The sequence below is a fragment of the Dendronephthya gigantea genome, unplaced genomic scaffold (genome assembly GCF_004324835.1).
Source record: "Dendronephthya gigantea isolate DGI-Jeju-01 unplaced genomic scaffold, DenGig_1.0 000033F, whole genome shotgun sequence".
Lineage (NCBI taxonomy): Eukaryota > Metazoa > Cnidaria > Anthozoa > Malacalcyonacea > Nephtheidae > Dendronephthya > Dendronephthya gigantea.
In genome coordinates, this window is record NW_021163043.1 from 1042868 (window position 1) to 1187046 (window position 144179).

At 36.2% G+C, this 144179-nt stretch overlaps 14 protein-coding genes across 18 annotated transcripts in view; 7 read left to right on the forward strand and 7 right to left on the reverse strand.

The window, feature by feature from the left end:
- Positions 1-13468: 13468 nt before the first annotated feature.
- On the forward strand, positions 13469-16121 carry LOC114525170. 2 transcript variants are annotated; one of them, XM_028546393.1, is made up of 3 exons: positions 13469-13701; positions 13933-13984; positions 14094-16121. In XM_028546393.1, exon 3 carries the CDS (start codon positions 14165-14167, stop codon positions 15836-15838), a length of 1674 nt encoding a protein of 557 aa, XP_028402194.1. In that variant the 5' UTR covers positions 13469-13701; positions 13933-13984; positions 14094-14164; the 3' UTR covers positions 15839-16121. The 2 variants fall into 2 exon arrangements, with proteins under 2 accessions (XP_028402194.1, XP_028402193.1); XM_028546392.1 differs by having other exon boundaries at positions 13933-16121.
- Positions 16122-21372: 5251 nt separating this feature from the next.
- LOC114525094 (A-agglutinin anchorage subunit-like) lies at positions 21373-23190 on the forward strand. Its single transcript, XM_028546302.1, has one exon. The coding sequence runs from the start codon at positions 21373-21375 to the stop codon at positions 23188-23190; it is 1818 nt and encodes a 605-aa protein (XP_028402103.1).
- A 2418-nt stretch (positions 23191-25608) lies between these two features.
- Positions 25609-27596, forward strand: LOC114525194. The gene is made up of 2 exons (XM_028546414.1): positions 25609-26535; positions 27100-27596. Exons 1-2 carry the CDS (start codon positions 25626-25628, stop codon positions 27456-27458), a joined length of 1269 nt encoding a protein of 422 aa, XP_028402215.1. The 5' UTR covers positions 25609-25625; the 3' UTR covers positions 27459-27596.
- A 5577-nt stretch (positions 27597-33173) lies between these two features.
- LOC114525095 lies at positions 33174-35796 on the reverse strand. Its single transcript, XM_028546303.1, has 3 exons — positions 35467-35796; positions 33857-33913; positions 33174-33422 (listed from the first exon to the last, which is right to left on the reverse strand). The coding sequence occupies exons 1-3, from the start codon at positions 35620-35622 to the stop codon at positions 33174-33176; spliced, it is 462 nt and encodes a 153-aa protein (XP_028402104.1). The 5' UTR covers positions 35623-35796.
- A 1404-nt stretch (positions 35797-37200) lies between these two features.
- Positions 37201-48251, reverse strand: LOC114525233 (mRNA-capping enzyme-like). The gene is made up of 17 exons (XM_028546456.1): positions 48119-48251; positions 47149-47258; positions 46290-46393; positions 44699-44787; positions 44482-44557; positions 44291-44321; positions 43340-43564; positions 43055-43155; positions 42692-42793; positions 42428-42563; positions 41816-41887; positions 41131-41295; positions 40744-40812; positions 39945-40045; positions 39803-39869; positions 39338-39461; positions 37201-38853 (listed from the first exon to the last, which is right to left on the reverse strand). Exons 1-17 carry the CDS (start codon positions 48171-48173, stop codon positions 38723-38725), a joined length of 1758 nt encoding a protein of 585 aa, XP_028402257.1. The 5' UTR covers positions 48174-48251; the 3' UTR covers positions 37201-38722.
- Positions 48252-49293: 1042 nt separating this feature from the next.
- Positions 49294-59467, reverse strand: LOC114525239 (collagen triple helix repeat-containing protein 1-like). 4 transcript variants are annotated; one of them, XM_028546463.1, is made up of 5 exons: positions 54056-54374; positions 53816-53895; positions 53617-53733; positions 50701-50904; positions 49294-49832 (listed from the first exon to the last, which is right to left on the reverse strand). In XM_028546463.1, exons 3-5 carry the CDS (start codon positions 53701-53703, stop codon positions 49482-49484), a joined length of 642 nt encoding a protein of 213 aa, XP_028402264.1. In that variant the 5' UTR covers positions 53704-53733; positions 53816-53895; positions 54056-54374; the 3' UTR covers positions 49294-49481. The 4 variants fall into 4 exon arrangements, with proteins under 4 accessions (XP_028402264.1, XP_028402265.1, XP_028402263.1 ...); XM_028546466.1 differs by lacking the exons at positions 50701-50904; positions 53617-53733; positions 53816-53895; positions 54056-54374 and adding exons at positions 57048-57142; positions 57535-57735; positions 58646-58762; positions 58844-59457 and having other exon boundaries at positions 49467-49737; XM_028546464.1 differs by lacking the exons at positions 53816-53895; positions 54056-54374 and adding an exon at positions 58844-59467.
- A 1997-nt stretch (positions 59468-61464) lies between these two features.
- On the forward strand, positions 61465-64197 carry LOC114525232 (phospholipase D zeta 1-like). The gene is made up of 2 exons (XM_028546455.1): positions 61465-64129; positions 64162-64197. Exon 1 carries the CDS (start codon positions 61531-61533, stop codon positions 63454-63456), a length of 1926 nt encoding a protein of 641 aa, XP_028402256.1. The 5' UTR covers positions 61465-61530; the 3' UTR covers positions 63457-64129; positions 64162-64197.
- A 2261-nt stretch (positions 64198-66458) lies between these two features.
- On the reverse strand, positions 66459-69769 carry LOC114525240 (collagen triple helix repeat-containing protein 1-like). Its single transcript, XM_028546467.1, has 4 exons — positions 69232-69769; positions 69033-69149; positions 67946-68146; positions 66459-67483 (listed from the first exon to the last, which is right to left on the reverse strand). The coding sequence occupies exons 2-4, from the start codon at positions 69117-69119 to the stop codon at positions 67133-67135; spliced, it is 639 nt and encodes a 212-aa protein (XP_028402268.1). The 5' UTR covers positions 69120-69149; positions 69232-69769; the 3' UTR covers positions 66459-67132.
- A 6377-nt stretch (positions 69770-76146) lies between these two features.
- Positions 76147-77584, reverse strand: LOC114525096 (Bloom syndrome protein homolog). The gene is made up of 2 exons (XM_028546305.1): positions 76556-77584; positions 76147-76458 (listed from the first exon to the last, which is right to left on the reverse strand). Exons 1-2 carry the CDS (start codon positions 77582-77584, stop codon positions 76147-76149), a joined length of 1341 nt encoding a protein of 446 aa, XP_028402106.1.
- Positions 77585-93204: 15620 nt separating this feature from the next.
- Positions 93205-96084, reverse strand: LOC114525236. Its single transcript, XM_028546460.1, has 5 exons — positions 95919-96084; positions 95312-95598; positions 94963-95196; positions 94113-94238; positions 93205-93270 (listed from the first exon to the last, which is right to left on the reverse strand). The coding sequence occupies exons 1-4, from the start codon at positions 95996-95998 to the stop codon at positions 94138-94140; spliced, it is 702 nt and encodes a 233-aa protein (XP_028402261.1). The 5' UTR covers positions 95999-96084; the 3' UTR covers positions 93205-93270; positions 94113-94137.
- A 24340-nt stretch (positions 96085-120424) lies between these two features.
- On the forward strand, positions 120425-127674 carry LOC114525235. Its single transcript, XM_028546459.1, has 3 exons — positions 120425-120496; positions 124906-125553; positions 127112-127674. The coding sequence occupies exons 2-3, from the start codon at positions 124986-124988 to the stop codon at positions 127528-127530; spliced, it is 987 nt and encodes a 328-aa protein (XP_028402260.1). The 5' UTR covers positions 120425-120496; positions 124906-124985; the 3' UTR covers positions 127531-127674.
- Positions 127675-130722: 3048 nt separating this feature from the next.
- Positions 130723-131739, forward strand: LOC114525097. The gene has a single exon (XM_028546306.1). It carries the CDS (start codon positions 130723-130725, stop codon positions 131737-131739), a length of 1017 nt encoding a protein of 338 aa, XP_028402107.1.
- Positions 131740-137742: 6003 nt separating this feature from the next.
- LOC114525231 (phospholipase D zeta 2-like) lies at positions 137743-139953 on the forward strand. The gene has a single exon (XM_028546454.1). It carries the CDS (start codon positions 137862-137864, stop codon positions 139923-139925), a length of 2064 nt encoding a protein of 687 aa, XP_028402255.1. The 5' UTR covers positions 137743-137861; the 3' UTR covers positions 139926-139953.
- Positions 139954-141701: 1748 nt separating this feature from the next.
- The window catches only part of LOC114525238 (mRNA-capping enzyme-like), a 6798-nt gene continuing 4320 nt past the window's right edge, over positions 141702-144179 (reverse strand). The window contains exons 4-8 of the mRNA XM_028546461.1: positions 144019-144107; positions 143802-143877; positions 143545-143575; positions 142907-143040; positions 141702-141955 (exon numbers count right to left, since the gene is read on the reverse strand). Coding sequence (XP_028402262.1) covers positions 141874-141955; positions 142907-143040; positions 143545-143575; positions 143802-143877; positions 144019-144107 — 412 coding nt within the window. The 3' untranslated portion in view covers positions 141702-141873. The remainder of the gene's footprint in view (positions 141956-142906; positions 143041-143544; positions 143576-143801; positions 143878-144018; positions 144108-144179) is intronic.

Here is a 144179-nt window from a genome sequence, read left to right on the forward strand (position 1 = left end):
ATTCGCTTTCCCCGTTAAAAGTGGGCAAGCATAACTTCCACACTTTCTTACGGTATCACAACAAGACCAGCAATTACATCTAAAGCCTGAGATGAAAAGCGAGATATTGCAAAATATAGCATGGCAGGAAACCATATAAACATGCATCAGTTGCCTCATACACAGCGACTGCGCATACTTATACTTCGCCCCACAAAATATCACAGAAAACTTTAGTTTTACATGCAAATAAGACTGAACTCGCAACAGTATACAAGATTACTACAAGTTCTGATCTATATACGTCGTCGCACTCTTATATATATTATTATATATACAGTAGCTACATAGCAAAGGTTTAATAAACAGAATTTAAACACCCCAACTATTGTTGTCGAAAATATCAAGGTAATATTTTTAACATTTATCGTTTTTCAGCTGTACTGAATGCGTGGACCAATTAAACCTGAACATATATTGTAATATATTGCTGCTCTATTTTTCTCAGACACGTCAGATCTCTTTCAGCATGTATCTGAATCTTATCAACGTTTTTCACTCAGTACCAACATCGCCTGCATATAATCACTCATAATGCACTATAATACATTTCTTGCCATATATTCAACCCATTGAGCACGTATCTTGATCATTATCGCTATTGTGCAATAATGCTCAAAAAGGTACCTGCGTGTATGCATGCCGTTGTATGAGCTTGTATCAGAAGAACAGATAAGTAGTCTTTTTCCTAACTGATGCGATACATTGCATAGATATTAAGCCTTGCGTTAATTGGGAAAATAATATCAATGTTGTTTCCGTCGTTCAAAGTATGAACTCAAAGCACACTACATTTTAGCGGGATATGACCTTGAAACGCATTTTCATAGCATTTGTTTTCATATACACTGACCTAAACTCCCTGTTACAACGGTGCAATTTTTCTTGCAACTTGCAATGCAATTCCTCTTTTGAGAGTTCTGCCCTACGGATTTCTTTCGTAATTGCAATAGCTTACAATAGAAATCCGTCGAGCAGAACTGAATATATGAATATTCACTCCCCCAATCATCGTTCTAGTTACGCCCCTGACTCCATGGCGTTTCTTACACCTACATTTTGAGAACTTTTCACTAATTTACATGTCTTAAAAGTAGAATGGCATTGCAGGTTTCAAGATAGACTGCACCGTGCAACATGGCTTTAAAATGCATGATCTACACAATTTTCACGTGTCTAGCCCACGGGCTTTTGTAATCACCGAAGGGATGTCTCTGTCATTAGACTTAACGTCTAAGTTAAAGATATACACGCACAGAACTTGCCCAGGAGGCAGGAGGCCGATTAAAAGTTATAGTTAAACGTCTTATTTCCGATGAATACAAACTCAAAAGGGATTTACGTTTTTATCGCATGGTATTAGGAAGTTTTAATGTCCGGGATAACGTCTCCCTTAATCGTTCTTGCTGTGTGCTTGACCTATTAGTCATTAATCAGTCTCAGGTTATTCGATCGACGTCAAACTTGGAGAGGTGTCGACGCGCATAATTTACACCCGCGTTTAATGAACGTACATTTCTACTCGATTAATTAAGAAATAGGCGCGTTTCATGCTAAACGTTAATAATTGGTTTTTAAACGAACAGTTTTTGAGGGTTGCATTTTACTCAAGATATTCGCCCGGCTTCTACGAGGCAAAGTTTCTATCGCACGTAAAGAGTTATATGACTTATATCTGTCGGTATAAACTATAAAGCATGTCTGAGCACATGTTCCGTTTCAGCTGTGACCTTGAAAACATTGTAATAATATATGATGCTTTTCTCTGATGATGGCTCGAGCTCACGAGCCGAAAGCTTAGAAATCTAATACATTACATGGTGTAAACCACAAACAATTAACAACTTTATTTGTAATAATATGTTTGAATATATTATTATTGTTATTACTTTTATTGGACTGAGCAAATTGTTAAGACTTTCTGATTCATAACCCATTTAAAATATATCTGAATTTTTCCCATTTAACTAGTGTCTGAAAATTTCCATACATCGAGGGAAATGTCGCAATAGTTTCTGTTCCGTGGACTGTGTTGTATATAGCGTCGAATATTTCTGCCTCAAAAACTATGGGGAAAAACTACATTTCCTACTGCATTGCTTGCGCGTTTATAGTCCCGTAGAATGCATATATACGTATAAAAAATATGGATTTTTGGCCAATAAATGTGGGAAAAGGTTTTATTCAACACGAATTTTGTAAGGCGCGGCCGTGAGGCATGTTATGACCTAAGTAATGATGGTCGCAGCTATAAGCTGATCATTATCTCTCGTAATTCACTTACAGGATAAGCTTGATTAAAGGCGAGGTGTGCACGCGTTATTTCGTCTCATAACAATGAAGAGCATGCTAATTTATGTCAATTGCTCAAATTTCACATGTTTTGCATTTTTCTTTAGATAAACTGAAGTTCCTATTTATTTGCAAGCGAAGTAAAGCAACATTGTGTCAGAGACAACATCGTGTACTCAGCGCTCTAAAAGACAGCAGTTCAGAAACGTTTGTTCACATTTCTTAACATTGAAACAATATTTCACACTTCAAAATTAAGCAAGCGCTTGTTTACATTATACAAACATGACGCAACGCACTATCGCGGAAGATGATTTACTGACTTACTTTCTAAGAAGGATTTCTGCTACGTATGTGACCTGCGCATACTTCGTGGGAGAACGCCGTGGAAATAATTTCCATTATCATGATCGGAAGTGCAAATCTGTTTTCTTGCTTTCTCATTCTTTTTCTAATGTCTATAGGCATGTATGATGACTAGACAGGTACCTAAACTAGATTAATGTTCCTGTATATATAATTATATTGTTGCATTGTTAAAACTTCAATGCATCCGAAATATACTGCCATCGAGATTCATACAGTTTTTAAATTTCCTGCTTGCTTCTGCGAGTACATTGAAATATGTGCCTGTACATTATATTCTAAATGCAGGGATATAAAAGTCAGACTCTAATTATAACTTTTTTATATATAAATGGAGAATAAAGTATACTGAACACGACATAGCATGCACATGCATGTATCTGTTAAACACTTTAATGTATACGGTTTGACTGAAATGTAAACATGCATTCACTGTAACGTTAATGTTGAATAAAATAATGCTTATATATTTATTTTTAATAACAAATATAGTTTATATTTGAAATCTAGACGACACTTTCAAAGTATTCACTTTTTCGCAATGTCTAATGTTCCATATTTTATACTTAATTATATTATACATAATTCCGTCAAATATATTTTGCTCTATTAGGTCGATCAAAGTCAAAACTTTCTACTCATGCAAACGTGTTATTCTGCAGCGCAGCATGCAGATCGCCGTGTTTCCGTCGTTTGCATGCGTAAATTCGTTGATAAATGTCATAATTTAAGTATTGGAATGCATACAGCATGTACATGCAAGTATTGCCTATAAGTTGATATATATGAGTCATGACATTTCACTATAGCCACATGCACTAAAGGCCAAACTTGTACACGAGAAAAATCATCTCCCCTGCATTCTAGCGCATTATTTTACTTCCTATATATGCTGTAATTTCAAGCAGTTTTTCACAGAATAATGGGTATATCAAATATATACGTCTATACCGAAAATCTGTTTCCTTGGAGTAACGGAAGAAGATTACATATTCGTTCAAATAACACATTTCAATATATGTATAGCCATGCAGTCATGTCCTATATGTTTATATGTATATAATGTATATAACCCGAAAATGTTCAAATGCTTGCCACAAAATATTACTACAATTAGTTTCAAACCTTCAGTCTGGGTGTACAGATAATTAATCACATACATATATATACCCGTGTAGAAAAAATACGAAAATGAACTGTAATGTTAGACTTTATCATTATCCCCAAAATGGATATAATTTGTATGCCTGAGCGCTATGCTAGAACCAAAAATGCATAGACATCAGCTTCTTGGATTTTAAATATTCACACCTATTACAATGAAAGTCCACTTCCAATGAAATCATGGCAAACACGGAAATATGTCGGATGTCATTTTGTCGTGTGCATTTAGTCGTTATCAAACTGGAGATGATTTATGTTGTGAAAGTCTTTAGTCTCGCGCAATCCTTTCCGTCGTTCTTACGTAAATTCGTCGATAAAAATGTCATAATTGCAATATTGCGATGCAGCTTGATCGAGTTCCAGTCTCAACAACACGAAAAAACTTTCACGGTCTCAAGTGGTAGAAATTGGCCTTCAACGACCCTCGTTGATAGAGTTAAGTTTAACTGTAGCAACTAGCAACCAGGGTCGTTAAAGGCATGGTAAAACACAAGACATACACATTGTATACCTTTCTGGTAAATACTGGGATATCTGTTGATGTCATCTTCTATACATGTATGTACATTTAAGTACACATTGGACCATATAGTGTAGGGCTGCTTTTTTGCTTTAAGCTGGATAACCTTGGGTGTCTTCGCTTCACATTTCTTGGGGATGCGCGGAACATAAAAGGTCTAAATTAGCCGCGTGAATTATGCATGTTGAAATGAAATATAAAAATGATAAAAAGCATTGGGGTAGATCTTCTCTCTGCAACTTTCCGTCGTGCTTACGTAAATCGTTTAAGAATGTCATAACATCAGTATATTGGAATACGGTAGGATCACTTGCAGTTTCGGAAGTCGCCGTGTACTTCGCGACACTTTCCGAATCCTTTAGAGAACAGTCGATTGACGTTGAAAACGGAATTTTCATAATTTGCGACGTTCTTTATCGAGGTGAATCGGTTTACGAATGTAATATTTTTAACATCTATCATTTTTTCAGCTGTAAATTCACGGACCAATTAAGCCTGAATTAACCTGCGTATATATTGTAATATATTGCCGCTCTATTCTTCTCAGACACGTTTCATATCTCTTTCATGCAGCACGTATCTAAATCTTATCAACGTTTTTTTTTTCACTCAGTACCAACATCGCCTGCATATAATCACTCATAATGCACTATAATATATTTCTTGCCACATATTCAACCCATTGAGCACGTATCTTGATTGTAATCGCTATATTGTGCAACAATGCTCAAAAAGGTACCTGCGCGTGTATGCATGCCGTTGTATCAGAAGAACAGATAAGCAGTCTCTTTTCTTAACTGATGCGATACATTGCATATAGATATTAAGGCCTTGCCTTGGGAAAGAATATCAATGTTGCTTCCGTCGTTCAAAGTATGAACTCAAAGCACACTACATTTTAGCAGGATATGACCTTGAAACGCATTTTCACAACATTCGTTTTCATAATTATGCATTACCTAAAGGCTCTGTTACACGGTGCAATTCTTCTTGCAACTTGCCATGCAATTCCTCTTTTGAGAGATGTAAATTTGATGGCAATTACGAAACCTTTATGTTTTATTACACTCCAAATGGCGATTCTTACACTTACATTTTGAGAACTGAGAACGTTGACGTTAAATAAAATGATGATTATATATATTCATTTCTAATAACAACTATAGTTTATATTTGAAAATCTAGAAAACACTTTCAAAGTGTTCACCTTTTCGCAATATCTAATGTTCTATATTTTATACAAAAAAGCTCAGTTTGTGTAATTATTATACATAATTCCGTCATATATATTTCTATTAGGTCGATCATAATCGAAACTTTCTACCCAAACGTGCTGTTCTGCAGCGCATTAACTGGTCTTTATGAATTATAGAAATGATACAAACACGCAGCATGCAGATCGTCGTGTTTCCGTTGTTCGCACACGTAAAGTCGTTGATAAATGTCATAATTTAAGTATTGGAATGCATACAGCATGTACAAGTATTGCCTAAGTTGATATGAGTCATGACATTTCACTATAGCTACATTGAAGGCCATACTTGTACATGAGAAAAATCATCTCTCCTGCATTCTAGCGCATTATTTTACTTCCTGTATATATATACGCTGTAATTTCAGGCAGTTTTTCACAGAATAATGGGTATACAAAATATATATACGTCTATAACGTTTACCTGTTTCCTGGGAGTAACATAAGAAGATTACATTCTCGTTCAGATTAATAACAGATTTCGATATACGTATAGCCATGCAGTCATGTCCTATATGTATATATGTAATATATAATTTAATCCAAAATGTTCAAATGCTTACTACAAAATATTACTAGAATTAGTTTCAAACCTTCAGCCTGCATGTACAGATAATTAACCACACCCGTGTAGAAAAATAAGAAGATGAAATGTGAATTTTAGACTTTATCATTATCCCAAAAATGGATAGAATTTGTATGCCTGAGCGCTATGCTATAAACCCACAAATGCATAGACATCAGCTTCTTGAATTTTAAATATTCACACCTATTACAATGAAAGTCTACTTACAATGAAATCATATGGCACTTATATGTCAGATGTCATAATCAAATTGGAGATATGATTCAAGGTATGAAAGTCTTTAGTCTCGCGCAATCCTTTTCCGTCGTTCTTACGTAAATTCGCCGATAAAAATGTCATAATTGCAATATTGCGATGCAGCTTGATCGAGTTCCAGTCTCAACAACACGAAGACGCTTTCACGGTCTCAAGTGGTAGAAATTGGCCTTCAACGACCCTCGTTGATAGAGTTAAGCCTAACTGTAACAACTATAGCAAAAAGCGTCGTTAAAGGCATGGTAAAACACAAGGTATACACATGGTATACCTTTCTGGTATATACTGGGATATCTATTGATGTTATCTTCTATACATGCATGTACATTTAAGTACACAATGGACCATATAGTGTAGGGCTGCTTTTTTGCTTTAAGCTGGATAAGCTTGAGTGTCTTCGCTTCACATTTCTTGGGGATGCGCGGAACATGATAAAGGTCTAAATTATTCGCGTGAATTATGTGGACATGAAATATAAAAATGATAAAAAGCATTGGGGTAGATCTTCTCGCTCCAACTTTCCGTCGTTCTTACGTAAATCGTCTAAGAATGTCATAACATCAGTATATTGGAATACAGCATGGATATGGTTACGTCTTAGCATGTATCAGAGGTGTTACAGGAATCGCCTTCCATTATCCCGTGGGAAAACACCCTGGAAATCATTTTCAAATCATTTCCATTTTCCATTATCGTGATCGGAAATGGAAATCTCTCGTTTTACGAACATCTTGTCTATGGGAATGTGGGATCAGTGGCGCCGGCGTGGTTTGGATTTCGTAGATAGTCGGTAGCATCTTTGACCGTCGGTAGCATCATTTGCAGTTTCGGAAGTCGCCGTGTACTTCACGACACTTTCCGAATCCTAACACGATTGAATACGGAATTTTCCTAATTTGCGGGCTCTTTATATTTGGAGTCTTTGGACGCCAAAGCAGTTAAAATATATTATCGTTACAAACTTCCGGCCGTAATACAAAATTATCAAAAATCAACAACTTCGTGTGGCTATATTTTCCGTAATTAACAACAATTCGCAGCCAAACTTGGCAGTTTTACTAATTTTAGTAAGCTCTTTCAGAAAATTTTCTTTTTATCGCTGAGATAAGAAACTCTAAAGCGCAACTCATTCATTAAGCGGTCTAGCTACGGCCCTGCAGATGGCTACATTTTTCTCTTTTATGAATGAAAACTTTGTGAATTTTGTCCATTTAAAATTTTTATTAAGATTTATAGCTTAATTGTTTTCAACAATTACTACAATCTTGGCCAAAACCACATTGACTACACTCAAAATGATTTGTAGTTTTTTATGCAAAACATCAACATTTCTGTCTCGATTTTCCCCCTCGCTCCCCTAATCAATGTTGAGTCCATGCTAAATACTTGAATGAGTTCTGACACATCACCCAACATTGATTTGTGGGGGAAAGGGGGGAATTTTGAAATATATTCCGTTACTACTGACTGCAATTAACACTGAGTGTCGTCAATGTTTTGACCAGGATTGTAACTTAATTATCACTCGTTCAATTTCTTTATTTCCAATTATTCATGGTCTAGGAAGAATACATATATATATATATATATATATATATATATATATATATATATATATATATATAATAATATTTATATATATATTATATATATATATATATATACACCCATTTGCAAAAACGTTGGCCGCAGATAGATAGATAGATAGATACTCGAAGTCTAATTAGAATTGCATTTGAATACATTTGCATGGGATTTCAATCATATTACACAACATATGCAATTCTAATTAGACTTCGAGTATCTATCTATATATGTATCTGCGGCCAACGTTTTTGCAAATGGGTGTATATATATTTATATATATATATACATATATATATATATATAAACAAATCAACAAAATATAATCATAAAATTGTATTTCATCGCTACACTGTGTTTCACGTACTAGTTTTAGTACGATCCTCAGGCGATAACTATTTACAACGGTTTACGCACACGCGTTTTTGATTGATTACGCGAGAGTTTTAACGTGCATGTTTGCGTGCGCTTAACATTACAAACCTTAAAACCATATCTATGCCGGCATTTACTAAACAGTTCTGTCCTTTTGTTCAACGATTTGTTTTTGTCTGATAGCATGATTAATCTTTTTTCCTCGGTGCATAAATTGCAAACTTTCATTTCTGGACATGCGGCGGGAACTTGCTTCATCACTGACCATTTTATCCCAAATGGTTTATCTTGCGACTTGAGCCCCCAAACATACTTCGAGAGCTCCGTTTCTCCAGAGTAGCGTTCGTGGTTAAAAGACTTTAAGTGGTTGCTGTATCTGAGTTTGAAGCTACCTGATGTCATACCAATATCTTTCACCGCATCTTTGAGCAGTTCGGGTTAAAAATCACCGTCGATATTTGCCATCAATCAGTCAACTTTCTTGATGTCACCTTAAACCTGAAAGATAATCAGTTCTCCCCTTACCGAAAACCTAATAATGACCCAGTTTACATCGACAGCAGGTCTAACCATCCACCATCCATAATCAGACAACTTCCCAAATCGATCAACAAACGTATATCCTCACTTTCGTCGAACAAAACCAGTTTTGATTTAGCTGCCCCGCTTTACGAAGATGCTCTAAAACACAGTCATTTCAACACCACCTTAAGTTACCAACAAGATGAAAACAACTACAACCCCAAGCGAAGAACGCGATCAAGAAACATAATCTGGTATAATCCACCTTATAGTAAGAATGTGAAAACGAATGTAGCACAAAGGTTCCTTCGCTTAATTGATAAGCATTTCCCAAAGTCATCGCCTCTCCATAAAATTTTCAACCGGAACACGGTCAAAGTGAGTTACTCTTGTATGAACAATGTTAAAACCTCAATCTCCAACCACAATCATAGAGTCCTTAAACATCAAAACAACTCCCAATGTTCTTTGAAATCATGCAACTGCAGAGTTAAGGAGGAATGCCCAATGAACGGTAATTGTCTCGTGAAAAGTATTGTGTACAAAGCGGAAGTTAGCTCGGATAATGGAGAAGTTGTCAAGCATTATATTGGTATGACATCAGGTAGCTTCAAACTCAGATACAGCAACCACTTAAAGTCTTTTAACCACGAACGCTACTCTGGAGAAACGGAGCTCTCGAAGTATGTTTGGGGGCTCAAGTCGCAAGATAAACCATTTGGGATAAAATGGTCAGTGATGAAGCAAGTTCCCGCCGCATGTCCAGAAATGAAAGTTTGCAATTTATGCACCGAGGAAAAAAGATTAATCATGCTATCAGACAAAAACAAATCGTTGAACAAAAGGACAGAACTGTTTAGTAAATGCCGGCATAGATATGGTTTTAAGGTTTGTAATGTTAAGCGCACGCAAACATGCACGTTAAAACTCTCGCGTAATCAATCAAAAACGCGTGTGCGTAAACCGTTGTAAATAGTTATCGCCTGAGGATCGTACTAAAACTAGTACGTGAAACACAGTGTAGCGATGAAATACAATTTTATGATTATATTTTGTTGATTTGTTTGTGTTTTTGCTCTACTATTTACTTGTATTGAGCACTCTGGTTTACTACGCACAAATCCAAGATTATTATATATATATATATATATATATATATATATATATATATATATATATATATATATATATATATATATATATATATATATATATATATATATATATATATATATGATATATATGATTTTGCATAAAGTTAATAAACCTTTCCTTATGTTTCTCAGCTTCAGTTTTATACATTGACTTAGCAAAAGGATAAACATCCGTTAAGTGTGATCTAGGATGCTATGAGGTTAGTAATGCCATGATAAATAAGGTGATTCCTAGGTTAATTTCCAATCGGATATACATTCTCTAATACTTAGGACCGTTTCAGACGTCAAACTTTACATGTGCCGCACCTAATTTTAATGAGCTAAAGTATTTGTTGAAACGTCGTCTGAAACGGGCTTTATACCGGCTTGTTGTAGGTTAGTCAAGGATGCTGCTAACCATGGTCATAGAAGTATAATTGAAATATGTACCCTTTCAACTCACTCAATAGTCGTAATTTGGTTGATCGAATCATATGATATAGATTCCTTTGCAAAAGTATGCTATGAATTGCAGTGGTTCAAAGTAATTATAATCTTAATCTTAGATTTAAACCGCAGCCTAATATAATGTCAAGAAGTAATAAGTTAACCGATTATATAGTATAGTAAAAAGTAATAATATGTAAAATAATAAAATAATATTGCAAGAAGAAATAAGTTGAAATTAACCACTCCGTCTATATACTTCATCAAGAATAGATTTTATATAATAGAGAAATAAGATGCTTCTTCTCGTGCCCAGGGTCTTTTCTCTGTGCTCACTCTGGGGGGGGGCACCCGCTGAGTGAGCACAGAGAAGAGGCCCTGGGTACGAGGTTCAACAGATTCTAGCTGGTAGAGATGAATAACATTTATAAAAATAAATATACTTATACGACATGGCGTTATGCGATGAAACATCATTTTATAAGACAATTGTTTGCGCTTGTAAAAAATGTATTCTCTACAATAAATTGAGTTTTTCTTTATTATCACTTTTGTAATTATGCTAAAATAATTATTCGCCTCAGGCTCGGTGAAGATTACTGAAAATAAAAACCAGGTTTTCAGCGATATTCACCTCGCCTTCGACGAATAATTGTTAAATATAAAGTATTATATATTGTTTAACTACTAACGAAGACTATATTTTCTCGGTATATTTGTAGTTTGCGGTTCGGAAGACAGTTTTTTTTCCATTAAAGAGAATGAAACACCTGCAAAGAGAGGTATTCAACACATAGATAGCTATATATTAATGAAGCGTTTGTTGAAATTATACGGATCAAAGTTCACCGCAAGAACGGTTATACAAACATTATCAATTTTACGACGCAATTAATGTTGAAGCCAAATTGACATATCGTTCAAAATTTCGTCAAAAATATCCATTCGCATCCATTAAAAAGACGTTTGCATCCCTATAACTCTATCACTACAACAATAATTGTCAATAATTGTCAAATAATTCAAACAAGTCAAAAAATACCGAAAGAAATAAAATTCCTTAATGGATTTATTGTTGAAAGTGAATTAGGCGAAGCCATCTCTTTTAGCTCAGACCTAATTCATTAATAATTCTGGTACGACATTTTATATCCACCTGCTGACGACATTCATGCAATTACTTCCTTTAGCCGTGTATCCTTATAGTTTTATAGCGACTGCCGTCAAAGCCACACGATGTATTTTTTGTGTAGAAAATCGTTTTTTAAATATTTTACGTTTATCTCGCTGACGTCAGCTATTTCAAGACTCAGTGAAGCAAATCAATGTTTCAAAAAAGCTTATCGCCACATCTATGTCGGTGAGTGCTTTTATGTTTAATTTGCCTCGCGCGAAATATAGACGGAGGAAAGAAGCTCAGTTACCGTATTTCTGCATGTATAAGGAAGGATTTTTTAAGTACATATTTAGAGGTAGTGCATGCATGATCAATTGTTTCCTTCATGCCTGGCATTTTGATTAATACAACATTATTTTCACTTTTAATTCTTATAAAAAGTCCTATTTTCCACAGCGGTTATCCCCCAACACGCTTAGCTAAGGCTATTGACTTCAAAATAGCCTTTCTCGCATGCAGTGTTAATCCACGATTAATATACTGCATAAGAGAAAGGCCATTTTGAAGTCAATGGTCAAGCTATAAGCATGTTGAGGGATTATCATCGAAGTTTATAAAGTCAAAAGGTTTTTTATCGTTTAATGCTTTTATCACTACGTACTACTAGTAGTGAGTGTTTAGTTACTCTGTGATTGAAATAATTTTATTAACTTTAGTGATATAAATCCATAGAAATTCATTACACAGTATGCAAGAAAGGCTATTTTGAAGTACATTAATGGCCTTAGCTAAGCGTGTTGAGGGATAATCTTAAATTATCCCTCAACACGCTTAGCTGGGTCATGGCTTCAAAATAGCCTTTCTCGTATGTAGTGTTAATCCACGATTATCCCTCAACATGCTTAGCTTAGCTTGACTTCAAAATAACCTTTCTCGCACGCAGTGTTAATCATCTTCTATGGAGTTATATATATCACTAAAGTTAATATAATTATTTTAAACAAAAAGTAAACACTAAACACTCATACACTACTGCTAGTAGTATTGAAAGCATTAAACGATAAAAAACTATTTCCTTTATAATTAAGATTCAAAATGATCACTGAAGCAGTCTTAAATGGTCTGTGGTACCGTTTGTTATGAAATATTTTAGTACAGGCTAAAGTGTACTCCATGTCAGTATACACTGCGACAGAGTTTACACTATGTATGTGTGTTTACACAAGTATGCAGGGCCTATTTTTAAGGATTTCTTAGTGGGGGAAAGGCAAATGATAAAAGGGACCTTTTGTCATGATTGAGTGGGACATATAGCTTATATGCACTATATATGTACATTATACGTTTGTGACAGACAAATGTAGCGGCTATCTTATATTCCCTTTATACCAAACACATACACAAACGTCATCAAGGATTTTGTTTCGACATGTTTAACATTCCAATGCTCTGCAAAGGAAAAATATCTCTCAATGGCAGGGGGGGGGAGAAAATCCATCAGTGAGAAGCGGGTGAACGCTCCCCAGTTATATAGCTGATGAACAGGGGTGGATCTAGGATTTTTCTTACCCTAGTCAAAATTTTCGTTGTTGAATATCAGGAAGCGGGTTATTTACCCCACCACTTTTATTATTCTAGTCCAATTTTTAGTAAAAAGCCTAATAATGCTGACTTCAAAAAGCGCATTTATAAATGCGAATCTGGAAATTATAAATGCGAAGTAGCGATAAAAGTTCGTGTAAAAAAAGTCTTTGAAGGCTTTGTTTTAAATTCTAAGCAATCGACATTATTCTTTTACAATTAACAGGGGGCCCGCCATTACCTTCGGAAGAAATTTTAGCAAGTCACAGTGTAGGTCGTTCGGCCACCATAGGACCAGCAAGATGTTTTTCCCTTTGTAAAACGGAAAAGAAATGTGTTGGCTTCAACGTCAGATCTAACATCGACAATGAAAACTGTCAACTAACCAACTTCACTAAAAGTATAAACGAAAAATCATCAAAGAAAGGAGAATGGACGTTGTTTCGCGAGCTAGAAATTGCTGATGTAAGTAAACGATCCTTTATTTTTATTCCGAAATAATTGCAACAAATACTTTCTCGGAAAATATACTTTTGGCCTTTGCCTATCCTTGTTTCGAAATTGTGGTGAAATATCTAAGTAATCAGTAACGCTCAAACCGATTGTAACCAATCCAATCCAAGCAATATGTACGAATCATTGTACAAGTTGTATGATGTCGCAAAAATCATTTTTAACCCAAATCATTATTCACAGGCAGGAGACGAAAAGGAAGTAAGAATAAGCAGAGCATTTGAGACATCTTCAGGTATTCTGTATCTCTTAATTCATGCATGTTCATGCATATGGTTAAAGTAAGAAGATGATTTTTATTGCGACAAAATTAAAGTTAAGCTGCCCTTGTTCCATTGATTCAGTTCCAAGCCTGATCAGAGATGTGAAGAGTCTCATTGAAGAGCGCCAAACACAAGCCAGCACAGGACCAGTGATGACAAAAGTTCTTGAAAGTTTTATTGAAAAGCGCCAAACACAAACCAGCACAGGAACAATGATGACAAAAGTTCTTGAAAGTTTTATTGAAAAGCGCCAAACACAAACCAGCACAGGACCAGTGATGACAAAAGTTCTTGAAAGTTTTATTGAAAAGCGCCCAGCAAAGTCCAGTTCAGCCCTGGCCACAAGAGCTGTTGGAAGCTCCATTGGAATGGGTACAAAAAAGTCGCCACCAGCCCCAACTTTGAGAAATCTGGAAAGTAACATTAAAAAGAACCAAATAACGAGCAGCACAAAACCAAGATTGACAAGAGCCGCGAAACGTTCCTCTGATAGAAGCATAACAAACACCATTACAGGACTAGGACTCGCGAGTGTTGCAGAAAATCCCATTAGAATGAGCCCAATACGGACCAGTACCGAGCCAAGTCTTACGATAGGGGATGGAAACTCCATTAAAGATAGCCTATACACAAAACCCAGCTCAATCCTAAGTATGGGAACTGTTGGCGAAGGCTCGACAAAGGCCAATACAGCTCTAGCTACAGGGACTGTGGGAAACCCCAGTGAAAAGAATCTAGCAAAGAGCAGTACAGCCCTAAATATGAGAAATGTGGAAGGTACCTTTGAAAAGATCCCAGGGTTCCACACAGCCCCAGATCTGGCACAGACTATAGAAAGCTCCATTGAGAATAGCCTATCAACAAAGCCTAGGTCAGACCAAAGTATTAGAACTGTGGAAAGAACAATCAAAAAGAGGCCAACAGCAACCAGTACAGCCCTAGTTACGAAAAATGTGGAAATCTCTGATGAAAAGAGTCTGATAAAGACCAGTACAACACTAGATCTTACGGAGACTGTAAAAAATTCAATTGAAGATGCCCCAACGACGACCAGTTTTGAACAGAGGATGACGAAAACTATACTAGGCTCCAGTGAAAGTAGCATTACAACAAAGTCAGGAAAAGCCTTAGGTATAAGAACAGTGAAAGGTGCTATTGATGCGAGGCTAACAAGCTCAACTTGGGGTCTAGGTTCGAGCGAAGCAGCGGAAAGTTTCATTACAAAGACACCTACAAATTCCAGATGGACAACTGCCAATATAAATGAATGGCAATCTCAAAAATCCCGGGTTCAGTTGGAAATTACCACGACATATACCAATGCAATTGCAATGCCTTCACGTGTTGAATTGGAAATGTTAAGTGACGGAAAAACCTCATTAATTCAACCAACACCACCCGTAATGACAGTGATCTCTTCTGCCAGTGAAAACCTAAACACAACCTCACATCCACTGAAGACAGGTACAGCGGATCCTACAAGGGCTGGAAAAAGTTATTTTGCAATGAGTCCAACAAAAAATCTTGCACCACTGGCCAGTGTCAATTATTCGTCCTTTGAAGATTTCAGCAGTCACCTTGGTGAAGAAGAAACGACATCAGCTCCACTAGACGTAACTGTGACAACTCCAATGACAACGATGGTCAAAGATGAAGAACCCGTTAAAGGAAAGTCATCATCCATTCAGCCGACACCAACCGCGATTTCATCTCAACCCGAAAATCATAAAAAGAGCAGAGAAGAAAAACCCTCCGGAGCCTTAATTTTTATCATTGCTTGTTATCTCATTTGCATAATTATGATCGAGAATCAACGTTTACTGTAGATTGCAGCACATCAGGGCAGTGAACTAAAATTACATTGGAGTGCTAGCTCTGCGAGAAATTTCAAGCCAAGATGGTGGAATATGAAGCCTATCTTGTAGGTATGGTATGATCCAGGCTTCCACGTGGAAACTTCGTATGTAAAATGGCGGCAATTATGATTTTACCGGGAAATTTGAAATTCCCGCGCCAAAGGCCTGGATCATATCTAAAAGAATGGGCTTTATTGTCCGCCATCTTGACTTCACTCATTAATGAGGGGAAGTCAGAGAGTTAGCGTTCCAGTCTTATTTGAGTTCACTGCATTAGGGCTGCTTTCCACTGTCGTGTGTTTTTGCACGTACGTACACGCACGTATAGGCCCGTGTATAAGTTTAAACTTACCATATAAATGATTCTTATAAAATCTAGATTGAATAGATGCATAGGGTTGGGTTTTGTTGAAGATTTGGAATGCAAAATAAATTATATAACAGCTTAAGGGCTGTTTACATGAGCCCGGTTACCCGAGATTCAACGAAGCATGAGATGATTTTGAGGTATTAAAATGAGCAGATAACATGATCCTGGCAGTCGTATAATCACCACAACAATAGCATGTGCTTGTTTGATGTCATAAAGACTTATTTCAATACCTCAAAGTCCCCTCACGCTTCGTTGAATCTCGAGTAACCGGGCTCATGTAAACAGCCTCTTAGAAGGCTTTAAACTTTTACGTGCATCTACGTACGTGCTAAAAAAACGCGACAGTGGAAAACCGCCTTTAGTACCAAGTATAGTTGTTGAAGAGAAATAGAAATAGAAAGTATTAGCCATGCACTTTAATTTACGAAGTCCATGTTTCAAAACCGTATATACTATACTCTATAGCGTTCATAGCATTATACGAATTAAACGATGAACACAACTGCGAGTTTTGAGACGTTTAGAAAATTCAAATGATAGATGAGTTTTATCTCAAAGCATAGGCAGCCCAGACATGTTTTCGTTCTCGTGGCGCTCGCGCGTGTACACGAGTCTACTTGGTCTATTATTATGTCATAATAATAGACCAAGTAGACTCGTGTACACGCGCGAGCGCCACGAGAACGAAAACATGTCTGGGCTGCCTATGTTCAAAGTTAAGTAATTGATAGGAAGAAAGCAAATAAACTCAGGTTTTTAGGTTCAATCTATAAAAGCCTAAAATAGGCCTTTCGAGGACTATATATTTGGAGGACGAGTTATTCCATTTGTATGACTCCTGCAGTGTCGTTGTCATCGCAACCATGACGTGTAATACTTGTTTTGTTTCATAGACTTATTTTAATACCTCAAAATTATTCCACTCTTCGTTTACACCTGCGTGAAAGCAAATCATTTATAAATTATAATCAATAGCCCTGCGTGAAGTGAGTGAATTTAATTGTTTTGAGTGTCATATACGTCTCACTTCATGAATTAGAACACTACAGCTGCGCTTTGAAGCTCATTATAACTGCACGATGCCCTGATCTTCTCTGTTGCCTTGAACTTAGTCTTCTGACTATAAGTTGTATAGTTAAGGCTCCTTTCCAACCACACGTTTTTTATACGCACGTACAGCAACGGAAAAATTTAAATCTTCTAAATTTTTACTATTATAACATCTAGATCAACAAAAGTATACCAAAATATGCAGAAAACTAATTTCTTTCGATTTATTCACTTGGTTTTTTCAAGGATAACATGCAAAAGAATGTGAACTTTCACGCGCGTAAATGGAAACCAGCGGCAGCACTTAGCTCTTTAGAGTATAGTTGAATTAATATACCTTAATTCTACCAGAACAGGTTCAGTTAAATTTTTTAAGAGCATATTAAGTTTGGGCTAACTTCATTTATAAGCAAAACTGTACACAATTCATAATACGTATTTTGTTTGAAAACGTTTTGAGTTTGTGATAGACAAATTTATTATATGTGTATAGAGATTTATGCACAGCAGAATGATGAAAAAAAAAAAATATTTCACTGTGTAAATAAATTTCATGCAATTTGATTGGACATACGATGTTTTTCACGTGTGGAAAAATGCCTTACACGGCTTTTGATTGGACGAACGATATTCTTCACACGTGAAAAATTGTCGTAGCTATGTCATTTTGGCGGCAATTTGTTTACATTTTCTTTCAAGATGGCGTTGAAATATAGGAGTGAAATTCAAAACATAATTCTCATATTCAAGATATTTTTACATTCAGCACATTCTCAAATCTTTCGGAAAGAATATTTAACTTCTATTGAACAAAATTACAAAGAAACTGAACGGTAATAAATATGTTTTGATGGATAAAGTTTCGATTTTGGTGCTCGCTGTGTTTTTGTATATTAAAAACGTGTCGTTGTCAAATTAATCTCTATTAATCTCTATATAAACCATGAAGTAATCTCTATTTATTCAAGTGAACGTAATAACCGCATAAGGCAAATGTTGCATTTAATTCGTTCATAATTCATTACCACGTGACGTGCGAGTTTATCGATTCACCTGCTGTAAATTATAATTTTCGGACATTTCGGCAACAGTTTCAATGTGAGTCTATGTCTTTAAGTGAAAACGATGCATTACTGGCGTCCAAAATTAAATCTTAAATCGATCACTGTCATCTTGATGACGCTCGTTATTTCGAGACTTGAAGCAAATCAATGTGTCAAAGAAGCTTATCGTCACATCTATGTTGGTAAGTGGTTTATTGTTTTGGCAATTAATGGTTGACATATACTGAAATGTCATGTCCTAAATTCTAAGCACTCGACATTATTCTTTTACAAACAGGGGGTCCGCCATTACCTTCGGAAGAAATTTTATCGAGTCACAATGTTGGTCGTTCGGCCGCCATAGGACCAGCGCGATGTTTTGCCCTTTGTAAAAAGGAAAAGAAATGTGTCGGTTTTAACGTCAGATCGAAAATCGACGAGGAAAACTGTCAACTAACCAACTTCACTAAAAGTATAAACGAAATATCACTAAAGAAAGGAGAATGGATGTTGTTTCGCCAGCTAGAAATTGCTGATGTAAGTCATCCTCAGTCGATTTTTGTTTCTATAAAAAGACTATGTCAGTATGTGTACGAATTTTTCAGAAACTATATTTTTGCCTCATAAGGTTTTGAAATACCTAAAATATACACGCAATTGATAATTATGCAGTGCACAAAGGATAGTTTTAGCCAGATGTTTTTTGGAAATGTTTGTCACTCCAGTGATGCCTCCATCTTCGTATTTTCAAATATAGGCTTTATTTAACAATTATTCACCGAAGGCAATGTGAATATCGCCGAATAAACTAGTTTTTACTTAGTTTAAGTTTTTTTTTTTAAATAAGGTCTTTCTTCATGTGTCATTTTGACATGAACAACTCGCCGCAATTTTGAAATACGCTTAGGTGATTAACGGGACACACTTGCATAGGTTCAATTGTGAAACAATTTTGAAACTGTGCCACAGTCATATATTTATGTATATTACATAATGGTGGTAATAGTCTTTCAGAATTTAACTTTTTCCACTTATTGTTTTGTATTGTATTTAACGTTGTATATTGTAAGCGTATGTTGAAAAACGCCCTTCAGGTAACATGCAAAGTTTTATCAATACAATATCGCTAATAAGATAAAATTTCCACTGATATACGCACGACATTGCAAGTTCAAACAAAATACAGGGTGTTGACGTCACTCTCCGACATTATCGATTCTGACGCCAGTAGCACGTCATCTGACGTGCACGATGCTAACGTCATCCGTCTCATTATATCAGACATAAGTATGATATAACGAGCAATTTGATTGGCTACCGCGCGTGCATTGTGAGGCCATAATGCACGCTTCTGGCTTTTGAAGTTTTTGTTGCTAAGCAACATCTTAAATAACATGTAAGGAGAATTTCATTATTGATCAAATAAATAAATTTTGTTGTTGCCCTATAATTTCTTCTTATATTATAAAAGAATTAAAAAAGCTCGTCGCGTGCCTTTATGGTGTAATAATGCACTCGAGCTTCTCTCGTATTCTCCCAACATTCCCCCATCGTGCATTATTACACCATAAAGGCACGCGACTCGATTTTTAATTCTTAATTAAAATAGCGTGTCCTTGTACACACTTTATGTCCTTGTAAAATGCTCATGAGTTCTTCTAAATTAAAAGACAGTGTGTACCTGTGAAATGTATTCTCAACGACTTAGAGGAGTGAAATCTTAAAGATTTTCTCGCTGCGCGCCAATTAAAGTAGCACACTAATCAACCTTCTTAAAAAACTCTACGCTTCTGAAATTTTATATTTATGCGATACTGCAACTACCAGACTTTGGCATTTAACCGAAAGCTGAGCTTTCAATGGTCACCAACCCAGGCAAATTTAGTCGCCTAAATAGGCAACTTAATAGGAAAAATTGCTGCCCAAAATATGCCAAAATTTGGTTTCTGAGGGACTCGATTTAAAAAATCCTCCTTCAAAGTCTCGGGCCCTCTAAAGGCCAGTTTACACGGTGCAAATGCAATTCTATTTTTGAAATATGTAAATTTGGCAACTACCGAACTTTTGTCTTTATATCCATTGCGTTTCTTACACTTACATTTTGCAGCCTCTTCACTAATTCATATATGTAGAATTGCATTGGGAGGTTAAAAAAAAATTGCACCGTGTATGTAACATGGCCTTAAAGTGGAAATATACGCCTTTTCTAATCGCATACAAGCACAAATAGGTCCCAAGACGTAAAAAGAAAAATCCCTTTTTTAATTAATGCCTGCATGATATATAACTGGACACACACAGTAGCGTAGCCAGCCTATCCGATTTGTCCCGCTATGCTAATATTTCAGTGCGCACTGACTGTGAAAACAATAGATTTCTAAAGACATGAATAATTATAATAACTCAAAATTTACATAGCGGGACAAAATCGACACTGGATTCACATCATAGATTTCTTTCCTATATCTATATATAGGCTGGTGAAGAAAATAAAGGAAAGAAAAGTAAAGAACATGAAAAAAAATCAGGTATTCTATCTTTCTAAATTCATATGATATTTCAGAGTAAGAAATATTTTCTCGGCTTCCGTAATTATAATGCTCAACCTCCCATATGGAAGGCGTAGAAAATTTTCAAATGTCGAGCGAACCAAATGAAGACATCTAGGAAACTCAGCCATTTCAAGACGTTCAAAATAAAACGTCTTCAAAGCATTTAGGAAAAGGTTGGGGGATACCAATGTTGAGGCGCTCCTTAAATAGCTCTTGTATATAAAGTCTTGTGTTTATATTATAGCAACAAACGAACCTATCATCGCAGTGATAACTAATGTTGTGCTGAGATCCAGTCTGACAATTGCTGTTAAGAGTTCCATCGAGTATAGCTCAAGAATGACCAGTACCGAATCAAGTATGACAGGAGTTGCCGAAAGTTCTGTTAAGTACAGCACAACAAAAACCACTACTGAATCAAGAATGACAGGAGTTGCAAGAAGTTCCATCGAGTATAGCCCAACAAATACCAGTACTATATCAAGTATGACAGGAGTTGCAGAAAGTTCCATCGAGTATAGCCCAACAAAGACCAGTACTGACCCAAGTATGACAGGAGTTGCAAGAAGTTCCATCGAGTATAGCCGAACAAATACCAGTACTGCATCAAGTCAGACAGGAATTGCAGAAAGTTCCATCGAGTATAGCCCAACAAAGACCAGTACTGTATCAAGTATGACAGGAGTTGCAGAAAGTTCCATCGAGTATAGCCCAACAAAGACCAGTACTGTATCAAGTATGACAGGAATTGCAGAAAGTTCCATCGAGTATAGCCCAACAAAGACCAGTACTGTATCAAGTATGACAGGAGTTGCAGAAAGTTCCATTAAGTATAGCACAACAAAGGCCAGTACTGTATCAAGTATGACAGGAATTACAGAAAGTTCCATCGAGTATAGCCCAACAAAGACCAGTACTGAATCAAGTATGACAGGAATTACAGAAAGTTCCATCGAGTATAGCCCAACAAAGACCAGTACTGAATCAAGTATGATAGGAGTTGCAGAAAGTTCCATCGAGTATAGCTCAACAAAGACCAGTATTGTATCAAGTATGACAGGAATTACAGAAAGTTCCATCGAGTATAGCACAACAAATACCAGTATTGTATCAAGTATGACAGGAATTACAGAAAGTTCCATCGAGTATAGCCCAACAAAGACCAGTATTGTATCAAGTATGATAGGAGTTGCAGAAAGTTCCATCGAGTATAGCCCAACAAAGACCAGTACTGTATCAAGTATGATAGGAGTTGCAGAAAGTTTCATCGAGTATAGCCCAACAAAGACAAGTATTGTATCAAGTATGACAGGAGTTGCAGAAAGTTCTATCAAGTATAGTACAACAAAGACCAGTATTGTATCAAGTATGACAGGAATTACAGAAAGTTCCATCGAGTATAGCACAACAAAGACCAGTACTGAATCAAGTATGACAGGAATTACAGAAAGTTCCATCGAGTATAGCCCAACAAAGACCAGTACTGAATCAAGTATGATAGGAGTTGCAGAAAGTTCCATCGAGTATAGCTCAACAAAGACCAGTATTGTATCAAGTATGACAGGAATTACAGAAAGTTCCATCGAGTATAGCACAACAAATACCAGTATTGTATCAAGTATGACAGGAATTACAGAAAGTTCCATCGAGTATAGCCCAACAAAGACCAGTATTGTATCAAGTATGATAGGAGTTGCAGAAAGTTCCATCGAGTATAGCCCAACAAAGACCAGTACTGTATCAAGTATGATAGGAGTTGCAGAAAGTTTCATCGAGTATAGCCCAACAAAGACAAGTATTGTATCAAGTATGACAGGAGTTGCAGAAAGTTCTATCAAGTATAGTACAACAAAGACCAGTATTGTATCAAGTATGACAGGAATTACAGAAAGTTCCATCGAGTATAGCACAACAAAGACCAGTATTGTATCAAGTATGACAGATCTAGAAGTTGCAGAAAGTTCCATCGAGTATAGCCCAACAAAGACCAGTATTGTATCAAGTATGACAGGAGTTGCAGAAAGTTCTATCAAGTATAGTACAACAAAGACCAGTACTGAATCAAGTCTGACAGGGGTTGGCGTAGGAGGTTCGGTCGAGTATAGCCCAACAAAGACAAGTACTGAAACAATGTTTGGTCACAAAAGAACTTCATCCATTCAACCAACACCGCTGATAATGAATTCGATATCTTATTCTGTCACTGACAATGATGACCCGAACACGACCTCACCTCAACGAAGCACAAGTACAGAGAAGAGCTTAACAAAATCCAGTACAGCCCTGGCGAGTGTCAGTGATTAACCTACGCGAAATCTGGCGTTTTTGTAGTCTTTCAATTAATTTGTAGAATCACCACGTATTCGTTACATACGAAGAGCTTTCAATAATTCGATTCTTTAATCTGGGCCTTCATCGCGGCAATAACTGATGAATAAAAACTAATAAAGGCCTGGGTTAACGGACAGAAAGTTCTGTATATAATAAAGTGAATTAATATAGCGAAGTGGTGCCAATCTTCGAGTTAAGAACAACTGTTTAGTCCCACAATAACTTCATGCATTCAACCAACAGCACTTGTCACGAATGTCCCCTCTTCTGTCAGTGAGGATACATGAACTAAACACAACCACCCACCTCAACGAGCACTGCAAGGTTAGCTTAACCCTGGGTTAAAGCAAATCTTTACATCGATTTTCAAATCGCTTCTTTACAAAGTTGATAATCTTTTTTTATAAATATTTTCTGGTCAAATAGAAGTAATATTTTCTAAGGTTTCAAAACGAACAGTGGTTCAGAAGCACATAAACTAAAACACTGGATTAAAATCTAACCCAGGGCTAGCGCTAACCTAGCCTTGAACAACTGGCCCCTGAAGGTTTTGAAAAAGACATATGCATGACACTTTCTGCGGCAACATTTATTAATACCACAGCTTTTAAGGTCGACACACACCGGACGCGATGCGGCAACGCGACGCGAATTTTCAGTTTTCAGAAGGACATAAATTAATTTCTGGAAGCAAAATTTGGAATCTATTGACGCCAGGGCAGTCAAAATGTATTATCGCCAAATAATCAACAAGAATATTATGATAGGTTAAAATTTTTTTGCTTTTGGAAAATTAAAAACTTAAAATGAAAAATCGCGCCGCGTTACCAAATCGCGTCCGGTCTGTGTGGGCCTTTACACATAGCATGGCGCATAACTTTGGCCCAGAATAAACAAATAAACATTATTGTAAATTATTTTATTGTGGATTGTAAGTGCCCATGTCAGAAGAGAAAGGGCAAGTAGATAAAACTTTAAGCACGGTTTCCAAGGCATATCACGGATTTTCCTTATTGCAGTTTACTTTTCGATATTTTAACCTATATGAGCACCTTCTGCCATTGTCTAAAAACTATGCAAATTAATCGCCTAGTATATAATATGTATCTTTAACAAGAGAAACTCCTTGCAATTATTGTGTTTTTTTTCACAAAAATGGTAATAAACCTTATGTACTGTTTTTTTCTCAACGGAATGAACCATACCTTAAACTAAATTTTTCATTAAAAATTCTTTCAACAGTATCATTATTGAGAAGATTTACATGCCTAAATTGAAAATCCCTAGAAATAATGTCGGTACAAATTAGAATAATATTATAATAATAATAACGTAGTTAATTCGTCAGTGCACTCTATGTAATAACAAGAAAATTGATGCATTTATCCTCAAGACTAACAATAGGCGATTTATACGATATTGCATGGGATCTTCTCAGACAATGGATTCTATATTCAGCAAGCTTTTTGAAACTTTTTTCACAAATATGGTAAACCTGATGTACTGTTTTTCCCCCTAAAGAGTCCAAACATTAAACTAGTTCTCTGCGCTTACTTATAATATGAAAGAGTAGCCAAGATACTATATAGGTGGCCCTGCATGGGGTAACTGCATGTGTCCAGTTTAATATATAACGTTAATTGTCTGTGACGCATAAATATTTTAAAATTGCGGTATATTCTGAACACCTCCCATTCAGGAGTTTAAAAACAGGTCGCGGAATTTTCTACGAGAGTATTTCGTATGAGAAACGAGCACCCCATATCATTTTGTCTTTAAATACATGGGGAAGATGGTTTTGTTCGCGCGTAATATAAATTGAAACAGGTGAACATCCCATGCATATAAGGCTATATTATCCAGTATTTTAGAAGGTTTCCCAACACAAACCTGCAATATTTTTACCCATTTTAGAATCATGATCTTTCTAGATTTTGCGTTGAATGTAGCTAGTTACTCTTGCCTAAATCAAAATTTACTCTATAGCTGGAATGAATCGTTAGATTCGCGTGCAAGTGCCCGTAAACAGGTGTTAAAATCAATAAATTATGTCGCTATGTATTGACGAAAAATATTAAAGATCATAGAGTTAATGTGATTTGTTCCAAAGCGCGTCATTCATATATGTTCGAGATTAAATATAAAAGATAAAGCTATTTGACTTAAATGAACTAATATGATTTAATTTCACTGTTTTACGAAGAGTCAATATATAAAAATGCGCAGCCTACTGATTATTTCAACGTTAACACATGAAGATTGGGAAAAAATAATCTGTCCAACATAATATTCCAAAGACCAATATTGATAAGCATGCCGCTTGAAGCTATAAAAGATTTCAGCCAAGCTAAAACGAAAATGCATATCGGCAGCCGTATAGAACAGCGCGCGGAAGGATATAGAACAATATGGCGAACAATACAACCAACGCTTTTGAAAATATCGCATTTCTAAAAAGCTGCAACTTTCTTGAGTACGAATTTCGCATGGTAAAAAGATTTCCTTCGAATGTCTACTATGGAAATCACGTCGTACTGTGCATGATAAATGTTTTCGTGGCAGCCTCAACAGTCTTCCTAAATCTCTTGACAATCATGACGTTTCGTTCCTCGAATCAACTGAAACAGAAGCTGTATTACTTTCTCATCTTCGTTCAATCGATCAACGATTTGGGAATCGGAATGGTCGTTTTAACTCTGTTTTCAACAGTTGTCGTTAACCAGTTGGTCGGCAAGACATATTGCGAAATATATTTCGCTTTTTTCCTATCGCTTTTCATAACACACGCTTTTTCTTTGGCTATCCTATCTGCAATGAACATTGAGCGATTTCTAAGCATCGTAAAACCAATTTTCCACCGAAATAAAGTGACCAAAAAAAGACTTTTAATGTACACATTAGGCTTTAGTTCGCTATTCATAAGCGTTGCCAGTATTTCCTTTCCAGTTAGTCAAAAATTGCTGCTTGTATTTTGTGGTTTTATATTTTTGTTGCATTTCATAAGTACCATATGCATATACACAAAAATATTCCTGGTTGGAAAGTCTCAATTTAAACGCAGCGAGCCTATTAAAACTGCTCAGAACAAAACTGAAATTCACCCGAGTAATAAAATTGAGAAATTTCACGACAGCCAGTCGGACAGCCCAGGCAAATTGGTTCATAATAAAAAAAAGTCGTCAAATGATCAAGAAGGCTCGTCAGATCACGAAGGCACATCTACAGGTAACCAAGGAAAAACACCCGAAAATGAAGGCAAAATGTTTCGTAATCCAGGAAAGTCATCAGATTGTCAGGATAAAGCACTTGATGAAAGAGGTAATGATAGTTTGAGCAAGGGCGCCAATCCTATAGGGGATGGGGGGAGGGCCACCTAGTTTTTGGAGAAGGAAGGGAGATACTTGTATCTAATTGTCCTCCAAACTTTATCTTGTTTGATAAATAATTTCGCTTTGCAAAAATTATACACATCATGCAGGCAACTAGTCAATGTAGCATCAACTTTTGGTATACGGGAGACTTTAGATAGTAAAAACAACAGCGTGGTGAAAATGGGCCATTTCAGACCTTTGGCTCCACACTGCAGTCGGCTCCGACTTTTAGTCGACTACTTTACTAAAAGTGCGTACTATTTTTATGCACGAGTTGTGAATAGCTTATGATATTCTTACCAAAAGATATCATTATGTGCTGAATGAAAATAGACCTTGAAATTTGAGAATTATGTTTTGAATCTCGCTTCTATATTTCGACGCCATCTTGAAAAAAAAACGTAAACAAATTGCCGCCAATACTATCTCTATACATATAATATTAATATGTAAGAATATTACTAATCTTGAAATTGCCCGACTAACCGTGGCTGTGATTCAAATTTTTCAGCTTATCGTGGAGTTAACGAGAAAAGGGTTGCAACTTTAAAGAGCGAAAGCAACTTTTGTCAGCAGAGTGAACCCTCGGACAAAAACTTAGATCCACGGACGAAAAAGGAACTTTTGATGAAATTTAAATTAGCGAAGTCATGCTTCATCGTTGTGACGTGCTCGTGTCTCTCATTCTTTGTTCCCGTTCTCTTCCAACCGCTGCGGATGGAGTTAAGTGATTTAGATCAAATCATTTTCAACGGTTGGTCGACAACGTTAATTTTATTGAACTCATCGTTGGACTCACTAGTATTCTTCTGGCAGAATAGTTTGCTCAGAAGCGAGGCTAAGAAATTCATGAAAAATATTTGCTGTTGAATTTAGTTCAGAACTTGATAACGTACGTTACAGCGCCAGTGCAAGGAAATCCAACAAATTCGAAGTTCTTATTGGGTGTAAAAAGAAACGGCGAAAAGACCCTATCAGCAATCGACTGGACACAGTGCCTAGAAATAAACTTAAAGACTAGTAAAGATCTAAATCCGTCATATACATAAATTCCGATTAGAGGTAGAAAGTTTTTATTAGACTGCAAAGAAACTATGTTATAAATATTATCAAGTTTAGCTTTTCCTTGAAATAAAGAAATATCGAAGTCCACGTTTGTCGCCGTCTATTAGCGACAGTTTTTGTCAGTAAGATCTGTGAAGTTTTATATCAAGAGCTTGCCAATTTCATATATTGCATCAATTTTAATTGTTCTATAGTTCAGTACCTAGGAAAAATATATTTAATGAAAGCTATAAATAAAATTCGTTACATCGTTCCCTGCCATTTCAATCGTCTTGTGTGTTCGTCTAGTTCTCGTCACTATGGGAACCGCACATTGATACAACGGAACTCTTTATTTACTCAGAATAACTTGTCTAGTAATGTGGAAGCAATAGATTTAGATGGTGTTGTCTAAAAAAACGCTAGTGTTCAACCCCCTTTCAATACACATAGTTGTATTCTTCAATTGGGACTGCGGAAGTTTACTTGCGGAGCTGCGGATTATACTTGATCATATGTTCGTGAAAAGCAACATAAAAGCGATGAGATGGGCTAGATTATTGATCGACCGACTGACTTAGACACTATGCATTAACTCATTTCAATTGTTATACGAGGCCCAATATACAAAAAACTACGCCGACGGTATAAAATTCACCTGCAGGGCCACCCGATTATTATAAAGCGTATAATATTTAAAAGGGTTTAACACGACAGAACCGATCATTAAAGCACTGCATTTGATTGAAGAAGAGACATTAGCAGCGGTAAAAGAACTCGGCAAGACCTCACCATGAACAACAATTCCACTGCTTTCGAAAATAACGTACTTATAAAAAGGTGCAACACTTTCAACTACGAATTCAAAATGGTAGGAATATTTCCTTCGAATATCTATTATGCAAATCACGTCGTGTTGTGCTTTGTAAACATTCTCGGAGCTATCTTGACAGTCGTCTTAAATCTCACAACAGTCATAACATTTCGCACCTCGAATCAACTGAGAAAAAAGCCGTATTACTTTTTAATATATGTCCAATCATTGAACGATTTAGGAATTGGCGCAATAGTATCGACACTGTTTCTAGCGTTCTCGCAGGCCAGTTAGTCCACAGGACAAATTGCGGAATATGTTTTGCTTTCTATCTTACTTTTTTCATAACCTACGGATTTTCTGTGGCTATTCTATCTGCGATGAACATCGAGAGATACCTAAGCATCGTCAGCCCAATTTATCATCGTAATAAAGTGACAAAACGGAGGCTATTGCTTTACATAACATGCTGTTGTTTGCTGTTTTTATGCATTGCTGTTTGCTCGTTTCCCGTTAGTCAAAAGATGCTGTTTTTATGTTGTGCATTTGTATTTCTGATGCATTTCATTAGCACCGTATGTATATATATTAAAATAAGCCGGGTTTTGAAAACTCGATTGAAACGAAGCGAACCGGATCGTACTCATGACGGAACAATGATGCGGCAGAACAATAGCCTTGAAGACTGTCACAATGATCGATTAGAAAATCAAGGCAGATCTTTGGATGATCATGGGAGATCCACAGATAATCCAGGAAGAACAGAAAGTAATCAAGGATGTTCGACCGATAATAATGATATTATATCAGATAATCAAGCCTCTTTGCATAATCAAGAAAGACCCTCAGATGATCAAGTTATTCCATTGGGTAATCAAGATGGTTCGTCAGGTTGTCAAGGCAAATCGGTAGATGAGCAGAGACGATCATCAGATAATGAAGACATATCAACGGATAATCAAAAAATATCCGCAGATAATCAAGGCAGGTCGTTGGAGAATAGTGAAAAATCATCGAATAAAGAAGAAAAGAGATCAGATGAGAAATACGATTCCAGTAATCAAGGTAAAAGTGTGACTTATGAAGGACGTGGTTTAAATTCTTCAACTACAACAAAACCTTCAAACATAAACTTGTCTGATGCGCAATATTTGATGAAATTTAAACTAGCAAAATCGTGTTTCATCGTCGTAATGTGTTCCAGCATGTCGTTTTTTCTACCTGTGATGTTCCAACCGTTGCGGATAGAGTTAAGCGATTTCGACGAAATCATTTTCAACGGCTGGTGCACTTGCCTAATTCTATTCAACCCGACGCTAGATTCTCTGGTATTCTTTTGGAAGAACCCTTTGCTTAGAAACGAAGCTATGAAAATGTTGAGAAACATTTGCAGCAGATTTTGAGAACGTGTTAATTCACACGGCAGCGTGTGACAATCAGAATAACTTATTTGCCAGAAATTTCTTGAATATACTCATAATTATGCATGTATGAAAGAAATGTGCAAGATTGAACCAGGCTAAAGCGTATATATATCACAATAGCCAGCAGTAACAGCTAGCTAGGATAAATGAAATGAACAAAGAGGACACAGTAAATTAAAATTCGTGTCGAATATTTCGTGATCACGAAATGCATTTCTATCGGAATAAAATAGTGTCTGTGCGAAACGCGAGTTTACTGTATGCATGACAAGGCATGAGAAAACAACGCTTCATATCCTTTACATACTTATGTTTTAACATTTAGACAGTTTTAATTTATTTCTAAAGCGATTGTAAAGAGGTTTAATTTCATACCAACTCAATATTACACTAGCGATATTGTATTATACGGCTATTAATTTATAATTTTCCATGTAGGATTATTTCCTATATGCATGTAATTTAAAAAATGAATATCATTTATCAAAAGTCTGTAGTCGAATACCAACTGGTTCCTCGAGAATTTGGGCTGATGTAGACTCACTCTGTTATAAAAAGATTAAAATTTGGTAGTTTAATATTGACGCTTATTTATATGTTTTAAAAAATTCGATTTAAAAAAGAAACTCTAAAAATTAATATGCCTTTACAAATACACAACGCGGTTTCACTCGAAACTTGCTAAATATACTTTAGAGTAACTGAAGATTTATTATATTGCATCTATTGCTTTAAGACATATAGCCTTTTATATTTTACGCATTTTAACCAGTCTGTTATTATGAAGATATTAAGGATAAAACTATATTGGTACCTTGAAGCAAAATTATTTGGTACCTTGAAATATTGCTTGCAGAGGTATATTTGATGGTATTAGGCTTGCGTGCTCTATACATATATAACGTCAAAAAGAGAGACGCTTTTGAATGCTTTAAATAGCCTATATAGCACATGCGATGGGCAACAGCAAATATATATTTTCAGGAACACTATGGAGCACTTGCATGCAGTGCTAGGCTATTCAAATTCGAAAAAAGAGTAAAAGTTTTCACAAAATCTGAAAGTATATAAAGTATACTATCTGCCGTAGGGCCGATAGTTGACTAATTTTTCTCAACTGTTCCTGGCTTGAATTGAGTTGTGTATGATTCCACTCGAAATTAAGACCCTTTAAAAAACCTTCAAATTATATATTATAAATATAAATATAAAATATATTCTATAAATATAAATATAAATATGATCCGTGCTTATCAAAATGTTATTATTATTACAAATAACAATAATATCTTGAAAAAGTTTTCTTCAGTTTTGGTTTGGGAGGAAATATTTTCCATCCCTGCAAAACCGAGGTTAAGCCGAGTCAAACCTAGGTTATTCTGCCTGATGTAAAAATGGAAGTATAAAACGTACATACCGGAAGTTTGTTGTTATTGCCTTCTTCATTTTCATCTGTCGTAGAAACCTTTTGTCGAAAGAAAATACCATCACAACAAGACATTGGATAACTGAATATCGATGTAAAACTCTAACCAGTTGTGAAAAACTCTGAAAAGCTCAGTTAACGTTGGGTAAAACTCTGATTAGTTGGGTAAAACTCTGACTAGTTGTTTAAAACCTTGACAGTTGTGTCAGTAGATCGATATACATATCGTCATCATATACCTCAGCCTCATATACATATCGTCAGCCTCATATGCTAATTACCCATTTCCAAGGTTTATTGATACTTTTGAGAGATGTGTATTTGGCAATGAATTTGCAATAATATTATCGTCATTAGGCTGAATCGGTCTATTTTGTGTATGTTTATCGGCCAATTCTAGCACCAGCTATATATAGTGGAAAGTCAGCTTTCTTTTTTTATGCAACATGCTCTAAGTTACACCTTGAACGATTCGGAATTTTATACCGAAATTAAAATAATCGTAGTAAAGTGCAAACGTTTCTAAGGCTTTTGATTGGTCCAGTAAGAGTACCCAATCAGAAGCTTTAATTCGTTTAGAAGGTTATTCCAGTTAGAAGCTAAGCTTTGCCTGCTGGACAGTTTGTCGACTTTAAAGTCAAAGGGCAAGTATGCCTTACCGCATTATCGTTGACAGCTATGGAAGTTGACAGAACACTTTCACCCTGAAAAAGAATAACATGCATCACCCTCGTTACCAATGGAAAGAATTGGCCTGGGGGAATTTGGTGACGGTTATTCATATATTCAGTTCTTCCAGACGGATCATCTTTTAGTGCAATAGCTTACAGAAGAAATCCCTCGGGTAGAACTGAGTATTTGAATATACAAACTGCCAATTATCGCTCTAGTGTCCCCCCTGAAGCGAGTACCTACTACAGTGAGGAAAAAACAACCCTGAGACTTACATGACGTCTCCTGACAGCCACTTCAGAATTTCGTTCACGAAGCATTTCTGATACTGTTCCCTGAATCGTTGCTCTTTTTCCGCGTATCTGAAGAGAGAATGCGAGACTATCAACAAATGACCGAGGAAAAAGATCGTCCAGGTGAGGGACGAATTCCACTGCTGGATGGAAATGAAAAAAATGATTTTAATGGCAACATTAAAAGCAATATCATATTGTTAGGCTTTTTATCATCATGAACATATGATATGACTTTGTAAGACTCGTTTTTTGTTTGACATGACTTTGTAGACTCGTCTTTTAACATACTTTAAATCTAATTTTGGGCTTGGGAAAATAATTACTCCGGCGTCAGCGACGGAGTTGAAAATTCGCCTAGGTTTTTTTCTATTATTATTTTTCGTCGTCGCAAGTGTGTTTTGGCGCGAAATATACTAGTATTTGAAAAGTGTACAGTACTGTATGTGACCGTGTAATCTACGTCCACAGTTCTGTCTCCCAAGAGTTGTGGTGCACAGCTCGAAATCACAGCTCAAATCGAGTTTAATACGTTTAAATTTTGGAATTTACGTTTAACATCTCTTTTTAAAGAACCTGTTCGGAATTAAATATTTATCATTCGAATCTCTGGCAACAGTTTTGATTCGTGGGTTGTGCAGTAACGTTCGTGTACTCACCCCAATTGGTCTAACTTTTGTTGCGGCCCAGCAGCACGCTGATGACGTGATACACATGAGGATCTCAACGAGGCAAAAGGGGATATCATACAAGAGCCCAGGAACATACCGCGCATGCCATTAGCATAATCGCTCCAGGTTTTATGTGTATAGCATTGCGGTCCCTTATACCCCGGGGGCGAACGGGTGTCAAAAGTGGAGGAAGAGCTAAGCACGACAGAGGAGTTGGTCATGTTTTGTGTTCGTGTAGGTGTTATTTTTGTTTAAGGGAGGATTGGGGTTGCTGATAGGTTCTGGCGCCCCGTCGATTCCTGATTGGAGAATTCATATTCCATGTTGCTGTTGTTAGTGAACTGTTGGTGGAGTTGGTGGCGTTTGTGTGGTTCCTTGGCGGGAGCGGTTGCATCTGGTGGTTGAAGTGAACGAAGGCAATCGAATGACAAAATATTGCCAGCATGGTGAACATGATGCTGAACGAATTCGAGCCCAGATACAAGGAAATCTAAAGAGAAAGAAGTTCTTTGAAGTGGAAATGAGGCGCATCGTGCGTAACGGTTCTGCTCATAACAATGTAAAGGCTTTCTAATGCGAACTGAATGGCCCAAATTCGCTTTTTCTCGGTTTGAATTGCGAACCTAAATAATGTTAGATATTCAGACAGCATAATGTACTTTAGAAAGAATGGAAGTTCAAAATTTTAACAAACAATTTCTTTACATACAGACTTGACTTCGACTTTAAGCCGTTCTTTTATCATTACCCCCCCCCCCCATGAGGCTAATTTTCCGTTTTGCCCCCCTGAAAGTTTCCGGTTCTTGGGATATTTTGACCCAAAGTAATGACATAAAACCCTTCAATCCTCCTCCGGGAGAATTTCAAGCTATATGAAGACCATAAGCTTTCCAAAAATATGGATATGGATATCACTTCACTTACGTAGGTGTAGTTGTCTTTTGTGGCGCTGCAATAGCCAAAGATTCCTCCGATTAAAACCTAGTGAAATTAACACAAAAATATTTTTTCAACCTGGCATATTTTCGATCAGTGTGACTAGCGCCGTATACATGTTTTTCACCTGCCTCTTTTAAGTCCGTCGAATTGATGGACAGTTGAAAAGGAAAATTCATGCCCTTGGCCGCTATAAAGTCATTTGAAAACCATCTTTAAGTGGTCTTCCACTTGGCGTAATTCTTCGATTCAAGGAAACCTATCGCTTAATCTTCTTTTAAATCCTGATTGGTCAAGTTAATTCGCTTCTGCGAACTTCTCATAATTGGAAATTGAATACAATATTTTCGTCCAAATCAAAGAATTTAGTGAAGTGGAAACACATCTTATGATTCACGAACACTGCTCACTCAGGAGTGTTTATGCCATGCAATTACTTTGCTGTGTAAATTTCACGTTAGTGTATACATGATTAATTCCGTTTTGATAGAGATGCCCGTATAAACCCTAAACTATTTACACTGCCATTAAGACGTCTAAAAACAGAACGAAGTTATTACATATCTTTTCTGATAAATTGAGCCAAAATTCTTATAAAGACTGGTTTCTATGAAGTTGTAACTGTCGTGATCATGTCATTTTCGCCAATGAGAAATAGTCCGAATGTAAATTCGTCTTTATTTCTGTATTCAAATCGGTAACTATTGACTGCAAACATATAAAAATATGAAAAAATATCAATATTTTATCACATCAGCCATGACCTTGACACGTTCACGACACAGGACAATGTCAATGTAAAACCAGGCTTTGGCACATGAATACTTGCATCAAATTTATCTCGTTTTGCATTTCTTTAATCAGACAGTTTGATTCGATTCTCAGCAAATTTCTATCAGTTTTAAAGTAATAAAAAATTCACTCTTGCAACTGGGGCTAGTTGTTCAAAAGCCGGTTAGCTTAACCCTGGGTTAAAGCAAATCTTTAGATTTATATTTTCAATCGTTTGTTTACAAGGCTGAACACTTCTTTCATAACTATTTTCTGGATCGATATAAGTGATAGTTTTTAAAGTTTTAAAACGAAGAGTGGCTCAAAAGCACACGAACTAAAGCACTGGATTACCGCTAACCCAGCTTAAACAATTGCCCCCTGCTGCTTTTTAACAACACAGCAGTTTAGGAGATAATTATGAGGTATTAAAATAAGTCTTTTGGAAACAAAACAAGCACATGCATATTGTTAAGACTGATATGTCTACACGACTCGAGTACCAGGATCATGTATTTTAGGCTAGTTTCCACTCAGGAAAATTTCCTTTGTCGGTGAGTTCTCAGGCGGCGTTTATAAAAAGGAAACTTTCCTGTCCTGTGCGATCTAAAGGAGAATATTCCTGAGTGGAAACTATATAGCCTTTACTGAATACATGTGATCATGTGAACAGAAGCCTAACGCCTAACAGAACGTGTGTTTTTGCCCTTCATTTGAGAAAAATTGACAGAGCTTCTTATATTAGCTGGTCGGGATCTTGCCTAAATCAGAAGAGGCTGTCTTTTCCTAAACAGCGCTTCCCCAAACGGCTACAAAACGCGACTTACCAAAAATCCGACCCAGAATCCAAACGAAGCGTCTGTGACCCAGCTGCACACAGTGACACGCAAAGCGATGCCGAGGCAGATCATCAATCCACCCAGGCCGATCTGGATAGACGAAATGACACACACTACCTTGCCGTATCTGCCGTAAACACCCATGATTGCCAAGAACGAACGAGAAAGGAACTTTTTACCGCACACAACTTGTTCTGTTGGGTGTTGTGTATTTGAAATGTAAAAAAACAACACGCCAGCTGCTGCGCTGGTTCTTGAAAGTTGAAGTCTTGTCTTTGAATATATAATTTACATCCAAACTTCACGTGTTCTGCCATCATGGAGATTGTACGCCAACATCAAGTTTCTTTACACAGCGTGTCAACAGTGTATATATAGACACTTCGAGAACGACATTTACACTTTACAGCAAACTGCGAACTACAAATGGCAAATGAACTTTTTCTTGATTTGCATGGGTAATTTATTCTGCTCACTTCAACAAGAGCAGGTTTGACAAACTCGTGATTAATTGCTATTTCTTTTGTTTATGATCGCGCAGAGGTCATTAAAAATTCGACTTTTTCAATTGATTTTTACTTGGATGTACAGCAATGCAGTATAAGACGCTTTTACTGCTTCATGTAAAAAATCTGACTCTCTAAGGCAGCAATTCATCAACAATAGGAGACTGGAATAGTCAATCCAAATTGACTATTCACATTTTCACCGTTGAATGGTTGTTATTAATTGATAAATAAGGTTATTTGGCCGTCATCTTTGAAATTATTTTGAGCCAAATAGAATAACCAGTCCCTTTTAAGGCTCTTTTCCACTCATCGCAAAATTAACTCACGAGCTCGCTGCGAGTGTTTGCATCTAATTAAAATAAACTGTCAAGCATTGTGATTGGACGAAATTACACACAGCGAAATTACACATTTGTTTTTCCTTCAACTTCAAAAGAAGATATGCAAGTATTTCGCTAGCGAAATATTTCTCTGCAAGTGGAAATCCAGCTTATTTGAGAAATGAGGGAACATAAAAACAAAATATTTTGAATAATATTTTGTGTTTGTAGGTGTCATTAACAAAATTTGTTCGTGTGTAGAATGCTAAAAATCTCCTTTAACAGTTGTCGACGAATGTTAATTCTCGCCAAATTTTTCTTGTCCGCAACAAAACCGGACGTGACATAAGAAATGCTACCAGTGTTAGGAAACCAGTATTAATTTGTTTTACACACCGCTCTGACTTTGTTTATGAAAAATTAAAGAGTCTGTAGAATCCCATCTCTGTTGGGAAACTGTAGAAATTAGATTCGGTGAATCTCAAACTCGCTATTGTTTTTGCTGCCGGGATCATCAACCGTGCTGATATTAACAATTAAAATGGACTAGCACTAGTACTTCAATTCGTATTCAAATCAATCAATAGGGAGGTTAAGAATTAAGATCTACTTCCACTACCAATACCGATACAAAAATAGATGACGTATTACAGTTTGGCAGAGCGGAAATTTTAAAGCGTTAAGATTGTGACTTCCAAGAAGTAAATAAACATGGCGGAGTATAGCGGCTGTATTCACATCAAAAACTCTAATCACAATCCTTAAGTCTCACCAAACAAAGCAGAAACATTATACAATTGAAAACTAATAATATTATTAGAAAACTACTGTAGAAAATGACAATAATACAGTAAATATAATTCGGTACTTCTCCTACCTATCCACTTCCATTTTCAGCCCCAAAACGATACTCGCGACTTCCAGTGTTATCACATTTTGGACGATTTTTACGTCTGCGCATGCGCGTGACTGAGTATTGGTATCGGTACTCGTAGCGGAAGTCGATCTTAACCTCCCTAATATACAACGCAGTGAAACGATAACGCCGTTCTTAAGGTTTATATATATTATAATTTACATGAAGTTTTCTTCAAAATAAATATACGATCGACTAGGAAACACACTATCTATGTAATCGCTAAATGACACTATATCTCTACACTATGTATAAAACCTCTTTTGAAGGACATTCAGGAAAGTCGACAGAAGTCTCCGTTCTACATAACCCTTTAATTTAAGATTATTCCCTTTTCTGTTTTTACTTAGACACCATCCGTTTAACCTGTCTTTTAACTATTACTACACAGAAAACGCGGTAAATGTATCTATTGGTTAAATAGATAAAGAACCCACGTCGAACAAATTTACAATGTACGAAATGTACGATAAAGGACAAAGAAAAATTCCGTGTAGCTTTGTCATTGAGCAATAAAATTCAGACTGTGTTTTTGGTCATTTCTATAGTGCTTATGGTTTGAAGGGAAGCATTCTTACAGAGAAAAATAAATGCACTTGCTTCCATATAAAAAATTAGATTATTCAACTTATTGTATATAATGATGCATAAGATTTAGGACGGCAACACGACGACAACGCCAACGACGAATATAAACTCTTTCAAATTAATGGTCGGAAAAGAAAACTTGTCTATTATCAATCTTATGAATTTAGTACAATAATAAAGGTAAAAACAAAACGAGCAAAGGTGGGAAGGTTTGTTCTGCTAAATCGAAATTGAAGTTGCACCACCTGGCTGTGAAGGTTTTAAATAAATCCTGGACATACCAAACGTGCACGAATGTTTAGTTTTTATATACAAATTGTGGAATTTGTAGTACATATAATTTCGAAAACAAACATTTTAGTGGGGAAATACAACGTAATTATTTTTGAAAGAGAAAATGAACACATTCTGCGGAAACATTGCCAATGTTTATGGATTTTGTTGAAGAATTTTTGGCGGCCATTTCGAAAAGGACTAGCAGGCGAGCTCAGAAAAAGTTCTGTTACATAAGGCATGCATCCATATGAGATAAAATGATTTGCATTACCGACTTGTAAACAGCAATTACGCTAAACTCCCATGGGACTTCCTCCATGGTTCTTTTTACTCATCATTAGCTGGCATCGCCATCGAAGCTGACGTCGTAGATCTTAAGATCACTATATAATTTCCAGACACCGTGATACGTAGTGTTTTATTTCGCTACCCAAAACGGCGAAAAAAATGGGCTCGATAAGAAATGTTAAAATTGCAACTGTACAAGAAAGCCGTTTTCTGGCAATCAATAACAGGACACTATTCCCTAATCCCTCTCAGTGTCCTATTTATATACACAGCTATAGTCTACAGTATGAACGACTGCATAGTCCCTAGTTTACTGACTATACAGAATGAGTAAAAAGTGTAAAATCTCATCTTGTTGTTGTGGCCGAGTGCTGGCCATGAGCGTGTCCGCCATGATGGTTTGGTCGAAATCTGTGTTTCTGCACCACCTCCAGCAACCATTCTTGGGTCACAGGCTTCTTGATACTCTGACAAACACCTGTTTTGGTTAAAAAATCAAGAGCTTTCAAATACGGTGTTTTACATCGTTCAGAAGGCAACACTATGCCCATTTCCTGATGGTCTGGTCCTGACCACATTCTTCCACAACCGTTTAATATGATCGAAAGAAAAAAGCAAATTTACAGATTATTCACTTTAAGAGGATAAGCCATAGTCAGTTTATTTATTGTGAAATGATTGGGAAATATATGTAAACTAAAATCTTTTCCCCCTTATCTATATAAGCACATGTAAGTTTCTCTACCCAGAAAACATTTTTTTTCGTTTCAGAAGCAAATAAATTCGATCCTGTTATAACATCCTTGAAGACTACTCAATAATAAATACTACTACATTCCAACTCCTCCGATAAGCATCCTGTAAATTCCTAAGTTTTCTTTCACAACCAAACAATTCATTCCTGAAAACTAAAAATTGACTTAAACGATCGATAGCAGTTTAATATGTTAGAGGAATCTTACTTTGTGCGGTAGCGTAGCTGTTTGGGTAACTCTTGTCTTCGCGCTGTCTCATGAAGACCCATTCTTTACCATTGTAGGTACATTCAATGATTTTCTTGTCCAGATTTTTTAATTCATTCGTGATCTACAAAAAAAAGCTCAATTCCAACGGCTGCTTTCAACGGTCGCGTTTTTTGCACGTGCATACACGGACGTAAAAGCTGAAACTTTCCAGAAAAAAAACCACACCAAAATCATCAACAGAATCCAACCCTGTATGCATCTATTGAATCGCTGATTTCATAAGTATCATTTAAATTATTATTTCAACTTTTACGTGCGTGTACGCACGTACAAAAAACGCGACAGTGGGAAACAGCCCTCAATTCCAACTTCTTCACGTAAATTAAACGAACAACGATATATTCACATTGAAAGAGAAAGACAAAACTCTCTATATATAAATGGTTTGATAAAAAAACTCACTTTAATAAATCCAACCGCTTGATCATAGCCCCCAACTCGCAACGCCCCAACTTTCTCTTTCAAACAACTGAAAAATATCCGTATTTAACAAACAGAGACTATAATTTTTTACCAGGGGAGAAAGCGTCGAAATTCATCTCACCCTTCCTGTTGAACAGTTGTAATGTGCAGTTGAAAATCCACTGAATTCAATGTGTGAGGTTTCCATTTGAGGAGACCAGGACATGGTCCCGGAATGTATTCCTAAGAATGAAAAAAACATTTTATTCCCCCGCAGTTCCATAGAGTACAACGACAAAATATTAAAATGAACCGAAAAACCCCTCAAACAACGCGATTGAACCATTTACAGCCATTTTAGAGCATGTGATTTAAAATTAGTTACTTCACGTGCCAGTTAAAGCAGGGATAAGGTCTGTGTTGACATGATCAGGATTTGTCGGAATCCAATTCACTTCCGATGTATTGAATATGGCCTTCTTAATTATTGGTAAAAGCAGTAACACGTTCATTTTAATTGGATCTTTCGCATGTGCATTGCAAGTCAAGCGACTCGAACAGATCTGTTCAGGGTTGTTTACATGAGCCCGGTTACCCGAGATTCAACGAAGTGTAGAGGATGGTTTTGAGGTATTAAAATAAGTCTTAATGAAACGAAACAAGCACTTACTATTGTTAGGATGACCACACGATTACCAGGATCATGTTATTTACTCATTTCAATACCTCAAATTCATGTATACAGGCTATGTTCACAAGATAACGTTTATAACGGTGTTTCAAACACCGTCAATTTACAATAGAAGTTGAAGATAATTTAACATATTAGTAATATTTTTCCTTAAACCGTGCGGACAGGGCGTCGAAACAATGAAATAGACGATTTTAAAAACGCTCAAAAACGACGCTCGTGTGCATACAGCCTCAGAGCGCATAGTTACCTCATCAACTGCATTGAATACCAATCCATCTGTTTCGTGAGTGAGCTTAGGAGAAAATTCCTTTAAAATCTGACAAAAAGAAAAAGTATTTTTGAACGTAATATTAAACACCTATTTCACAAGCTACAATGCATGAGATAAATCATGTGGTCTCCCTTGTAAACCTAGATTGCTTAGTAGGACTTTTTCGCGCATACGATGGTATGCTTGCCTTGCTATAGGGCCGGTATAGGATCGTGCGGGGATCGTTTAAAACGCCAAAATTCAACAAGTCATAGAATAACTCGTAGTTTTTATGACGAGAAATTGATTTTCCAATTTCTAAAATATTTGCCTAGCCATTCACAATAGAACAAGTGCATTTTGTTCAAAGCGTAGGTCTCTTACCCATTCAGATTTCTCTACGGGAAAAAATTGTTTGCTTCGAATACTAAACGGTTCATTTCTTTTGTCCAAAGTCCCAGCCTTCACCGCGTTATTTCTCGGTCCAATAATATCAATATCGATACACCTCATTCTCACGTCATGAGACATCTTTCCGATGGCCTGGCCCTTCAAGAAATGTACGAATACAGTTTCATCAAGAGAGTTCTGTCGGAAAACTAGGTGATAAAATTACATATATTTCGGCTTCTTTCACGAAACTTGTCATGAGTCGGTTGTATCAAGCCCGTTTAGCTTAATTAAACGGTGGTTAAGTTCGAAATAGAAATCAAGTCTATCGTCTTATCCAAGAAGCGAACTAAATGTTTTTAACCTTAATACAAAGATGCTGTTTACAACTACATATCCAGGGCATAATGCTCAAGTTGACTCATTCAAGAGAGATGTAAGAGTGTTTACTTATTTCATTTTGACTTATCAACCGTTTAAGCTAAACGGGCTTGATACAACCGGCCCCAGCTGTACAAGGTGGCCTGGGCTCAAAATACCAGGCAAGGGCATAGAGCATTTAATGTTTATACTCTAAAGTAGCTAAGGTATACGCGAGTATTGTTTAATGTTGTTTTATCTAAGCGAGTAATCTTCATAACTCGCCGGTGAGCAATCAACGAAACTACAGTTATTTTACCTGAAACCTGACGATATCGTAGATTAGATATCTCGGCGTCAATTGGTCGTCATTTTTATCCATCACCAATTCCTAAATAATTCGAGAAAAACATTGAAGAAACCATAAATTAATGTGCATCTATTGTGTGTCCTGGATGTGGCTGCTAAGTAACCTTTCTACCTAACAAGGGGGAATTTCGTTTTAAACTAATCGGCATATTTGTTTACATTTTTAGGCAAAGCCAGTCAGAAAGCCTAAAATTTTATATTTTATACTTCATGTAAAATGGTAAATAATGTATCTTTTTACCGTAAGTAGTCAAATTTATGCATTCTGATTGGGTTACTGAAAATGTAAACAAACTTGCTGATTGGTCTAAAACGAAATTCTTCCTTGTTTTTTTACATACCTACCTTGCTTAAAATCTCGCAAATTTTACAACGCTTAGTTGGCCGATATTTGGGGAAAACTTGGTAGGTAAACCAGGCACCTTTGGTCAGTCGGTTAAACACACTCTGCACAGTCTCTCACAGTAACAATTTTGTTTTATCCTTGTTCAATAAAACTTGAAACGTTTTGAGGTAGAATTTTCAAATCGTTTTGTTATTTTCTATTCCGACATTGGCTTACCCCATCCAGTAAAGTGTCCTGAACGTGAGAATGAGGGACTTTTCTTTGAGGAAACGTTAGTTGAGGTGCCTCAAAGACAGCGTTGTCCCTGTCTATCAAATATATCTCGTGAAGTCCCTTGATGTACATCATATATCTGAAACAAGATCAATCAGTTCAGAGAAATTTGTCAAATAATCCAATGATTCGCATTTTAATACTAAGCACAAGAAACATGATAATTTCGGACTGTTCGTTAATTAACACTCCCAGAGGATGTCTAACCTGACTCCATCAGCTTTCCATGTGACACGGTAGAGTTTCTTGTTCAAAAATCCGATATTGTGGACGTCCATTGAGACGGGCTGACTCCCGGGAAACCCGCTTCTAAATAACGGGAGAAATATCTTTCAGCGGTGGTATTGCATAATACAGGCCCTACATGCAATAGCTATATATAACATGGAGTACGAACTTGGTTGTTAGAAGTGAAGCCAGTTCCTACCCCATATCATACTGTATATACTGTACAGTACAGGTCTCGCACGTCAAACCATAACTCATTATTGTCGTAACATTGGGAACATTGAACACACAATAATTGTAACTGTAACTGTAACACACATCTACAATCAAGTGAGTATATACCTTTCCCAACCACAGATATCTTGACATGCGCGTTGAATATCGCCAAAAGTTGGTTGTGGGGCAACGGTGATGCCAGTAACTCCGTCCATGAATTTCGCTTCCTAATAAAAAAAAGTTTCGTTACACAAATTTTCGAAATAAATTTTCGTAACAACGAAGATCAGCGTAGATCGGAATTTCAATGCCCACTTAGAAATGCGCGAATTTCGAAGCTATCAAAATTAGGAACAGTCTGCATGTCAAGAAATAGTTTATTTTATAATATTTATAATATTGAAAACTTACACTAGTTTTGAATTCTCTTCTTTGTCTTTTACGGCCTCCGTCGGGTCTGCTGCCATCGGCCCCAGCATCATTCTCCTGTCCACCATTTTCTGCCTCGTTGTCGCTTCCCTCCTCTTCTTCCAGGCACCACTCAGGCAGTTCGGGCGCCTGCAGGCTTTCGCTCTCGTCATAGCGTTTGCAGAGGTCGTCAAGATAATGTTGCTTATATATTCCCGGAGATCGGTTCTTGAATAAAAAAAGAACTTGCAATGGATGATTCTGGCAAGAGACTTATTCAAAAAACAATCATGGAATTAGGAAAACCACAAAGCTTAAGGCCATGTTACACGGTGCAACTTTTTTTGAAACTTGCAATGCAATTCTACTTTTAAGAGATGTAAATTACTGAAAAGTCTTCAAAATGTAAGTACAAGAACGCCATGGAATGTATAATAAAGACAAAAGTTTGGTAGTTGCCAAATTTACATTTCTCAAAAGAAGAATTGCTTTGCAAGTTGCAGGAAAAATTGGGGTAGGGTCGCAGCTCCTCTCAAGAATGATTTTCATTGGCTGAACTTTACAATACATTTCTGTTTCAACCAATAGCATAGCTTCGTTCTTTAGAAAGCATAGAAAAGCATTATCCAATTGGACGAAAGCTCCCGAGGACTGCGACATGTCCCAAAAATTGCACCGTGTAACATGGCCTTTAGTTGTCATATGTTGTAAAGTGGGATAAAGTCCTGCTTATTGGGCTCAAGTGCTTAATATTAACGCACACAGGCTGCCTCAGAAAAACAAAATGAAATTATAACATGCATATACCTTTACAAGGATATAATTTATTGAATTTGTCGATATAATCTTTATGCAGTTTAAAAGAGAAGTTATTTAGCTTTCTGACACCCTGCATACAAAATCTATCAACTTTGCAGGACTGTATATTCTTGATATATTTTTATTAAATATTACCTGCAAAAAAACTTGATTAGCAGCTTCCAAGCTAGAAAAACAAAAATATAGAAGTTTAATAAAACAAATCCAAGATTTTTAATGATCGTAGCTATATCTTTAATGATACACAGTACGGGACAATCTCACACCTCAGTTCGACCTCGGTCTGACCGCGGTTTTTGTTAGGTTATTTCTAGACAGTACTGTACCTCCATTCCAAAACTTGGACAAGATACGAGATAATTAAAAATCCAGTTCTGTTGAAACCATGGGTGCAGTGAATGCCTTAAATGAATGATTAAATTAATAAAACACTTCATCCAGTCGCCATAAAAAATTCGACAAACAGTAATATTTTTCTGCACGATCATTTCTTGGAAAATACGCAAACCTATTTTATATCCACATTTAGTTGTAGTTATTTACCTATGATCTTCTCAGGTTCGTCATTCCAAAATTTTGAACAAGTTCTGATAAAGTTATTGGTCTGTTCCACATTAGGTGCTTCGCCATGACTGAAATGAAAAAAGAGAGTGTGTTTGCAGAAAGAGAAATATAATGCAAAATGTAAGACTAGTTTATGGAAAAGGTAATGAGAAAAACACGATGAATAAGAGTGAAGGTCGAATGTACCGGAATGTGGTATATTGTGGTATATTCGAGACCTTGGTATGGCAGAATATACCAGAGTATGGTACATTCGATCTTGGAAAGGTCGGATATGCTGGAATATGGCATATTCGGCCTCAATTGGTATGGTTGAGTATACCAGAATATGGCATATCAGGCCCGTCGGAACAGAGAGGGAGGGGGGGGGGTATGTCAAGCTACTTATTAACAAACTGGGGAAAGTTGAATAACGCAATCAACCGGATAGTGGCTTTTTCAATCGCTCTATTATAAAAAACTGCCCATTGCTCGGTTAAACCGTAGTATTCTTAAATTCAGGATCGTGTTTAATAACTGTTACCCCAAAGCTGTAATTTTATTGCATTTCCAGCATTTTTAGAATGGTTGAAAAATCACTATCCGGTGGATAGCGCTATATATAGCCCCAGCCATTTAACATCGTTTCGCAGGGAAAGTTATTTCAACATTTTGCTGTCAGGAAGAAAACGTCTTTATATATAATTCTATTAACCGCGGGTATGATTTTAGTGAGGTCGTTTACGGTTGTTTTTCGTGAAAAACGTTCGGCTAAATCAATTAAACACACAAATTACTATATGATTTTGAAGCAAAGTTATCCTATTGGTTGTTGGAAAACAGCGAGCCAATCACGGTGAAGCCATGTTTGAGTGATGTGATTTTCCCGGAAATTCCCGCGAAAAACATCGAACATGGCCGGTAAACATGTGTTCTTGAAAAAAATCAGTTTCACGGTTAAATTTTCATGCAAATTTGCTTCTTTTAGGAAGACATTAAAAAAGAAAGAAACAATACCGTATTTATGGTGTTTTGTAACGAAAAAGGAAGAGGAACTTCATAAGTAAACATCGTTTTTCAAAGGGAAAAGATCGTACGGTATGAATATGAGAGTATACTCTAAGTCTAAGTATAGTCTTTATACTATAGTATAGTATAGACAGAATTGTAAAGTACAATTCAACATTTCTTCGAGTATCTGTTGATAGGTAATGGCATATTTTCTCGCAGAATTGTGAAAAAACACGCACTCGTAACGTATTTCAAAATTGGATAGTCCTTTGCCTTTGGAATAGCTGGGCTGTCTATGAGTATATGTATTATCGCAGTCTAGAATATGTTAAGAATCAAGGAGTAAATTATACCAAGACCAAGTGACAGGAAATAAAATAAATCAGCTGACTGTTTGTTTTCATGAAAAGTAAAATTAAACTTTGTAAACTGTGATTTTGACTGATACTGCCATATGACAACAAGGTGTACAAAATATGTTGGCAGAGGTTGGAGCAGAATGGTATGCTTTGTGACCAGCTGTTAAACGTCTAGCTGTATTCTTCAGAAAATCATGTAAATCAATTACTCATTTACTTACCCTTTGCAGTTAATTTTGATGTATTTTATCCCAGCATCATCCAAATCATTCCTGTTGTAGAATCTGGAGGTATTTGTCAGATCAATTACCAAGCCAAGGGTTTTCTGAAGTTGATTAGAGTAATTAGATTAATAACATTATACCAGCTAGAACTAACAGACCGTCAGTGTGGTTGTGAACTTAGTGGGGCCACTGTACAAGTAGGAATTCATGTTATTCACTGTGCATTAAATTAAAGTTATCTGTCATTTCAAGCACATAGGAAATTGATTTTTCCATGAAAGGATTGATTAATTCCTGGAATTGAATGCATAGATATACAATATGGTATCAACACAAAAATTAAAACTACAGTCAGTTAATGAGTTATATTTTTAGCAGTATATCTAATGAGGCATTGGCATATGTTATAAACCTTAATTGTATACAGAACATACAATAAAAACACACTATATTTAAACTTCTTATGTTTCAACCTAAGGGCTTTGCATTAGGGCTTGTACACAAATTGAACTCTACTCATGGGGATGCTTAAGTCTCAGAAATTCAAGAATATTTTTGTAGATCATAGGCAATAACAACATTTGATGAGAGCTTTAAGATGAGACAACAAGTGGTTGCATGGAAATGCTGTCCAAATTCTTGCTAACCCCTTAGCTAGGAATATAGCTGTGGATGGCTAATAATATGATTAAGCAATTACCTAGTCCTTTTTGCAACTTGCAGTGATGAATTTTGAAGTTTTAGTTTTTTACATTTGAAGGGAACTATGCAGCTATGATGCATGTTTATTAGGAAAGGTTAGGGTACTGTAAATATGGGAAGAAAAATCACTGGGAAGTGAATCGAAAATCTTTACCTTATATCTAGCAAGATAACCCAACAACATTGGCAGCTGCCATCGATTTTCTTCAGGCACTTCGGCATCATAACGACTATCCAAGAATGTTTTAAATGCAAGAAATCGATCTAAACATATATAACACATTACTAAGATCACAATTGCCAATCTAACTAACAATAATTTACAAGAAATGAATGCAAAATGGACATTTAAAATTGCTAATCATGGGCAGATGACCTCATGTTCAGAGTATATAAGGATCAAAGTCTCAATAAAAGATCACCCCCTGATGAAGAAAGGCACTAGGTCCAGAGTGTCAAAACATTGGGTCTTGAATGTAATGGTTACTTTCATTATATAAAACTAGAATGGCGATTATTTTCGGACCCTGAAATATTACATTTTGTTTTCCTAGGCAGAATGTAACATTCATTAGATGCAGCATATCCCAAAGTTCTCCGTCAAAGTGGGAATGTTTGTACTTGATAAAGCCATTTCTATATCTTAATTCATTTGATGTGAATTTCATTTGAATAAATTCACAAAATGGAAATCATTCAATGCAATGTGTTTGGATGTGTCATGTGTGAGACCTTGAGTTGGCAAAGAGATTAAAGTCATTTACACTAGATGTCAGGATGTACCTTGATCTAGCGATGTAATAATATAGTCCCAGTATAAAAAGTATCAAAAATCCTAGAACTCTATTAAAGTGAAAGTTAAACTCAAATATACCATTAACTCATGGAAAATTATATTAATAACGTTCGCATACATGTAAGCTTGTGCTATTCTACGAACTAACGCATTGTCAACAATTAAATTTGTACAAATGTACGCGGACTGCAGACATAATCAATTATGCCTGCAGTAATGTGTAAACATGAGTAAACTGCATTCAATTTAGTGACACTCAGACACTGGACAGTAAAAACGCCACATTACGGACAAATTTCATGCAAAAGTAATTAAAAATCACGGCTACCTGCAATCAGATTGCTTTTTCTTGGACAGTTTTGCCACCTGGGTGGAACAGACATTGTAAAAATACAGATTTAGCCTCCAACCATTTCATGAGTCATCTTTACCGACTTTCGAACGCTCATAAACTCAGCCATGTTGACAATTTATGCAAACTACGATATTTTCCGATTGTAAAACGATGATGTCACGAACACTCTTACTGATCTTTATATATATCAGTAGTGTGACCAGTGACTGTACTTTTTATCTGTTCGCGCGAATAAAATTAATTCGCCTAGTGGAAAACGGGCTTTAGCAATGGATCCAATAACATTGTAAAGTAGTTTGAAGGTAAACCAAGTAAAATTTCAAACCTCTGTGAACGCGGAACTGCCTTTGTAATCAGAACTTGAACTCGGAACTGGCGAGTTAATGTGAATGAATCTCCAGTGAATTAATCGAAACTGCTTAATCATTCACGGTTTTTTAATTAAAATTATCATAACTTTTCGTGCCTAAAAGGAGGCTTCATCCATCAAAAACATGATGAGAACCGTGATCTACTTGCTGCTGCTATCGATGACGTTGCTTACGATGTTTCACCTGCCCTTGCTTCTTTGACTGGCGAGGTTCTTCCATCCAGTGCTAATTCAGCCGATGACGCCAGAGTGAACATTGCTGCGAGAGGTTCCTGGCAGAGATGTGAAAAGGCATTTTTTGATGTAAGGGTGTTTAACCCATACGCCTCAACACATCGACGCCAGACGTTGAGCAGCTCGTTTAAAGCCAACGAATGGGAAAAGAAGCGACATTACAACCGACATCACACCGGTCGTCTTTCACGCCTTTGGCATTACGACGAAAGATCGCGTTGGCTTTGTTTGCTTTGCTTTGCTTAGAGCCGCGTGGTGTGTGTTATCGTGGCAGTCGAAGTTGGAGGACTGCGTCCATCACATCGACTAATGACACTACTTTGTCGGAATGGAACTCAAACTTTAGCAGTCTAGTTAAGTTGTTTTTGTAAATAGCCTGTAGAACTGTTACACTTAGTTTTAATGCATGATCGATGATTGTAAATTTCCCTACTACTAATAAACGTATTTATATTAAAAAGTTACTATAAGCGGCATGGTTGATGTTCTGTGACTAGATTACTTTTAGTTTTATTTAAAGAACCATGAGTATACATGTAGAGTGTGAACGAAGAATGAAAATGATATATTGAGTTTAATATAGATGATGTACGGCAACTTATTGCTTTTAAAAAGAATATACTATTAAAGGATCGTAGATAAATGTTCCTCCTAACTTAATGATACGGTAAATAGGTAAAACTACTGAAAGTAAGGAAATACTATTATTGGCTTAATTTGGTAAACTCAGTCTCAGTTTTGAGGAGGTGGCACCTCTTCGATCACAATGCGAGATACAGAATTCCAACCAGTACCAGCACTTCCGAGAGGCTTATTTCCCCCACACTTGCCTACCCAGAACCCCACGCGTACATGACCTTTATGAACGTCGTCACAGAAGCCTTCAATATGGCGGTGACGATGAGGGTTGACTTGTGTTGATAGAACATAAACAATCCCTTCAATTGTCGCTGGTTTTACACATTCTGCGCCATCAAATGTAAAATACCATCGATTGCAGACATCACTGCCATAGGATCGGAATGTTCCTTCGTAAAACACACGCATCGATGTATTTTGGTGTTTTTTGTTAAAAATACAGTTCTAAATTATGAAAAATAAAAGAATTATCTTAAACAGATGTAATACAATAGGGCAACCTATCTCAGTATCAAACATATGCGTACGTAAAGAGTTTAGTAGCTTTAAAATGGGCTTTTGAAGAATGTGAAGAAGACACCACTAAGTCATACAAGTCAAGTTAAAATCTCTCCAGTAAGGGCCTTTGGTGTTACCTCCCTTAGTCCCTTACGAGCTTACAGGCCCAGAACACGGCCAAACCACACCCATGCCATTTTCACAGGGGGCCTCCAGAAAGAACTCTCGAAGATCGTACAGGTTCGGTCCCTGCGATTTATAAATCGAACTTGAACAGCGTCGAAAATTTTGTTGTTCTTATCTAGCTCCAACGTTGACAAGTTCATACGTATGTGAAATAAACAAACATTGCAAAAAAAGAACCGACAATTTGTCCCGCTATGCTAATATTTTGATGTTCATTGACTGTGAAAACAATAACTTTCTAAACACATGAATAATTACAATAACTGGAAATTTACATAGCGGGACAAAATCGTCAGGCTGGCTACGCGACTGTCTGTATTATTCATTGCATACCAACAGTAACTAAATTAAAAATTAACATTTTTCGTCACTCGTCAACATCTTTTAAAAGTCGGGGCTCAGTTAAATGAGCTTCGTTTTGGCGCGAGTCCGACGTGGTCGGGTATTAACACGGGTCAATTTCAAGGGGCAATCTTAAAGATTTGCTACCCATGATTTGCTATAATAACAATTATAAACACCGCAGAAAAGATATATATATATATATATATATATATATATATATATATATATATATATATTTATATATATATATATTTATATATATATATATATGCCGCATTAATACCTGTATCAAGCCACTGTTTTTGTCCTGATCGTACCGTTTCCAAACACATTGTTTCCAGTTTAAGTCTGCCGTATACGCACTCGCTCCAGGTCTCCCGGGCTGTCCTTTTGGTCCAGGGGGTCCAGCTGGCCCAGGCCCGGCATTTCGGCCGGGACTTCCTGGAACACCAGGAATACCTGGTATACCTGCAGAACCACATTTCGTCTGTGAATAAAGATATTAGAATAACATCAAGGTGATCTTATACATTAAAATCGTTGTGATTTTAAAATATGAAAAATGTAGTCTTTGCCATGTATATCCGTGAGCCTGCAAAAAATATTTCCAAACTCAGGAAATTTAGCTTTATCTAATCCCTGGTTTTCATTTAGTCGTATTTGTCGTGAACAAGTCATTTTCACCGATGAGAAATAGTCTGGATGTAAATTTGTTTCTATTTCTGTATTCAAATTATTCAATGACTGCACACAACAAATATTCTAGAAGAATATATCTAATACCTGTAGATTCTGGTCCTATTTTAATAATATCGCCGCTATTTCGCCGTTTAACAAGATGTGGTAGTGTATGGGCGCGTTGACACGTCGCAGTTTGCACAGGATTGAACATTTAATATAACCATATAAGGGCGAATTCCAAAGGCAATGTGTAAGACAAAGTGAACGTATCATGCGGTTTATTTACGTTTTTGAATTTCTATACTTTTTTAAATTATATCTCAACTGTAAATCATCCAATCAGAAAGCTCGATTTGTACCACGTGATCAGTAAATTAATCATGGAGTTCCATCGAATTTTTTCACATTATGCTATAAAAGTCGAATACCCCGCTGCAGCGGAGTATTCGTGTTTGCGTGTACCACGTGTGGATGCCTCGCACACGACTCGAGGTTGTCAACAATTTCAAAATGGAGGCAAAAGAAGCCATTTCACCCAGCTTTTGCGCTGCCTACACGTTGTTTCGATATGATATATAATTTATAGACCTTCCGCTCGAGGAATTCGACGAAATATTTCGGGTAATATTTCGTCGAATTCCCCTCGCTCCAGGTCTATAAATGATAAATGTTCGATGTGCTTCTGAATTTCGCGATCGAACATGTTACAACAACTCACAGTCGCATCTATATCGACTATTATTATTCATTAGATAGTCACGGTAATCGTCCGCTGATTGGCTGAAAATGTACGGATAATTTCAGATATCTGTCGGTGCCCGCGCTATTTTTCAGCGGTCATAGTGTTATCTGCAGAGGTTATTGGTCAGCGCCCGCCGTTTTTTAGCGGTATCGTGCACGAGCGCAGGGAATTCGCGAGCTTGTCCTCTCTTTTACATGACAAAATTTACAATGAGTGCAAGCACGAGTGCTCATTTTACATCAGTTTAAAAGCAGGAAATGGAAAAAAATACTCGCTAATAAAGACTCGAAAAACAGGAAGAAGTCAACTGTCTACAAAGTCAAAGTGCTGTTTTTTAAAATTGAATGTAATTTTTGAAATACGACTAATAAATTTGTTTTGAATATTTACGATTTGTTTAATGTTTATGCTCGTTTGCTTGTTTTTCAAAATCCAATGTATAATAAAACAATTATTGAATTCAGCTTTCGCAGGATATCGACCCAGAATAATTCAGGCCTCGCGGTCAATGTTATCTATAATAACATTGACCACGGTCTGAATTATTCTCGATATCCTGTTCAGCCTCATCTAATAATTGTTTATAATCGCACATTTATCGGTTGATTTACGACGTTTATCAAATACCTTACGAGACTGATCGAAAACTTCCTGTTCTTTGACTTGTTCCCGTTCTTTGAATCACAATTTGGTAAAAGAAGGGCAAATTTGATTGGTCAATGAAATAGAAGACTTTCTGCTGCACCAGTATGTATGTGCACGATATTGAGAATTACCTATAATTTAGCTACTATATGCTACATCTATTCCGTACGAGAGAACATAGATAGTGACTGATGTAAAACAAAACAATGGCTGCAAGCACGCGTGCTCATTTCAAATATTACTCGCTAATAAAGACTCGAAAAACAGGAAGTCTACAAAGTACTATTTTTTAAAATTGAATGTAATTATTGAAATACGACCGATAAATTTGTTTTGAATATTTATGATTTGTTTATGTTCATCTGCTTGTTTTTCAAAATCCAATGAATAATAAAACAATTATTGAATTCGGCTTTCGCAGGATATCCAGAATAATCAGTCATCATTGACCTCGGCCTGAATTATTCTCGATATCCTGCTCAGCCTCAACCAATAATTATTTATAATCGCACATTTATCGGTTGATTTACGACGTTAATCAAATACCTCACGAGACTGATCGAAAACTTCCTGTTCTTTTACTTGTTCCTGTTCTTTGAATCATAATTTGTCAAAAGAAGGTCAAATTTGATTGGTCAATGAAATAGAAGACTTCCTGTTTTTCTTGCCAATAAGAATTGTTCAGTAATCAGAATAGATTTGATTGGTCAATAATATAGATACCAAATAAATTTGGCTATACGGGAGGGAGTGTTTAAGAAAGGAAAGTTTTTCATTTATAGATAGTCGCGACTAATTTTTATGAATGGCTCAATTGGTTCATGCGATAATGTTATCAGCAAGTGTGTCAAAACGGACATCTGGAGTTGTAGCACTTTTGCTTTCGCTGACTCCACTATGAAAATGCTATTGCAGAGGACAGAAATTCACTTTTTTAATAGTGTCGTTCATATTATGTCATAATGTTCATTTCATAATGTTATTTGATTAAATGCTATGCGTTTCCGTTGTTTAGCTAGGTTAAATTGGGCACCTTATCAAGTACGATAAAACCAAGTGATTTAAAAGCGTTTAGAACGATTCGTTCCGTTGGAATTTCACAAAGTGTCTCGTCTTTCAACAACATTTTACCTTTCCTTTATCCTGACTAGCACCTCTGACCAACACCATCTCCGCAAAACAGATACAAAACAGGTAAATCCAAAATCTGCAAAACATTGCTAACAATATGCCACTGATTCGTAATTCCTGTAATTAAAACGGTATACGAGTGAATTTCAGTAATTTTAAGCAAATTCCTATAATGCCAAGAGTCGTGACATATTCCTACCTGGTTCTTGAATGAAATGAAATTTATACTCTGTAAACTTCAACCGTCAACAATCATCGGCAAACGCTGGACTCTAATGACTGATAAACATGCAATAGCTTTGCACTTAACAGTATGGATAAAATCAAAACAAAGAATTAAAGCAACAACAATTATATCTGAACAATGCTTCGTTTCAGCTCCGACCTGATGATCGTAATGCCTTGCGTAATAAGATATGAGTCAAACAAATATTCTTACTGGAGTGGTCCTTTGCATGTTTATTCCATATATTGTTGTTTTAGTTACGCTATACACGACGAAAACGCGTCTTAGTTGTTGTTCATCACGCCATTCTTCTCGTATGTAGATCCCCACATGTATGCATGTATGTAATAACTCAATATGGCTGGATATTGATTCTTGAAGTCGAAATATCACAAATTGAATATAATTTCCTTTGCGTTTAAATTTATTTTGCTCATCTTTTGTTATCTTCTTAAGTGCATACTTTGTTCATTGGATTGTGTCCTCGTTACACACGGCCAAAAATTGATCATGGTGTCGCATCAGAAATGAAAAATGTTGTAGTGCACCATATAAACAGTATTGTTAACAATGTCGTCGAACCTTGTTAAATCATCAATGTTGATGCAAGAAGTTGAAACAGCATTGATATATCAACAAGGTTCAACAAAATTGTTAACAATACTGTTCACAGGGTGCAGCACAACATTGTTCACTTCCGTTTTGAACAATTTGCATGAATGTGATCGTGATGATTTTAAGGTGCGTGTACACTGAAACTTGAATGTACTCATGCACATGATACAAGTAGCATGTGTTGTACAACATAGTCATAGTTCTCTTTCGACGTTTTGTTTATCGGAGTCAGGATAGTTGGTCTCAGTGGCGTAGCCAGCTTGACGACTTAGTCATGCTGTGTAAATTTTATGTTATCTTAAATTTTATGTTGTTTAGAAATTCATTGTTTTTACAGTCAATGAGCACCAACTGAAATATGAGTCTAGCAAGACTAAATTGTCGGGCTGGTTACGTCACTGATTGTTTTGTGGGGACAAAAACGAAAGAGGTCCAAACTTGCCGTTAATGTTTATTTCTTATACTGGGTGGGCGGGCCTTACAGAAGTGGCAAGAACGAAGTAAATTTACTTTGTTACTGTACTTGTGTAATAGGTACTTGTGTAAATGTAACGAAGTATATTTTTGAGATAGTATTTTTATTTGGAACGAAGTCATTTTTATGCAACGTTTTGCTTCGCTATATTTTCTACATATTACAGTTGCAAAGTATTTCGTTACTTTTTTCCAAAAAAATTTTCAGTGAATTTCACCCGTTTTGACAGGAGAATATTATAGAGCACGCAATCACACATCGATCCTCAGAAGTTGATACGTAGTCCGCTGACCACACAAAACACGCCTACTTTAATTATTCAAATACGCCTACTAGTCACGTTACAAAACACAAAGTTAATAACTTCAAGAATCTTCAGTTAGATCTTATGTTATTGAATAGAAGTGGATAATCACGAATATTCCACTGAAAATAGTTTTTTTTAATCCACCCTGTAACCAACGGTAATTTTTACTTCGACTTCAATTATTTTTAACAAATACTTTGTAATTTTTACTCAAGTATGTTTTTTCTCCGGTACTTTTTACTTCTACGCAAGTCGTTTTAAATCTAATTACTTCTACTTTCACTCAAATACAAATAAAAGTAATAATTCTAATTCTGTTTACCAACTGCCTTAAATCATTGATGACGAAGGAAATATAATTTAAACTTCCAGCGATCCAATTTAAAGAATTAATACATCACGCGACCCAAGAAAGGGCCTTTTTGAGTAAAAGCCCTGTTACACGGTGCAATTTCTATTGCAACTTGCAATGCAATTCTACTTCTAGGAGATGTAAATAAGTGAAGAGTCTTGCAGAGGAAAAGTGCATGAAGTGTAATAAACACGTTTCGTGGTTCCCAATATACATCTCTCAAAAGTAGAATGGCATTGCAAGTTGCAAGAAAAATTGCACCGTGTAACAGGGCCTTAACGATGTGTTTTTTTCCGATGTTTCGACAAAAGAGCCTTCAAACAGGCCGATATATACCAGACGCAATTCGCCAACACGACGCGATTTTTACGAATTTTTTAGTTTTCAAAAGCTGCTAATTTTGACAATGTCACGATATTCTTGGTAATCACCGAAAGGTTGCAGAGCAGAGATATATCTCTGAGAGTTATGATTTGGAAGAGTTAATTACGTTCTGCAAACTACGACATATTCCGATTGTCAAGCGATGATGTCACGAACACTATAACTATATATATTTCAGTAGTGTGACCCTCTTCAGTAGCGTTAACTTTTAGTCTTTTATGGCAAACGTCGAACCACTAATGTGATTTCCGATTTCACTACATTATTATAACAGACTTATAACTTTAGAACAGCATGTTGAACAATTTTCAAACTTGTGATATTTTGTTCTTATTGTACTTGCTTATATTGCATGGCTTAATCTTTTAAAGGCGTTCAGCTAAATCATATACGTCTGTGAATTAGAAAAAAATATAGGACTTAAAAGGCTTCGAGAAGCACTACATTTACATTGTGTTCTGACAAGGTAACGCCATGTATAAATATGGTATCAATTTATATCCAAGATGTCTGATTGTTGCTATCATTTAGAATGGTATTTCCAGGACGCCCGTAAAAAGGCATTACAATCACGTGAAAAGAGACTAACATCTTCTAGAATTTGATGCACACGTAATTATGATATTAGTATTAATCAAAACAATGTTGAGATAAAATCTTGAAAACAGTCTTTTTTATTATCAATTATGCTAAAAGCTATATAGGTATATCAACTCATGGATTTTGGTCGGTGGTTATACGTTTACAAAATATTTCAATTGAACTACTGCAATAAAACTAGTGAAAGTAAAGAGACACTATTGGCTTAGTTTGGTAAACTCAGTTTTGAGGAGGTGGCACCTCTTCGATCACAATGCGAGATACAGAATTCCAACCAGTAGCACCATTCCCGAGAGTAAAACCCACACACTTGCCTATCCAGAATCCAACACGTACATGACCTTTAGGAACCTGGTCACAGAAGCCTTCAATATGGCGCGGACGCTGAGGGTTGACTTGAGTTGATTGGACATAAACAATCCCTTCAATAGTCGCTGGTTTTACACATTCTGCGCCATCAAATGTAAAATACCATCGATTGCAGACATTACTGCCATAGGATCGGAATGTTCCTTCGTAAAATACACGCAGTGAGGTGTTGTCGTATTTCTTGTTGAAGATACAGTTCTAAATTATGAAGGATAAAAGAATGATATCAAATAGATGTATTAAGTAGGACTGCTGATCTCAGAAGCGTGCAGGATCAGGGATTCGATACCATAACAGTTACGAATATATGCAAACGTGAATAGTTCAGCAGGTTTAGAATGTGATAATGAAGAATATGAACTAGACACCACTATGCAAGCCCTCACATGGATTTGAAAGCAAATTTCTGTTGCCTATATTTCTGAATGAGAATAAGAGATTGAGTTATTTTGAAGGAAATTCAAAATATGCGAGACTTGGGCAATTTCTAAATCACGGATCCCCCAGTGTCATGAGCAGTACCGATGCACAGAAGTCTCTGTGATTATTATTTAAAATTATGATTAATTTAAATTATGTCTCATTAATACCTGTATCAAGCCACTGTCTTTGCCATCGTCCCGTTTCCAAACACATTGTTTCCAGTTTAAATTTGACGTGTACGCACTCGCTCCAGGCTTCCCGGGATCTCCTTTTGGTCCAGGGGGTCCAGCTGGCCCAGGCCCGGCATTTCGACCTGGAGTCCCTGGAACACCAGGAATACCTGGTATACCTGCAGAACCACATTTCGTCTGTGAATCATAATATTGAAATAACATTAAGGTGATCTTGTACATTAAAATCGTGTATTTCAAAATTTGAAAAAATTGCCATGCATGCACCCTCTTATTTATATGCGTTAGACTTGAAAAAAAACAACTTCCAAACGCAATTTAGCTATATCTAAGACAAAGGGCGCTTTCCTTTATACGGTAAAAACGGCCAGACCGGTCCTGTTGTGTTTCAGGACAGACAGATTACTGGCATTTTAGAGTGTTTCAAGAACTCTGCATCAAGAATATCATGCATTATTTTCATCTTTTTAGCACAGGAAATGTAGTTTCACTGCTATATTCTTAACGAAATATTCTGTTTCAATTCAAAATATGACCGCTCTGACCATTTTGGCAGCCTGAAGGAAAGCGCCTAGCTATGTGGAGGAACACTTAATTCCTAACACCTCCTTCCTCTTCAACTCAAGGAGTTCATACACAAACACAAACCAGACCTTAACAAACAGGTCCGCAGCATTTTAATGCCATTCTCCAGAAATAATTTCTGTCTGTTGTCTTCTACTTCTTCAACTTACAAATGCATATTTTCTACCCCGATATGTAGTTTATTATGTTTGAAAATAATTAATCTATTCATCGATCATCCTCCCTTGTCTTTCAATTTTTTCACTGTAGCTAGTCATTATACTGTTTAATAATACACAGCTATTCCTACGAGTAAACATATAGATACGGTAAATGATTAAAAAAAACAAAGTCGTAGCAATAATCACATTTATTAGTTCATTTACGACGTTTATCAAATATTACCTTACTAGACGATAACTTCGTGCTGTTTGACTAATCAGAATTGCTCAAAAGAAGAGCAAATTTTATTGCTTTGTTGAACTGATTTTATAGAATGTCTGGTCTCTCAACAAGTCTTTACCTTTGCTTTATTCTGACTAGAACCTCTTACCAACATCATTTCCGCAAAATAGACACAAAAAAGGTAAATCCAAAATCTGCAAAACATCGCTAACAATATGCCACTGAATCGTAATTCCTACAATTAAAATGGTATACGAGTGAATTTCACTAATTTCAAACAATTTTTTTAATGCTACGAGTCGTGACATATTCCTACCTGGTTCCTTGAATGAAATGAAATTTATACTCTGCAAACTTCAACCGTCCACAATCATCCGCAAAAGCTGCACTCTAATGACTTATAAACTTGAAACAGCTATGCATTTAATAGCATCGCGATAAAAACAATTAGGACAAATGCTTCGTTTCAGCTCCGAGTTGATCCCGGTGACAGTATGACATGGTCTATTCCATTAACTCATTCACATTGATTATAATTGTCTTTCGAGCTGTTTATTTATCGCATCTGTTTATATGAACCAGTTTCGATGAGCCATATAAATGCTCATCCCCGCCTGACCAAGACGATATTATCCTGAATTGCAATATTTAGATTCGGAAACTGCCGGAAGACGCTGGAAGCACGTTTTAATAACCTTCTGGCTTCTTGCTTAGGGTTAGAGTAAACGCGGATACGGACGAACGGACGGACGGACAACTTACTTTTCAATAAAACAAATTTTAAACGTCATATCCGCGTTTTACCCAAACGGGTAAAACACGGATATGGTATAAAATATGATTTTCGGGCGTTTAAAAGTCATATCCGCGTTTCACCCAATCGCGTTTGGGTTAAACGCGGATATGACGTTCAAAATTTGTTTTATTGAAAAGTAAGTTATCCGTCCGTCCGTCCGTCCGTCCGTCCGTCCGTCCGTCCGTCCGTATCTGCGTTTTACCCAAGTCCTTCTCGCTTATTCAAATACGAAGCAACAAATATGACATTCTGGTAAAAGACTTGCATAAAATACGAAATAAATAAACGATTGCTAATAGTGTTCAGAAGATTAAGAACAGCTAGACGTAAAATTCGCCATTACAAGGCGTTTTGTAAACATTCCCTCCATATTTAAACTTTCTCGCGTGTCCCGAGTGGGACAACTAACTGCCATTTAAAATCGACTTATATAAAACACGACCTACACCAGTTGTTGTTCATCGTTTCATCACTCTCGTATGAAGATCATCACTATCCAGACGAACTTAGACGAATATGTCAAACGAAACAGAATCGCGCGTTTTGAAAGTGCACAAGGGCCGGTTTTATGATGAATTTTTGGTAGTTCATCCCCTGCCCGTATTTATACTAACAGACGGATGATGCCTCAAGACGAACTACCCATTCAAATTCGTCTGAATAGACGAGCTATGCGGAGAATTCGTGTTGACGGATGATTCGTCTGTTTTCCCGTGTTTTCACACAGACGAACTAGAAGACGAACTATCTTTCGCTTGCCCAAGTTCTATGTTTATTTCTTATACTGCGTGGGTGGGCCTTACTTTATTGTGACTGTCTTATGACATCTGCTGCTATCTTGTGACTTAGCAGCAGTGATTTACCTAACAAACTGGTGTTCCATGAGATGACCGAAATAGCTGTGCTAACTTCAATCATTTTTCCCCTCAAACGTCTGCGGAATTCACTGCAAACTGCAAAATGGTGTATCATTTTAACAACTTACTAGCCTATTCACAGACCTAACTCTATTAATTTTCTAACTTGATGATACAGGAAACATAATTATTTAAACATCCGGTGATGCAATTCAAAGAATTAATGTATCACGCGAACCTATAGAGTGCTTTTGAGTAACGATGTGCTACAATTGTCTTTATTATTAGCTTAACTCTACATCAATTTTAGATTTGTTAGCTTATAACGACGTTCGGAACGAGACTAGTTCATAAAATTGGCCAGTATATTATCAGATTAGTGTCTACAATATCGGTCTACAATTTCCCGCCGTTTCGGCAAAAGAGCATTCGTTGCATTCGTCAGGAGAGTTCTTGCGTTTATAAACAACAGCGATTTTAGCCTATAATATCAGCAGAAACTATTGATAAATTTATAGGGTAGCCTAATGGAGATATTATAGAATCACGAAGAATACTGACCATGCGCATTTGACTTAGAATTCCGACTTCTGTTAAGTTTATAAATAATAAGCTAAGATTAATTTCTCTAATTCAATACATCGTAATATATATAACTTGCAGAAACCTGTGATATTTCGGTGGTTAATTAAACGTAGACTATATGCCTGCAACAAATACCATCGATTGCAAACACTTTTACCACAAGAACTGAACATTTTAACAGGAAGCTCTATAAGATATCACCCTGTGTATTTCAACGTGGTAGATATTTCTATGCAACAATATTTTTGTCTTCCCATGAACTGACTATACAATATAACGGAAATAGAGGCTGTTCAGCTATTGCATTGTTTACCGTCATAGCCTTTGTTTTGCCTTCAGGTGTGTCTGATATTAATTCCAAGCGGTATTATCGCTTAATTAGTAGTCTGGAATAAATTAGACAAATTGCCAAAACGAAAGAACTTTTATATAACATCCGATTATTGTCTGTGCATATCCAAAACACCGATTTCGGCGATCAGATTAAATTTCTGCGAGATTCCATTGACTCAATACATTCACGTGTTCGTTTGTTAGAGTGGAGTTCAGCTGGTATTCATCGCAATTGAGGAATATAGTATTTGATATTGTCGTGAGCAATAAGGAACTTTTTTCAAAATGTTGGACTTGATATGTATTTCAGTGGCAGCAATAATAGGTTACAAATACCTATCACGAAAGAACCGCCAGCTCAATCGCCATGGATCATTTGCTCCAGTTCGTGAGAACAGCAAAGCTCTATGGTATGTTGACGGCAAGGATTACATGTCCGCTGTGGCTGATGCTATCGAGACTGCCGAAGCGGAAGTTCTGATAACCGACTGGCAAATGAATCCTGAAATATTTTTGAAACGACCTGATTCCGGAGTTGAGAGCTTGTATTGGCGACTGGACAAGATGTTGTTGAGAAAGGCTGACGAGGGCGTTCGAGTGAAAATATTATTATACCAAGAGTTGAAACAAGCTATAGATCTTGGAAGTAGTCACGTCGTGAAACTACTTGGTAATCATGATAACATCGAAGTTCACCGCCATCCTGATTTCATCACTGCAGCACTGCAGTTGTTTCGCTGGAGTCACCATGAGAAGATAGTCATTGTTGATGGTAGTGTTGCTTTTGTTGGCGGTATTGATCTATGTTATGGTCGCTGGGACACTCGTAAACACGAATTGATGGATGAATACCCCATACATTCGGCTGTGAACGGAAGCGAAGTTTCAGATGACCAAGAGAATCCTCGTAGTCATAGAAACCATGCTCGGTGGATTGGCAAAGATTACAGAAACACGTTTTATAACACGGAGAAAAGAACGGATTGGGACGAACCATTAAAGGGCTACGATGGTGTTGATAGAAATGCTATTCCTCGCATGCCTTGGCATGATGTAAGCTGTGCTTTCACTGGAGAAGCTGTTTATGATTGTGTGTCTCATTTCAGAGACAGATACAATGTTATTACCAAAACTTGGTGGGCGAGATGTCTGGATTTGTTTCACCACTACTTTCAAAGCACTGCTTACCGTGCAATAGAACGTTTTGCTGGCAAAAAAACCAAAGCGGAAGAAATCGTGTTTAAATCCGGTGGCCATAACGTAAGTATTCAAATGCTAAGATCTGTGGACAACTTGTCGGCTGGTGTGAAACACGAGGACTCCATATATCGTGCTTATTTGGATGCGATAAAGAATGCTCAACACTTCATCTATATTGAAAACCAGTTCTTCATTTCATCCCAAGATGGTATCTTACTAAAAGTTAAAAACCAGATCCAGTCAGCACTTGTTGAAAGGATTGTCCGCGCCCACCAAGCCAATGAAGACTTTCATGTCATGATCATTATTCCCATTAAACCCGAATTCCCTGGAGATTTGGACGACAAAGATATGAATGGAAAAGCTTTACGAACTGTGACCTTTTGGATTGAAAGCACCCTTTTCGAAGGAAAAGATTCGCTATTTTGTAAACTCGAGAAAGAAAATATTTCACAAAAATCTGCAATGAAGTACTTCTCTCTATTCAGCCTGCGTACATACGATCTGATAGGAACACGTTTCGTTACTGAGATTGTGTATGTTCACAGTAAGATCATGATAGTCGACGATCGTTTAGCAATCATTGGATCCGCCAATATCAATGATCGCAGCATGCTGGGAGGAAGAGATTCTGAAGTCGCTGTCTTGATAGAGGATTTGGAATATCTGGATGGTAAAATGAATGGTGTAGATTTCAAGATGGGGAAATTTGCTCACAGCTTGAGATGTGATCTACTGAAGGAGCATCTAGGAATAGTTGGGGACAACGAAGAATGTTTCAGCATCGACGATCCACTCGCCAGCAACTCTATCAAAGATATACGTCACAGGTCAGCGAGAAACGATGAATTGTTTAGAAATGCATTCGATGTATCATGCACTGCAGAGAATTTCGAAGAAATTGAAGCGCTGAATTGTCGCAAAGGCGTAAGTTTGTCATGTGCGAATACGGCGATCAAACAAAAAATTCTCAAGCAAATAAAAGGAAATCTAGTGAAATTCACTCGAACAAAAAGAGAACTTGAACCCTCATTGGATGTTCTAGATTTAACGACAAAAGATGACTGTGAACCTCCGCCCAAAAAAGCAACGTGGTACAGTTTCATAGGATCTGGATGGAGAATGGTACAAAGTTTGCTTCGTAATAAATGTTTCTAATTTACAAAACTCTTTTAACGTCTTCGTTTCACGGCCACAACTGAACAAAACGTTTACAATTCATTCAATTTAGCTGTGATTAAACCTTTAAGAATAAGTGTCATACTTTAAAATTAAACCTTCAAGAGTACCAGTCAGTAATACTTTAAGCGCTTTTGGTGCCCTGTACTGATCTCACAATGCACTGGATGTAGCAACTACACCTTTCGATTAATATCTTCCGAGGATCGGTCAAACGGAGAATTATGAAGCAGAGATTTCTCTTTGAGAGTTACGATTTCGAAGAGTTAAGTTCAGGCAATGCGCAAACAACGCATATTTTTTCCACAAAACTGAGCTATCATGCGTCTGGATTCGTTTGTCCTCGTTCTTCCAAAAAACAATTGAATAGTATTCCAGTGCCGAAGCGCCCAAAAAATCGCAGTGCCGAAGTCGTATGAAATGAAGGAAATGATAATTCAGTTTTGTCGAGGCTTCTGATTGGTTGATTTTTGTACTCAGGTCAGCTGGAAATTGCCAAATCTCCGATGTTTCTTTAAAGCTCCGAAATTTAGAAAATTTTTTCGTAATTTTCGTTTTCAACATTTTTCGCGCAGACTAGTCATGCTCACCAAGTGGGTATCAGGTTTAGCGTATATAAGGTTTAGCGTATATAAGGTTTAGCGTATATAAGGTTTAGCGTATATAAGGTTTAGCGTATAGAAGGTTTAGCGTATTTCATTAATGGCATCATTAGATATACTACAAACTATAATTGTGTACAAAACATACAATAAAAACATGCCATATTTAAACTTCTTCTGTTTCAACCTAAGGGCTTTGCATTTGGGCTTATAACAAATGAACTTTTGAACTTAACAACATTTAATGAGACATTTTGAGATAAGACAACAGCAGGTTGGAAATGCTGTTCAAATGTGGATGGCTAATAATATGATTAAGCGATCTACATTTTTTTAACTTGCAGTGATTGATTCTGACGTTTTAGTTGTTACATTTGAACACACTGTGACTTGAAGTAAACTATATCTGCAGCTATGAATCTATGATGCATACGTTTATCTATAAGGAAAGGTAGGGGTATTGTAAATATGCAAAGTTTCAATAACAGATCACCCCCAGATGAAGAAAGGCACTAGTCCAGAGTGTCAAAACATTGGGTCATGAATGTAATGATTACTTTCATTATGAAAAACTAGAATGACGATTACTTTCGGACCCTGTAATATTACATTTCCTTTCCTAGGCAGACATGAATGTAACATTAATTAGATGCAGCATATCCCAAAGATCTCTGTCAAAGTGGGAACGTTTGTACTGAAATATCTTCATTAATTTTATGTGAATTTCACTTGAATAAATTCACGAAATGGAAATCATTCAATGCCATGGGTTTGGATGTGCGAGACCTTGAGTTGGCAAAGAGATTAAAGTAATTTACACTAGATATGTCAGGATGTACCTTGATCTAGCGATGTAATAATATAGTCCCAGTATAAAAAGTACTAGAAATCCTAGAACTCTATTAAAGTGAAAGTTAAACTCAAATATACTGGTATATATATATATATATATATATATATATATATATATATATATATATATATACAGTCATTTCAAAAAAGGTTGACCTTCCAAAATATATGAACCTTGAACATTGAGCGTGCAAGGGATGATGGGTAGCAGCTTATTTTGTGCCTTAAACAGTGCAAAAATTGAATTTTAGCAATGGCTACAGCCAGTGAAATGCTGTGTAGGTCACTTTTCATTGTTGCAAGCGATATTTGCAGGATTAAACACCCAAAATAAGTTGCTATCCATCATCCCTTGCGCGCTCAATGTTCAAGGTTCATATATTTTGGAAGGTCAACCTTTTTTGAAATGACTGTATATATATATATATATATATATATATACCATTAACTCATGGAAATATTAATAAACGCAACATTCGCATACATGTATTCATGTAAGCTTGTGCTATCCTACGAACTATCGCATTGTCAACAACAATTAAATTTGTACAAATGTACGCGGACTGCAGACATGATCAATCATGCCTGCAGTAATGTGTAAACAATAAACATGAGTAAACTGCTGAGACACTGGACAGTAAAAACGCCACATTACGGACAAATTTCATGCAAAAGTAACTAAAAATCACGGCTACCTGCAATCAGATTGCTTTTTCTTGGACAGTTTTGCCACCTGGGTGGAACAGACATTATAAAAATACAGATTTGGCCTCCAACCATTTCATGATTCATCTTTACCGACTTTCGAACGCTCATAAACTCAGCCATATTGACAATTTATGCAAACTACGATATTTTCCGATTGTAAAACGATGATGCCACGAACACTCTCATTGATCTTTCTATATCTCAATAGTGTGACCGGTAAGTGTTACCCTCCCACTGAGCTATATTAGTGGACTTCCTCAGTGCGTGACCCGTTATCTCCAAATAGAGACCTTACGATTAATTTTTAGTCTTTTATGGCAAACGCCGAACCACTTTGGAGATTTTTGATTTCACTTTATTATTATAAAAGCCATATAGCTTTAGGATATGTTGAACAATTTTGAAACTTGTGATATTTTGCTCATATTTTACTGGTTCATATACCGGCTTTGTCTTCAAAGGCGTTGTCATGAAAATCATGTATTTCTGTAAATTAGTAAAAATACAGGACCTAAAAGGCTTCGAGAAGCACCATTAATTATTACATTGCGTTCTCAGGAAACAACACCATTCACTAAATATGATATCAAATTATAGTCCAAGATGATTTTTTGAATGTTGCTATCATTTAGGACATGGTATTTTCCTGGACGCCCGTAAAAAGGCATCACATTACGTCACAAACGGAGGCTTACATCTTCTAGAACTAGATGCGCATGTAATTATATAATATTAATATTCGAAAATTAAAACAATGTTGTGATCAGTTCTTGAAAACATTTTTATGATTAATTATGCTACAAGCTATAGGTATATTATTATAAGTGCATTGTAGTCGCTGGTTATATGTTTCCAAAATATTTCAATTGGTTGAAAAATAGTGATTTACTCTTTTAGCAATCGACTTAACAAAATTATAACGTAGTTCGAAGGTACATTAAGCATAATTTCAAAGCTCTGTTTACGCGCGGAACTGCCTTTGTAATTACTATAAGCGACATTTTGATAATCAGTGACTATAAGTTTCTAAATTACGTTTGACATCATTAACCATCACGTTGGAACACAGTCTCTATATGACCTGGAAGTCCTGTCTTATATTTGAATAGCTTTTTTTCCACTTCACTCAATCCATTGGAATGAGGGCATGTGTAGAGTGCCAGACGGGAACAAAGAAAATGATATATCGAGTTAAATGATATACAAGGTGTCCTAGTAGTTTAAAACTTAACAAAGCTATGCCTCTAGGAGATCAAAACATGCGAACTCTCAGAGGCATAGCTTTGATAAGTTTTAAACTTTTGTGAAAAATAATTACGTCAATGTGAATAGAAGTTCACATATGCGAGTTCCGCTTTTACTGGGAGACTCTGTATATGATATACGGCAAGTTATTACTTTTACTGTTAAAGGATCACAAAGAAATGTTCCTACTCATATAAAAGATATAAATTAAGGTGAAACTAGTGAAAGTAAGGAACGGTTTCGTCAACTCAATTTTGAGGAGGTGGCACCTCTTCGATCACAATACGGGATAAAGAATTCCAACCAGTAAGACCTTCTCCGAGGGTATATCTACGCTCACACTTGCCTATCCAGAATCCCACGCGTACATGACCTTTAGGAACCTGGTCACAGAAGCCTTCGATATGGCGCGGACGAATAGGGTTGACGTGAGTTGATTGAACATAAACAACTCCTTCAATAGTCGCTGGTTTTGCACATTCTGCGCCATCAAATGTAAAATACCATCGACTGCAGAGACTAGTGCCATGGGATCGGAATGCTCCTTCGTAAAATACACGAAGCGATGTGTTATCGTATCTCTTGTTGAAGACACAATTCTATATTATGAAGAATATAAAAGAATGTCTCACATAGTTATAATACAATAGGGCAACCTATCTCAGACGCCATGATTATGAGTGAAGGGACTCAACATCACAATATTTACCAACATATGTAAAGTTAATGTCAAAAATTAAGCAGGTTTAAAATGTGTCGCTAATAAAAAATATGCACTAGACACCACTATGCAAGCTCTTATATGGTTATATCGAGTTAGATTCTCCCGAGAAAAACCCTTGGAGTAACATCCCTTAATTGCAAGTTTCCTGGCCCTGAACACGCCCTAACCACACTCATGCCATGACTAATTTCACAGGGGGCAGTTCAATTCGCTATAGCTATATCTAAATGAAAAACAGATAGCGTTTAAGTATTCAAAGAAAGCAGAACCGATGCACAGAAGCCACTGTAATCCCTCATCAAAATTATGATTAATTTAGATTATGTCCTATTAGTACCTGTATCAAGCCTATGTCTTTGTGATCGTCCCGTTTCCAAACACATTGTTTCCAGTTTAAATCTGACGTGTACGAACTCCTTCCAGGCCTCCCGGGCTCTCCTTTTGGTCCAGGGGGTCCAGCTGGCCCAGGCCCGGCGTTTCGACCGGGACTCCCTGGAACACCAGGAATACCTGGTATACCTGGAGAACCACAAGTCGGCTGTGAATAAAGATATTAGAATAGCATTAAAGTGATCTTATACCATAAAATCGTATTTTTTAAAATAACCCGGGATTGATTAGGAAAGAGCCCTTTCACATTGTATTTTTTAAATTCTCCAAGACAGTATAAATCGCTTTTGTCGTAGATTTCCCCGTTTGGTTTCGTTCTTAATAAAAAGTTTGGTTCTTTAGAAATTGCAATCCAGTGTAGCTACTATATGCTTCAGCTATTCATACGAGAGAACAAAGATAGTGACTAATATAATACAAAACTCACATTCGCGGCAATTTTCGCATATTTATCGGTTCATTTACGACGTTTATCAAATACCTTACGAGATTGCTCGAAAACTTCCTGTTCTTTGGCAAATCATAATTGCTCAAAAGAATTTCAAATTTGATTGGTAAATGAAATAGAGGGCTTCCTGTTTTCTTCCCAACAGGGATTAAGGCAAGTTTTTCAATTAGTCGCGACTATTCTTCCGTATGAACGGCTCAATTGGTTCATGTTATCAGCAGGATTCTGTTGTCAAAACTGGCAAACATCTGGATTTGTAGCACTTTTATATCCGCCGACTGCCCTCTGACTGACCATATTGAATGTTCTTAAAAATAAACGCCATTGCATGCATGGAACTGAAATTCGCGTTTTATTATAGTATGTTATGTTCATGAATGCTATATGCCATAGCTTCCTTTGTTTTTCACTGAAATTATATTGTGGTTTAGCTAGGTTAAAAACATGGGCACTGTATCAAGTGTAGGTAATCCAAGTGATATATTCAAAAAACCTCGAGCGCTGAGCATTATTATCTTACGTAGTTTGAAATTTATCTTATCCGTTATACTTTGAAGAAGTGTCTCGTCTCTAAACAATATTTTACCTTTCCTTTATCCTGACTAGCACCTCTGACCAACACCATCACCGCGAAACAGATACAAAACAGGTAAATCCAAAATCTGCAAAACATCGCTAACAATATGCTACTGATTCGTAATTCCTGCAATTAAAACGGTATACGAGTGAATTTCACTAATTTTAAGCAAATTATTATAATGCCAAGAGTCGTGACATATTCCTACCTGGCTCCTTGAATGAGATGAAATTTATACTCTGTAAACTTCAACCGTCAACAATCATCGGCAAACGCTGGACTCTACTGATTGATGAACTTTCAATAGCTTTGCATTTAATAGTATGGATAAAATCAAGACAAAGAATTAAAGCAACATCAATTATATCTGAACAATACTTCGTTTCAGCTCCGAACTAATTTGGCTGACTGTATGACACGGTGTATCCCATTTAATTTGTGCATACTCGTCAACCGAAAAAATAGGTGTATAAGATTTTATATACTCACCGTTGGTCATTTATGTCTACAGTTGATTCAATTAACGCCTTTCAAAACCATAAACGTTAAACTCTGAGTGCATGATCAAGCGACCATGATTTTTTGTTAATTTAGACTTACTTGAATACTTGGAAATTTCAATTTTGGCCTAACAAGAATATCCAAGACATATAGAAGCCTTACGATAGAAAACATATCTCATGCTACAAAGGCAAGTTTCTGATTTTGAGGGATTGAAAGGTGCGCTCGAGAGTTTACAGTGGCGTAGCCAGCCTGCCTTAGTTATGCTATGCAAATTTTATGTTATTATCATTATTCATTTCTTTAGAAATTCATTGTTTTCACAGTCAATGAACACCAAAATATTAGCATAGCATCAGCCTAGACACCAGGCCTTCATATTTTCTCCCAGAGTTTTATTCAGGAGACTGGGGACGAGGACAAGGGGACCTGGGGGGGGGGGGAGGGGGAGGAAAAACGAAAAATAGAAGGCCTAGTAGATTTCCCAACATCTGCCCTGAAACTGCCCTGATTGCAAAATGGCCGAACTATTGGATAATGTGCAAGGTAAGTTTAGAAAATTCAATTTTATAACAGTTAAATCGTTACTCAGACTCCTTTACATTATTTAAATATGCAAAAATTTGAATATTGATGTCATACTATTGTTGATATAAATTATACGGAAGTTAACACTTGAACGGTGTTAGGTTTCACCAGTGCATATTTTGATATAATTTCGTTTTATTCGGATTTATGTTTGTCCAGACAATGAAGGAAAACCAGAGTCAGTTGTTCCAAGCAGCCCTATTTCAATAAAAGGCCGAAAGAGGCAAGGTCCAAGATTTACTCCAAGTCCCGGCTACAGAAAATCGAAAAAAAGAATTCAGAAATCTTCAGGTACATGTACATGGATTGTTATACACCCTTTTATGGCCATGCTTACAATTTACTGGTTGCTTTAAGTATCTTAATTAAAGTACACAAGTTGTTTATGTATTATCTTGTGACATTCTGTGTAGAATAGCTCTACATAAGTAGCTATTAATGCACAACGTGAACAAGGCTAGCTAGGGACAACACTGCCAATAGCTTTTATATAAAAACTCGTTTAAAATTTCATATAATATGTACACTTAGTTCAAAACTTTAAGCTTGTATATTCTATGTTGTATTGGGAAGCATAGAAGTGTTGTTTGCAATATGTTCCATCACGACGATACTGCACAACATTTGTATGTTCAGAATAAATACATTTTGCTGTGATGATATTTTAACTGTACATCATAGTCTCTCATTACTTTACTTGGTCACTGTTTATTGTTGAGGCAGTTTGTAGTGATTGTTAAATGTGTTTACCTGCTCATTAACTCTAATTATGTTTTCTTATATTTTGTAGTTGGACTAGCTGCTGCAGTTAAGAAAAATTTTGTTTATCAAGTTGGCCATTTTATTCCTCAGCCAGAAGTGCAGCTAAAACTTGAGCAAGCAGTTGGGTATAAGCTTACTAAGGCACAAACATTTGAAGCTGTGCAAGCACTTGGCAAAATTGAAAAGGATACAATCCGTGTTGGCAACCAAAAGGATGGATGTGACAATAGAAAGCGAATGTATCCTATTTACATATCTGTTATTAACATATATTTATAAAGTACTGGTACTGTATAATTATAAGCAAGTTATGTACTTTTATTCCTTAACTAAATTTAGAACTGTGTTTGTGAATATTTCCAGAATTTTAAAACCAGTTGTTGGTGATAAATTATGGCATAATATTCATTCTTCTCTTACCCAGTTGCAACCAAATTTGACTTCTGATATACTAACTACTATTCAACAATCTATTTTGGACAATGTTACACCTCTCATTCAAGAAAATGATGCTCTGAAACAGAAATTAAAGTTTTCTACCAAAGAGGAGGCTTCTACCAAACGAAAATTGTTTTCTGAAAGTGACAAAACAGCTAATACGGATGAAAACTGTTCTCCATATGGTTTGACTGAACAAATCGGTGAGGATACATTTAGTTCCAAAAATGATCAAGACCATTCAAAATTTAACAAGCAAGCACTGGAAATTGAACTTTTGGAATTTCAAAAGATATGTAATGTTGGCATTTTAGATGTGTCAGAAAGTGAAGATTTAGACCTTATATTTGGAGAAACCACATTTGATAGTTTAGCTAACAAAGTGCAAGAGCATTGTCCATTGCTCACTGAGATCATTGATACTATAGCAATTGGCAAGTGGTCAAAGTATAACAAATCTAAAAAGACTGTTTCCTACAAATTCAAGACTGCCCTTCAAATGGTACTTGCATTGGATGACATTAAAAGCCAAAGAACTACAACTGGGTTTTCAACACTGTTTGGACTTATGCTAATTTCTCATGGAGCTGGGAAAGTTGTATTACAGGCTTTAGAGCCTTTTGGTTTATGCAAAGGCTATGACTTTTAGTAAGTATAATCTATTTGCCTTGTAGTTGTAAATTCATGGTCAAGTTTAATTATTTCTCATAGATGTATATCCAAACCACTATCAAGTCTTGCTTACTCAGTCTGTTATATAAATCTTCTGATTAATGAAATTATATGAATTAGTCTACATATATAATAATGAAACTGAATCTGTCTGGCAATTATTTTCTCTACATTTATATTCATTGCTATTTCAATTCCCATTGTCTTGTTAATAATATCAGAATAGGCTACATGTGCATTGATGAGTGATTACATGCTACATGTATAATATCTTCTTGATGAGCAGAGTATAAGGTAATATATGGTAATATATAAGGCAGATATATAAGGCAGAGTATAAAGTAATAATAAAGCATGGCACACGAAGGGCACACATCAACAAGTTAATGTACCATTTCAAATATTTTTCAAAGAAATTATATTTAGTACATGAATATAAAAACATCAATCATATCTTGCTCATACTGTCCTTTTGCAGTCTCAAATTTCTGGACAAAAGAAAAGAAAAATACAGAGGTATAGTTGCCGCATCATTTCCTGACAACTGTCCAGTCATTCTTGCATATGACAATATCAATATCCACAAAGGCAGAGCTCGCCACACAAGACTTAAACGAAGAATGGTTCCAATAATGTGGAATTTCACAGGGAAAATAGTTATTAAACCTCAAATTGATGATGTTAAGCATTTATTTAACAATAGCAAAACTGGTTCGGAACCACAGAAAGAGCTTAAAGATATCAAAGTTGAAGATGTTCTTATACTTGGTAATTAAGGAAATTTGTAATTTTTTTGTACCTATCTGTATGAATGTATTTGTTAGTATTATTATTATTATTATTATTATTATTATTATTATTATTATTATTATTATTATTATTATTATTATTATTATTATTATTATTATTAGACATTTTTACTTGGTTTCACTACTGTTATGCCTGGAATAATGAATACACCCTTTCCATAATTATGTCATTTGGCCTAGGGAACTTACTGTCATTAATCATGAGCCAATCACCTTGTCTTTTTTACTTTTGATAACATTAGACATCTAGGCAAAAAACGTATCTATGACGTAATTATTGAAAGGGTGCGCACTTAAAGAAGGTCCTGAATATTTGTTAAATATATTTCTAAACCAGGGTTGTCTATACATTCATAGAATATATGGTATCTAATATATTTTTTCTATTATAGAGAACCACAAAGAATTGTTCGACATACACAGTGAAGGTACCGACAGAATACTACTTGAAGGTTTAAAATTAGGCCTAACAATAAATCGAAGCAAGGCACAACTTTTAAGCATGTGCGAAAAAAATATAATGGACTATCTTAAGGAAGAGCAATATAAAGGTAAAAGTGATATTAAAATATCTGTGCCAAGTGTAAAACCGGAATATCCTGAAAATTCAAGTATTAAGACAAAAGTCATGATATTGCCTTTATCTTTGGAAGATGAGGTACAAACATGTGGTACTGCTAATGTTCTAAAAGAATTTGCTAAAGATTTGAACATTGAAAGCTCGAAGAATGTAGAATACATCGTATTTAATAAAGAACAAAAAAATTTGATATTAAAGCAGCAAGGGAAAGATATTTTCTACAAAGAAATGGAGCAACACCAGAAGGACATGATATTATTGAAAAAACAATTTGAGTCGCGTCGATCTTTTCTTCATGCTGAGGATAGCGACAGTGATGACCCCCAAGATAATCTGTGCAATGCACAATCCGAAAATTCAGCATCAACTTTCAAAACAAAAATGAAACAAATTTCATGCCACATGTCAAATCTGTTGAAGGAAATGGAGTTATTAGTTAAAGATAAGAATCTCCAAAATGCATACTCTGCAATTAAGCTGCATGATTCACAGTGGATAGGATTAGTAGATGCATATGAATGCAACCTTCTTCACATGGCTGTCGGTAATGGCAATGAAAAGCTGGTAGAAGCTCTCCTACTTGCTGGAGCTCCAGTTAACAATCCAGAAGGATGCGGAATAACCCCCTTAATGATTGCAATAAATAACAACGATGTCAATTTGGTCAAGATATTAATCAGGTAAGTGACTTGAAGTCTTGAACATATTGCCATAATGCTTGAGGTGGACGTCCGAGACAAGTTCAACTTTGTAATTAACCTATTAAGACGATCGAAACTTGTTTTACCAAATGTATTTTTGTAATTAACCTATATATAAAATTGTGGATTAGCATGCATATAGATAACAAAATTGCGCATCCGTTTTCGTCAACGTAAAAAAGAAGTACGGGGTATATTGTTAATTAAACCTTACCGTTGATACAATTTTGGCCAACGACTTCGCTTTCATATTTCCCGTTTATATCATTCATGGAGTACAGGAAAGTTATATCCCATTATTTCAGGCACAAATGTTTATCTTCAATCGTCAGGCTAAGTACAAGCTTTTTATTAGCTGCATTTTTTCACAAAATATAAGGAAATAACATGAAAACGAGACCATTTTACCTTTGAATTTACTAATGCGTGAATACCTTTGAATTTACTAATACGTTAATTACATTTTTTTGCACATGATATAGATATGGTGCAAGATGTGACGGCACATTTTCTGGAAACATACCATCACCACTACAGTTTGCTGAATCAATAGAAGACGAAACAATTTACAATCTCTTAACTAATCAAATTAAAGAAAAGAATGACAAAATGAACTCAATTTTTGAATTACTTGAAGAACGTGTTGACAGTTCTGAACAACTTTTAGAGCAAACTGACACTCCCTCAATGGCGGAAGATACAACAACAGCGCAACGTTCCTTAAGAGACCACGTTATAACTGTTGGAGATGTTAAAACTACCATGACTATTAGAGGAGTAAGAAACCGGTCCCCTGATGAATTTGGCTCTTTTAAAGAGGCACCGGGTGATTTCCACACACAAGGATATATTATGCAGTGCATAGCAAGAATAATGGGACCTGGTGGATTTTACCATGTCGCAAAGCAAGTTTTAAACAGGGTAAAAGTAACACCAAAATCTTTTGAGGACATTTTTAATCACGGCAATTTTCAAAGAAACTACAACACTATTAACGATTTCTATTGGGGAGTTATGATAGCCTGTGTTAAGGAATTTCAATCATCGGGTTTCTTTCCACCGGCATCTGTACTTGAAGAGTACACGAAAAAAAACGAGGACTACAGCAGGTTTATGCTGAAGTGCCTCAAAGATTGGTTCGATTATAACAGAACAGCTGACAGCACGTTTGAATATTTTTATTTGTTTCTAACTAAATTTGGACCTCTCTTGTTCAAACTACACCAAGCAGTCAGAATGAATAATGGAAAAGCAAGGGAGGCTTGTTGGATAGAGTTAACACCTATTTTTGCAGCATTCAACAAAAAGAACTACAAAACTGAAAGTTTAGTGCATGTAGTAAATTTCACATCACTTTGGCCCTTAGCGTACCGAGAAATGTTCCGCCGTAACTGCAGTGTGAATGCTAAAGGAAAAGACGGACATAACTTTGCAATCGATGAGTACATGGAGACATTTGTTGTGAAGCCAGTGAAGCTATACGGTCGCAAACAAACAACCATTGAAATGCTACAGAAGATATGCATGAACATTGAGCTACTTGAACATGTCAAATCAATCTACCAAAAGAGCTTTGAAATCAACGCAGGAGGGAAATCATCAGTTCCTGACCCAACACCAGATTGGATTAAAGTAGCATGGTTTGCAATACATCATAAATGGCTGACTAACGAAAAAAGAAAGGAAGTTAAACTGTACCCACATGGCCAAAAGAATCTAACGGACCTTTATGCTATTCCAAAAGAATGCTTAAATGTGGAAGAAAGAGGGCATAAGCAAATAAAAACCAATTTCCACGAAATGATATATAGACAATTTCCTACACAAACATTTGCGAATTTCACTGAAAATAACAATACTAACGATTGATCTTCATAAAAAAGAGTATATACATGCAGGTAGGACAATAGGTATAAAGTCCTTTTTTAATGATTATGAAATATATTATAATAATTTGTGAGTTAATAACTAAATAAGTTTCAGCCTGTTTCAAATTTGCCGAACGCATTAGATATAATAGATTGTATATTGTTTTTATTAAATTTGGACACAGCAATAGCGCGACCTTTGAACTATGCCTTACGCATTTTATCAACCTTGAAAAATGTTATCCTGTTTTCATTGTTTAAAATAGCCATGAACTTCGATCCGAGGTCAACATACAAAGCATTTCTTGGATTCACATCATTGGGGATTTCTCTAAGAATGTCTCCCACTATAAGTCTGCGTAACAGGAGTTCTCCTTGCTCTGATGTTTCCATGAAGCAGCCATAACCAGGTAATTCATTGTACTTTTTCTTGATTATTTCTGAGGTTTTCTTACCAGTGATAATGTTTGCAAGCTGTTTAACTGTTAACCTCTTCCCATTAAAATCGTTTTTTAGCTTTTGGATGCAATTACCAACTGATAATGTATGATTAGTAATGTCGAACTCCTGAACGTTACATGGGGTTGTGCAAACGTCACACTGATTATCGCACTTTTGTGAAAGGCTGTCCAAAGTAGTTCACAAGAACATATTTTCTACAAAGATGTTTATTCAGACAATAGTTCATGAAGGCTTGAAAGTTACTAAGTCTTGCACTTAAAGCTTTACTGTCCGTTTTCCATTTTGTAAAAATACGCTGTACATGACATATTTGATCATTTGCACTGAAATACAGTACACATTGGCAAGGTAGGCCATCACGTCCACCACGTCCAATTTGTTGGTAGTAATCTTCCATAGATGCAGGGAGTGAGTAATGAATAACAGCACGTACATTTGGTTTGTCCACCCCCATACCAAAGGCACTTGTGCAACAGAGAACCTGCAGGTCTCCGGTCATCCATTTATCCTGGAGTGACGAACGCAACTGCCTAGACATTGAACCATGATATGCCTTTGACAAAACCCCGTACGACTCCAGTTTCGCCGATAGTTCTTCACAATTAGTGCGAGATGAGCAATACACGAGTGAACATGGTAGTGGTTTAACTATATCAACAATATAGGCTACTGTTTTGGATGACTTATTCTGGATCAAGTATGACAGGTTAGGTCGATGAAAATCAGATGTAATTAGTTCTACGTTTTTCAATTCAAGAACAGTTAACACTTCACAAATAACTTTAGCTGTTGCTGTGGCAGTTAGCATTAAAACTGGTGTTTTGGGGTAGTAAATACCAAGTGATTTAAGGTCTAGGTAAGATGGCCTAAAATCATGACCCCATTGGCTAACACAATGAGCTTCATCAATCACAAACTGCTGAATGGCTCCAACTGAATATAAAGAAAGTAGAATATGATGTAGCATTTTATCACTTGCAAGTAATTCAGGTGTAGTATACAACACTTTAAATGGGCATTGTAACTGTTTGAGACCAGAATATACTTTCTGCCTTTCTGTATTTGTCATTTCCCCCAAGATAAAAGCTGAGTTGATACTGAGGGAAATACATCTAGAAATTTGATCTTCAATAAGTGATCTGAGTGGTGAAATAATAACTGATATACCAGGTAGTGCCATGGCTATCAAGAGATATATTAAAGATTTCCCAGCTCCAGTTGGCATCACAACAAATGTGTTCTTTTTGCTAAGCAAGAATTAATAGCTTGCTGTTGTTTCATTTGAAAGGATGAATATCCAAAGACTGCTTTCATAAGAGGAAGTAACTGTTCTGCCTCTTTGACAGGCATTGTAAGTTGTTTAAGAACTGTTTCTATATTTGCCATACACGACTCTGAGCTGATACATACTGATGAAAACCGGTCATTTTGACAGTCAACATCGGCACTTTTTTCCCTAGGTAAGTCAACATCACTGTTTGTAGCAATATCTGAGAGTCCTATGTTGCTTTCAAACCAGTCTAGGCTAATAGTTGTTCTTTTTGTTTGTATTTTAGGGAGATCTTTATGACGTTGCTCATCAAATTCTTTCCAAACTTCATAAACTACGGTCTCACTGGGACCTTTGACAGTAACTTCTTTATATGGTTTTTCAGAAAATGGTTTCAATTTCCCTTGTTCTAATAATATGCATGCAACTTTCAATGCAGCTAGTTCTGTGTTTGTAGCCTTAAGTTGAAAATCTTGTCCAATGAATTCAAATAGTAGATTTGACCATCAACCTTTATAATACAATTAATATATAATTAAATATACAATTAAATATATATATATATATATATATATATATATACATACATATATATATTATAAGTACATGTAGATTATATTTATAAATAATTGTAATTGAGTAATTTGAAATACAAATGCAGGGGTGGAAAAAGTATTTGACCATTGGTCCCAGTTGCCAGGAAATATTTCCAAGATACTGTAATTAAAGCAATTTGATTAAATTTGAACTAGAGAATGATGTAACATTTATGTGGCAAATACATTTTCAGCCAATTTGAAACACCAGATTTTTTGGGTGCTCTGATTTTTTGGGTCCTTCTGGGTAGTACCCATTTTCTTTCCATCTGTAAATTTACCTTATAAAATCATCCCATGTTGTGAGTTATTAGTTTTATCTTATAATATAAACAGCTAATCCAATTAATTAAGATTGTCCTACCAAAACATTGAACGTGAAATTATTAGCATGCAAGGCAAATATGCGCTATATGAGATAAATAAGCCTTTAAACTCAGACAATTTCAAAAAAATTTTTAGTTGCAAGGCTTGGATATACATCTTATGAATAAGCAATATTCCATTGCATGCTTAATTAAACATTAGTTTAATTAATGACATTGTAAAATTCTTATAGCTCTCTTCCTTAAGATATTCATTTTAGTTTGATATGCAAATATCATCAAATATAATCAAATTAAATGTTCAATGTAAAGTGGACATGTTTTTGATCACGTAAAAAGTTGATACTACATGATAGTATATACTTATAATCTTTTATATTTGACAGCTGTCATTATTTTTTTTGTCCCTCCAAACAATACCAGAACGCACTGTAAAATGTTATGGGAGAAAGCTAATTATAGAGTCCAGCCCCGACCATAAAGGATTTAATTTGTTTAAGAATTATTATAAATTAATATATAAACTATCAGCATACCTATATTTCATAAACAATTTCTTGCCTTTATAGGCATATTCCCAAATACGGACAAAACAGCATTAAAAGCAAATCAATTTTTCTAGACAAAATTTTCAGATTCATCTTTTTTATATTATAAGTATTAATACATGAAAATCTGATATCATAATACTCACTATTTCAGAACTTGAAATCATAATTTTTTCAAGCATTCTATTTCCGCGCCTTCTCCATCGTTCCTCTATTGCATCTTGCAAACTGCATTGTTCCCCTTCATGAGCAACTGCATAGTGTTGTTCTAGTTTTTTGTACCACTTACTCGAATTGGAACAAGCAGAATGAGGACACGGAAACAACGTGTACTCTTTACTCTCTTGATAGATATTTGCATCCGCCATACTGGTTTTGAAATCTACTAGGCTTTCCCCGGCATCAATATCTGTGACGTCATCAAACGAATTTTGCTCCGTGCCGTGGAAAAGCCTAGTGTCTAGGCTGTGTGAATGTGAGATGTTTATAGGTAATAATAGTGAGCTTAAGCAAGTGACGTTTTTGACAACACGTACGTTGACCGGAAGTAAAGTTTTTATTTTTCACCAATCACAATTCTTGACCCAGTCTTTTGGCGTTACTCATGCCGTTTGTGATGTCAAAAACGTCACTTGCTTAAGCTCACTATTATATACGGCTAATTCAATCACGGTTGCCCTTTCAAAACCTAGCTTACGTTAAATCTCAGCGGCGTAGCCAGCTCGACAATTTAGTCATGCTATGCCAGCCTAGACACTAGGCTTTTCCACGGCACGGAGCAAAATTCGTTTGATGACGTCACAGATATTGATGCCGGGGAAAGCCTAGTAGATTTCAAAACCAGTATGGCGGATGCAAATATCTATCAAGAGAGTAAAGAGTACACGTTGTTTCCGTGTCCTCATTCTGCTTGTTCCAATTCGAGTAAGTGGTACAAAAAACTAGAACAACACTATGCAGTTGCTCATGAAGGGGAACAATGCAGTTTGCAAGATGCAATAGAGGAACGATGGAGAAGGCGCGGAAATAGAATGCTCGAAAAAATTATGATTTCAAGTTCTGAAATAGTGAGTATTATGATATCAGATTTTCATGTATTAATACTTATAATATAAAAAAGATGAATCTGAAAATTTTGTCTAGAAAAATTGATTTGCTTTTAATGCTGTTTTGTCCGTATTTGGGAATATGCCTATAAAGGCAAGAAATTGTTTATGAAATATAGGTATGCTGATAGTTTATAATATTATAATTTATAATAATTCTTAAACAAATTAAATCCTTTATGGTCGGGGCTGGACTCCTATAATTAGCTTTCTCCCATAACATTTTACAGTGCGTTCTGGTATTGTTTGGAGGGACAAAAAAAATAATGACAGCTGTCAAATATAAAAGATTATAAGTATATACTATCATGTAGTATCAACTTTTTACGTGATCAAAAACATGTCCACTTTACATTGAACATTTAATTTGATTATATTTGATGATATTTGCATATCAAACTAAAATGAATATCTTAAGGAAGAGAGCTATAAGAATTTTACAATGTCATTAATTAAACTAATGTTTAATTAAGCATGCAATGGAATATTGCTTATTCATAAGATGTATATCCAAGCCTTGCAACTAAAAATTTTTTTGAAATTGTCTGAGTTTAAAGGCTTATTTATCTCATATAGCGCATATTTGCCTTGCATGCTAATAATTTCACGTTCAATGTTTTGGTAGGACAATCTTAATTAATTGGATTAGCTGTTTATTTATAAGATAAAACTAATAACTCACAACATGGGATGATTTTATAAGGTAAATTTACAGATGGAAAGAAAATGGGTACTACCCAGAAGGACCCAAAAAATCAGAGCACCCAAAAAATCTGGTGTTTCAAATTGGCTGAAAATGTATTTGCCACATAAATGTTACATCATTCTCTAGTTCCAAATTTAATCAAATTGCTTTAATTACAGTATCTTGGAAATATTTCCTGGCAACTGGGACCAATGGTCAAATACTTTTTCCACCCCTGCATTTGTATTTCAAATTACTCAATTACAATTATTTATAAATATAATCTACATGTACTTATAATATATATATGTATGTATATATATATATATATATATATATATTTAATTGTATATTTAATTATATATTAATTGTATTATAAAGGTTGATGGTCAAATCTACTATTTGAATTCATGTGGACAAGATTTTCAACTTAAGGCTACAAACACAGAACTAGCTGCATTGAAAGTTGCATGCATATTATTAGAACAAGGGAAATTGAAACCATTTTCTGAAAAACCATATAAAGAAGTTACTGTCAAAGGTCCCAGTGAGACCGTAGTTTATGAAGTTTGGAAAGAATTTGATGAGCAACGTCATAAAGATCTCCCTAAAATACAAACAAAAAGAACAACTATTAGCCTAGACTGGTTTGAAAGCAACATAGGACTCTCAGATATTGCTACAAACAGTGATGTTGACTTACCTAGGGAAAAAAGTGCCGATGTTGACTGTCAAAATGACCGGTTTTCATCAGTATGTATCAGCTCAGAGTCGTGTATGGCAAATATAGAAACAGTTCTTAAACAACTTACAATGCCTGTCAAAGAGGCAGAACAGTTACTTCCTCTTATGAAAGCAGTCTTTGGATATTCATCCTTTCAAATGAAACAACAGCAAGCTATTAATTCTTGCTTAGCAAAAAAGAACACATTTGTTGTGATGCCAACTGGAGCTGGGAAATCTTTAATATATCTCTTGATAGCCATGGCACTACCTGGTATATCAGTTATTATTTCACCACTCAGATCACTTATTGAAGATCAAATTTCTAGATGTATTTCCCTCAGTATCAACTCAGCTTTTATCTTGGGGGAAATGACAAATACAGAAAGGCAGAAAGTATATTCTGGTCTCAAACAGTTACAATGCCCATTTAAAGTGTTGTACTACACCTGAATTACTTGCAAGTGATAAAATGCTACATCATATTCTACTTTCTTTATATTCAGTTGGAGCCATTCAGCAGTTTGTGATTGATGAAGCTCATTGTGTTAGCCAATGGGGTCATGATTTTAGGCCATCTTACCTAGACCTTAAATCACTTGGTATTTACTACCCCAAAACACCAGTTTTAATGCTAACTGCCACAGCAACAGCTAAAGTTATTTGTGAAGTGTTAACTGTTCTTGAATTGAAAAACGTAGAACTAATTACATCTGATTTTCATCGACCTAACCTGTCATACTTGATCCAGAATAAGTCATCCAAAACAGTAGCCTATATTGTTGATATAGTTAAACCACTACCATGTTCACTCGTGTATTGCTCATCTCGCACTAATTGTGAAGAACTATCGGCGAAACTGGAGTCGTACGGGGTTTTGTCAAGGCATATCATGGTTCAATGTCTAGGCAGTTGCGTTCGTCACTCCAGGATAAATGGATGACCGGAGACCTGCAGGTTCTCTGTTGCACAAGTGCCTTTGGTATGGGGGTGGACAAACCAAATGTACGTGCTGTTATTCATTACTCACTCCCTGCATCTATGGAAGATTACTACCAACAAATTGGACGTGGTGGACGTGATGGCCTACCTTGCCAATGTGTACTGTATTTCAGTGCAAATGATCAATATGTCATGTACAGCGTATTTTTACAAAATGGAAAACGGACAGTAAAGCTTTAAGTGCAAGACTTAGTAACTTTCAAGCCTTCATGAACTATTGTCTGAATAAACATCTTTGTAGAAAATATGTTCTTGTGAACTACTTTGGACAGAGCCTTTCACAAAAGTGCGATAATCAGTGTGACGTTTGCACAACCCCATGTAACGTTCAGGAGTTCGACATTACTAATCATACATTATCAGTTGGTAATTGCATCCAAAAGCTAAAAAACGATTTTAATGGGAAGAGGTTAACAGTTAAACAGCTTGCAAACATTATCACTGGTAAGAAAACCTCAGAAATAATCAAGAAAAAGTACAATGAATTACCTGGTTATGGCTGCTTCATGGAAACAGAGCAAGGAGAACTCCTGTTACGCAGACTTATAGTGGGAGACATTCTTAGAGAAATCCCCAATGATGTGAATCCAAGAAATGCTTTGTATGTTGACCTCGGATCGAAGTTCATGGCTATTTTAAACAATGAAAACAGGATAACATTTTTCAAGGTTGATAAAATGCGTAAGGCATAGTTCAAAGGTCGCGCTATTGCTGTGTCCAAATTTAATAAAACAATATACAATCTATTATATCTAATGCGTTCGGCAAATTTGAAACAGGCTGAAACTTATTTAGTTATTAACTCACAAATTATAATATATTTCATAATCATTAAAAAGGACTTTATACCTATTGTCCTACCTGCATGTATATACTCTTTTTTATGAAGATCAATCGTTAGTATTGTTATTTCAGTGAAATTCGCAATGTTTGTGTAGGAAATTGTCTATATATCATTTCGTGGAAATTGGTTTTTATTTGCTTATGCCCTCTTTCTTCCATCATTTAAGCATTTCTTTGAATAGCATAAAGGTCCGTTAGATTCTTTTGGCCATGTGGGTACAGTTTAACTTCCTTTCTTTTTTCGTTAGTCAGCCATTTATGATGTATTCAAACCATGCTACTTTAATCCAATCTGGTGTTGGGTCAGGAACTGATGATTTCCCTCCTGCGTTGATTTCAAAGCTCTTTTGGTAGATTGATTTGACATGTTCAAGTAGCTCAATGTTCATGCATATCTTCTGTAGCATTTCAATGGTTGTTTGTTTGCGACCGTATAGCTTCACTGGCTTCACAACAAATGTCTCCATGTACTCATCGATTGCAAAGTTATGTCCGTCTTTTCCTTTAGCATTCACACTGCAGTTACGGCGGAACATTTCTCGGTACGCTAAGGGCCAAAGTGATGTGAAATTTACTACATGCACTAAACTTTCAGTTTTGTAGTTCTTTTTGTTGAATGCTGCAAAATAGGTGTTAACTCTATCCAACAAGCCTCCCTTGCTTTTCCATTATTCATTCTGACTGCTTGGTGTAGTTTGAACAAGAGAGGTCCAAATTTAGTTAGAAACAAATAAAAATATTCAAACGTGCTGTCAGCTGTTCTGTTATAATCGAACCAATCTTTGAGGCACTTCAGCATAAACCTGCTGTAGTCCTCGTTTTTTTTCGTGTACTCTTCAAGTACAGATGCCGGTGGAAAGAAACCCGATGATTGAAATTCCTTAACACAGGCTATCATAACTCCCCAATAGAAATCGTTAATAGTGTTGTAGTTTCTTTGAAAATTGCCGTGATTAAAAATGTCCTCAAAAGATTTTGGTGTTACTTTTACCCTGTTTAAAACTTGCTTTGCGACATGGTAAAATCCACCAGGTCCCATTATTCTTGCTATGCACTGCATAATATATCCTTGTGTGTGGAAATCACCCGGTGCCTCTTTAAAAGAGCCAAATTCATCAGGGGACCGGTTTCTTACTCCTCTAATAGTCATGGTAGTTTTAACATCTCCAACAGTTATAACGTGGTCTCTTAAGGAACGTTGCGCTGTTGTTGTATCTTCCGCCATTGAGGGAGTGTCAGTTTGCTCTAAAAGTTGTTCAGAACTGTCAACACGTTCTTCAAGTAATTCAAAAATTGAGTTCATTTTGTCATTCTTTTCTTTAATTTGATTAGTTAAGAGATTGTAAATTGTTTCGTCTTCTATTGATTCAGCAAACTGTAGTGGTGATGGTATGTTTCCAGAAAATGTGCCGTCACATCTTGCACCATATCTATATCATGTGCAAAAAAATGTAATTAACGTATTAGTAAATTCAAAGGTATTCACGCATTAGTAAATTCAAAGGTAAAATGGTCTCGTTTTCATGTTATTTCCTTATATTTTGTGAAAAAATGCAGCTAATAAAAAGCTTGTACTTAGCCTGACGATTGAAGATAAACATTTGTGCCTGAAATAATGGGATATAACTTTCCTGTACTCCATGAATGATATAAACGGGAAATATGAAAGCGAAGTCGTTGGCCAAAATTGTATCAACGGTAAGGTTTAATTAACAATATACCCCGTACTTCTTTTTTACGTTGACGAAAACGGATGCGCAATTTTGTTATCTATATGCATGCTAATCCACAATTTTATATATAGGTTAATTACAAAAATACATTTGGTAAAACAAGTTTCGATCGTCTTAATAGGTTAATTACAAAGTTGAACTTGTCTCGGACGTCCACCTCAAGCATTATGGCAATATGTTCAAGACTTCAAGTCACTTACCTGATTAATATCTTGACCAAATTGACATCGTTGTTATTTATTGCAATCATTAAGGGGGTTATTCCGCATCCTTCTGGATTGTTAACTGGAGCTCCAGCAAGTAGGAGAGCTTCTACCAGCTTTTCATTGCCATTACCGACAGCCATGTGAAGAAGGTTGCATTCATATGCATCTACTAATCCTATCCACTGTGAATCATGCAGCTTAATTGCAGAGTATGCATTTTGGAGATTCTTATCTTTAACTAATAACTCCATTTCCTTCAACAGATTTGACATGTGGCATGAAATTTGTTTCATTTTTGTTTTGAAAGTTGATGCTGAATTTTCGGATTGTGCATTGCACAGATTATCTTGGGGGTCATCACTGTCGCTATCCTCAGCATGAAGAAAAGATCGACGCGACTCAAATTGTTTTTTCAATAATATCATGTCCTTCTGGTGTTGCTCCATTTCTTTGTAGAAAATATATCTTTCCCTTGCTGCTTTAATATCAAATTTTTTTTGTTCTTTATTAAATACGATGTATTCTACATTCTTCGAGCTTTCAATGTTCAAATCTTTAGCAAATTCTTTTAGAACATTAGCAGTACCACATGTTTGTACCTCATCTTCCAAAGATAAAGGCAATATCATGACTTTTGTCTTAATACTTGAATTTTCAGGATATTCCGGTTTTACACTTGGCACAGATATTTTAATATCACTTTTACCTTTATATTGCTCTTCCTTAAGATAGTCCATTATATTTTTTTCGCACATGCTTAAAAGTTGTGCCTTGCTTCGATTTATTGTTAGGCCTAATTTTAAACCTTCAAGTAGTATTCTGTCGGTACCTTCACTGTGTATGTCGAACAATTCTTTGTGGTTCTCTATAATAGAAAAAATATATTAGATACCATATATTCTATGAATGTATAGACAACCCTGGTTTAGAAATATATTTAACAAATATTCAGGACCTTCTTTAAGTGCGCACCCTTTCAATAATTACGTCATAGATACGTTTTTTGCCTAGATGTCTAATGTTATCAAAAGTAAAAAAGACAAGGTGATTGGCTCATGATTAATGACAGTAAGTTCCCTAGGCCAAATGACATAATTATGGAAAGGGTGTATTCATTATTCCAGGCATAACAGTAGTGAAACCAAGTAAAAATGTCTAATAATAATAATAATAATAATAATAATAATAATAATAATATAATAATAATAATAATAATAATAATAATAATAATAATATAATAATAATAATATAATAATAACAAATACATTCATACAGATAGGTACAAAAAAATTACAAATTTCCTTAATTACCAAGTATAAGAACATCTTCAACTTTGATATCTTTAAGCTCTTTCTGTGGTTCCGAACCAGTTTTGCTATTGTTAAATAAATGCTTAACATCATCAATTTGAGGTTTAATAACTATTTTCCCTGTGAAATTCCACATTATTGGAACCATTCTTCGTTTAAGTCTTGTGTGGCGAGCTCTGCCTTTGTGGATATTGATATTGTCATATGCAAGAATGACTGGACAGTTGTCAGGAAATGATGCGGCAACTATACCTCTGTATTTTTCTTTTCTTTTGTCCAGAAATTTGAGACTGCAAAAGGACAGTATGAGCAAGATATGATTGATGTTTTTATATTCATGTACTAAATATAATTTCTTTGAAAAATATTTGAAATGGTACATTAACTTGTTGATGTGTGCCCTTCGTGTGCCATGCTTTATTATTACTTTATACTCTGCCTTATATATCTGCCTTATATATTACCATATATTACCTTATACTCTGCTCATCAAGAAGATATTATACATGTAGCATGTAATCACTCATCAATGCACATGTAGCCTATTCTGATATTATTAACAAGACAATGGGAATTGAAATAGCAATGAATATATAATGTAGAGAAAATAATTGCCAGACAGATTCAGTTTCATTATTATATATGTAGACTAATTCATATAATTTCATTAATCAGAAGATTTATATAACAGACTGAGTAAGCAAGACTTGATAGTGGTTTGGATATACATCTATGAGAAATAATTAAACTTGACCATGAATTTACAACTACAAGGCAAATAGATTATACTTACTAAAAGTCATAGCCTTTGCATAAACCAAAAGGCTCTAAAGCCTGTAATACAACTTTCCCAGCTCCATGAGAAATTAGCATAAGTCCAAACAGTGTTGAAAACCCAGTTGTAGTTCTTTGGCTTTTAATGTCATCCAATGCAAGTACCATTTGAAGGGCAGTCTTGAATTTGTAGGAAACAGTCTTTTTAGATTTGTTATACTTTGACCACTTGCCAATTGCTATAGTATCAATGATCTCAGTGAGCAATGGACAATGCTCTTGCACTTTGTTAGCTAAACTATCAAATGTGGTTTCTCCAAATATAAGGTCTAAATCTTCACTTTCTGACACATCTAAAATGCCAACATTACATATCTTTTGAAATTCCAAAAGTTCAATTTCCAGTGCTTGCTTGTTAAATTTTGAATGGTCTTGATCATTTTTGGAACTAAATGTATCCTCACCGATTTGTTCAGTCAAACCATATGGAGAACAGTTTTCATCCGTATTAGCTGTTTTGTCACTTTCAGAAAACAATTTTCGTTTGGTAGAAGCCTCCTCTTTGGTAGAAAACTTTAATTTCTGTTTCAGAGCATCATTTTCTTGAATGAGAGGTGTAACATTGTCCAAAATAGATTGTTGAATAGTAGTTAGTATATCAGAAGTCAAATTTGGTTGCAACTGGGTAAGAGAAGAATGAATATTATGCCATAATTTATCACCAACAACTGGTTTTAAAATTCTGGAAATATTCACAAACACAGTTCTAAATTTAGTTAAGGAATAAAAGTACATAACTTGCTTATAATTATACAGTACCAGTACTTTATAAATATATGTTAATAACAGATATGTAAATAGGATACATTCGCTTTCTATTGTCACATCCATCCTTTTGGTTGCCAACACGGATTGTATCCTTTTCAATTTTGCCAAGTGCTTGCACAGCTTCAAATGTTTGTGCCTTAGTAAGCTTATACCCAACTGCTTGCTCAAGTTTTGGCTGCACTTCTGGCTGAGGAATAAAATGGCCAACTTGATAAACAAAATTTTTCTTAACTGCAGCAGCTAGTCCAACTACAAAATATAAGAAACATAATTAGAGTTAATGAGCAGGTAAACACATTTAACAATCACTACAAACTGCCTCAACAATAAACAGTGACCAAGTAAAGTAATGAGAGACTATGATGTACAGTTAAAATATATCATCACAGCAAAATGTATTTATTCTGAACATACAAATGTTGTGCAGTATCGTCGTGATGGAACATATTGCAAACAACACTTCTATGCTTCCCAATACAACATAGAATATACAAGCTTAAAGTTTTGAACTAAGTGTACATATTATATGAAATTTTAAACGAGTTTTTATATAAAAGCTATTGGCAGTGTTGTCCCTAGCTAGCCTTGTTCACGTTGTGCATTAATAGCTACTTATGTAGAGCTATTCTACACAGAATGTCACAAGATAATACATAAACAACTTGTGTACTTTAATTAAGATACTTAAAGCAACCAGTAAATTGTAAGCATGGCCATAAAAGGGTGTATAACAATCCATGTACATGTACCTGAAGATTTCTGAATTCTTTTTTTCGATTTTCTGTAGCCGGGACTTGGAGTAAATCTTGGACCTTGCCTCTTTCGGCCTTTTATTGAAATAGGGCTGCTTGGAACAACTGACTCTGGTTTTCCTTCATTGTCTGGACAAACATAAATCCGAATAAAACGAAATTATATCAAAATATGCACTGGTGAAACCTAACACCGTTCAAGTGTTAACTTCCGTATAATTTATATCAACAATAGTATGACATCAATATTCAAATTTTTGCATATTTAAATAATGTAAAGGAGTCTGAGTAACGATTTAACTGTTATAAAATTGAATTTTCTAAACTTACCTTGCACATTATCCAATAGTTCGGCCATTTTGCAATCAGGGCAGTTTCAGGGCAGATGTTGGGAAATCTACTAGGCCTTCTATTTTTCGTTTTTCCTCCCCCTCCCCCCCCAGGTCCCCTTGTCCTCGTCCCCAGTCTCCTGAATAAAACTCTGGGAGAAAATATGAAGGCCTGGTGTCTAGGCTGCATCAGACCATCGTTTGTCATACGGAAAAAACTACTTTTGATTTGAATAAACTTCTACACTAATTTCTGACTGTCGTAGCAACTGACTTTGGTGAATTGCTACATAAATACTGCCGGTGAAAAGATCGTATTCTATAGGTAAGTCTGTGTAAGGTTGCATTTATCTGATAATGATAGTTTTAAAAGTGGGCAAGAAAGTAAATAATCTCGAGTCTGTTGGGAGCGCGCAGCATAATGCTTCATGCCCTTACAAAAATGTTCTATAGAATATTCCATTAAAATTCTCTATTGAATATCCTATAGAATATTCTAAGGGATTTTGGAACCTATTCTATGGAACGTTCTACAACATGTTCTATAGCACCTTTAATAGAATATTCTATAACATATGCCATGTTTTATAGAATATTCAATAGAATATCCTTCAGAACATTCATTAGAATGTTCTATAGAATACTGGTATTCTATGGAACATTCTAACACATATTCTATGACATCCAATATGAAATGTTCCATAAAATATTTTCAATCTATGGAATATTCCATTAATGATCCTATTGAATATGTGATAAAATGTTCCATAGAATATGTATTCTATAGTATATTTTATAGGATAATCTATTAAATATGCTATTGGATGATAAATGGTATATTCAACATTCGTCCATGTTTCGACTTTGAAATATATCACTTTATAACAACATAATCAAAACTTCTTTCTGCCAAGAGTGAGATATACAAACAAATAAAATATTCCCAAATATATGTAACAAATTTATTTACTTAAAGTTCAATTGATGCAAAGATTTAATGAAAATGCCTTGCTTAAATTACATATAAATAAATCTAGAGATTAAAGAAATTGAAATACATATATTATACAACAAAGAATAAAAAACAAGTCCTATAAGTGTCCATATAACTTTAATCTGCATGTAGAACTCTAGTTCTGGTAATTAAGTCTGTCAAATAACCATTTTGTTTCGTGGATAAAACAACTGCAGCCGGTTGTTTGAAGGCTGTTTAGCTTAAATTGTAGTTAAGTAAAATTATATACATTTCACACATTTTGAGGAGGATTCAATTGAAATATTATGCACTAAGTAATTGAAAACAATATGGTGTCACTCAAATTGAAATATTTTAGCTTGGTTTTTTATGAATGTATAAATTTATTTAATATTTTCTAGATAAAATTATTACCATACTGCAGTTTTCCCACCAAATAAAATGACAGTGTGCAAGAAAATAGCAAAAATATAACTAGGCTATTATACTAAATATATTTACATGTACAGAACATGTAAATAGTAGAAAATGGAATGTCATATAGTTACTGATGTCCAGATGCTTTCAACTTGGTTTTCTCAACTTGCACAATATTATTAATTTTTGGTGCCATAACTTGTCATATGTCAGCCTCTTTTCCCTCAAACCTTTTTGCACCATACTTTAGACACAGCTAGAAAAGGTAAAACTCATCAATAACTGAACCAAGATATGTATATAAGATATATTAACTTAGACCAGACATAATTACTAACAATTATACTGCTTACCATATATACTCTTAACTTTCTCTGGCTCTGGTTTTGCATCCTTTTCTTTGAATTAAGCTAGGCATTTGAAGCCTTTCCAGTGATGGAATGAGAGCAAAGTTGTTCTTGCATCGATGGCACTGCATAAACAAAACCTTTCACATTTAATATTGCTTTAATAGAGCTCCATTTTGACCTTTGGTTAGTGTGATGCTTGGACAAAAGGAAATCTGTAAATTTTAACAGTAAACACACAATTAAACACTTGAGACCTAGCTTATATTTAATTCAATTTTAGTGATATATAAAATTTATCTAGAGCTAGTGCAAATGTCTTGACAGAAATAATTTTTAGTTGGAATGGCTCTATTTATAGTGGTATAAATAAAAGGTGTAAATAAAATGTTCAAATAAAAAGTTTAATCTAAAGGTGAATAAAAATTTATGAGATTAATTATAATGGTATACAGAACATATGTTGCCTATACAAACATATAGCATTTATAATATAGCATATATAAAACACACTCACCACTGAATTCCAATACTTTAGCTACACATGTTGTTGTATAGATGGGTGAATGAACTTTTGATTATTTTCTTAACTTTAGAAATTTCTCATCGCCATGGCCTTTCTTTCTCACGATCCTAGTCACCTTTCAGGCATTCACAAAATTATCCATATCTTCTGATTCTTCTCGCATAATACAGCGCGTTTCACCACCGTCCTATGATTCCTCTTTGACAAATTCAAAGAATGCGTATTTTATGTTAAAATACGAAAGAAAAACGCACTAAATTCTACCAGCATCAGTTATAAAACGTTGAATCAACGGATGACAAACTACATACAAAGACGCGCTCAAAATTTGAAAATAATGCGTGGCGGTTAAACAAGTCCCACATAACCTTGCGGCCTTGTTTGGGCAAAACGCCCGCCATCTAACCTGCGAACAGGCATATTATGAAACAGATATCTACGGTGGCCCATAAGGGACACCGCTTCACACTAAAAAGCGTGCGCGATTTCTACATAAAAGTTGCGCCTGCTCCGTAGAAATAGGCCTTCTCCGTAGAAATAGGCCTTCTCCGTAAAAAAATAGGCTTTCTCTCCGTAGAAGTGGACCTTCTCCGTAGAAATAGGCCTTCTCCGTAGAGATAGGCCTTCTCCGTAGAAGTGAACCTTCTCCGTAGAAATAGGCCTTCTCCGTAGAAGTGAACCTTCTCCGTAGAAATAGGCCTTCTCCGTAGAAGTGAACCTTCTCCGTAGAAATAGGCCTTCTCCGTAGAAGTAGGCCTTCTCCGTAGAAATAGGCCTTCTCCGTAGAAGTGAACCTTCTCCGTAGAAATAGGCCTTCTCCGTAGAAATAGGCCTTCTCCGTAGAAATAGGCCTTCTCCGTAGAAAAATAGGCTTCTCCGTAGAAATAGGCCTTATTTCAAATTTCCATACCATTCATATTTTTAGCACTATATATCGGGTTAAATTAAACGAAATTATAGTGGTGTACTGATAGTGTAGTGGTCAAACTCCCAAATTGAACATCTACAATACCTTTTGGTTAGAAAAAATAAGGTAATAAGGGGTTTGGGTTTATTTTTCAGTGTAATTTGTCTTTAAAAATAATAAGAATGGTTCGAGCGTTTGGTTGATGGAAAATAGTGCTACCTCTCTCTCCGCCCGTGATGTAACGCATCCCCCCGTTTTTAATCGTTTCTGTCTTTCGTTTAATCGTTATTCTTCGTGAAACTGGTCGAAATTTTGTAATTGTATCTAAAACTACAGCCTTGAGAATGGCAAGATTTTGTCAAGATTGTGGGACGAGATATGCAAATGACCAGGCGAATTTTTGTCATAACTGCGGAGCAGAATTTCCAGGCAAGTAAATGCAATTATTGTAACATCAATACGTTACTTAGATATATATTATATGTGTATCAATTTATTTGTTTATTGTAGAAATACTTGACAGCAATGATGAACAAAGAAACTACATTGAGTACTATTTTCATCTGGGATATAAATATGAAGATATTGTCAATTTACTTGATATATATCATGGTATTTCTATCTCTGTCCGTACTTTGAAAAGGAGACTAGTGAAGTTTGATCTAAAGAAAAAGAATGTCAACTTTAATGAGCAAGAGCTGCGAAATATTATTCAGAAAGAAATAGAAGGGGTGGGTCAACTTGCAGGGTACAGAAAGATTTGGCACGTTCTTCGAATTAATCATCATATACATGCACCCAGAAAACTTGTTGCCCAAATTGTCCATGACCTAGATCCCCAAGCTAGCAAGGAAAGAAAAGGGCGTAGGTTGAAAAGAAGAAAATACATGTCATATGGCCCTAATCATTGCTGGCATATTGATGGTATTGTCTTGAATTTAATTATCTTTACTTGTTCATGTTCTTGTGTGTCATGATGCATGCATGCTGAAAATGTTAGATAATCAAAGCAAGTAAATTCCTGTTAATGATTTTTTCCAATGTAGGTTATGATAAGATTAAACCATTTGGTTTTCCTATCCATGCAGCCATTGATGGCTTTAGCAGGAAGGTGTTATGGTTGGAGGTCTGCAGATCAAACAACTCTCCAACAGAGCCAACGAAACTGTATTTGGATTGTGTCAGTGAGCACAGAGGATGTCCATTATTAACCCGTACAGACTATGGAACAGAAAATGGACATATTGCTGCTATCCAGTGTTACTTTCAATCAGATGAGGAGGCCCATAAATATGGGACATCTACCAGAAATCAAAGAATAGAAAACTGGTGGTCCCATTTCAGGAAATCATGTGCTGGCTGGTGGATCAACTTTTTCAAGGATTTGCAAGATAATGGGACATTTGACCTTGAAAGAACTTTACACAGGGAGTGTCTATGGTTTTGTTTCCAAGGGGTTATACAAGCATCATTAGATAAGATGAAAGAATACTGGAACACTCACTATATAAGACCATCACGCCACGAAACTATTCCAGGAGTTCCTGATATTTTATTTTATTTGCCTGAACGTTCAGGAGGCATGGACTGTCTTGTTCCAGTAAGTAATGATAAAATTGTTGAAATGAAGCTACAACACAATGAAGAAGCTGATGAAGAAAATACTTACCATGAATACTTTCAATATGTTATGGACTTAGAAGGTATTGAATATCCTGACAGTCCACATGAGGCCATTATGTTGTTTACATACTTAACTGAACAAGCTGGAAATGATGTATTTCCGGATGTTGAAAACTAACATTTACTGATTCACATTATGCACCACTAGCTGGCTTGATAAAATAAAAGACTTGAATATTCATATAAAATTTTAATGTAAAAAAAACATATATGAATGAATGTTTGATCACAGGCCTTTGCTATGAGTGGTTCAACAACAAGATTTGCTGTTAATTTCTATTGTAAATTAAAGTCAGATGGGAATTTTTTTTGCTTGAGATTTAGTATTAAAAAAAGCTACTTTTATAGACAAAAACAAGTTAAAAATTGGTCCATGTAGCTTATACAAGCAAGGTTTATCGGTATATATTGCTACCAATGCTATGACAAATGCCTTTGATCAAAATGTTGGAATACCCCTTGAATTAGGTGATGAAAACAAGCATGTGCCTTGGAGAGATTGCACATACTGTATATGTATCATAACAAAAATATGAACACTTTCAATAAAGAAACAGTTTAAAAATGTTTTGAACAATATAGAGTCCTTTTCAGTACTGGCCTTCCATTTCAGATGTCCTGAAAGATGTGATGAAACTTTGTTTTGCATTACAACAAACCAAATCCTTTACCTTCAATAAGTGCTGAATCTATTGACTCTTTAAATTGGATGTAGCTTTCATAATTGTGGACTGGTAGGGTAATGCTGAGATCACATGTTGAGGCAGTCGGCCTACACTTACACCTCTCCATACAACCATGCTTAAATTTGACTGATATACGCTTTGGCAGTCCTAAAGGTGGTATCTTCTCACATCCTGTAATGAACTTGTGTAATTCACCTAGTGTGATTAAACCATTGGTTTCTAAAAGAAGAGGATTTATTACAAGATTTAAACATATTGAAAGTCGGAACCAATTGCTTATCACACCGAAAAATATTGGTAGTGTTGGGTCGTGTTGTACAGCTTGTGGCTTTACCTTGTTCTTCCAAACCATCAGTATCCTGCACGAAATCACAGAAAAATTTGTGGACATCAACTTCTTTATCTTTGCGATTGCTGCCATCTTCACTAAATACTGCATAAATTCCATCTAAGAATTGATCAGTAGTAGGCATATAGTATTTGGAATGTTTTGCAACAAATAATGCTTCCATTATCAGTCTATTTTCCCTCAAAGCATCCATCACCCCAAAGGAACTCAATCCAGCAGCAAGCTGATCTAACATGGGTAAATATCTTGAGAAATCATACATAACGATTGGTCTAAAAAAAAGCAGAAACTAAACGAATATCCTTTATTTTTTGATGAAAGAAAAATAGTAATATCAAAGAAATGGATATCTATTCGTATACATTTTACAGGATACAGCATCATCCACTAATATATGGTCCTACAGCATATTAGGTAAATAGTACAGTAGGTATTGTATATGCAAATATTTTGTAATTTCAATGGCATGAGAAATTCCAAAATATAACCATCTTAAATATGTTGATCATTACTGGGCCAATTGAGTAAAAGACCATAACATGCAGTATTACAGCAAAGGTTCCATTGTTTTTGCCAAAGAGTGTATGCTTACCTTAAAATTTTATCTACAGATTGTAACGATTCTCTTGAAGGCACTCCTCTGTAGCGAATTAGTTGCAAAATATCCATCATGTTTTCTTCCACTAACAACTTTTGCAGGCTCTCGTCGGTTGTGCAATTTTTAATTTTTATATCATTTAAAAGAGTAAAACATTAAAATTAATTCTAAACAAAATGTAATAGAGAGTGTAGCTTAAATAAATTTTACTGCATGAAATTAGTCGTTCCAAGTTGTTACCTGACTTATAGCGTCTATCGATCAGCTTCTTATCTTTTATTTGAGGCACCCACCCATCAGTTGTAATATTTGAAATACCTTCAACCAAATATGCATAAGCTTCCTCTGAAAGAAAACATGGTGCTGGCCCACCTTGCACGATAGAGCCAGCCATCAGTTCACCTGCCAACTTGAATTTGTTGCTGCCAATTACAAAAATGTTCTATAGAATATTCCATTAAAATTCTCTACTGAATATCCTATAGAATATTCTAAGGGATTTTGGAACCTATTCTATGGAACATTCTACAACATGTTCTATAGCACCTTTAATAGAATATTCTATAACATATGCCATGTTTTCTAGAATATTCAATAGAATATCCTTCAGAACATTCATTACAATGTTCTATAGAATACTGGTATTCTATGGAACATTCTAACACATATTCTATGACATCCTATATGAAATGTTCCATAAAATATTTTTAATCTATGGAATATTCCATTAATGATCCTATTGAATATGTGATAAAATGTTCCATAGAATATCTATTCTATAGTATATTTTATAGGATAATCTATTAAATATGCTATTGGATGATAAATGGTATATTCAACATTCATCCATGTTTCGACTTTGAAATATATCACTTTATAACAACATAATCAAAACTTCTTTCTGCCAAGAGTGAGACATACAAACAAATAAAATATTCCTAAATATATGTAACAAATTTATTTACTTAAAGTTCAATTGATGCAAAAGATTTAATGAAAATGCCTTGCTTAAATTACATATATATAAATCTAGAGATTAAAGAAATTGAAATACATATATTATATATATACAACAAAGAATAAAAAACAAGTCCTATAAGTGTCCATATAACTTTAATCTGCATGTAGAACTCTAGTTCTGGTAATTAAGTCTGTCAAATAATCATTTTGTTTCGTGGATAAAACAACTGCAGCCGGTTGTTTGAAGGCTGTTTAGCTTAAATGGTAGTTAAGTAAAATTATATACATTTCACACATTTTGAGGAGGATTCAATTGAAATATTACGCACTAAGTAATTGAAAACAATATGGTGTCACTCAAATTGAAATATTTTAGCTTGGTTTTTTATGAATGTATAAATTTATTCAATATTTTCTAGATAAAATTATTACCATACTGCAGTTTTCCCACCAAATAAAATGACTGTGCAAGAAAATAGCAAAAATATAACTAGGCTATTATACTAAATATATTTACATGTACAGAACATGTAAATAGTAGAAAATGCAATGTCATATAGTTACTGATGTCCAGATCTTTGGTGCCATAACTTGTCATATGTCTGCCTCTTTTCCCTCAAACCTTTTTGCACCATACTTTAAACACAGCTAGAAAAGGTAAAACTCATCAATAACTGAACCAAGATATGTATATAAGATATATTAACTTAGACCAGACATAATTACTAACAATTATACTGCTTACCATATATACTCTTAACTTTCTCTGGCTCTGGTTTTGCATCCTTTTCTTTGAATTAAGCTAGGCATTCGAAGCCTTTCCAGTGATGAAATGAGAGCAAAGTTGTTCTTGCATCCACGGCACTGCATAAACAAAACCTTTCACTTTTAATATTGCTTTAATAGAGCTCCATTTTGACATTGGTTATTGTGATGCTTGGACAAAAGGAAATCTGTAAATTTTAACAGTAAACACACAATTAAACACTTGAGACCTAGCTTATATTTAATTCAATTTTAATGATATATAAAATTTATCTAGAGCTAGTGCAAATGTCTTGACAGAAATAATTTTTAGTTGGAATGGCTCTATTTATAGTGGTATAAATAAAAGGTGTAAATAAAATGTTCAAATAGAAAGTTTAATCTAAAGGTGAATAAAAATTTATGAGATTAATTATAATGGTATACAGAACATATGTTACATGTACAAACATATAGCATTTATAGCATATACAAAACACACTCACCACTGAATTCCAATACTTTAGCTACACATGTTGTTGTAGATGGGTCAATGAACTTTTGATTATTTTGTTAAGTTTAGAAATTTCTCATTGCCATGGCCTTTCTTTCTCACGATCCTAGTCACCTTTCAGGCATTCACAAAATTATCCATATCTTCTGATTCTTCTCGCATAATACAGCGCGTTTCACCACCCTCCTATGATTCCTCTTTGACAAATTCAAAGAATGCGTATTTTATTTTAAAATACGAAAGAAAAACGTACTAAATTCTACCAGTATCAGTCAGGCCACAGCAGTGAGCTCCACATATATCTGGAGTAAGAACTTTGGGTGCAAAAAGTGAAGCCAAAGATGGCGGACACTGAAGCGCTATAGTACGTCAGTTTCAGTCCCCTAACTCGCGCGGCCAAATATTTCTCATTGTTTTTGACCGGGAGTGACGGTTCCCGAAACCCTCAGATTTTCGTGTTTTTCATCATTTTGAGAGTACAAGAATGGGAAAAATTGATTCATTTTACTGAGAATCTATTTCTCTGCATCTACCCGATGTAGGTGCCGCATTTTCCGACTGTACGAGTGAGTAAATATGCATTTTTCGCCGTAAATTCAACTACGCATTTCAGATTTGTTTAATTTTGAGTTATTTTCATATATTTTCACCTTATGTTTTGAGTTTCTTGTTTCCTTTTTGGTTTCGAAACGCTTTAAAACAAGTTGTCCTTTATTTTTTGGCCAGCTTTCCTAGCATAGTGCTTTTTTAAAGTTTTTTTTATACTTGCATTTTGAGTCTTGTTTATAAATTTCATAATCATATATTAGTCATATTTCAAACTCGTACGTTTTTCAGCATAATTTTCTTTCCTATTAATTTTTTACATGAATGAAAGCCTTATATATAGATGAATTAAACTGAGAAAAGTTTTATTTATGTTTTTTGGGAAGCATATTCTGTGAGTAAATGTTGTGATTTGCGAAAAGCCGAAAACATCAACAATCCGCCACTCCTTAGCTTTCCTTGTAAGATATCGCTTATTTCTTTGTTAATTTAATTGAAATATAAAAGTATCTCAATACAAAGCATTAATATTTTACCTTTCATTGAAATTCCCCTCATTTTTTACTCAAAAATAGGAAAAAATAAAGTTAAACCGCGCACATAAGAGGACTGAAACTGACGTACTATAGCGCCTCAATATCCGCCATCTTTGGCTTCACTTTTTGGCCTCGCGGAAGTCTTAAGTTCTTACTCCAGATATATGTGGAGCTCACTGGGCCACAGGCAGCCCGGTCACTGCTGTTACGTCATGTTATTATATATGTATATAATTACAATAAGGCTGGCAACTCTCTCGCTAAAAATATAATACATACATTAATACCATCGCTTGAAACAAAAATACTACGCTAGTTTCTTAAAAAAAACTAGACACAAAACACCTTGGATATATTGACTATATTTATCTGTCATTTTTAGACTTGAAAAAAACTCTAAAATGCTCAAATTTTCGAATTAAAAGTGTATTTTCGTTGAAATTTTGCGAAACAGAGGCGGGATGCAATCAGTGAGCTCCACATATATCTGGAGTAAGAACTTAAGACTTCCGCGAGGCCAAAAAGTGAAGCCAAAGATGGCGGATATTGAGGAGCTATAGTACGTCAGTTTCAGTCCTCTTATGTGCGCGGTTTAACTTTATTTTTTCATATTTTTGAGTAAAAAATGAGGGGAATTTCAATGAAAGGTATAATATTAATGCTTTGTATTGAGATACTTTTATATTTCAATTAAATTAACAAAGAAATAAGCGATATCTTACAAGGAAAGCTAAGGAGTGGCGGATTGTTGACGTTTTCGGCTTTTCGCAAATCACAACATTTACTCACAGAATATGCTTCCCAAAAAACATAAATAAAACTTTTCTTAGTTTAATTCATCTATATATAAGGCTTTCATTCATGTAAAAAATTAATAGGAAAGAAAATTATGCTGAAAAACGTACGAGTTTGAAATATGACTAATATATGATTATGAAATTTATAAACAAGACTTAAAATGCAAGTATAAAAAAAACTTTAAAAAAGCCCTATGCTAGGAAAGCTGGCCAAAAAATAAAGGACAACTAGTTTTAAAGCGTTTCGAAACCAAAAATGAAACAAGAAACTCAAAACATAAGGTGAAAATATATGAAAATAACTCAAAATTAAACAAATCTGAAATGCGTAGTTGAATTTACGGCGAAAAATGCATATTTACTCACTCGTACAGTCGGAAAATGCGGCACCCACATCGGGTAGATGCAGAGAAATAGATTCTCAGTAAAATGAATCAATTTTTTTCCATTCTTGTACTCTCAAAATGATGAAAAACACGAAAATCTGAGGGTTTCGATAACCGTCACTCCCGGTCAAAAACAATGAGAAATATTTGGCCGCGGGAGTTAGGAAACTGAAACTGACGTACTATAGCGCTTCAATTTCCGCCATCTTTGGCTTCACTTTTTGCACCCAAAGTTCTTACTCCAGATATATGTGGAGCTCACTGGATGCAATTTACTCGACAAACGTCATCATCGGAGAATTCGTCGGCAAACTTCTGATTGGCTGTGGCAAGTTCGGAAAATTACGAAGGTCAACTCAATCAAGAAAAAATAGGTCCGCAATGCGTACATGCGCCCGCTGTTCCGCGAGGAATTCGTTTTCTCGTAAGTAAATGGTTAACATTGTGTGAAGAGTTGATTAGATTTTGGTTGAATTTTGTTGTGAATTGGGCGAGAAATTAATAAGGAAATAAAACGTTTCTCAGTAGTGGGAAGTTATAGGAATGCATAGTGATATTTTAATTATTAAATCACGCGTGCAAAGTCTGTTTTGAATCAGGCATTCACAATGAAAGATTATCTACGGATTTTTCTGTAATTGCGGTGCCCTAGCACCGCATTATAATTGCTCGGTTTTTGTTCGTTCGTTCGTTCGTCCGTCCGTCCGACCAACTTCGATAGGTATTTACCGCTTGCACATGCAAAATTGTATAAGTTACAACGCATCAGACGTCTACCGTGGGCTCGGATTTTGATCAGACCAGTTACCGTGGGCTCGGATTTTGGGGGGAATCTGGAGGATCGTAGATGTACAATAAGAGATAGAGGAAGCACTCGGGGATATGGAATCGTTGCTTTCGTGCTGAAATACATGCTTCTGAACCAGTGCACGTAAACAAACCACTATTTTGGAAAGTTCATTTTTGCGGCCAAAAAAGCTCTGATTTCGCTTATGTGTAATGCAATTAGTTTGTCTTTGGGCAATCAAGTTTTGTACGCCTACAGATTACAGCGATCGGCTGCAGAAGTGTCCATCGGCATCGTGCATTGAACGTCGACAAGCATGATGATGAAAGTGATATTGCTGAAGATTATACAAATAGACAAGTAAATGAAGAATTTCATGCGACAAATTTTTGTTTGTACTAGACTTATAATGTCATTTTAACAATTTCATCCAATATTCTGGTAATGTTTTCTGTTAAACTGTAATAATTTTTTGTTAGAAATAGGAATACATATCATACTGATTCTAATTTAAAATGAATTATTATATACTACTGTATTATCATTATGGTGACACTATACATTCCCAAGAAGTATAAATCCTGATTTAAATACAGTACACAGGTCCTTATTGTAGGAGTTATGAGGCAAAGCACAAACCCCTGCACTTAAACCTCCTAGTATAGCCACAATAGTCACTATAATCATTGTTTTCTCATATAGTAGACTTTAATTTGGGGAATCATATCATCAATTCCTACATGTATTAACCACCTGTGATGCATATCATGTATGCTGTTACTAATAGTCTACTATTGTTTGTACATAGTTCACATTTCACTGACAGTTTTCCTGGCAGTGAGTAAAATCATCTGATGAGGGTAATATTTAATAATAGGTTGATTCTGCCCGTTATTTTCAGCAGTTCATATTACAGGTATTATTTTTTTATCAACTATTTTTTTCATTGTAAATAATTACTGCATTCGCACTAATTAAGGACGTGGCTTATAGTAAAGTTGAAATGTGTTTTACTGTATGAAATTAAAATTTTTGCTTCTCATACTCTTGTACTGATCATGTCATCAATCACCAAATTTTATATGCAGTAATATTTAATTATTAAATTCCCAATAGAAAAAGTGACCTTTCCTTTATTAAATATAAATGATTATTAAACTACAGCAACAGGCATACAGGCAGATGCTCGCAATGCATTCTGGTTAATGTCGCTATAATTCTGTGCCATAAATATCGCCATCTTTTTCATTTCTTTTTCACAAGTAGAGTATGTATGAACCGTCTATTGGCGATACAGGAAAAACTGACAATTATTAATAGGAAAATTTGATTTTCATGGTGAGCCCATGGTATATGAACGTTCACAACCACATTGTGGGCAACATAGCTGCATATTAAAACTGTAGTGAAGCCATCAGGCAACAGGCCTCAGCAAGGGGCACCGCATTGTACTACTTTGTCTGGTTTATTGTTAAAAGTCAGTTGTACCCTACTCATTTCGGGCTGGATACGTCCCTGCGTAACTAGATCGAATATTTAATGAGAAAGTTCCTCTAGTTTACAATATTTGATGAGGCGTGCAATGTTAGGCTTGTCGAGCTAAAGGTTCTTGGCCTTCTGGTGCTGAGTCCGTTGAGTGTCTATAGATTATAATTTTTTTTCGGATATTCTATTATAATTGTATATTGAGCGAAAAGTGGGACCGTGTAAGGCCGGCCTAATGGATAAGGAGCAGAAGTAGAGTTAATATCAAAGGGATACAATTTCAGACGTTGGGCGCACAACGGAGAGACCTATATAAAGGCAGATTTCCACTAGGCGAAATTTTTCGATCGAAACGAAAATTTCCTTTGTCTCAGAAGCATTCAAGTGGAACTAATTTATGATCTATTGAATTTTGACAATAGAAACCAACTTCGGTCGAAAATTTTCGCCTAGTGGAAATCCTAGTGGAAATATTTGGTTCCACATGAGACGTTTTCGTCACATGCGCGATGATATATTATGGCCCTGAAACATGACCTATTTCCGGCCGCGCGGCCGTGTTAGGACACTGGGACGATTTTTCGCGATTCGGCCTTCGGCTGTTTTTTTTTGCAAATTGCACGTGCTTTATCAACATGGCAGCTAAAAAAGTGGATGTAGAAGGCTTCGTCCATCGGGTTTCCGATCTGGCAATGCCAGCTAAAACTGCTGGAAGGTACTTCCATTTTGTCGTGCAAGAGAGGGACGAAAGCCGACGCGTGGTGTGCTTTTCTCCCGAGAAAAGAAACAACCTCAAACGCAAGGAAGATGACAAGTCGCCAGTGCGGTTAGTACAAGTCAGTCCACAAAAACGAAAGTTTGCAGAGGGAACGGAGTACAAGTTGGAAAAGTATTCGAAAGTCGAAGATGCCAAGAATGTTTCCTTCCCGTGGAAGGACCATAATTCGAAGTTTCTTGACGTTGCGAGTATTTTGGAGGAAGGAAAAGAAGGAGAAGTGGTTTCACTGAAAGCTGTTGTTCTGCACAAGTCAGAAGTGACAACTATTTTCTCGAATGCGTATGGAAAGAAGCTAAGAAAATGCGATCTGGTAGTGGCAGATGCGTCTGGGTCAATTGAATTGACGGTGTGGGAAGATCTTATTGCCCATGTTATCGTGGAAAAAGTGCACAAGTTCAAAGATGTCAAAGTTGCCTTGTATAGAAGCAAATGTCTGAATACTAACACTGGTTCTACCATAGTAGAATTGCCCGATGAAAAGATGAGTATAGAGGAGGAGATCGTGAAGGCAGCAATGGAGCTTGTGCCGAATGAGAAAGAAACCAGTTTATTTGTTGGCAACATTGTGGGCGTAGAAGTTAATAAAGCGTTTTTATGCGTAAATTGTAAAAGTAAGTTGGTTCATTGCAGTGATAAGTTCATAAAGTGTAAATGTTGTAAATTAAGTATGCTTAGCGGAAGTTTGGTGTCAGTTGTTACAGCAAATGTTATTATAGCAGAGGAAGGAGAAATCAAGGGTAGATTTTTCTGTTCTGAAGCAGTCATAGATGAGATGTTTAAGTCAGTCTCTGAGAAAGATGATTACAACGTAAAAGAAAGTGTTAAAAAGTTGTCTGAAGATATGATAACCGAAACCCTGTTGTTAATTGATAGAGTGAAATTCACTGTTTCTGTAGAAGAAAAGGTGGTATTGTCAATGAGGGTAGCCTAGGGTCTTAGATTTGCCTGGCGTAGGGACGGTTTTGTTAATATTATGTAAACACGTTTTTTGTTCATGAAAAAGAGTTGCACCATGGAAAGTAATAATAGGTACTGTAAGTTGTGTTTTCGTTTCTATATTGACTTGGTATGACAATATTACTGTATACAGTATAGGCACAACTTGATTCATCACATGGAATTTGTAGTCACAAATATTAAAATTACTAGTTATTCAATAAGTTTTAGTTAGCTAATAACTTATACTTTGCAATTTGTTAATAGTTATTGTTACATAAAGGTAATGAATGGTTGATATTAAACATTAAATAAAGATGAAAATAATATTTTTTGTTGATGTGTTTCTGTTTGACAGTAGCAAAATGTTTTATGATCTATGGATGCACATAATGATGCAATGAATGCATTGTTTAAGAAAATGAATGCTATGGGATCTATGCATTGTGAATTACTTAAGCTAAAATATTACATGAGTACTATATTAGAGGTAATAAATAATTAGTCTCATGAGTGTCAGTCTGGTGTGTGGTAATATGTCTTGAATTTATACTCTTCGTCCATCTGCTTTGAGAGTCAATGTTTTCCATTTGAAGATATCGATCGAAGATGGATTACACATTTCAAAGTACTATAGCTTCCACACTGTTGCTTGAACATGACTTCATTGACTTGTCCAAAACATCGTGGTGCATGGAGAGTGTTCCAACCAAAGGTGAAAGAGGAGTGATGTTATAAACAGGTGATGTTTCCAGTAGAAGACCATCATCAGATAAATGAAAATAATCAAGTAGAATAAGCCAATGGCATGGTTATCTTCATTATTTTGAAATCCATTCAGAAATAAAATCCCATATTCCAAGTCAAGCTTCCAAGTGCTTATATATATTCAATAAAATGTCCAATGTCATTGTTGTGTGACAATCCAGGCTTTTCCTGTGCTGATTGCTAAAGCTGGTACAATCATTGTTGTTGGAGGTTCAGTTGCATGCACACCAGTGCCCACATACCATGAGTTCCTAGCGTGAAGGAGTTGGGCCAGGGTGCATGAACCAGCAATATACTGCAGACTACAGTAGGTACCAGTTGTAATGATTTTGTGTATTGGTCCACCACACCCATAGTGCATAGCAGTTGATGACTAATCCAGTATAAGTACAGTATAATGATATTGTCAAGCATATAATGTACTTTAGTCTCACCAATGGATAGAATAATCCCTGTAGCATGTCTTTAACAAACTTCTCTCCATGGGACCCATTATTGAATTGTATGTCAGTATAATAATTGATGTTGACTCTCCAGTACAGAAGCTAGTTATACCAGTATGGTCAATTTTGGATGTGCAGTACATGGGTTGTACATATTTTCATTCGACTCTCAGGCAAGATTTCAATGGCCAATGATTTTAATCCTGAAAAAACAACAGAATTACAGATTATTGTTAATAATAGGCATGCTAGATGGAAGAACTACAACATAGTAACAATGAATAATGATGTACTTGGTAAATTAATGCAAGTAATACCATAGGACAGTATACAAACCTTAATTATTTCTTGGAATACATGCAACAACCAGACATGGCAGGAGCTTTTCAGTTATTATTTTGTTACTATTGATATGATCATATAACAGAATTGGGATAGAATTATATTACTAAAATCATTGTTACTGTTAACTCTTGAAAATGACGGGGCATATCAGAGTGTACAATATTTTACATCATTTTCAAGAATTGGGCCTAGTCCTATTGTAGTCATGCATGCAAGGTTTTGGTGGCTAATGGAAGGGGAGAGCATGTTTGTTTTACAAATGAAACCAACAACATAGAAAGTTATTGGCTTTTTTGAAAACTAACCCCCCTCCATTAACCACCACCATGTAATATAAGGTGTAGTATATGGCTGTATGGCTGCACTTATCACAGTTTTGCATTAATTATCGCATACATACAAGTAACTCATGAAACTACAATAAATTTAGTAAGAGCTGTGTATATTATTTCTGTTATGTTTGTTTATATGAACTGCAATGATCAAAATGATCCAAAATCTCTATTCCAAATAACAATTAACATATTATACTGTATATTCTCATAGCATAGCATAGTTTGTATGATTTCATAACTAAGTTCACTTTTAAGTTGTTTGCATTGTTTTTTTGCAAAAGTAATATGTCTTGAATATATTAGACGTATTACATAACAGTAATTATAATTGTCTAAAGTCTAATACCTTGGTTTGTGGGAAACCCAGATTGCCTTATGGTCACTAAAATATGTTTCAAGAATACCTGATTCTGTTTCAGACTCGGAAATATTTGTAAATATTTGATCAATTAGCGTTTGATTGTCTGTTGTAACATCACATATCAACTGTCTATGAGCATTGTCTCTTACCATGACGTTGTAGAGCGGTTGTCGTTCTGTGTCCACTAACCAGTTGACATTGAAATCTCCGATCACAATATTCTGTAGTGATGCATGCTCATTCAAAATGGTTGTCAAAGCTAAGCATAAGTCTCTGATAGGAACTTTTGGTGAACGATAAACTGCAATGATGGTAGTATCAGCTCTGCTGGCAACCTTGATCACTGTGAAACTCGATACCATTCATGTTGTGACAATAGGGATATCCTGGAACATATGGTACTTTGCTGTACACTGCTGTACCTCCATAGCCTCTTGTGTTTGGCGTTGATTAAACATGGCGTCATTTCGGAATAGTTCGAAGCCATCTATTGTGTACATTTCATCCTCATCAAATGGACTAAATCGCGTTTCTGTAAATACTGCTATATCAACATTACAGTAATTAAAGTCTTTACGGACATCATTAATGTGTTTATGCAGAGAACGCGCGTTTAAATGACAGATCTTCAAGGCAGATTGGTCAAGGTTATAAAATGGGGTGTAACAGAGTTTCAAAGATTTATCTGTTCGTAATTTTGTCATCTCAGCAACAACTTTGGCATCGACTGCTATTTTATTCTCACACAGGTCAGTGACATATAAACCATCTAATGAGGTTACTCTACTCAGTGCAACATAATGGATATGCGAGAATGCTCTCTTTGTGTCGAGATTAACAACAATTTCAGACATAGTACTTCCTTGGCTTTTATGTATAGTTTTTGCAGCAGCTAATCTTAATGGAAACTGTTTCCTCACAACTTGAGCAGCCTTATTTCTACCAACAGCAAATTGAGCTGTAACAGGTTTGATTGGTGTCCATGAACGTTCAATACCTTGCACATAAAGGTGTCTGTTTTCCTGTCTGGTTTTTTTGCCAACATCTTCATGATCAAACTCAGCCCATACTATACCAGATGGTCTGTTAGCTTGATGCAACTGTATTAATTTAATAATATTACCAGCTCCATTTGTGAGACCATCATCAGTTCTTACATTCAAGACCATCTCTGTTCTTAAACCTTCAGCGAGTTGTAAGTTTCTGGCAAGCTGTTTAGTGTTTCGCAAAGTCATTTTCATTACTTGATTCAAAATTTTGTCTCTTAATTCCGCAGTGTTTGCTCCAATAACACTATCTTGTGCCTTTATGCTATATTTGTTGCCAGTAGCTCTGTCATAAACTTCTTGGTTGTACTCATCAACATTGTCATTTCTGATATACAGTCGAGGAGCATCTGGTGGACAGTCAGCCTCAGTTACACATCTTTCTTTTATCTTTGCAATATCATCTTCTGTATGATTCCCTTCCCTTAATCGGTTTAAAATTTCTGCAAATGCTTTGCTTTCTCTTTGTCTCATAATCTCAGTTAATTCAAACATTTTAAAGTGTTTATTCCACAGATTAGGTGACAGTATGCTATATTCTGAATTTTGGATATCATTAAAAATGTAACCGTCAAATACAGGTGGTAATTGAAACAAGTCGCCAATTGCAATTATGGAAACGCCTCCGAAATCTTCCTTGCTACCTTTGATGTCTTTTAAGCGATTGTTTATCTGCACTGTAAACATGTTATTTCCAACCATTGAAATTTCATCAAGTAATATTAGTTTGACTCCACCTAATTGAGTCCGTAATGTATTCAATCGGCTTGAATCCAATGGTTTATAATGTTTAAGTGATTGGCTAGCTGGTATTGCCAGGGTGCTATGTATTGTGTTGCCATTAATAAGGTATGCAGCTTTACCAGTTGGAGCTAATAAAAGTATTTTAACTTGATGGAAATCTTGCCCAGCACGTGTGTTATAGAATTTGAGAGCAGCTTGATAAACTGATCTTGTTAGATGAGATTTTCCAACTCCTCCTCCACCACTTAAGAAACAATAAAATGGCTTATCTGATGTTTTAATGAGATTTAAAGCATGATAAAAGAATTCTTTTTGCTCTTTATTCAATGATTGTACCATTGTTCTGTATTCATCATCCTGCATTTCATTCAACACAAGTGGCTCACTAGTTACTGAGGTTGATGGAATACCAAGATCACCTGATAAATCATATTGTTCATTTAGATCAGGGTGTAAATCAACATCACCTTCATTTTGATCTTGCAGTTCATTATGCTGCGTAACTGGTGCAATGTTACAAAACTCATCATCATCATCATTTTCATTTAACCTGCTTTGAATGTCATTTAAATCATCCCCGCAGACCGCATATTGACTCATTTGTTCAGCTATTTCATCAACTCTGGCTAAATAATGATCTTCATAGGAAGAGTAGTTTCTCATTAAATCTGTATCTTCATTTCGCCAGTGGGTGAAAAGCATAATTAATTCACGATAATGTTTCTCTGGGTGAGCTTCTTTGTTAAACCATGCACTTCTGATGATTCGAGCTGTTTGTCTTTTCTTAGGTTTATTGCTGCCTTTCAATACTTCTATGTTAATATCATCACATAACTCATCATCATTATTCTCATCATCTAATGTTTCTTCTGGTAGACAATCAATATCAAGTTTAGATGATTTTTTTGGTTTATATGGTTTTGAGCCACAAGAATCATACCAAGCTGCCCAGTCAGCTAGAGTAACATTTTCAACTGAGTGTGGTCGTTCAACATATCGTTTTAAAAGACCCCCTGCATGAATTTCTTCTGAGTCATCCTCCATATGCTCAATTTCACTCAATGGTTTCAACAGGTGAACTCTTTCTTCTGGAGGTGAAGTGGGAATAAATATCACACTACGAGAAGCTTTTCTCATTGGTAATTGTAAGGTGACATAAACTGCTTCTTGAGCACTGATCTCAACACTGTTAAGGAATTTGTTACCAATGTCTCGTACTTGTTGCTTTATACTAGCATTGCCTTCTCTTGCTTCTTCACATGCTTTGCGCAATAACTCACTCATACCTTTCTGTGCTTTAGAAATGTAGGACACAATATACATGGCACAAGCATATACATCAAGGACAAACTGGATGTCCATATTGGCTCTCCATGCTTTAAGGCATGCTGGGTTGTAATTATTAACCCTTAGTTCATTTGGTTCTCTTTTTAAAAATATTGTGGGACAATTCAGCGATGAACGTAAAGCCAAAAGGTAATTTTCTTCTGTGATACTCAATTCTTGGAGAAACTCCTCAAATGTCACATCTTGTCCATCTTTCAAATCATTGAGTTTTGTCGTAATATCCTTCCATTGTTGCTTAAGAGATTTTTTGTGATTTTCAGAAAATGTGTCTTCAAGTGGGTGTAATATTGAAGTTGACCTCATAGGTGGCTGAGGATAATTAAATCTACAAACATTTTTGTTATTCTTCTTACATGTATGGGAGTGTCTATGCATCTGTCGATTAACTAAATCAAGCAGTCCTGGGTCATAATCAGGTTTCCGGCATGTGATAATTTGGTCGATAAATGCAGCTACATCCTTATCCTCACTGACTCCAAACACTGGTGCATTTTCAAGCCATATCAACATATGTATATGAGGTGACCCCCGTTGTTGATATTCAACTCTATAAAACCAATCTTTGATTTTTCCTAAAGGTGCAGTGCTGCTAATCAGAAATTGTCTTAAGAATGTATTAAATTGGAAGTCAAAGTGTCTAGCACATGTTACAGGGTCACTTTGAATTAACCTGCATTTATCATTCCACTCTAAATTGTCAAGTTCATCATCACTGTAGTTTTTGTGGTCAACCAGTTTGCCAAGTATTCTTAATAAATGGTTCCACTTAGTTTCAGCAGACGAGAAGCTACAAAACAATGTTGCGGGACCCAGTTGGCGAATCATTGCAAATAAATCTTTTTTTGCTTTTTCAAAATAGGGTGGTGAACCTCGTAATCCTCTCAAAAATTTGTAACCTTCATCATGGTGGATAAGGTTCTCTAGGCTTCCTCTTTGCTTCAATTGACCTGCTGTTATGGCTTGATTGCCAGATTTACATTTTCTCAATGCAATTTGGGATTTTCCTAACAGAATTTTCATTTGGAGCTTTTTGGTTTTAAAGAATATATTTTCTACACACATAGCAGCCCTGCGGTCTGACCGTCTTAATTCAGATTTACATATTTCACTGTAATATGCACTGACTAATCTGTCTTTATCGCTTGGTCGTTTTTGGCCTAGGAAAATACCAGGATATGCCAGTTCTTCACAATATTGGTCTCTAAATATGCTCATTGGTCTGTTGCCTTCCCCAGGTGCAATACTATAAATACCTTCCCTTTCATGGTCACTAAGAAAATCTGTGGCAGTAAGCATACTATCAGTTACTCCAGCAGGTATTTCTGCTTCTCCCTCAGTCCAATTATCATTGTTTGTTTTATTAGTGTCACTATCTTGTGTATTGTGGCTGCCATCACTTGGACAAGTATTTTGTAGACTATCTGCATAGTGCTTTGCCCAATTAGAATCTAAAGTTATGCCTTGTTCCTTATACAGGGTGCTGTTGTTTGCAAGCCACGCAGCTGCCTGTAAAACTTTTTGCGGTCTCACATTTAAAGATAATGCTGAACTTTTGTATTGTAAACGCCTTTTCAAATTAATTTTAATTGTACCTGTGTCATGAGGTAACCTAGGCAACATATTGACAGTATTTGTCACATCAGCTGGCACATTCACCACATTACCATTAATCTTGAATTGTTTACCTCTTGGTGCTTGCATAATTTTTTGAAATGCCAACCTTGGAGCCACAAGTCTTACATTCTAATTCATTTAGATCAAAAAACTCAGGTATGGCAGGAAATTTCATCCCATTTGACACTGCGCATGGAGGTACTTTATTTCTACGTAGATAGTCATTACATGATCTACAAATCCATTCTTCACCATTAACACTTAACTTTCCTTGTAAATGATTAGACATGTTGATATTGTTCAGTCGCAGGTTATTTGCACGTTGAACACTGTGCTTGTACCATGATTGATCACAACATGTACAAATATATAATGGCCCTTCTGACACAGTTTTGTGGAATTGTGTTATCAAATCACTAATGTCAACATGATGACATTTTTTATTATTTCGCCTATTTTTCTGCTTCTGTTTCCTTCGTTGTTCTCTCTGTGCTGCAAGCCTAGTCTCTCTTTGTTCAACAGTTTCATTGTTCTTTTTACATTTTTGATACTGTCTTCTTGCTCCAAGCCTGTTCTCTCTTTCTTCTACAGTTTCATTCTTCTGTTTATATTCCCTGTACATTTTTTTGCCGCTAATCTTTTCTCTCTCTGTTCATTTGTTTCATTTTCTCTTTTACGTTTTATATGCCCTTTGGCTTGATAACCTTTTTTCTCTTGCCTCACTACTTTCACCTACTTGTTTATGTTTAGCATACTTTTGTTTTTTTGACATTTCATCATTTGTTGCAGGGTTGTTTAACCCGGGGTTTCCCCTTCTTACATGTTCACTATGAAGTGAGCACATTGAAGTAAACTGAACACCTTTGACCTCAAATGGTGTAACACCTCCAGGTGAAAGAGTCTGAAAATATACAACTAGATCTTGAATATTGTTAATTGTGATTAAAATACATTTTCCAAATTCATTAGGAACACCAAACAAATTTCTAGCATGAGAATCAAAGATTCTAAAAGACCCATCTGCAACTTTCAATATTGCCACAGTATTGCAACCAATAGTAAGCAGGGCAAAACTGTATGTTAGCTCAGAAAATAGGAATATGTTATTTAATGCACTTAGAAGTGTGAAATATGGTCGACTATTGCATGCCATGAATACATCACCAGCATATGACTCACTGTATTGTAAATTATAGATTATGTCATTAACAGAAACCATTTCAGGCACATCAGTCAATAGCAACAAGTCTTTATTCACTGAATTGGATATACATGTATAAAGGTCATTGCCATTAATTAAAATTGTGTTTAATAATTCTGTATCCCAGGTTGTAACATCTTGTATTTGGCTGAAGATTATTGCAGTCAAGGACATAGCAACACATTGCTTTCCTGCATTTTGTCCAAATCTGACTTCACAACCTTGGCTAAAATCAGCACACACAGTTTTTGTTGCATCAACAATGTCATATACTGTAGGTCCTGGGTTTGTTTCCACATCATTTGACAATCTTAGTAAACCAGGCACATACACTTGGTGATAACAGACCATTTTGATAAACCAAATTACTGGTTCATTTGATCTACTGTATTGTTCATTTATTTGCTTTAATGTTGGGAAGTAAAATACATTTAAATAAAACATCATCAACATTGTGTTCCAGAAAGTACCTGTCAGACGTCTGGACACTTCTCTTTGTCTCACAAAGTTTGCATGAGAACCAACTCTTGCTCGATATTGTTCAATTGACACTCCCATGTCTAGTATGATGTCACGTGACTGTCAGTAGTTTTGTGCAGACTGTCTTTTGTTTGATTTGTTATCCAGTTTCAGATGAATATTTTTGTATACTTTTTGGCAATTTTGTAGCAAGTTTTTAGCAAGTTTTTAGCAAGTTTTTAGCAAGTTTTTAGCAATTTTTTTGCGGACACAAGGTCCCAGTTTATGGCTTTTTCGATTGCGATACAACACGCAATTGCCTGACAAACGAGTCAGTGCAGACACAAGGCCCCGTTTAGTTTATAGATTTTTCGATTGCGATACAACACGCAATTGCCTGACAAACGAGTCAGTGCAGACACAAGGCCCCAGTGAGTTTGTTGCTGCGATGACTCGACGAGAATCGCACTAAAAGACAAAACAAAAAGCGTGCTTAACAAACTGCATGTCACCTCGTCGACTTTGAGACAAGCCTCGGCCCTCAAGGTCAACACATTTATAGATAAATACAGCTAAGCCTAAGGTGAAACTGGTTAGCGTACCTTGAATGAGATGAAGTAGGGCGACGTTTACCAGCAAAAAACGGCCAAATCAAATCGAATTTTGCGAACTTGTCTTTGGCAGTTTGCTCAGAACTTGTCGACAAAATTAGCAGATCAGATCGTACCGGAAATTGCGGTCATCACGTGAGCATATGACGTTTTTAGGGCGCCTGCGGTTCCCCCATCCGTTTCGCGCATGCTCAGATATTTTGCATTTATAATTTGCCATAAACCCCGTCTAGCCTCTGCGTGATGACTAAGCGTTCCGCAGTCCTTATGGACAGCGGACGCAAAAAGATCTTCGTAATTTTCCGAACTTGCCACAGCCAATCAGAAGTTTGCCGACGAATTCTCCGATGATGACGTTTGTCGAGTAAATTGCATCCCGCCTCTGTTTCGCAAAATTTCAACGAAAACACACTTTTAATTCGAAAAATTTGAGCATTTTAGAGTTTTTTTCAAGTCTAAAAACGACAGATAAATATAGTCAATATATCCAAGGTGTTTTGTATCTGGTTTTTTTTTAAGAAACTAGCGTAATATTTTTGTTTTAAGCGATGGTATTAATGTATGTATTATATTTTTTGCGAGAGAGTTGCCAGCCTTATTGTAATTATATACATATATAATAGCATGACGTAACAGCAGTGACCGGGCTGCCTGTGGTCAGGCTGATAACTGAGTATCAGTTATAAAACGTTGAATCAACGGATGACAAACTACATACAAAGACGCGTTCAAAATTTGAAAATAATGCGTGGCGGTTAAACAAGTCCCACATAACCTTGCGGCCTTGTTTAGGCAAAACGCCCGCCATCTAACCTGCGAACGGGCATATTATGAAACAGATATGAGATATGTCATATGTGAGTGAAATATTCGTGATTTGTCTTTACAAAACGAATGATTTCTGCTGAGAATTTTAACTTTAAGACTTTAAAAGTATGTTGAGAGAACCTTACAAAAAATTCGAATATAATTCTCGACCAATGAATAGTGTACTAAAAATGTTATATTTTAAATTGCATAAAGGTCTCATTCTGTATAACATATATTCTATAGAATATTGTGTACAGCATGTTCTATAGAATATATTATTGGATATTTAATGTGAATGTGCAATAGAATATTCTATAGCATCTCTAAATTCTATAGAATATGGCAATGGAATATGCTATAGGATAAGAAGTCCTATAGAATATTCTATGGGATTTAGAATATGTTATAGCATATTCTATAGGATTCTAGCTGTCATGTCTGGTGTTGGCATGCCGTTTTCAAAAAGCTCTCGTTCAATACTTTGCAGCACCTCTAAATATACATATAACTTATAGTCTAGGACCTGTATGGCAGTTTGTATTAGGACAGATTATCTCAACTCTTTTTATAGGGTAAAATTATGAGGACAGTCAAACATGGCATATGTGCCAAAACCCAAACCAGGACGAAAGTCCTGAGAATTACCACACCCAGAAATGGCAACGTGCTCCTGAATCATAAGAGCAATAGCTTTTCTGAAGTGCTTATAGTGTTTAGAATGGTTGCTTTTAGGGGTAGTCATTGGGGGCGAAATTTGTCTAGGTGTCTTATTTCATAAGAAATTATGCATAATGCTAATTATCCATAAAATTACTCATTTCCCTGGCAAAGGCGATAAAAGGCAAACAAAGCCACAAACTACGGCTGGCGGGTGCAAGTAAAATTAAATGCATTATATCTCAACAAAACAATATCATTCCTTATGAAATTTACGACAATTATAATAAATTGGGCATATATTTTTATCCTATGACAATATGACCACCCCTAAAATCAACCATTCTAAGCACACGCTATATAAGCAATTAATTCAGAAAAGCTGTTTTTCTAGTGATTCAGAATTTAGAACCACATCAACAGTGTCATTCGATTGTCATGGTAGGGATTTCGCCCTGGATTCGGGTTTTGGCACTAAGTTGCTAATGTATTTGGCCCCCGCTGTAAGCCTTATGCCACAACCTCCACCTCATCTGCAGGCGCTAAGGTATTTCGGGCAGGTTCAGAAAGTTACATTTCTAAATTTCCGCCCACAAAATATCACTGCCTGCAAAAGGGCCTGCGGAGGAGGTAGCCACAATCTCCAAAAATAACGTCACTAATAAACTAAAAATTCATTTCCGGTATTAATTATTTGTGCAAACCTGAAAAAAACTCACGACGCGGCCCACCATCGTCGACCGCAGGTTCGCCAATGAAGGTTACTTTGAGCATCCGACTACTATTGAACCATGGCTTCTTAGCTGTTTCCAAATAGTCTGTAAACACCGACTTTCGTCTAACGCTTATTCTGATTTTGACAGGCTGGACATTTTCAGCAAGTTCAGCTACCAGAGCTTTCATTTTTTCCATCATAATGTCAGGACTTGTATTCTCAACCTCATCCCCATCAGTACATTTTTCAGGAGAATCATTCCATATTTCTTCCAAATTATCATCTGATACATATCCAATAGGGTCAATGTGACTATCTACGCAGATATCTGCATGAGCCTCAATTTGGTCAAATGGAAACATTCTGAAACAAGTGGGGCATGATGTTTCGGGAGCTTGAACATATTTTATTTCCTCATCATCATCACTTATATTAATGGCACTTTCCATTTTTATTTCCTTCTTTTCACCTTTGGGCATCAATATGTCCTCATCAGATCCAATATCTGCAAAATCTTTAACCCTTTCCAAATCTATTTTATCACACAAATAAAAATAGATTTTCGAGTATGGTTTGCCTAAATCTTTTTTGTATTCATTCAGAACGAAATCTACAGAACTGCCTGGCAAACTCTAGACCATAGAATGTTCAGGATAAAGAAGAACGTAATCAGCATATTTGTCAAACTGTTTAAAGTGTTTGGTATGTTTCTCTATCGCTGCCTTGAGTAGGCCATCTGCATTGCAACTTGATGCAATAACCAATGGAAGTGTTCTTCCCTTAAGCCTCTTTAACCTTCCTCCATCAGCTTCTAAAACACCAACTTGAACTTTCGCTTCTTCATTAGTTTTTGCTTTTTTTGCTGATTGTATTTGCTTTGTTCGAGCTAGCTGTTTCCTTTTTTTGAATTCCTCATAGCTTAACGTTGATTTTGGCGTTTGAAGATTTGGTGAGGGTTTTAAAGTACTCGTTGATGATGGAGTACTAATAGTTGAATTTGATGGCTGATTTTCTATAATATTTACAAAGACATATAATGTGCAACACCATATGAATAAAAATTCTCTCAATATCATCAAAGGATAGGGTCACTACATTGATTTATGTGTAGTGAGTTGCAGTGAATTGAGAAACAACAGGAATTCTCCACTGACATTATATCTGGTTGCTCATAGTAATTCATTATTAGCAATTTGCAATTAGTAAAAATTAATTACATTTGATTGCAAATTTAAGGGTCCAAATGTTATGTTGACCACCATGGTCATTAATTTCTTAACCTAAAACAATTGAGTTTATCTGTGGTAAAAGAATCACATACAAACTCAAAAAGGTCCTAGACTACACACTCACATACTAATGTAATTACTTATGTGCAACTGTTAACACAGCAATGACCTATGTATTATTTTTATAGTGCAGTTGATTGGGCATTGCTTGGGTCTTTATAGACACTACTGTGAATACTGTGTTCATGAGTATTTTAAAAAATCAAAGTAACTCTGAAATATTTGGTTTGCTTAGGGCAAGTAAAAGTAGAATAATTTGTCTTAATCATTGAATTCAATGAGCTCCTTTACCTCCAGAGGTTTTTTTGCCGCAGTTATGACAAAAATTCGCCTGGTCATTTGCATATCTCGTCCCACAATCTTGACAAAATCTTGCCATTTTCAATCTGTCGCCATTAATTGAAATTAACCTGAAAACGCGGGAAAGGACCGGAAGCCGGAAACCTGGAATTAGTTTTGAAATCGAATTCAATTTCTAGATAAAAACAATTTAAGATTTAATATAATTTCTCTTCAAATATACTCTATTTTGGTCCCAAATGTGTGTAAAGGCTGTAGTTTTAGATACAATTACAAAATTTCGACCAGTTTCACGAAGAATAACGATTAAACGAAAGACAGAAACGATTAAAAACGGGGGGATGCGTTACATCACGGGCGGAGAGAGAGGTAGCACTATTTTCCATCAACCAAACGCTCGAACCATTCTTATTATTTTTAAAGACAAATTACACTGAAAAATAAACCCAAACCCCTTATTACCTTATTTTTTCTAACCAAAAGGTATTGTAGATGTTCAATTTGGGAGTTTGACCACTACACTATCAGTACACCACTATAATTTCGTTTAATTTAACCCGATATATAGTGCTAAAAATATGAATGGTATGGAAATTTGAAATAAGGCCTATTTCTACGGAGAAGCCTATTTTTCTACGGAGAAGGCCTATTTCTACGGAGAAGGCCTATTTCTACGGAGAAGGCCTATTTCTACGGAGAAGGTTCACTTCTACGGAGAAGGCCTATTTCTACGGAGAAGGCCTACTTCTACGGAGAAGGCCTATTTCTACGGAGAAGGTTCACTTCTACGGAGAAGGCCTATTTCTACGGAGAAGGTTCACTTCTACGGAGAAGGCCTATTTCTACGGAGAAGGTTCACTTCTACGGAGAAGGCCTATCTCTACGGAGAAGGCCTATTTCTACGGAGAAGGTCCACTTCTACGGAGAGAAAGCCTATTTTTTTACGGAGAAGGCCTATTTCTACGGAGAAGGCCTATTTCTACGGAGCAGGCGCAACTTTTATGTAGAAATCGCGCACGCTTTTTAGTGTGAAGCGGTGTCCCTTATGGGCCACCGTAGATATGAGATATGTCATATGTGTGAAATATTCGTGAGTTGTCTTTACAAAACGAATGATTTCTGCTGAGAATTTTAACTTTAAGACTTTAAAAGTATGTTGAGAGAACCTTACAAAAAATGCGATTATAATTCTCGACCAATGAATAGTGTACTAAAAATGTTATATTTTAAATTGCATAAAGGTCTCATTCTGTATAACATATATTCTATAGAATATTGTGTACAGCATGTTCTATAGAATATATTATTGGATATTTAATGTGAATGTTCAATAGAATATTCTATAGCATCTCTAAATTCTATAGAATATTGTGTACAGCATGTTCTATAGAATATATTTTACTGTGAATGTGCAATAGAATATTCTATAGCATCTCTAAATTCTATAGAATATGGCAATGGAATATGCTATAGGATAAGAAGTCCTATAGAATATTCTATGGGATTTAGAATATGTTATAGCATATTCTATAGGATTCTATAGAACATTTTCGTATTTGAAAGGCCGTATAATTCTTTAATCACTCTCGTCTGGTCACTATTGCTCCCGACAATATTGTCGGGAAAAGCAAAACTCAAATATCTCAGCGAGTATTTAGGCTAAAGACCCCGGAATAACACCAAACGATAGAGCTTGAAAAGACGATTTAAATGGTATTTTCAAACCCGCATATAGTAATAAACTGCATTTGTATTATAAGTCAAAACATGAATCAAAATAATAGGTTGCCTTGTTATCTCAAATTACTCCCCATGCATAGCAACCATATACTTTAGAAATTCAGTATTTTCTCGCTTATTTTGTTCTCTGTGTTCTTTAAAATGTCTGAATTTTAGATACTATCATTCTGTTATAATTCTGAGTAATTGTTGGGGTAGGATGTTCAAAAGAAGCGGAGAAAATAGCATTTTATAAGTTCTAAGCGATCATTTTATAAGTTCTAAGCGATCAATTGTTGCTAAGCGCGTGCTTACCGCATGCTCGGAATGTTGTCATGCGGCTGGAAAATGTGACAAAACTCCCTAATGCATCCCCCCTAGGGTAAATTTGACCCCGGAAATCGATTTCTGGCGTAAAATTGGACCTAGGGGGCAGATTTTCGGCTTTTTTTTGCCCGAAATTTTTTTCGATATTTTTATTATTGTGAAATAATATCGCCGGTGACGCGAATTCATATCATCAATGTATGTTTATATAAAAAATCGGCAAAAATCTTCTAAAAGCTCGATTTTGACGCTAAAGATATCAAAATAATCCTGAATATGTGAACTAAACCACTGCAAGGGGTGTTTCTTTGCATTTTGGGCAATATTTTAAGGATTAGGCCGCTTTGATGTGCAATATTGAATAATATAAAAAGCACATGTACTTTAAAGCGAATATCTTAGCGAATTGACAACATATCAATATAAAAAAAAACATGTATCTACCGAGGACAATTTCTTCTTTAAATCGCTTCTATTTTTGTTAAAATCGGTCAAGTATTCGAACAGGAATCGCAAGTTATAATCAGCAAACCAGTTCGAAATGTCACCTGATCGGACGGCAATGAGTTAATTAAAACATAGTCGACTTCCGAAGCAATCGTCAATCATGTATGCGGAAGTGGGACATAGTGTGGTTTACGCTATATTGACGTGGGTCAACCATTTCAAACAGTCGCAGTGCATATTTTTTGTAAAACCAACTGCTTTATTCTAACTACAGTCAAGCAACTATACATCTTTCGTAAATTTATAGTTGAACGCAAAAATGGCTGTTATACTTAAATGACAAAAATTCTACTTTTGAATGATCGAACTCAGTTAATTAAATATGCGGCCAAATCTGAGACTGAATCCGCGGCTAACTTCACAGTGGTTGTTACTATGTCTATGGCCAACGACAAACACGATCGGGAATGCATTACTCTGCATAGCATATTTAGAAAATTAATAACAAAGGCAGTGTACGAAGAAATTTTTGAGCTGAAAGGAGATTGGACTTCGCTTGACATCGGTATTAAGCAGTGTAGATTTGATATATCTGATAAAACACTGACATATATAGCATACAAAGAAGCCAAACTGCCAAAGCTAGTGATATAGATAAATCTATAGAAACAAAGAAAAGGATTTAAACCCTGACTACCCGACCCTTCAAGACTTGTCGAATGAAAATAAATCGCTCGAACAGCTAGACAGACGATGATCCCCATCCCACAGTACAGATATCGTTGAAGTTTTTAGATTTTATTGTGCTCAAACAAGAGCCAGTAGACAACTTAAGGTGTATATGCAATGAAACGTTTAATTTCTAGGTTTTGGCGAGATATGAAAATTTGATTTCAATGCCACCGGCTTGTCGAATAATTCGGACTAGAGGAGTAGAGGTTGAAGAAATTTAGGTTCAAAGCTCGGCTATGAAAATGTAAACTGATGAAATTCCTCGGTCGTGATGACGCTGCAGCGTAAAAATAGGCAGCCCTAGCCTGCAACGCAGACTATATATTGGACTATATATACCCCAATATATAGTCTGCGTTGCAGGCTAAGGCAGCCCTGACTTTGCTGATATTCGCGTGTGCGCGTGTGATACTCGCGCGCGTGTCGCGTTTACTTTGTTTACTACGTCCATATATAATGCAAAGTACAAAAAGTTTAGCAAAACGCTACAGACATAGACGTAAATATATAATTATCTACGAATTTACATGAAGATACGTCACAAAAACTACAACCTAATACCCGATGATTGAACTACATTATATCCAGAAGTTACCATGTTTTTAAACAACAGCTAAAAACTTCAAGTTAGCGAAATAAAACAGGAATTCATGCTATTTTTTTGGAAAACTATCCGCGGGTCACTCCGCCTAAGGAAACATCACCCTTTTAAAATATTAGCTAAACGCTCAATGCCGGTCTTGCGGGTCATACGGAAATGTATATATAGTTTAACATTTGTAATTAAGAAATAGAAAACATATTCCGTGTTTCTATACAGTTATAGAAACACGCGTGGGAATTTGGGAGAACGAGAAATGATCAGTGGGAAAACGAGCCCGTAGGGCGAGTTTTTCCACGTTATTTTGAGTTCTCCCAAACTCCTACAAGTGTTTCTATAACTGTATAGAAACACAGGAAAAAATGTTTTCTATTTCTTTTATAATATAACTCGATAAAAAGATTTTGTACAAATATTATAATTCGATTCAATTACAAATTCTCATTACATCGCTTCGCTTGTCAAGTTCGGCGGGAAAATTCCCGTGTTTCTATACAGTTATAGAAACACGCTTCTCGACCAATCAATACGCGCGTACTATAAATGTTAAATTCCCATGTTTTGATGAACTGATTCAAACACGGGCTTTGACCAATCAGAACACACGTTATATCTGAATAGCATTTTACTGCGGCGATACGTGCTTGCTTTTAGTAATTTAATTCTCAAGATGTGTGCACCTTTTGCCCATGCCTGTGCACCCAAGCATTTGTGTAGATATTATTTGAATGATTATGTATATTAGTTGGATAATTATGATTTGATATACCGTTTTTACGATGACAGAATACATGCGAAACTGGATTTATATATGCTAGGGAAAATAAAGCTAGGAGCTAAGAACGTTAGTTCATATGGTCATGGTCTTAGTTCAAGGTTACATTTCAACTACATAAGCTTATTTTATTCTTCAGCTTTCTGGTTTGTTAGTGCATGCTTTCGTCCATATACATGCATTGGTTGATGCATTGTGCTGTATTCATTTCTTTGCGCAATTTTCACTGATCGTGGTTGCTACATGCGTGTACGTGTTACATAGGTTAAGATATTAAAATTTTTATTTACATTCTAATTGAAACTAATTGAAACTAATTAACTATTCTAATTAACATGCATTATTTTCAGTGTGGCAGTTTAAAACTCTTATTCAAATCGAATTAATTGTTGTTTTTCCCAAAGTTTAAAAGAGTCACTTGCGCATCAAGTTATAATCAAAATTTAATTCAAGTTAGAATTAAAATTTAAAAAACCTCAGCAACCTTAGCATTTAGCGCAAAATCGTCTAAAACTTCAAGTTCTTTTCTATGAAAAGGTTATCTAGACCATGTACCGACCTTACACTCACATGTACCGACCTTTTCAAAAGAGATTCTGGTTTTCAACCACGCTATGACAACTGCATATCGTTCGTGATCTCTTTCTGCTAATTTCTGTGCCAACTGAGCAAGAAACTTGTGGCATTCAGATCCCATTCCTCCATTGGTTCTGAAAACGAGTGAAGTAAATTTTGAAGTCTAAAACTGTCGTATTTTCTCTTCTTTTCGTTCTCGTGTTCCTTGAAATTGATCTGGGTTGGCCGGCCTTGGTTACATTTGGAGTTTATATGCGTCACTCTTACGTCGAAAAATGCAGTAGCTCCACGTAGCCAAAAACAATCTGCCCTCACGTCTAATTTTGCTTCAGAACTTATGTTGGCCAATCTCAGGTCAAATCTCTCGTTGTCAAGGGGTTGAAGATGAGGCTCCATTTCTACGTTCTTACACACTTTACCAAGTTGTGTTGTTAGCGAATTACGGACTCCATCATGCGTTTGCGCCACGACCCCCCCTTTTACAAGAGAAGGCATGATAGGCGTTTAAGCGATCTCCGCATGCACAATGGCTTGGTAAATCATCCAGAGTTAGATTGTATCTCATTTGTAACGAGTCTCTGAATTCTTGCTTATTAAGAGCTAAACCTTGATCTTTGAGTGGTATCGCGTTTAGGAAGGAACTCGCTTCTTTGTCTCTTGATTGCTTTACCAAGAACAGTAGGTCTGGGGATAGTGTTAATGATATCCATATTCTTGACTTAACAGTTTTCGTTTTGGTATTGCAGTGGAGCTACCATTCTAGAATTCAGTACGCCCTTGAGCTAGTGTTAGGTTAAGTTCACTCGCAAAGGGTTCTTCTCGGCCGAAAAGTTGTGGTAAGAGAATGTCATTCAATGTTTCGTGTATCTGGTCTACATGCTTTTCGAAGTCCTCAATTGTTCGCATAAAGTAGGTAAATTTTGATTTATATGCTTTCGTAAGGGCAATGTAGGCTGCGTGAGGTTGGCTTCTCGCGATTTTTGCGAGTAATGAGATATCTTGTACCCATCCATGAATTTTATCTCTACAATACTGATCTCTATATTCTTTGGATCCTATAACAGCTCCCAAGTGACGTTTTCCTTCTGCTGTAATATTAACTTCTTCTCCAAAGATCTGGTCTGCTTGCTTGGCCAGGTCTTGCGTCTTCACTATCAGCCAACACTTTGGACCATTTACTAAATAACCGTATTTCTTTCCTTCTTCTTCTATGTACTTGTACCGATTATATAAGTGTGTCAATCTTCCTCCTCCTGCTGAATCTTCAGCCAGCCATACTTGTTTGTTTATGATATCATTTTCTACTAATTGTATTAAATGTTCAGGTAAATCGCAGGAATTTTTGCAGTAGTATTTATTGATTCCGTGGGGCCTAAATTTTCATGACCGACCGCCACGACGACCCGATTCCATCCCATATATAGGTTAAGGTTGGTTTTGCACTTACTAAAGGATTATTGACAATAAATATTTAATTCCTTATAATTATATCAGTCATGAAATATGCGTTTATAACAAAATGGTATTTTCAATTGTGAATTTTTGCTAGTGCGCAAAATAAATATATGGGAGATTAATATATACGTGACTATACTGATTATGATGTTCTTTATAGCAATATACCGCCGGTATAGCTACTCTTTGCGTCGTCTACTACAATGTCCATATGTACAACAAGCTATGTATTAAAATAAATCCATATAGTATGTGAAATGAAACGTTAAATTTGTTAAAGCATACAGTTATGGGAATGCTTTGACATTAGATTGCTCTGTTAAACTGTAGTTTTACATACGGTTTTAAATCCCACTTCGAATGTCTCGAAAAATTCCGTTTCCGTCGACTAGCTCAGACTGAAAGAGTTGTACAACAGACCACCGACTAAAACCGCCTTCTTTAGGGCTGGCGAGTGTTCTTTATCATCTATATATATAATCCAAACCGTTGGTTATCGGCTGTTTTACGTTCGAACGAAAAATCTACAACGCACTGTCCGCCGCGATTAGTGATATAGTTCTTTAGGAGAACGCCTGCATGCATACGTCACAAGCCCGGTACTCTCGGTACCAGTTTTTTTTTTTCAGTATACGATTGAAAAAGCGCGTAATGTTCATTTATTTTAGGCTGTTTTGAAGACTTCCGCAGCGCTTTTACTAACAAAAACTATTTTTACCAAGTCTATATAGGCATATAAACTTTTCAGATCTTTCGTTTTTCCTTGCAGAAACACTTTAAAGAACTGAATTTAAGCAGAGCATATCCAAACTAAATAATAAAAATGCTTTTCTAGAATCGTGTGTATAAAGTACATTGGAAAATCGTTTGCATCAACAATACGAAGACGTCCGAGATTTGTCCTCCGCGCAATTGATGGAGCCTCAAAGTCAATCGCATTCTGAGCATCAATTAGGACCGACCAGAAACCAAGAAATAGTTTGGCAGAAACATAACAAAGATATGGGTAGACTTAAAGATTTTATCAAAAAGGAATGGCCTGTTCCTCCCAGAACTTCAGGAAGTACTATAAAACTTGAGAACTTTTGCTGTCCATTTGTTTCCACAACCCTGAACTCAACTGTGTTCATCATATCAATCGGGCTGAATTCTGCGTTTACAAGAAATACATATTCTGCAGATCGCGATGACCCATGGGCCATTTCCATGCAAAATCCTGACGAAAACCCGGAGCTGGCGAAATTTATTAGCGAGCAATGGGAGAAGATGAAACTTCAAGGAAGTTGCGAAGGAATTGATTTAATTGCCAAACATATCGTGTATGATGCTTCAGATGTTAACTCGCCACCGCAACTGGTTTCCCTTGAATGTGACAACCAGACCTATGTGAGAGCCAGGCTTCCTCATAGTAATATTACTATCTGGAGCCATCCGCCTAGAGATCAAGCATTGAGGGCATCTATACGTGGGCATCTAGAAGAAGGTAGTACTATACAATTAGTATAGGTAATAGCATGGTTTCGACTTTCGAGTGCGACTTGTGAGTTTTTCAAGGACCTCAAAATAGCAAGAATCCGAAGGACGAGTGCAATTTGAAGTCTTTGAAAAACTCACAAGTACATGTTTATTCCAAATTGCACCAGAATCTATGCTATTGTCTAATAATAATAACTAGAAATACATGCATGCAGCAACCCCTCGCTATTTCAAAACAAGTAGTGGCGTAGCCAGCCCGACAATTTAGTCATGCTGTGCTAATATTTTGGTGTTCATCGACTGTGAAAACAATGAATTTCTAAAGAAATGAATAATGATAATAACATAAAATTTTCATAGCATGACTAAATCGTCAGGCTGGCTACGCCATTGAAACCAAGTACACAATTTCCTGAGTTAACCTGACCTAAACCTATGTTATGAAATGACACAAAACTCAAATCAGTCTTATTATATTTTACCGAGTATATCATAGCTAATTTTTCCATCAATCAATACAAATATAATCATAAAGCTAGTGTAAACATTACCCGTTCAATTTTGCTGCATTATACAATGGCAGCAATTAAGTAATGGTTAAAATCGAAGCCTTCAAACGATTAAAACAGTACAAAATCTTTAGAGACAAAGAAAAAACCTCAAATGTTATCCCTGAGCACCGTGCGAGGGTACTAATTCCGTCCGGATATTTACACCCACGATGTGCGAATGCGAAATCAAAGTAGTTCGCCCCAGCCATGGCGGTCTTCTACGTTATGCGCATGCGCCAGTATGAACTACTAAGCTCTTGATTGGTCGAAACAAAAATTTTCATTTTCAAACGTCATTGAATAACTGTCAATGTCATTTTGCAAAATTTTTATACAATTTATATTAATTATGTTAGAAGGAAACTCGAATGTGGTCAGGACTTTTTACGGTTTAACAAATAACAAGACCAGATTTTCGATCGAATTCCCGGTGTATAATGAAGTAGGAAGCTTTTACACTTAAAAATATTTCATCCGGCACAGCTTCAAAAAGTAATTCTTTTGTGGTAAACACAACTTTAATATTCTCAAATGTAGTTCATTATAAATCTTAATGTGTTATGTGATAAATGAATAAAATTTTATGAGATAAATGAATAAAATTTTTAGTTCATGCCCAGTTGCATGTTGTTTTCAAATCGTGTAAAAATAGAACTGTTTCAAAGTTTTTACTATAAAATTTAATTGATATGAAGACACAACAATTATAACACTTTAGCTCTGGGATTTCCTTTTTTTGGCACTCAGATTTCCCATTTTTGGCAGATTTTTTAGATATTGCACTGCTCTAAACCAATCAGAATTGAGAATATTTTTTATGTATATTATAAGTTTCCTTATTCTATACCTACAATTTCATGCGTAATATGTTTTGTATATTTTTAAGAATAACGAGCACCTCGTGCCTGTTACGTTCTACCTTGAGCATATGCGCTGGCTCAAAAACTATAGTTAATTTTAAAATGTTCAGTTTACTAATAACTGATACGACTGAACAATGACATCCTTTGACAGGTAAAGGAAAGTGTAAACAAAAGCTTGGAAATGTGGAGAAATGTGCAAAGGATATGGAAAAACAAACTTGCTCAACACAAGATTGGGAAAAAGAAAGGAGGAAAACCCGAAACGCATTCAATAAATTTTATGAAGATTTTAGAAATATCCTAGGCCCCGAAGAGCTACCATTTTCCTTCCAATTGCCAACAATCCAACTGGAGTATGGAAAACAACGCTATGGAAACTTATCTTCTGGTGTTTATAAAGCAAATGATAATGAGGCACATAATGTATTTACTGTGAGTGGTGTATTACCAAGAAATTCCAAGAAGGATGTGTACGATTCCACAATAGGAAAAATATTGATGGGAATTACTTTCGAGCAACTGATGACTGATGATGTCGAAAATGAAGCGGATGGTAAATATCAAGAATAATTTTCAAATGTTCAATTATTCTGAACTTAGATGTAATTTTCGTTAATTTAAAATAATTACTTGTGCCATTTAACAGTTCATGATAGACAGTGATAAAACTTAGGTTTGTTATTGCAGTTGGATAGGGGGGAGAATCCAATCAATAATGTTTTCATTATTACTGTTATATTCATTTTAAAATTAATAAAGTTTAATTTAATGTGAACGGTTGAAATGTGAAGGGTTAAACATAATTAAAAAATTGGAACATCTCTGTATATCAATCTGGCGGAAGTCTTCACTGTAGTCTGTGGAGAATTGTTAATTTTTGTGAAATTAACAGCGAACCAAACACATACAATTACCCGAAAAAGTGGGAATCGTATGTGATTGGTTCGCTGTTAATTTATGCAAACAGTGTTTGAATTAAGCATGCAGGGGCCGATTGTTCAAAGCTAGATTATCGCTAACCCTGGGTTAAATTTTAATCCACTGTTTTAGTTTATGTGCTTCTGAACCACTGTTTGTTTTAGAACCTTTAGAAAATATAACTTCTATTGAACCAGAAAATACTAATGGAAAAGATATTCAACTTTTATAAACAAGCAATGAAAAAATTTTATGTAAAGTGTTAGGTTAACCCATGGTTAAGTTATAAAAGTCTTTTCAGTAGCGTAGCCAGCCAGTCAATCTGTCCCGCTATGCTAATATTTTGGTGTTCACTGACTGTGAAAACAATACATTTCTAAAAACATAAATAATTATAATAACTCGAAATTTACATAGCGGGACAAAATCGACAGGCTGGCTACGCCACTGCGTCTTTTGAACAACCGGCCCCAGAAGTGAAGGTCTTTGCTTAAGATTTCCAACAGCAATTTTTCTCCTTCGTACCTTCTCCGACTGATTCCCAATACTGGTGCAGATCCGCGGCCGGCAGCGGTCTATAACCCACAATTGTTTTGACATGCGTACTAACCATCCTCTTATTCGTGGGCAAGCTTCGGTTTGAACTCATTTACAAACAAGCGAAAAAAAATCGCATAATCCCTCATAAATATTTAACATCCATTAGTAAATTCATGAAAGATGGCTACTAACCAGGTGAGTGAACTTTTCTCTTGTTGTACTGCGAGATTTCAGTCACTTAGATTAAAATAACAAAAAAACTTGACATTTTGGTGTTGGCAAGTCACGAATAATAGAATCGACTAGTTTTATTGAATACGATGAGGATTCCAACTAGTTAATGTATAGCACTTATATTTAGCTTCAGTTAACTGTACATATTACGAATAAAGACTAGTACCGTTAGTAGTTGTTCACAGACACCAAATAAAGAAAAAAGAAAAAAAAAGAGCTCTGTTCAGAGTACCAACTCGAACAAACCAAAATTACAGTCTAATGGACTGTTTCCACCCTGCAGGTACCAGCCTTGCAGGAGATGGAGGTTGAGACTGTTCAGAGTAACAACTCGGACAGATCATCACTTACCGATGACATTCGTACACTGGTTGCTGAGCAAGTGGCTAGTACAATTCGCAACACTTCACCAATGCTTTTGAAAGAAGCAGTAACAACTGTTGCTCAACCTCAGCCAACAAATTCAGTAGAAGGGTTACCAAAGGAAAGTGTAAACGATACACTACAACACAACAGTCGCCCTGCCAAATATTACTCTGAAGCTAAGGAAACAGAGTTGTCTGAAGAAGTTACAACTTTCTTGACCACAGCTTTCACCAAGCGTCTTTCTAAAGAAGTTTGGTCTAATCTTATGCAAAAGTATCCCCCAATAAAAGGGATGGATCAAGTGCTTGTTGCCCCTACAATGGAAACAGGTACTAGAGAATATATCAAACAAAAGTTTGGTTACCACAAGACGAAAGAGGTTTTCACATCAGATGATGGCCTCGTGGAGAAGCAAGCCCCCTTCCTGGCTGTTGCACGACCTATTGCTGCAGCATTAGACTGCCTCGAAGAGCCTCCAAGTCTTGATGAGAGTGACGAGGGCACTGGTCCTGACCCGGACGAAATAAAAGCATACCTGGAAGATGCCCTGGTTTTACTGGGTAATGCAAGCTTCCGATTAAATGCATGGCGCCAAAAGCGTTTTGGAGTATTTCTCACCGATGTTGGTAAGAGAATTCTAAAAGATGATATTCCAACCGATAAACATCTCTTCCCTGATAAATTTTATCAAGTAGTCCAAAGCGAGCATGATCATTCCAAGACAAATTCCAAAGTTATTGCAGCTCCCCCCAAGCCACAGTACCAGAAGGACCGACCAAGGCAGCCCTTTTGTGCCACTTCGTCCCCCACTGCCAGCAGTTAACGTACTTGGGGGAAACGCAAATGGTCCTATAAATCCTCAGGAGACCCAAAACCAGATTTTAGTCGCTCATCTTCATACAGACCTCCCTTCCACAAGCGACCAAGAAATTCCAAGGAGCCCAACACTCAAAACAACAGCTGACTATATGATCCCTCAACTCAACAAAATTGCATTGCAAGAGAACCAGACAGCGGGTCGAATAAAACACTTTATAGAAAACTGGAAAATAATAACTTCAGACCAGTCGGTCTTAGAGACAGTGAAGGGATATTAGGAAGTGAAGGGATGTTCATAGTACAGCAGGCGAACAAGAACAACCTGAAGACACAAAACAATTACGTCCGCACAGAAAAGTTCAAACTAAAAAATTTGGACCTAGTAAAAACAATGTTGCAACCAAACGACTTTCTCATGAAACTGGACCTGAAGGACGCCTATTACTCTATCCCAATGGCAGAAGAACACAAGAAGTACCTTCGGTTTCATTTTCATGGTGCAACATACGAATACCAGTGTCTACCCTTCGGCCTCTCATCGGCACCACGGGCGTTCACCAAACTAGTCAAGCCAATCATTGCCTCCTGAGAAGATCTGGGATACGAGTAGTGATTTATTTGGACGACCTATTGATCCTTCATCACCACCGGAAAGAGCTACAAACAATTTTTAAGATTGTTACAAACCTTCTTACCGACCTTGGCTTTATCATAAAACTCGAGAAGTGCTCACCCTCACCAACACAAGTAATCATCCTTCTGGGTGCACAACTGGATTCAACCAACCTGACTATAGCAGTTCCTCTGGAGAAACTTTGTCACACACAATAAGAGAGCACAGAGATCCTGACCAGGCAGGGGTGCTCCATGCAGGAGTTGTCGGCTATGTTGGGGCGGATGAATCAGACAGCCCGAATCGGAATCTGGGAAGCACCATTGCACTACCAAGCCCTTCAAAGGATGTTCATTGCAGCGCTCCACAAGAGAGGCCACTTCACAAGGTTGAAGACGTACTTCATTGCCCTGACGAAGGAAGCATCTTGCGAACTCAAATGGTGGTCTTCAGAGAGACTGCATCAAATCAACGGGATGGCCTTGAACCCTCCAGCAATCGACAAGATAATATCGACAGACGCCTCCAAGAAAGGTTGGGGAGCCAGTTCTCTGGGACAAAGCACAGGTGGTCAGTGGCAGAAGGACGAAGCCAGAGCTCACATCAACGTGTTGGAACTGAAGGCAGCTTACCTAGCCGTTCAGGCGTTTGTGAGAGACAGTACGCGTCCACACCACATTAAAGTGCTTATGGACAACTCCACTGCAGTTTCGTACATTAACAAGCGAGGGGGGACACATTCACCAACTTTGGCATCTCTGGCATTAGAGATATGGAACTTTTGCATTTCCCAGCAGATATGGATTACAGCGAGACATGTTCCAGGAGTGACCAATGTCGAAGCGGACTTTGCGTCAGGGAATTTCAACAACCGAACAGAATGGACCTTGGAGAAGAGAGTGTTCCAGATGATCACCAAAAGGTTCTACACACCACAGGTGGACCTATTTGCATCTCGCATCAACCACCAGCTTCCTCGCTATGTGGCAAGATACCCCGACCCAGGGTCAATGGCAACGGATGCTTTCCTTCAATACTGGGGGCAGTGGACTGTGTTTATATATGCTCCAATAGTGCTCCTGCCTCGGATTCTTCAAAAACTGCGACAGGATCAAGCAACAGGGCTAGTAATAGCCCCAACATGGCCAGGGCAGCCCTGGTTTCCGACTCTTCTGGAGTTGCTGGTAGATTTTCCAGCGCAGTTACTAATAGCAGAAAGGACGATCTTCTTACCTTTCGAGCAGCAGGCTATCCATCCAATGTGGAAAAATCTGCGTCTAGCTGTTTGACCGCTGTCAGGTCTCGTTTGCAAACAACAGGCCTTTCACCAGAGGTGTGCAGAATCCTGTTGGCTTCATGAAGGCCAAGCACTCAGAAGCGATATAAAGGACCATGGCAGCTGTGGGCTAGCTGGTGTACGCAGAGGAATAAATGTCCCTTTTCAGCCCCTGTAACTGATGTCTTGGAATTTCTATCTACCCAATTTAGCGAACGTAATCTCGCATAAAGAACAGTAGGTGTGTATAAATCTTGCATCTCACAAATGCATGACCCAGTTGATGGCTTGCAACTTGGCAGCTTACCCCTAGTATCCCGCTTTATGAAAGGCATCTTCCAGCTTCGACCAGCAACCCCTAGAGTTTGCACAACTTGGAAAGTTGGTCCAGTGCTGCAATTTTTGTCATCATTAGAACCATTAGCAGGACTTTCTCAGAAACTTTTAACGTTGAAGCTAACCACTCTGCTACCCTTGACTTCAGCCGCAAGGGCTCATGAAATTGCAGCCCTTCACTGCGATTATCTTTCAAAGAAAGCTAACAGCTATGAGTTCACTATTCCAACTTACGTGAAGAATTCCAGGCCCTATCATCCCTCTAGGAAGATATTCCTGGGACGTTACCAACAAGATTGCACCATTTGTGTTGTGAGGTGCTTGGAGCATTATCTCAAACGTACCAGTAACCATAGAAAGCACAAGGAACTCCTACTTTCATATGTCAGTCCATACAAACCAGTGGGAAGCCAGACCATTTCAAGATGGATATGCACCTTAATTCGATTAGCTGGAGTGGATGTGTGCTTTACAGGACATTCGACTAGGGCAGCATCAACTTCGGAAGCTATCGACAGTGGAGTGCCCATAGAAGTCGTCTTGGAGGCTGCGCACTGGTCCTCGGCACAAACTTTTGAGAAACATTATCATAAACGAGCAGAGAAATCTAGATTTGCTCATATGGTACTTGATGCTATTAACGATCAAGACGCTTTGTCATTAAATAAATGAAATCTTACAAATTAATTAAGATATTAACTTCCAACAATGGTACCATAGGTTATATGCACTGTACCAAATTCACACTGCTTTTATAGTTATTAAAGTTTGTTCTTGAAGAAGTGCTTACTAGTGATGACATGATTCACATAGCTATCTTTGTATATCTGCACCAGTATTGTGAGTATCAGTCGGAGAAGGTACGAAGGAGAAATAAAATTTTCCCGGAGGGTACTTACCTGAAGGGGAGATGTAGTTCTCCGAAGACCTTCGAAGACTGATAGGAGCAATACTGGTACCCCAACCATGGTGGTTTCCCTAGTCCACCCCGCCCAGCTACATGAATCATAAACAAACCTCAGCAGTCAACTCAATAAGAGGATGGTTAGTACGCATGTCAAAAAAATTGTGGGTTCCAGACCGCTGCCGGCCGCGGATCTGCACCAGTATTGCTCCTATCAGTCTTCGAAGGTCCTCGGAGAACTACATCTCCCCTTCAGGTAAGTACCCTCCGGGGAAATTTTATTTCCTTCTGATAATAACTCCTTGTTGGTATAAATTTTGACTCGTTGAAAACCAGTGCTGTAATCATGGCGTTTATCGTCGAGGAAGCGAAGTTACAAGGTAAATATATCGAAGATGTTGCACGACAAATTTGTTATCTTTTTTCAAGTCGAGGACCTTTCGAGGATCAGGTCAATGCTATATATGATGGAGCAATTATATTGATATTAAATAATAGTGCTCTAACATGCAACTATATTGGTAGGTACAATACTTGTATTGCATGTAATATAACCTTTTTTAGATAATATATAGTATTATAGATGTAAATTATTGTATATATGCTGGTCATCGGTTAATACCAGCTAATATTAATTAGCTGATCGGTTTTTTACCAGTTTAATTATTATTATTATTACTAGATTGCCTAAAATAATGTGCTTTAGTAATTCAGTTTCACTCGTCTTCAGAATCGAGCCATTCTTTCATGAGCATCTCGTTTGATTTGCTTTCATCAGATTTATTTTCATTGTCCTTGGACTGTTTCGGGGCATTCCCTATCTGCGTTTTTTCCCGATATTCGCAGCCGTTTAATATTTCTTTGAAAGCGCATTGTTCGGCAATTTGTCGAGCTTCACTGAGATAATTCGAACGCTCGTCGCTAAGTTCATTGTCAATGTCATTTTCTTTCAGCTGATATTGTCTCAGACAAAGGTCAGATTTGGCCAATAGGATACGACACTCATTAAATTTCAAACGTTTAGTTTTCTCAAGCAACTTTAGCGAGGTATCTGCTTCACAAATCTTTTTCGCTGCCTTGTGAATATCAGACGAGGACACTTGCCGATGGCTAGTGCTTTCTGATTTCAAATACAAAGACGCCAATGCAATATTTATTCTTTGCTTTAGTTCTTCTTTGGCAATTTGATAGTCATCCTTGACGTACTTAAGGTGTTCTAAGGCTAGATTGGACAAATGTTCAACTTTTTTAACGTTTTCTTGTACTTTGTCTACGAAACACTTGTCGTGCCTGCTCATGGCGATGAAGGCTTCGTTGTCTACCAACTTACTGAGGATTAACGCAGCGTTGGCATAAAAAGCCGCTGCTATAAGACCAGCTGGAACATTGAAACACTGTTGAAAACCTACGTCTTGGATTATTTTCCAAGCTTTCTCATAATTACCACATGAGCGTTCTATCGCCGAGTCAGAGTATGTTCTTCCAAGTTTTGTTATCCAACTGTCTTCGTCGCCCTTTGTTAAAACTTCTTGTTCTTCAAGATATTTCTTCGCCTTCGTAGAATCACCCTGGCGATATTCCATCGCAATGAGGTGAAAGAGGGCGACTCTTTTAGTGTTTATGTGACGATGTTCCTGAAGGTATAAATCTTCGCATAAAGCCTTGATCCTTTCCCATTCTCCAAGATGTCTCAGTCTTACTAGTCCCTGAGTCATTTTCATGTATGTGCTTTCACTTTTGACCGAGCTCCATTTTGTCCTTTTAATTTCTACTGCTAATTCTTCCTTCGATTCAAACTCACTGTTCGAAGTTCTTATCTTTTCTTTCCACGCGTCAAAGGGAATCTTTTCGGCTCTTCCATCGACAACATGGTAGCTTTCTGGCTCCTCAACAAAAACACCACCAGGGCATGGTGACACTGATATGACGATCACAAACGTTAACGGGAGTGTTTCACCCTCACATGTCTTCACAGGAACAAACTCTATATCCCACTGTTCCCGGCAGCAGTCTTTATCCAATCTGACCAGTAATTCTGGTGGCCATTTCATTTTGCGAATGGCATTCCCGACTTTTGTTGTTATCTGCTCAATTTCGTCCTCGCCACGCAACGACTCTCCAACAACAATACCGTGGTCGTTAATTCCGTAAAAAATTTGTCCACCTGAGAGGTTAGCGAATCCAGATACGTAACTTGTTAACTTATGCTTAATAATGCGACCTGCCAAGTTTATGCTTTTCGTTTTCTCTGGGTTGAGATTCTTTAACTGAACACTATTTGATTCTTCTAAACCACTGTCATATCCTAGGTAGAACTGTTCACGCAGCGTCGGTTGCGGCAGTTCGACGACACGATGTTCAAACAATATTTCCCGTATTCGATTTGTCTCACGAAGCATCATTATCGAGGATTGTATTGGCAAGAACAAATTTGAGTTTAAAGTACACAATATTGGTAGACCAGATATTTCCAATGTAATCGTATTGTAGTCTCGTTCCCACTTAAAGTTTTTGTCTGTTTTCGAGAGGCCAACAAACTCTAACAATGGCAGCTCAATCGATTGAATGATGTTATCACAATGGAGCTTGTTGTCAGCTGTGGCATCAATGGCTTTCAAAACAAGTCTTCCGCCGTTTGTGTTCAAGAGAGCGCATATATCAATCTTGGTTTCATCTAGGAAAATTTTCTTCTTCGCCTTTGACTCAAAATCGGCGAGAGAAAACTTGATTTCTAAATTGTTTCTAGCCATGTTATTGTCTAAAAGTGCTTTTCTAAAATCAGCTCTCACGCTATTTTTTTTCAAACAATGCTTTCCTGATACCAACCGTAAAAACTAATTGTTAGCACAGCATGGCTCCGCGTATCAAATTTTTAATGACCACACTGCCCCTAATTTACGATGCAAATTCAGATTTAATATGGTTTGGATTATTCATATAATCTTAGAGATCGCTGTATATACGCCCATAAGCTTGTATGTTGTTGATGTTGACGTGTTCTCTTCAAATAAAGTTTTATGATGATGTGGATATCGACGTTGTCCATGCAGTGATAGCCTCTTTGTTTCCGCTACCTAGCAACCGGGCAATATTTACATGCAATAATTACATCAGTGACGTTGTCGCGTTCCCACATCGTAGAGACTTTCTACAAAGTGGAGTTCGCTAGTGTCAACCATACCATATACGCTCTCTTCTTATGAGTTATGTTTATTTATCGCATAAAATACGATGAAAACTAAAATACAAATTTTGAACACTTTGAAAAAACGTACACGAATACAACCGCATTTAACTATAGTATCATACAACGTCTATAGATAGAAGCGGATGAACAGATGAATCGATTAAAGGCTCATATGTATTAGTATAAAGTATAATCGATGCTCCTCTTTTCTAACAAAAAAACCAAACCCTTTCTTCAACGTTCAAAGCGTTGCGAGGTGACGACCGTGTCCGTGCTGGGCCCTAATGGCCAAAGTTAATATTAATTAAGTCAGTCTGTAATAATGTTTACATAATTATATACATCGAAAAACGGCACAGACGTACCCAGATCGGGCCGTCGCTAGAAGCTTGATTAAGGGGTGTAAATTCATATATTCATGTTCAATTGCTATATCAAAAGAAATCACACGAGTCGGTAATACGACGATAATATATAAATATAATAAATCTTTGAGATTTTGTTGAGGTATAGAAATTTAACTCGCAAATTGTCGTGAGCAATAAGGAACCTTTTTCAAAAAGGTTGGAGTTGATATGTGTTTCAGTGGCAGAAATCGTAATAAGTTAGAAAATCCTATCATGAAAGAACCCAGAGCTCAATCGCCATGGATCATTAGCTCATGTTCGTGAGAACAGCTAAGGACGCAATGATCGCTGCATGCTGGGAGACCGAGGAAATTATTCCTTCTCATGATCAGGATCGGGTTGCCCGAAAAGCAATTTTTTATGCGCAAATCGCTGGCCAAAAACAATATACCATATTTTGTTCATAAGCTTCTTCATGCACAGCGAATATTAGCTATAGTGATTCACGTCCATGCTGATATTTACTAGAAGTTGGTGTACTACGAAAAATAGCTAAAATATTAAAAGAAAGTATACAAGGAATGACTTATACTTTAGGATAATAGCAAAATTAATCAGCATACTAACGAATTGAAATGTTTATACCTTCATATATATTGGGAATTTTTTGGGACACACTGCATAGTGTAGTCTTATTTGATACTTTAGTGTAGTTTAAGACGACAATTCAGTTGATTTGAAACGAGCAAATTTGGCGGCAATAGTTGTCGCAGAGCTTTTTGATGATTTTCAATAAATGAAGTTCTTGTATATGTCAAAGTTATAACTCAAGTTGCTTTGGATATTAAAATAACAACTTTAAAGCACGTAAATCAATCTAAAGTTACTGAAAGTTCGACGCGAACAAACGACACGGGCTCTCAGCTAATATAATTAATGCTGTATAGCTTTGGACTGTTAACAGAAGGAAGTTTTGTTGATCCAGTTAAGAAAGAACTCTTTGATGTCGTCCATATTTTTAACTTCTTAATGACCTCCATCCTTGCCAAGTATGATACACGCAAGTCGTTCCTCATAAACCAAAACCATTCGTGAGGTATTTGTTTAAAACGACAATTTTTGTGATGAGATTTCAGAACACTTTTTGAATTTCTGAAACATTTTTTTGTCTCGTTTTATAGAAGATCACTTTTGTAACTTGAAGAGGAAGTTTAGCTCCTTAAGACAAGAAATCTTTGAGATTTCGTTGAGGTAAAGAAATTTTACTTGCAAATTGCCCTTACATATAGCCATCTGACTTGCACAAGCTTTTCATAATTACAGCGAAGCATTGCCGTGAGCAATAAGGAACTTTTCTAAAAATGTTGGACTTGATATGTATTTCAGTGGCAGCAATCGTAATAGGTTACAAAATCCTATCACGAAAGAACTACCAGCTCAATCGCCATGGATCATTTGCTCCAGTTCGTGAGAACAGCAAAGCTCTATGGTATGTTGACGGCAAGGATTACATGTCCGCTGTGGCTGATGCTATCGAGACTGCCGAAGCAGAAATTCTGATACCCGACTGGCAAATGAATCCTGAAATCTTTATGAAAAGACCTGATTCCGGAGTTGATAGCTTGTATTGGCGACTGGACAAGATGTTGTTGAGAAAGGCTGACGAGGGCGTTCGAGTGAAAATATTATTATACAAGGAGTTGCAACAAGCTATAGATCTTGGAAGCAGTCACGTCGTGAAACTACTTGATAATCATGATAACATCGAAGTTCACCGTCATCCTGATTTCATCACTGGAGCACTGAATTTGTTTCGCTGGAGTCACCATGAGAAGATAGTCATTGTTGATGGTAGTGTTGCTTTTGTTGGCGGTATTGATCTATGCTATGGTCGCTGGGACACTCGTAAACACGAATTGATGGATGAATACCCCATACATTCAGCTGTGAACGGAAGCGAAGTTTCAGATGACCAAGAGAATCCTCGTAGTCATAGAAACCATGCTCGGTGGATTGGCAAAGATTACAGAAACACGTTTTATAACAAGAAGAATGAAACGGATTGGGACGAACCATTGAAGGGTTACGATGGTGTTGATAGAAAGGAAATTCCTCGCATGCCTTGGCATGATGTAAGCTGTGCGTTCACTGGAGAAGCTGTTTATGATTGTGTGTCTCATTTCAGAGACAGATACAATGTTATTACCAAAACTTGGTGGGCGAGATATCTGGACGTGTTTCACCGCTACTTTCAAAGCACTGCTTACCGTGCAAGAGAACGTTTTGCAGGCAAAAAAACCAAAGCGGAAGAAATCGTGTTCAAATCCGGCGGCCATAACGTAAGTATTCAAATGCTAAGATCTGTGGACAACTGGTCGGCTGGTGTGAAACACGAGGACTCCATATATTGCGCTTATTTGGATGCGATAAAGAATGCTCAACACTTCATCTATATTGAAAACCAGTTCTTCATTTCATCCCAAGATGGTATCTTACTAAAAGTTAAAAACCAGATCCAGTCAGCGCTTGTTGAAAGGATTGTCCGCGCCCACAAAGCCAATGAAGATTTTCATGTCATGATTATTATTCCCATTAAACCCGAATTCCCTGGAGATTTGGACGACGAAGATGCGAATGGAAAAGCTTTACGAACTGTGACTTTTTGGATTGAAAGCACTCTTTTCGAAGGAGAAGATTCGCTATTTAGTAAACTCGAGAAAGAAAATATTTCACAAGAATCTGCAATGAAGTACTTCTCTCTATTCAGCCTGCGTACATACGATCTGATAGGAACGCGTTTCGTTACTGAGATTGTGTATGTTCATAGTAAAATCATGATAGTCGATGATCGTTTAGCAATCATTGGATCCGCCAATATCAATGATCGCAGCATGCTGGGAGGAAGAGATTCTGAAGTCGCTGTCTTGATAGAGGATTTGGAATATCTGGATGGTAAAATGAATGGTGTAGATTTCAAGATGGGGAAATTTGCACATAGCTTGAGATGTGATCTACTGAAGGAGCATTTAGGAGTAGTCGGGGACAACGAGGAGTATATAAGTATCGATGATCCCCTGGGCAACAATTCTATTAGAAATATACGTCATCGCGCATCAAAAAATAACGATTTGTTTGAAGAAGCGTTTGGCACAATTCGGAAAGTTAATTTTGAAGATGTTGAAGCAACATACTGTTCTCAAGATATTTCTTTGTTATGTGAAAATACTGAGTCTGAACGGAAAATTCTCGAGCAAATAACAGGAAATCTGGTTAAGTATACACCGTTGGCGAAAATACCGGCACCTTCAAATATAGAAGTCGTCCATGTCATGGCTAAAATGGAGGCTCTTACTGCACGCGTAGAACAAGAAAAAGTTGAAGTCGTATACAAACTGATTGATAGCAGCATCGAAACGTTCAATTGATCAGGAATTCACATTCATTTATGACAAATATATCTGTCATGTGATATCCAATTATATTGTAGTAATATAATTGTTACGCTTAAAATCTATGGCCTTGTTTAAATATTTCAATAAAAAACGAGTCGCGTGCCTTTATGGCTAATAGCTAATGCTGAATTTTAAAAACTATAAGCGTGCATTATGGCCTCACAATGCACGCTCGTTAGCCAATGAAATTGCTCGTTATTGCTATGCTGTACTGACCATTAGCAGATCCAGCGTTATAATATATAGTCAAAATGGCATTACTTCAGGAAATTCTAAATTTAATTCCTGGATTAACGATGCTATAGGTTATGAATTTCCAAATTATGTTTTAGAATTTAAATTTTCCAATGCTGTCAGAAGCAAATTACGATTGGGAGGAGGGGGCTCAAAATGCAAATTAAGTGACACGTTTCAAAGGTTGGGGGGTGGGGGGGGATGAAGTGGCACAACAGTTACCGCTTTGCTATACGTTTCGCTTTGGAAATCAACCTCTTAGGCGCATATACGCCATGCACTTTGAGGTATTTTTTATTAGCAGCAGCGTATCAGTAATTTTGCGGATAGCTTAAAATAGACGTATGCTCCCCAAAATAGAAATATATACGCGAAAATCGCGTTGAAATCTTTAAGAGTCTCTTTTCCAAGAAAAATTTTTTAGCAAATTATTGGGCAGAGGGCTGCAGCCTGCCAGTCCCCCCGCTTTCGATGGGCGTGGTGCATGCAATTACTTTCATCGCGCTTTAACACGCATGTATACCAAATGCCACCTGTTATGACCTATTTTGACTTTGCTTTCCAGTGGAATTGTAGTCACAGTGCTATAACACTGTAATTCACAGGCTACAACCTTATTTGTACCCCACACTTATATACGTTTGTTCACTTTTAATTAACTCTGAGAGCTATGTGCTCCAGGCATGTTAAAATGTGCTATTCTTCAGTAATTATGAAGATTAGCACAACATTATCAAAGTCAGGGTCTGTTTATATGATCCCGTCCACCCGGGATCCCGCGCTTAGACGTAAATTACAATTTCTCTCTTCAATTTGATCAGCCAATTGACGAATGTGTGTTTATTTGTATTACAAGCGGGATCTCGGAAACTGTCCCGTCTAGGCGAGATCATATAAACAGGCCCTAAACACACACTGAGGCGCAGCGAGTGTCACCTCGAATTAGGCTCTAGGGAATTGTCTCTTATCTCAATGGGTTACCAATATCCATCCATCCCTTGTCGAACGGTTGCTTTAAACGTCCACAAATTCCTTTAAGGTGAATACAAACTGGTAACGGCAACGACTTTGCAATCCCCTCGCCTGCAACCATTTTGAATGTCTTGCTTGAATGATCTCACTAATCTGTACTGTCTACTGCATGGTGCTTGCTCGGGGGATTTTGGTCGCTTCGAATGCAATTCGAACAATAGATAATGAATGAGAAGTTATTGAGATTTATTATTTCATAATCCATGGTTCGAAAACAGAACTTAATTAAAGGTAATTAAGTTCTCGTTCGGTGAAATTCGAGCGGACATTTCCGAGTGGAAGTTGTATGGTCATAATTATAGATTTATAGATAGGTTAACACTATTGTAAACAAATCCAGGGCTCGGCTCGGGTTTGAGTTAAACGGGGCTTTAGTTATTGACTTCAGGGGCGCAATCGCGCCATTTATTACAAACAAAACGTTCGCCTGCGCCTCGAACGCGACACAAAATTTCGCCTCACACAGGGTTCACACGTCACTGTTCCCATGGCAACATGACGGAAAGCATTAAAATCATGTATAATAATGTCTGATAATGTATAATTTATTTTAAATCGCTTCGAGGTTTTTAAAACCGTTTTTACTTATAAGAACTAATTTCAATAAGAGATATCAAACTCAAAACAAAGGAATGTAATGTATATGCAATATTAGTCAACTTTTGTCGAGGTCTGTCTGTTTGACCCAAGGACCTTCTTCCTTTGACGAAACATGTAGAGATACAGCATTAGAAAGGCTAGAGAGACAACAAAAATTTCAAAGTTTGTTACAATCAGGGAAAAAACTATTTGGACAGGTGACCTCACAATGGCTTTATGGTCATAAATCATACCCCATTGATATCTCGCCCCCTCTCCCCAAAAATGTTGATGTTGCTGACTTTTGGCACAATTGAGAGACGAGTATACTATGAAACATCATTAAGACGGGGAAGTGGGGATCTGCATATGTACATATGCCAGACAGGGCCGTAGCTAGAAGCTTAATTGGGGGGGGGGGTGTATATTCATATATTCGTCTTATGCCCGACTGATTTCTTTTGTACGCTATTGTTCCTACGGTATATAAACATGAATATATGAATATACACCCCCCCCCCCAATTAAGCTGTCTAGCTACGGCCCTGATGCCAGATTTTCAGGATTTAACTGAAATAATAATTTTTCCTGTCCACATTAACTATGTCCGGGATTGTAGTTCACACGTCATCGTTTTCTTCCAAAATGACCGACAAACTAAGTAACCCACTAACCTGCAAACAAATTAGTAGCAAACTAACTGACTATAAACTAACTAACTTACTAACAATCTAAAAAACGTACTAACAATGAACTAATTTATCAACTACCCAATTAAGTAACTGACCAATCAACAAACTAATTAACGCATTATTTTACTTCGAACAAGACGCCTGTTCTGGCGTTAACTCCGGCGTGCGGCGCACGTGCCAGACCTCAATATAAAGCTTCGGAACATAAACAATACAGTTCATATTCATTTAGATGCCTTGCGAACCTAAATGTTGTTTGATCGCGAAATTCAGAAGCACATCGTACTTTAAAAACTAGTAGATTTCGCGCCAAAACAAACTTGCGACGACGAAAAATAAAAAACAAAAACAAAACAAAACCAAGGGGAATTTTCAACTCCGTCGCTCACGCCGGAGTAATAAAAAAATTATGCTAACCTGGCAAACTCGCTTCCCTCCTCTTCTTCCAGGCACCACTCAGGCAGTTCGGGCGCCTGCAGGCTTTTGCTCTCGTCATAGCGTTTGCAGAGGTCGTCAAGATAAGGTTGCTTATATATTCCTGGAGGTCGATTCTTAAATGAAAAAGGAACTATCTATGGATTCTGGCCAGGAACGTAGTCATAGTTGCCATACAAATATACAGGGTGTATGAATATTAAATTTAATTATTTAATCCTTATGCAGTATGCAAGAGCAGTTATACTTGCTGATAACAGCAGGAAATGACCAAATATTTCCAATTAAAAATGAAAATTAGTGATCGAAAATCAAACTTGCTCGATTGAAGGCAAAACGAAGCAAACTCAGTTGAAATGAATGTGGTTTTCGACCGGCAATTTGTTAATACACAATTTATTTGGTTATTTCTGGCATTTAAAGCATAAAAAATATAATATTGTTAGGAAGATGCATAACTCTTCTTTCTTGTAATGTAAACAAGGAATCGTTGGATTCAATATTTAATGCATTACTGCATGATAAAGTGGCGATTTTTCTTCTCTTCGAGACACCCTGTATAAAAAAACTATCAACTTTGAAGGACTGTATTTTCCTGAAACATTTTTATTAAATATTACCTGCAAAAAAACTTGATTAGCATCTTCCAATCTAGAATAAAAAAATAGAGAAGTTTAATAAAACAAATCTTCATTATGGTAGATTTTGAATAACCGTAAAGCTTTAATGATAATTTTACACAGTAGAAAAAAGAACTGTGGTTAAACTGTAGTCCTAACTCGGTTCGACCCAGGTTCAAACTCGGTCTCACATACACCCCGGTTCGACCTCGATCTGACCGCGGTTTTTGTTAGGTTATTTCTGGACAGTACTGTACCTCCATCCCAAAACTTGGACGAGATAAGAGATAATTAAAAATCCAGTCCTGTTGAAACCATGGGTGCAGTGAACACCTTAAATGAATGAATAAATTGATAAAACATTTCATCCAGTCGCCATAAAAAAATCAACAAACAGTAATATTTTTCTGCACGCTCATTTCTTGGAAAATACGCAAACCTATTTTATATCCACATTTAGTCGTAGTTATTTACCTATGATCTTCTCAGGTTCGTCATTCCAAAATTCTGAACAATTTGTGATAAAGTTATCGATCTGTTCCGCACTAGGTGATTCGTCATGACTGAAATGAAAAAAGAGAGTGTTTTTGCAGAAAGGGAAATATAATGCAAAATGTAAAACTAGTTTATGGAAA

Bases quoted from the DNA above. Each gene is read 5' to 3' on its own strand.
- LOC114525094 (XM_028546302.1), top strand. From the start codon at position 21,373: ATGACAGGAGTTGCAGAAAGTTCCATCGAGTATAGCCCAACAAAGACC.
- LOC114525096 (XM_028546305.1), bottom strand. From the start codon at position 77,584: ATGGCACTACCTGGTATATCAGTTATTATTTCACCACTCAGATCACTT. The intron at 76,459-76,555 runs GTGCGATAATCA...TGCATCCAAAAG, and splicing joins TTGGACAGCCTTTCACAAAA to CTAAAAAACGATTTTAATGG.
- LOC114525231 (XM_028546454.1), top strand. From the start codon at position 137,862: ATGTTGGACTTGATATGTATTTCAGTGGCAGCAATCGTAATAGGTTAC.
- LOC114525236 (XM_028546460.1), bottom strand. From the start codon at position 95,998: ATGATGGATATTTTGCAACTAATTCGCTACAGAGGAGTGCCTTCAAGA. The intron at 95,197-95,311 runs GTAAAGCCACAA...CTCTTCTTTTAG, and splicing joins TGATGGTTTGGAAGAACAAG to AAACCAATGGTTTAATCACA. The intron at 94,239-94,962 runs GTAAAGGATTTG...ATTGTGTTGTAG, and splicing joins AGATTCAGCACTTATTGAAG to CTTCATTTCAACAATTTTAT.
- LOC114525240 (XM_028546467.1), bottom strand. From the start codon at position 69,119: ATGTTTTGCAGATTTTGGATTTACCTGTTTTGTATCTGTTTCGCGGTG. The intron at 68,147-69,032 runs GTAAAATATTGT...CTTTATTCACAG, and splicing joins CTAGTCAGGATAAAGGAAAG to CCGACTTGTGGTTCTCCAGG. The intron at 67,484-67,945 runs GTACTAATAGGA...TTCATAATATAG, and splicing joins AAGACATAGGCTTGATACAG to AATTGTGTCTTCAACAAGAG.
- LOC114525239 (XM_028546464.1), bottom strand. From the start codon at position 53,703: ATGTTTTGCAGATTTTGGATTTACCTGTTTTGTATCTGTTTTGCGGAG. The intron at 50,905-53,616 runs GTAAAATGTTGT...CTTTATTCACAG, and splicing joins CTAGTCAGGATAAAGGAAAG to ACGAAATGTGGTTCTGCAGG. The intron at 49,833-50,700 runs GTATTAATGCGG...TTCATAATTTAG, and splicing joins AAAACAGTGGCTTGATACAG to AACTGTATTTTTAACAAAAA.
- LOC114525232 (XM_028546455.1), top strand. From the start codon at position 61,531: ATGTCCGCTGTGGCTGATGCTATCGAGACTGCCGAAGCGGAAGTTCTG.
- LOC114525194 (XM_028546414.1), top strand. From the start codon at position 25,626: ATGGCGAACAATACAACCAACGCTTTTGAAAATATCGCATTTCTAAAA. The intron at 26,536-27,099 runs GTAATGATAGTT...CAAATTTTTCAG, and splicing joins TAAAGCACTTGATGAAAGAG to CTTATCGTGGAGTTAACGAG.
- LOC114525233 (XM_028546456.1), bottom strand. From the start codon at position 48,173: ATGTCTGTTCCACCCAGGTGGCAAAACTGTCCAAGAAAAAGCAATCTG. The intron at 44,558-44,698 runs GTAAATAACTAC...CATTCATTTAAG, and splicing joins CGAACCTGAGAAGATCATAG to GCATTCACTGCACCCATGGT. The intron at 40,046-40,743 runs GTAACTATGCGC...TTTCATTCTTAG, and splicing joins TATTCAATGCAGTTGATGAG to GAATACATTCCGGGACCATG.
- LOC114525097 (XM_028546306.1), top strand. From the start codon at position 130,723: ATGTTGGGGCGGATGAATCAGACAGCCCGAATCGGAATCTGGGAAGCA.
- LOC114525095 (XM_028546303.1), bottom strand. From the start codon at position 35,622: ATGGGTGTTTACGGCAGATACGGCAAGGTAGTGTGTGTCATTTCGTCT. The intron at 33,914-35,466 runs GTAAGTCGCGTT...TAATTTCACTAG, and splicing joins GATTCTGGGTCGGATTTTTG to GTTTTAATCGGAGGAATCTT. The intron at 33,423-33,856 runs GTAAGTGAAGTG...CTTTCTCTTTAG, and splicing joins CAAAAGACAACTACACCTAC to ATTTCCTTGTATCTGGGCTC.
- LOC114525170 (XM_028546392.1), top strand. From the start codon at position 14,039: ATGATTTTTATTGCGACAAAATTAAAGTTAAGCTGCCCTTGTTCCATT.
- LOC114525235 (XM_028546459.1), top strand. From the start codon at position 124,986: ATGGAGCCTCAAAGTCAATCGCATTCTGAGCATCAATTAGGACCGACC. The intron at 125,554-127,111 runs GTAGTACTATAC...ATCCTTTGACAG, and splicing joins ACGTGGGCATCTAGAAGAAG to GTAAAGGAAAGTGTAAACAA.